Genomic DNA, 144,179 nt, shown 5'->3' on the forward strand with positions numbered 1-144,179 from the left:
ATTTACAAGTGTCCAATAATTTAGTGGTTTTAAATATGAGGAACAAAAAGAAATAAATATTTCTGATACTGAGACTACAATCTTACATTAGGGATAATCTTGCCTTCTCCCAAGCTGAGTGTACTACTTTGCTTTTTAATTTGTTAACATGAAAGTATATAAGAACTGAAAAATCATAGAATAATTAAGGCTGGAAAAGACCCTCAGGATCATCTGGTCCAGTCACCACCCTACTATGAATGTCACCTACTAAACCATGTCCCTAAGCACCAGGTCCAACCTTTCTTTGAACACCCTCAGGGATAGTGATGCTACCACTTCCCTGGGCAACCCATCCCAATGCCTGACTGCTCTTTCTGAGAAGAAATGTCTCCTAATTTCTAACCTGAACCTCCCCTGTTGCATCCTGAGGCCATTCACTCTAGTCCTATCACTAGTTACCTGTGAGAAGAGGCTGACCCCCAGATCCCCACCACTTCCTTTCAGGTAGTTGTAGAGAGTCATAAGGCCTCTCTTGAGCCTCCTCTTCCCCAGACTAAACAACCCCAGTTCCCTCAGTCACTCTTTATAAGACTTGTGTTCCAGACCCTTCACCAGCTTCATAGCCCTTCTCTGGACACACTCCAGGGCCTCGATGTCCTTCTTGTAGTGAGAGGCTCAAAACTGAACACAGTACTCAAGGTGTGGCCTCAGCAGAGCTGAGTACAGGTGAATGATCACCTCCCCAGTCCTCCTGGCTACGTTATTCCTGACACAAGCCAGGATACCTTTGGCCTTCTTGGCCACCTGGGCACACTACCGGATCATGTTCAGGCAAGCATCAATAAGCCACTCTCCCCGAAGCCTGTAGCGCTGCATGGGGTTGCTGTGGCCAAGGTGCAGGACCCCACACTTAGCCATGTTGAACATCAATCCATTGGCCTCTGCTCATCAACCCATTCTGTCCAGGTCCCTCTGCAGGGCCTTCCTGATCTCTGATCTCTGTCTCTCTCTCAGGCTGATCTCTGGCAGATTGACACTTCCCCCCAGCTTGGTGTCATCTGCAAACTTACTGGGGGTGCTCTCAATTCCCTCATCTAAATCATCAAGAAAGATATTAAAGAGGATGGGCCCCAACACTGACCCCTGGGGAACACCACTCATGGCCAGCTTGATTTCACTCCGTTCACCACCACTTGCTGGCCCTGGCCATTAAGCTAGTTTTTAACCCAGCAAAGACTGTACCTGTCTAAGCCATGGGCTGCCAACTTCTCCAGAAGACTATGGGAGACTCTGTCAAAGGCCTTGCTGAAGTCTAGGTAGACTACCTTGACAGGCTTTCCGTCATCCACTAGGGAGGTCACCTGATCATAGAAGGAGATGAGGTTGGTCAGGCAGGACTTACCTTTCATGAATCCATGCTGACTGAGCCTGATTCCCCGGTGGTCCTGCATATGATGAAGGATTGCATTCAAGATGACCTGTTCGATCACCTTTCCTGGCACAGAGGTCAGTCTGACAGTTCCCTGGCTCCTCCTTACAACCCTTCTTTAGATGGGCATCACATTAGCAAGTCTTCAGTCATCTGGAATCTCTTGGGATGGCCAAAACTGCTGATAGATAATGGAAAACAACCCATCAATTAGATCTGCCAACTCCCTCAGCACCCTTGGGTGGATCCCATCTGGCCCCATGGACTTGTGATAGTCCAGGTGGAGCAGCAGGTCTCTAACTGTTTCCACCTGAACTGTTGGGGGTTTCTTCTGTTCCTTGTGCCAGATTTCCAGGTCTGGAGGCTGAGTACCCCGAGGATAAGTGGTCTGGCTAGTAAAGACAGGTGCATTGAAGGCGTTAATAACCTCAACCTTTTCCTTATCCTCTGTAGTCATATCCCCTTCATCCAGAAAAGAATGGAGATTCTCTTTGGGCCTCCTCAGATTCTCTTTGGCCCTCTGCTCTGATTTCTAAACTGCACTTCTCTTCATTATTGCTAAATGAAAACACTGTCTTGGCATCAGCAAATTATTTCAGAAAAAATGATAGCTCTGAGTTTACTCTGAGTCTGATACCTTACACTATTATTTATTTATTTATTTATTTATTTATTTATCTATTTATTTATCTATTTATTTATTTATTGCATCGTGATGACATCTTGCAGCATAAAATATTATCTTGTCATGCATTTCTATCTTAGTTTCTGTGAATAGTGAACACACTAAGGTGACTAATATATAGTTCATTAATGAAATTAACAAGTTTTCTGTTAGGTTGATGACCCTTTCCAAACATCTAACATCTGCAGTTTTTGGGGTAACTACTAACTGATGCTAAACACTGATAATTCCAAACAACTATTACTTGCATTTGGAATGACATTTTTGTCTTTTGCAAGTATACACAGTTTTTTATGGCTTCCATATTTTGCCCACCAAAAGCAGTTTTATATTTTCAAGGAGTTAGCAGAAATTCTGTCACTAGCTTAGTATAAGATGCAGATGCTTTCTGTTCAAAAATGTGTTTACCATCCAGGATGAAAAACATCATCTTGAATGGGGCCCACAAATGCTCTCGTTCTAAACCACAAAGTCTTAAATAGTGCTTCAGATGGTGCATGTATCCTTGTGTTTGTGTGCTGGAATGAATTTCACCAGCATGAATAACAAGGCACAGCATGGTAACACTAACAGCAATAACTGCTGCCTGCGGTACAAATGAGTACATGGAAAAGCCCATGAACAAATTTGATTAACTCTTTCTCTTTTGAGTGCAGTTGTGCTCTAAAAGCTGACTCTTTAAAATATATCAGTTTTGAACTTCTGTCACTAACAACTAGGTGTTCAGTTTATAAGATATGTTTAACTCAAAATAGCTACATCTTCCCTGTGAAACTTGAAAGACACATTGGGTGTTATTATTTTTTTTTTTCTTTCTTTCTTTTTCTTTTCTCTCTCTCTGTCTCTCTCTCTTTTTTTTTTTTTTTTTTTTTTTTTTTTTTTTTTTTTTTCCCAGATCAGGTACTTACTTTGGGCCTAGATAATTCCTGTAACGAAGGACTGAGAGGTGTTCTAATCTTCTCACCTACAGATCTGGTGACTTGAGAAACAACTCCAAGTGTTATTTGAGATGTTCCTTTCACTCCTTGATTTAAAAAAATCCTTTTTTATTTTTCTAACTTTCCAGAAATAATAACTTGCATTAACGCCTAAATCTATATCTGTATACCTGTTAAAGGTTGTTCTTTCCTTCCTTCCTTCCTTCCTTCCTTCCTTCCTTCCTTCCTTCCTTCCTTCCTTCCTTCCTTCCTTCCTTCCTTCCTTCCTTCCTTCCTTCCTTCCTTCCTTCCTTCCTCCCTTCCTTCCCTCCCTCCCTCCCTCCCTCCCTCCCTCCTTCCTTCCTTCCTTCCTTCCTTCCTTCCTTCCTTCCTTCCTTCCTTCCTTCCTTCCTTCCTTCCTTCCTTCCTTCCTTCCTTCCTTCCCTCCCTCCCTCCCTCCCTCCCTCCCTCCCTCCCTCCTTCCTTCCTTCCTTCCTTCCTTCCTTCCTTCCTTCCTTCCTTCCTTCCTTCCTTCCTTCCTTCCTTCCTTCCTTCCTTCCTCCCGTTGTTTCTTCCTTTCTTTCCATGTGAGTAGTTTTTGGTCAATACCTACAAATGATGTAAGTTATGAAAAAAATATGGTGTAAGTTATGAAACAAAATAAAATTCACACACTCCTTTAAATGTACACAAATATTCAGTTAATCTTTTTGCTTGTCTATAGTGTCTATGATCTGAAATAAAGAGTTTTAGGGAATACCACTCTGACCTAAATAACTTTTCTCACCTAAACGACCAAAGTGATTTCCAAATTCAGAATGCAGCTTAGCTGAATTAATAAAGAATTACTCAGAATTTAGAGGATCTGTATGTATACAGCTGAATTCTTAGTGAAGCAAAATTTTCATACACTTCTGTTTCATTTCATATTGAAATAATTATGGAATACTTTATACAAGGAATGTTCCTAAATAAGTTTTTGGTGCTTAATTGCTGCCTAAAATAAAAATATCATTCTAGGGGATACACTCATGTGAGTGAGACACTAAGGATCTATGAATTCTTAGACAATACACTTTAATGATGAAAGATAACAAGGACTACCTAATTTCATTAATTGCTTTATCATAACAAACATTATGACATAAAACATCTGTTTGCCTTATTTTACAAAATAATCACTGTTTATTTATTTGTCAGCTTTATTATTTATGAAATAAATTTATTAATTTATTATCTATTACTAACAAGCTAGAGCAGTGAGAAACTAAAACAAATAATAATGAAAACACCCTCCTTCTAAGTCCTCCCTCCAAGTGGCACAGGAGAATGGTCAATTGGGGTTGCAGTCAGTCTATTAGACTTCGTCTCTGCCACTCCTTCATGGTCACTCTCTGCTATTCCACGTGGGGTCCCTCTCACAGGATGCTGTCCATCTCGAACTGATCCCACAAGGACTTCTCACAGACTGCAGCTCTTCAAGAACTGTTCCAATATGGGTCTGTAGCATGGGGTTCAACTGTCAGGAGCCAACTGCTCCAAAACAGGTCCCCCATGGGCAGCAGCTCCCCTCAGATCACCTGCTTCTTCATGGGCTCCTCTTCATGGGCTGCAGGGGAACTTCTGCTCTGGAGCTTGGAGCACCTCCTTCCCCTCAGAGTCTGCTCCTGCAGAGGATCTTGATAGGCCACAACCTCCTTCAGGTCAGATCCACCTGCTCCACTGTGGTCTCCTCCATGGACTTCAGTATGGAAATCTGCTCCACCGTGGTACCCTACGGGTTTCAGGGGGATAGCCTACCATGGGCCTCTCCACAGGCTGCAGGGGAGCTTCTGCTCTGACACCTGGAGCACCTCCTCCCCCTCCTTCACTGACCTTGGTGTCTGCAGGGCTTTTTCTCACTCCTCACTCTCCTGGTTGCTGGTGTGGAGCAGTTTGTCCCTTTGTTAGATATGCTTTCAGAGAGGTGCAACCAATGTGGCTTATTGGCTTGGCTCTAGGCAGCAGCAGGTCCCTTTTGGAGCTGGCTGAAACTGGCTCTTTTCTAACATGGGACACCTTCTGAAATCTACTCACAAAATCTACCGCTGCAGTCCCCTGCTACCAAAATCTTGCCATGTAAACCCAGTACAAGAATTGACTAAGAAATGGTTGAAAATCAGTATTTTTATATATATTTTTACTATTATTTGCAATATACATTTGATTGCAAAAGACAAATGATGTCTACTAAAAAAAGAAAAAAAAATAAAACACAAGTTCAATCCTTGTCATCTGTGATGACATAATCACTTAATGATCAGATAAATTAAATAATGTAAATGTGTAAATGTGTGTATATCATAGAATCACAGAATGACATGAGTTGGAAGGGACAGGCAAGGATCATCAAGACTGGCTTCACCCAGGATCATCAGAAATCAAACCATATGTTTGAGAATGTTGTCCAAACACTTCTTGAACTTCAGCAGGCTTGCTGCTGCTACCATTTGCCTGTTTCAGTGCTCCTTGAACCCTCTCAGTAAAGAACCTTTTCCTAATATCCAATCTGAACCTCCCCTGATGTAGCTTCATGTCATTCCCTTGGGTTCTATCACTAGTCACTAAAGCACAACCCCTTCCTCATGAGGAAGCTGTAGACCACAATGAGGTTACCCCTCCCCCCCCACTCAGTCTCTTCTAGTGTAAACAAATAAAGTTACCTCAGGCACTCCTCATAGATCTTGTCTTCTACAACTTTCACTGTCTTTGTTTCCCTCCATAGGACACTCTCTATCAGCTTTCTATCCTTACATTGTGGTACTCTAGACTGCAGATAGTACCCAAGGTGAGGCTGTTCCAGTACAGAGGAGAGCAGAACAATCATTTCCCATCAAGGTTAAGAAAATTCTAGCAATGTTGTGCTACAGATGAATATCTCCATGAATCATAAGAATAAAACCAAAACAAGATGTAGTGATTTTTGTTGTGAATTAGCAAGCGTGAAATAATGTAAATTCTTTTTCTTCAATAGGATACAAATTATGTATTTTCACTATGTATTTTGGTTATGATCAGCTTGTGATTTAGATGCTTATTTAATTAAAAAAAAAAACAACACATTTTAATATATTACATATTTTCAATGAAAGTGTGAGAAATTAGCAAAATATTGAGCAACAGAGGATGTAACTTATATTTTGTTATTGTTGTATTACAAAATTTATATGATTCAATTTTGTAATATTAGAATCAAGCTTTTAGAAAATAGAAGAGGAATACAAAGCTGAATTCAAAGAATTCAACAGTCTTGAAGAGGAACTTTTAAAATTTGCTCAGCATAAATGCTTGCACATTCTCATTGTCAAAATAAGCAATGAGCTCATCTATAGCCATACAGAAAAAGTCTTCCTATGTAAGAATTTACACTTTCATAAATATAAGGTATCATGAACTGATGTTTAATTTTATGTGACTTTAAATCATGGTTTTTTTTTTATCTTATTTATTTACTTTTACCTTATTAGCAGTCTTTTACACTGACAATGAGATAATTGCCCCTTGCCAATTACTTACTATTTCAAATATTTTCCTAGAAATCTGGTTTTATTAGGTAAGCTTTAAAAAAAGCAACTCTTTATTTCAACCTTTCAACCTGAAGAAATTAACCATTTCTTCAACATATTCTTGCCATTCTAAAAAAAATCATTCAAGCTATGAAACAAATATGGCAATTATTTATTGAAAAATATAATAATAATAAAAAGCACAAATGAAATTTTACAGCTGATGAGTTTTAGTTCATGCTTCAAGACATCAACAAGTGTTGCTCAAGTCTTGCATATATCATAGATAAGTGCAGATGGTGAGTTCTGTACAGGCAGAATTGACTTTCTTTTTGTACTTTCTATTTCCTTTTTTACAGAAAATAGACTTCCAGGCATGCATCTCAAGGAAGTTAGTATAATTACAAACTCTTATTTATTTGCAGAGTTTTATTATTTCTATTTAACTGAAAATTAATGAAAGTTTGGAGAACATTATTTGAAAGTAGTTACTCCAGATAAACTGTAATTAAATTGGGAAGACTTTTATAATATTAGTTCTGAATCTTTGCATTTCTATTTTTATTGTCAATTTTGCAATTAACATATAAAAACTTTTATGTTCAAAATGCTAACCGTTCAACTAGTATTAATTATCTTGCTAATTGTTTAACACAGAATTATCAATTTCTTTTCACTTAATTTTGTGTTGAAATATTATCAGTTATTCTGTGAAATAAGCCAAATATCAGGTAGGTGGTGATTATTTCATGTAAGAATTTCTAGTTTATTTCTTTTTTTTTTTTCTTTTCCACAAAAAATCAGGATTTTTTCTCTTTTCTGACACAAAAACCTACATAACACATACACACAACATTTGAAAAGCCTTTGAGAACAACAAACATAGATTCATTATAGATTAAGGTAGTGAAAAAACAAGATGAAATACTAGTAATACTTTTTTTGTTCCTTATTGATTCAGTGACAGTTTACAGCACTGAAAAAGAAACAAGCCACTGGTATGTAAGGAATTTGGGATTTGTTTCACATTAGTAGAATAAATTTTGTGAATCCTTAGACCATAGCATGAGCTTTGCATCACCTGAAACTGGTATGGAGTGGCAACTGGGCAACAGCAAAAGACATTGTGTGGTGGCCTGGGTGGCGCCAATGGGGAAGGGAGAATGTGTTGACCAAGGGCAGCACCAGATCAGAGCCTGCCCTGATAACAGAAATCTCCTTGGAAGATAACAGAAGCCATCCTGTCCTGAGAGATAAAAGAAGCCATCCTACCCCTTCAAAAAGAACTACAAATCTGAAGGAACAAAATGTATACATGTTTAGAACTGATTGGACTATAGAATCACAGAATATCCCGAGTTGGATCCATAAGGATCATTGAGTCCAACCCCTGGCTCCACACAGGTCTACCCAAAAATCCAGACCATATGACTGAGATCATAGTCCAAAATCGTCTTAAACTCTGAGAGGCTTGGTGCCCTGACTATGTTCCTGGGGAATCTGTTCCAGTGCACAACCACCCTCGTGGTGAAGAATCTTTTCCTGGTATTCAACCTGAACTTCTCTGTCACAGCTCGATGCCATTCCCTCAGGTCCTATCACTGGTCACTAAAGAGAATAAATAGGTTGACGCCTACCCTCCACTCCCCCTCATGAGGAACTGTAGACCATGATGAGGTCTCCCCTCAGCCTCCTCTTTTCCAGGCTGAACAGACCAAGTGACCTCAGCTACTCCTTGTATGTCTTCACCTCTAGGCCCTTCACCATCTTTGTAGCCCTTCTCTGGACACTCTCTAATAGTTCCACATCCTTTTTGTACTGTAGTGCCCAAAATTGCACACAGTACTCAAGGTGAGGCTGCATCAGTGCAGAATGGAGTAGGACAATCACTTCCCTTGACCAACTAACAATGCCATGCTTGATGCACCTCAGCATACAGGAGGCCCTCAGTGCAGCCAGGGCACACTGCTGGCTCATATTCAGCTTGCTGTCAACCCAAACTCCCAGATTCCTCTCTGCAGGGCTGCTCTCCAGCATTTTGTACACAGTCTGTAAGTATAGGCAGGGTTGCCCCTTCCCAGGTGCAGGACCCAACACTTGCTCTTGTTAAAACTTCATACGGTTAGTGATCGCCCAGCCCTCCAATCTGTCCAGATCTCTCTGCAAGGCCTTTCCACCCTCAACAGAGTCAACAATCAATCCTTCCAGTGTATTATCATCAGCAAATTGACCCAAAACACTTAGTCCTACATCCAAATAGTTTATGAAAACATTGAAAAGAACTGGTCCTAAAATGGAGCCCTAGGGGACCCCACTGGTGACTGTCCATCACCCTGATGTAGCCCTATTTACTGACAAAATGAAGATTATATGGGTATAAGAACCCGGGGAAAGTTTTGAGTGTGGACTCTCCTTGGAGGCACCCAGCTCAAGCTGATACATGGTTACCATTAAATTCTCACTGCTTTAATTAAGATTTGACTCTCTGAGTGAATCTTGGGTACCTGGGGAGACCCATTCCACTAGGGAAAAAAATGGGATCCTCTAAAAGAAGAAAATTAATTTACAGCCAGAATTAGTTCTCTAAATTAGATTAATTAAATTAAATAAAATGTCCCATTTATTCAGAACAAGCTCTATAAAACAGCTACATAGTGAACATTTTTTATGTTCTGTTTTTTTTTCCCTTAATCTTTCTGAGGCATCAATCACTTTACATAACATGAAACTGGATGAAAGAATCTCCTGTTTTGATCTAATATGGCAAAACCATTTGAAAAAATGGGCAATAATAAACAGATGTCATAGATATTTATTAGATAAATGTCCACCATTGTTATTTTTTCCCAGTTTCCTTTCCTTCTAATAAGTAGAATTAATTGACAAAATACTATTTAGTTGCAAATTTTAAATGTGTTTTAGGTTGAAAGAAAATTTCAATCACAGTCTTTAATTTCTGCACATCTGCTTCTCCTTCCAAAGGAGGAATTGAGCTTTTGGTAAATAAAGAAGGATAGTGACTGATATTCCAATATCTGACTGATATTTGTTGCTAATTGCAGAGGTATTTTTATTTATTCTAATGAGAGACTCAGTTCTTGAGTATTCCTCGTTAGGACCAGAATACTGGTTCTAACTGCACATCTCAATATGATTTCCCGAACCAAACAGACCAACAAGCATTATTCAATTAACTCTACTTTGAAATTTGATCCTCTATTGCACTGAGCACCATGGGAAGGTAGAAAAGAACAAAATATGCATTTGACAACAGAGAATATGCTTAAGCAATGGAAGTCACTTAAAATAACCCATTCTTCCATAATTTATACTGTCTGGAGGGGAGTTTTTGCCAGCATCTCTCCCTGTTTGCCAGCATCAGCACTGATACCTATGCAAGGGCTCAAGAAGGAGATTCTCTGTTGTAACATTCAGAGTCCCAGTCCTGTCCCACACATTTGGAGATGACTTCTAATCTACTGAATGGCTCCCTCTTGTATTTTCGCTCACACTGAATATCTGCCAGATTTTGATAAAATGGATTTTATAAACTTCCCACACAGTACAAAAGGAATAAAAGAAAATGCCTCAATAAGAATAAACAAAAGTAAAGTTGATTGTTTGTTTGCCTTCTAGATATAAATTTCCTTTCTGTATCTAAAAAACACAGCAAGGTCCTCCACATTGCTCCTACTCAAATTAAAGGCCAAGAGAAATTGTTTTCTATGTAGCATTCTAGATTTCACTGTATACGAAATCCTTTAGACAACTGAAAATATCCTGCCCAGGGAGCTCTGAAAATAGGTTATCTTACTTTCAATGGCCAAGAAAAAAGGGAATCACTGTTGAAATAGTTTCTTTTATGCATTCTTTTTTTTTTTTTTTTTTTTCTTTTCTTTTCTTTTTCTAAAGATCTAAGATCTCCCATTGGTTGCTCTAAGATAGTTTTTTTGTTGTTGGTTTGTTTTAGAGTGTCTGATTTATCAAGTTAAACAAAAAATATTTTGTGTTTAACCTGCTTCACACATTCTTTGTTGGTTTGCTATTCTATGTTGTCCAGAAAGATCACTAGCAAGATTGTTTATTGCGATTCCTGAATAAAAATGTTGACTTCTATTTTCTACTGAATCCCACTAAAAATGTAACATTTGCTCTTCTTTTGACTTTGCTGTTTACTTTTTGGGTTCTGTTGAGATTTATTCAGCTACTTAAGATATCTTTAATTATTATTTGTTTAATTGTTTCCATGGTGACAATTTTCAATTCACATGCCACGTGGCATAAAGTCAAAGACCATTACAATATCCAGGCAAAGAATCATTATAGAACAGACCTTTACAAAATCCAAGTATGTCACTTTTACTTTATTTCTTCATCTTTATTGATAATTTATAATCCTATTAAAATATGAAAACAAATCTTCTTGGAAAGACCTACTTTATAGAAATTTGTTGGCTAATAATCTAAGAATGTATCTATCTTTTACCAGTCTGTTAATTGAATTGTGCACCAAATTTATTTTTCCTCATAAAATATCAGATAAGGTTACTAAGGTGGTATTCAGACCACATAACGACCTTCTGCAGTGTAACAGTACTTAGTGGAAAAACTTCAGATATAATAATGTGTTAATTGTATTTCAATTTACAGGTCATCTGTATCATCTTGCCTTCTCTGAAAGAAAAAGCTAGGTAAACATATCTGTCAGGGTAAGCCCAAGAAAAAATAAAGTTTCATCAAAATATTAAGAACTAGCATAACAGTTATCTTTTTTTTTTTTTTTTTTTTTTTTTTTTAAAGTACTGACTGAACTCTTGAGCTCTTCCAAAGAATCCAAAGAAGTGATTTTTTAAAGCAGGGACTGAGATTAAAACGAATGGTAAACTATTAAAATTTCCTTCTTTTTTTTTTTAAATCTTTCCCTAAACCATTCCATAGAGGAAAACATAAGCAAAAATACAGTTTAAAAAAAAAAAAAAAAAAGTTCTGCATTTTGGGAAAACAAGAGAAGCTGTTTTAAGTGTGACTTACAGAATTTAAAAATTCTATAAACACTGACATTCAACCTCTAATCAGGCTAATGTCAATAGGACTACATTTTCCCTGCCATCCAATCCATTGAATCATTACCTGGCCCATGGAAACAGCACAGTTTTTTTTTTTTTTGGTAGAATATATTTTAGCGTTCCCCAGTTCTCATCATCCTTGGGTGTAGCCTTCTTTTACTGTGTCGTGGTTTAACCCGGCTGGCAGCTAAACACCACGCAGCCGTTCGCTCACCCTCCCCCCTCCCTCTCTGGGACGGGGGAGAGAAATGGAAAGTGAAGCCCGTGAGTTGAGATAAAGACAGTTTAATAAGACAGGAAAATAATAATAATAATAATAATAATAATAATAATAATAATAATAATAATAATAGTACTACTACTAATAATATGTACAAAGTGATGCACCCCTTATTCCATACCATTTATGTCATGCTCGGGTTACACTCTTTTCCATACATTCTAATTAGTCACCTATAGTAGTCATGGTAGTGATAACATACAGTATTATATAGTAATTAACATGGTACAATTCAGTTCATGGGCTATTCTCACCCAGTATTAAATCTCCTTGAGGTACACACCGGACCTCTCCGTTCTTTTGCATCACCCACCAAGTGTATCCAGGTCCCTGAGCGAAAACAATTCCACGAATAGGTTTGCCTTTTCTTGAGGCAGGAGTAGCCCAGACTGTTTTACCCAGCATATTTTTTACATGCACGACAGGAACTTTATCCCCATCTACAGTACGTAACAGGTTTGATTGGGCAGGTCCAGCTCGGATGGCAGATCCCCTAGTATTGACTAACCAGGTGGCCTTTGCCAAATGCGTATCCCAGTTTTTGAATGTCCCAGTGCCCATTGCTTTCAATGTAGTCTTTAACAGTCCATTGTATCATTCAACTTTCCCGGAGGCTGGTGCATGATAGGGGATGTGATACACCCACTCAATACCATGTTCTTTGGCCCAAGTATCTATAAGGTTGTTTCGGAAATGAGTTCCATTGTCTGACTCTATTCTTTCTGGGGTACCATGTCGCCATAGGACTTGCTTTTCAAGGCCCAGGATAGTGTTCCGGGCGGTGGCATGAGGCACAGGATATGTTTCCAGCCATCCGGTGGTTGCTTCCACCATTGTAAGTACGTGGCGCTTGCCATTGAGAGTTTGAGGGAGTGTGATGTAATCAATCTGCCAGGCCTCTCCATATTTATATTTCAGCCATCGTCCTCCATACCAAAGAGGCTTTGACCGTTTGGCTTGCCTAACTGCAGCACATGTTTCACAGTCATGAATAACCTGTGCTATAGCGTCCATGGTCAGGTCCACCCCTCGATCACGAGCCCATCTGTATGTTGCATCTCTACCTTGATGGCCTGAGGTGTCATGGGCCCATCGGGCTATAAATAATTCACCTTTATGCTGCCAATCCAGGTCCACCTGAGCTACTTCAATCTTAGCAGCCTGATCCACCTGCTGGTTGTTTTGATGTTCTTCAGTAGCCCGATTCTTGGGCACATGAGCATCTATGTGGCGTACTTTCACAGCCAGGTTCTCTACCCGAGCAGCAATATCTTGCCACAATGCAGCAGCCCAGATGGGTTTGCCCCTAAGCTGCAAGTTGTTTTGCTTCCATTGCTGTAACCATCCCCACAGGGCATTTGCTACCATCCATGAATCGGTGTAGAGATAGAGAACTGGCCATTTTTCTCGTTCAGCAATGTCTAAAGCCAGCTGAATGGCCTTCACTTCTGCAAACTGACTCGATTCACCTTCTCCCTCAGCAGCTTCTGCAACTCGTCGTGTAGGACTCCATACAGCAGCCTTCCATCTCCGATGCTTCCCCACAATACGACAGGACCCATCAGTGAACAGGGCATATTTCTTTTCATTTTCTGGTAACTGGTTGTACAGTGGGGCTTCTTCAGCACGACCCACCTCCTCCTCTGATGATATCCCAAAGTATTTACCTTCTGGCCAGTCCATAATCACTTCCAATATTCCTGGGCAACTGGGGTTTCCTATTCGAGCCCGCTGAGTAATCAGTGCAACCCACTTGCTCCATGTAGCATCAGTTGCATGATGCGTAGAAGAGACCCTTCTCTTGAACATCCAGCCTAGTACCGGCAATCGGGGTGCTAGGAGGAGCTGCGCTTCAGTACCGACCACCTCCGAAGCAGATCAAACTCCTTCATATGCTGCCAATATCTCCTTTTCAGTTGGAGTATAGCGGGCCTCAGATCCTCTTTATCCCCGACTCCAAAACGCCAGGGGCCGACCTTGAGTTTCCCCAGGTTCTTTCTGCCAGAGGCTCCAGGTGGGGCCGTTCTCCCCGGCTGCAGTGTAGGGCACATTCTTTACATCTGGTCCTGTTCGAACTGGCCCAAGGGCTACTGCATGGACTATTTCCTGCTTGGTTTGTTCAAAGGCTTGTCGTTGCTCTGGGCCCCATTCAAACTCATTCTTCTTACGGGTTACTTGGTAGAGCGGGTTTACAATCAGACTGTAATTTGGGATGTGCATTCTCCAAAACCCCACAACACCTAGGAAAGTCTGTGTTTCTTTTTTGTTAGTTGGTGGAGACATAGCTGTTATTTTGTTGATCACATCCATTGGGATTTGACGACGTCCATCTTGCCATTTTATTCCTAAAAACTGGATCTCTCGTGCAGGTCCTTTGACTTTATTTTGTTTTATGGCAAAACCAGCTTTCAGAAGGATTTGGACTATTTTCTTCCCTTTCTCGAAAACTTCCTCTGCTGTGTCACCCCACACAATAATGTCATCGATGTACTGAAGGTGTTCAGGAGCTTCCCCCTGCTCCAGCGCAGACTGGATCAGTCCATGGCAAATGTTAGGGCTGTGTTTCCACCCCTGGGGCAGTCGATTCCAAGTATATTGGACTCCCCTCCAAGTGAAAGCAAACTGTGGCCTGCACTCTGCTGCTAGAGGGATGGAGAAAAATGCATTAGCAATATCAGTTGTGGCGTACCACTTGGCTGCCTTTGATTCAAGTTCGTACTGAAGTTCCAGCATGTCCGGCACTGCAGTACTCAGTGGTGGCGTCACTTCATTCAGGCCACGATAGTCCACTGTTAGTCTCCACTCACCATTAGACTTTCGCACTGGCCATATGGGACTACTGAAAGGTGAATGAGTCTTGCTGATCACTCCTTGGCTCTCCAATTGACGAATTAGCTTATGGATGGGAGTCTCGGTTAGTGCGATATTGCCACCGGTGCACAGTTGTGGTAGCGATTGGCACTTGCTGTTCTTCGACCCTCAGCAACCCCACAACAGAGGGGTCCTCTGAGAGACCAGGCAAGGTAGATAATTGTTTAATGCCGTCTGTCTCTAAGGCAGCTATACCAAAAGCCCACCGGAACCCTTTTGGGTCCTTGCAATATCCTCTTCTAAGATAGTCTATGCCAAGGATACATGGAGCATCCGGGCCAGTCACCATACGGTGCTTTTCCCACTCATTCCCAGTCAGACTCACTTCAGCCTCCAATACAGTCAACTGCTGAGATCCCCCTGTCACTCCACAAATATAGATGGGCTCTGGTCCTTTATAGCTTGATGGCATTATAGTGCATTGTGCACCGGTGTCTACTAAAGCCTTATACTTCTGTGTGTCTGATGTGCCAGGCCATCGAATCCACACAGTCCAATAAACTCGATTATCCCTTTCCTCCCCCTGGCTGGAGGCAGGGCCTCCCTAATCCTGGTCAGAATCTTCCTCGTTTCTGTGTTTGAAGGACTGTCTGCTGGAAGTTGGAGCAGCAAACTTTTCAGAGAATCCCTTTCTCCTGATTGTTTTCTTTTGCAACTCATGTACCCGTGCCTCTAGGGTCGCGGTAGATTTTCCATCCCATTTTCTCATGTCCTCTCCATGGTCTCGTAAGTAAAACCACAGGGTGGCACGGGGTGAGTACCCACCATATCGTCTTCCTTCTGTGGATGAACGACTACCCCTGATAGCTGAGACACTGCTCTGTACAGGTACGGAGGAGAATAATCTCTCTTCAAGTTGGTGAACCTTTTCAGAAAGTTTCTCCCAGGTGTTCTCTTTCGGTCGTTGGACACTGGTTGGTTCAGGTGGGGAGGAAGATAGATTCTCTTTAAGTTGGTGGAACTCTTCAGAAAGTTTCTCCACAGCTGAGACACAGGCCTGTAAGGAAGAGGAGAGACTTTATTCGTATTGCCGGAGTTGTTTAGCCACTTCATCCACTGTGGGTTCCTCATCCTCTTTCCAGGCCATTATTGCCAATGAGCTGGCATATGATGATGGTGCACTCCGTACAAACTTCCGCCACATGGGTCGTGTACACCTGACTTCATCTGGATCTTTGGATGTTTGTCTGAGGTCTGGATCCTCATAAATCACTTCCCGTATGGCTAATTCTCTCAGGTACTGGATTCCCTTCTCCATAGTGGTCCACTTGCCTGGTAGACATAAAAGTTCTTCCTTGAAGGGATACCTTTCCCTCACAGCTGAGAGGAGATGCCTCCAGAGGCTGTGAGATTGTGCTCCATCTGCAATTGCTTTGTCAATGCCCGTGTCTCTAGCAAGGGATCCCAGTCGCTTGGCTTCCCTGCCGTCTAATTCCACACAATTGGCTCCAGTGTCCCAGCATCTGAGCAGCCAGGTGACAAGCTGCTCACCTATACAGTGACCAAAATCTTTTCGCACATCTCGTAACTCACGCTCGTTTAGGCTTCGGGTAGTTACTGTTGATTTTTCGGCATCCTCATCTTCCTCCTCCTGAACCCTTGATGGCCCAGCGTCGTCGTCATCTCCGTCGTCTCTATACCTAGATTTGGCAGAAGACTCTCTGCGTTCTAAACGACCTGAATGTCTATACCATTTTTTCACCTTCTCTACAGGGGCAGCTTGCACTGCTACTGCTCGTTTCTCTGACCTTGTTACCGGGTCTGCCACAGAGGTTGGAATACCCTCTGCAGGATCAACTTGCACTGCTACTGCTCATTTCTTTGACCCTGTTACAGGGTCTGCCACAGGGGTTGGAATACTCTCTGCAGGGTCAACTTGCACTGCTACAGCTCGTTTCCCTGACCCTGTTACAGGAGCTGGAGCGGCTGCAGGAACTGGAGCTGGAGCGGCTGCAGGAACCGGAGCTGGAGCGGCTGCAGGAGCTGGGACTGGAGTGGCTGCAGGAGCTGGAGCTGGAGCGGCTGCAGAAGCTGGGACTGGAGCGGCTGCAGGAGCTGGGACTGGAGTGGCTGCAGGAGCTGAGACTGGAGCGGCTACAGGAGCTGAGACTGGAGCGGCTGCAGGAGCTGGGACTGGAGCGGCTTCAGGAACTGGAACTGGAGCAGCTTCAGGAGCTGGAACTGGAGTGGCTGCAGGAGCTGGGATTGGAGCATCTGCAGAAGCTGGGACTGGAGCGGCTGCAGAGTCCACCGTAGGGGTCACAGTGGCCGTTGAATCTGTCACAGGGCTTGGAGTGGCCACAGGGTCTGTCACTAAGTTGATAGCAGTATCCATGGCAGCTCGATAGGCATGAGCCAGGCCCCAGCACGTTACAATGATTTGTGTTACTTTGGAACTTCCAGAATCGTGACACCTTTTTTTCAAGCATTCTGCCAGTTTTTTAGGATTTTGCAGTTGTTCAGGGGTGAATTTCCAAAACACTGGGGGTGCCAACTGCTCTAGATGCCTGCCCATATCCTCCCATACTCCCTGCCACCCACAACTATACTGCCTCCGGGCAGATCTCCGGATGAGCTTCCTAAGTAGTTGTTTAACTTTAAGCAGAATCTGAAGTGCATTCAGGAGGCAGAACAACAAGACTATGCTGGTCTGAATATCCCAAGAATATTCAATATCTTGGAGAGCTATTGTAATAAACTCGGAGGATAAGAGGGTGGTGAAGGAGGAAGGGAGAGTGATCAAGGAGGATACAGGGGTGGTGAAGGAGAAAGGGAGAGTGATCAAGTAAGAAAAATTATCTTCCCCTTTCCCCTCCACAGATTGACTCCCTAATGAAAAAAGGCAACAGATATAATTGCTAATAGTTTCCAAAATACAGTTTCCAAAGTATAGAGTCGAAGATGTTACTGAGTACAAATACCAGGTTAGAGTCATGGCCAGATATTTCATCATCTCATAAGCCACTGATACAACACACAGTACCATAATGGTCTGAAACCAGGGCCCGGAGAGGATAAACAACATGACAGAGAGCACATACGGAAAATAACATGCTATAATACTCAATTTGGAAAACAGGCGCAGCAGAGTTGAGATTAAAGCAATCAGCATTATGACAAGTGACTATTAATACTTATACCAATTTTAGTTTAACACACTCTGGTCAGATCTGCCGTTATCTCAACCTTTCGTGCCCCACGTTGGGCGCCAAAAAAGACTGTCGTGGTTTAACCCGGCTGGCAGCTAAACACCACGCAACCGTTCGCTCACCCTCCCCCCTCCCTTTCTGGGACGGGGGAGAGAAATGGAAAGTGAAGCCCGTGAGTTGAGATAAAGACAGTTTAATAAGACAGGATAATAATAATAATAATAATAATAATAATAATAATAATAATAATAATAATAATAATAATAATAATACAATGATGATAATAGTACTACTACTAATAATATGTACAAACAAGTGATGCACAATGCAATTGCTCACCACCCGCTGACCGATGCCCAGCCTAACCCCGAGCAGTCTGGCCCCCTCCCCCGGCTAGCCACCCCTATATATTTTTTAGCATGACGTCAGATGGTATGGAATACCCCTTTGGCTAGTTTGGGTCACCTGTCCTGGGTCTGTCTCCTCCCAGCTCTTACTGCACCCCCAGCCTGCCTGTTGGCAGGACAGAGCAAAAGGCTGAGGTGTCCTTGGCTTGGTATAAGCACTGCTCTGCAACAATTAAAACATCGGGGTGTTATCAGCACTCTTCTCATCCTAAGCCAAAACACAGCATTCCACCAGCTACCAGGAAGAAAATTAATTCTGTTCTAACTGAAACCAGGACATACTGGAAATGGTTTTTGTTACAAAAGTACTTTCTTTCACCTCAATTTTATCATCTTAATTTGAGAAGAAACATTATTTGTGATATAGTCATTGAATTGTAGTACAGTAATATTAAAAAAAATTATCTTAAAATATTAAATATAGTCATATTTTTTCTGACCCTTGACCAAGAGACTGTTGGGGCATTTCTTTGACAAGCATTATGTATGTCAATGCCTGCATGTCAGAAAAGAACAGAGTCATCTAGATTAGAAGAGACCTCCAAGATCACCTAGTCCAACCTCTGACCTAACACTAACAAGTCCTCCACTAAACCATATTGCTAAGCTCTACATCTAAAGGTCTTTTAAAGACCTCCAGGGATGGTGACTCAACCACTTCCCTGGGCAGCCCATTTCAATGCCTAACAACCCTTTCAGTAAAGAAGTCCTTCCTAATATCCAACCTAAAAAAATCTTGGTGCAACTTCAGCCCACTCCCCCTTGTCCTGTCACCAGGCATGTGGGAGAATAGACCAATCCCCACCTCACTACAGCCTCGTTTAAGGTACATATAGAGAGCAATAAGGTTGCCCCTGAGCCTCCTCTTTTCCAGGCTGAACAACCCCAGCTCCCTCAGCAGCTCCTCATAAGACTTGTTCTCCAGACTCCTCACCAGCTTCGTCTCCCTTCTCTGGACTTGCTCGAGCACCTTGATGTCCTTCTTGTAGCAAGGGGCCCAAAACTGAACACAGTACTCGAGGTGCGGCCTCACCAGAGCCGAGTACAGGGGGACAATCACTTCCCTAGCCCTGCTGTCCACACTGTTTCTTATACAAGCCAGGATGCTGTTGGCCTTCTTGGCCACCTGAGCACACTGCTGGCTCATATTCAGCTGACTATCCACCATCACTCCCAGGTCCTTCTCTTCTAGGCAGCTCTCCAACCACTCATCTCCCAGCCTGTAGCTCTGCTTGGGGTTATTGCATCCCAGGTGCAGGACCCGGCACCTGGCCTTGTTGAACTTCATGCAGTTGACCTCAGCCCATCGGTCCAGCCTATCCAGATCCTCCTGCAGAGCCTTCCTACCCTTGAGCAGATCGACACATGCACCTAACTTGGTGTCATCTGCGAATTTACTGAGGGTGCACTTGATGCCCTCATCCAGATCATAGATAAAGATATCAAAGAGAAACAATGAAGCTTGGTAGTGCTAGTAACTGACCAGCTAAGTAACAGCTCTGCTGGAAATGACCTATTGTCCACCAATAGTCTGCTACTTATCAAGTGAGCTAAACCTGACAGTAGGTTAAACCTGACTCAGCAGTGCATTTTGGCAGCAATGAAAGCTAACAGCTTTCTGCGTTTTACTGACAGAAGTATCTTCCCATAGACCAACAAAAGTGATTGTTACTCTTATTCAACGTTCTTTAGATGACATCTGGAATACCTTGTATTTGCAACCCATTTCTTTCCTACACAAGCACATAATAACATAAAAGCTGAATAAGATTCAAATAGCCTTGTATTAATAAGGCAGCCAGAAATGCAGTCAAGACCTACTGGTCACGGAAAGGTGCTATGGTAAATGAACAAATTCAGCAAACCCTGAAGAACATTCTATTCTGATATTATGATATGTGAGCATGACAGACTGACAGAATGACATGCAAAGTTCTTGGTGTTGTGCCATTGTACCAAGAGGTCACGGACACGGAACACTGTTTGCGTATAAAGACAAGAGAGGGAAGTAATATGAGTGTTTTATGTTTTGGCTGAGTATTTTTTGCATTAGTCAGCACAGGAATAGACTGTGTGGACAGCCTTTGTGTCCAGTTTTATTTCACAGTATGCCTTTTTTCTGCTTCTTCAATAACAAAAATAGTATTTCACAATATAGAAATAGAAAAATTCTAAATAAATATCCTGCAGGCTGTATGAAGTGGCATCAGATGGAGATGATATGGTGTATGAATAACATACAAAGTTGAACAGTTACTTCCAAAATTCTGTGTGACCTAATATAAGGCACTTTTCCTGTTAAAAATACAACTATTTTGTGTTCAATAAGGGTTTTGTTGTTGTTTTTTTCTTTTGCAATTTTCCATAGTTCCCTGTAGCCACAATTATATATTTTCTATAGAAATGGATGAAAAGTCAAAACAAAATGTTTTTTTTTTTTTTTCCCCAATAAAAGTAACTTGCTTTTTCTTTTATGAATAACTTTATTTTTTTTTTTTATTTGTGAAATAAGAATTAATACATTATTTTTATTTCCAGTAATTTTATGTGATGTGTGTGACAATGTTCAATATCACATTAGATCACAAATTATTATTAGCTTAAAGTGTATTAGGGAAATTTGTTGTACATTTGCAACAGGCTCAGATCCTTTTAAAAAAATGTAAAGACAAGTAAAGATAGCAGAAAGATATATCATGTCCAAAAGCATAAACATGTAATTGCTGGAATTACAATGTCACATCTCTGAAAAAAACAACAATAACAACAACAGAAACATATGAGTCCAACTGTTCCATTAATTTTGTACATTTTCTTAGACTGGTGTACTAAATGAAACAGATAAACTGTACAGATGAGTATGAGAGAAAACATTTGTCTATTAATCTTGGAAATAGTAATATGTTGTGACAATAGTAATTTTTTTCAAAATTTGATGAGAGAGAAATACGAGCAATAAGTGGCTTTACACATAAGCATGCATAGCAGATTTTAGCATAACAACTAACATTTGTCAGTGCAAAGTAAACTCTTCAGTAAGTTTTGCTAAAAACAGTACTTGTAGCAATACCCCAAGCAATAAATATTTCTGGGAGGTGGTACAGTACTTACAGTCTTCTAATGTTGCAGTATAAAGTGTACACAAATCCCGATTACTGTGGAAACTGTTTAATCTGTCTCATTATACTGCACACATTGTAGGCTTTCTTTCTCTGCAAGCCTGTGCTTGTGTCAGGACTGTGGAGGCCAGGACTCAAGGGTGCAGGTGTTAGGGCTGGAGAGGCCAGGGAAGATGTAGAGGAGTGGGAGAGAGAGAGGCGGGGGCTGGGAGATCATTCCAGTAAGTGTTACTGCCTGCCTGGGGTTTCCACTGCTGCTGGCCCCTCTTCCCCTCACCCTGCACCAGTTTCTCAGGCCTTAGCAGGTCTCAAGGAGCAGATGAGGAGGAGGCAATGTATGCACCATGAGGTTTTTGCACTATTGTACAATCTCTGTCCAAGTGTAAGAGATGTAAAACAGATTTCCAGTCTGCTCACATGCAGAGGTGGGACATTCAGGAAAGAAAAAATGAAACAAAGCAAACAAACAAACTAGAAAATTTAAGATGCTAGAAAAATACTTGTTTTTAGCTCATATAATTTTTAACCCAGTTGTTTTGCTCTGTTTCTGGGACAATAGTTGTCTTATAAAGTTTGAATTGAGACATTTTGTAAAGTGAAGGTATATTTGAGAGGTAAATTAAAATAGTTTTAGAATTCAGAAGGCAAATGACATCAGGATTCTGATTAAACTCTTCAAGAGAATGAAAAAACAAATTTCCCAATTATTTTCTGAGAGTAGAGAAGTCAGTTTAAATGTAAACATTTAGAAGGAGTTAGTTAAGTCTATTATTAATAGCCAACTTAAAATATTGATGTCAGTTAGGGCGTGGCATGGCAGTTTGTGTGGTAGCTCATGCAGGGAAGGAAATTGACTGGTGGAAATGTACTCTACCATCCCTGAGACAGACTCATGAGCCAGTCACCACACAAGAAATGAAGGTTTGCCTATCCCACCAGGTAGCCACTACACAAAAGACAAAGGTTCCCCCAGGCCACCAGGCAGCAGGAGGGGACCTAGGATAAGAGGGAGAATGGAGGCATGTTTCTGCTCAGGGTGGTAGGTGAGCCCCCTCCCTGCCTACCTCACCTTGCCATCTACCCTTACACACCAGGTATGAGGTGCTAGAACTTGACAGTCAAGCAAACTTGAGGATGAGGTTCAAGGCTATCTAAGAAACCTGAATGTGCACAAGTCCATGTAACCTGATGAGTCGCACTTGTGGGTCCTGAGAGAATTGGCAGCTGAAGTTGCAAAGCTACTGTCCATCATATCTGTGAAGTTGTAGTGGCCTGGTGAAGTTGGCAGTATCTGGAAAAAGGGAAGCATAATCCTCATTTTTAAAGGAAGGCTCAGGGAACTACAGGACAGTCAGTCCCACTTTTGTGCCCGGAAATATCATGGAGCAGATCCTTCTGGAAACTATCCTAAGGCACGTGGAAAAGTGTCTTGGTTTCAGTTAGGATAGAGCTAATTTTCCTCCTAGTATCTGGTATAGTGCTGTATTTTGGATTTAGAATGAGAAAAACATTGATAACACTCTGATGTTTTAATTGTTGCAGATCAGTACTTACACTAATCCAAGGACTTTTCAGCTTCTCACATTGTCCTGTCAGTGAGTAGGCAAGGGGTGCAGCAAGAGCTAGGAGGGGACAGAACCAGGGCAGCTGAACCAAATTGGCCAAAGGGATATTCCATACCATATGGTATGCTGAGCAATTAATGGTGCCTACCATTACCAACTGATGACTGGTCAGGGTGGGGGGGGACCACTCAGGCATAGGCTGGGCATCTGTCTGTGGGTGGTGAACAATTGCACTCTGCATCGCTTGTTTGGTAGACATTTTTATTAGCAGTACTATTATTATTATTATTATTATTATTAGCCTTTCTTTTCTGTCCTAATTAACTGTCTTTATCTCAATCCACAAGCTTTCACCATTTTTTTCTGATTCTCTCCACCATCCCACTGGGCTGGAGGGTGGGGGAAAGAGGGTGAGTTAATGGCTGTGTGGTGCTTAGCTCCAGGACAGGTTAAACCACAACAGTACAACAATTACAACGAGGTAATTGTTGCCAGCCAACATGGTTTTGCTAAGGGAAAATCATGCCTGGCATGTCTGGTGACTCTCTATAAAAGGGTTACAGCATTGGTGGATAAGGGAAGAGCATGTGATGTCATCTACACCATTTTGTGCAAAGCATTTGATACTGTCCCGCACAATAGCTGTGTCTCCAAATTGGAGAGAAGTGGGTTTGGTGGACATATCACTTGATGGTCAAGGAACAGGCTGGATGGCCACATTCAAAGAGTTGTGGTCAATGGCTCGATGTCCAAGTGGAGACCAGTGATGACTAGTGTCTGTATTGGGATTGGTACTATTTATCATTTTTGTTGGTGACATGGACACTGGGATTGAGTGCACTTTTGGCAGGCTTGCTGATGACACTGACCTGTGTGGTGTGGTCAACACACTGAAGGGAAGGGATGTCGTCCAGATGGACCTTGACAGGCTTGAGAGGTGGGGCCATAGGAACAAGAAGATTGAGTGAAATGTCCTGCACCTGGGCTAGGGCAATCCCAAACATGAATATAAACTGGGAGACGATTGGATTCAGAGCAACCTTGTGGAGAAGGGCTTGATTGTACTCATGGATGAAAAGCTTGACATGAGACAGCAACGTGTACTTTCAACCCAGAAAACCAATTGTATCTTGGGTTACATCAAAAGAATTATGACCAGCATGTCGAGGCAGGTGATTCTCCCCCTCTAGTCTGCCTTCTTGAGACCCAACCTGGTTCAGCTCTGGGGTCTCCTATATAAGAAAGACATTGACCTGTTGCAGTGAGGCCAGAGGAAGGCCACAACAATAATTAAAGGGCTGAGGCATGTTCTATGAAGACAGGCTGAGAAAGTTGTAGTTGTTCAGTTTAGTGAAAGAAGGCTCCAGGGAGACCTTATGGCAGCCTTCCAGTACTTAAAGGGGTCTACAGGAAAGATGGGGAGGGACTCTAACAGGGAATGTAGCAGTAGGGCAAGGGGGAATGGTTTTAAACTGAAAAACTAAAACTAAAAGAGGGGAGATTTACATTAGATATAAGAAAGAAATCATTTACTAGGAGGGTGGTGAGGCAATGGAATAGGTTTGTCCTGAGACGTTTTGGATGCCCCATCCCTGGAAATGTTCAAGGCCAAGTTAGGTGGGGCTTTTTTTTACCTGATCTAGTAAAATAATATTAATTAATTTTAGAGGAGCACTGAATATAAAAGAAGACATTAATTGATTAAATTTAATTGAGCAATTTCTGTTTGTATCAGTGTAAACCAAGAGTTGTGAAGTTAGGTTGCAATCATATATCCATGTAAACTTAACTGGCTTTATCTTTCAATAAAACAAAATATATACCTGGACATGAACAGAATAAACCAGCTGTGCACAAGGAGTTTCAATGCAGACTGGTTGAGGCACAGTTATGTATCTGTTAGTTAAATGTTGAATATTCCAAGGTGTTCTGATAAAGGAAAAAATTGATGGTGTTTGAATATTGAGAATTCCAGAAAGTCTTGCCTGTCCTTTCCAAACAGCTATTCTCAGTTGACAAAGAATGAGGACAAAGGGTGGGAATTTACTCATTTTCTCTCTTGCCTTTTCTTTCCTCCATGAAAAGCAAGCTAAAGAGATATTCTTCTTTCAAAAGGTGTTAATTTTATTTCCAGAGCTACAGTGCCAGTGGAAGATACAATTTTTAGAGAATGTTATGACAGTGAATTCTTAGACAATGTAATGTGGGTCTCTGTAATGCTCCAGTCTGTTCAGTACAGACCAAAAGAAGTTGTCACTGAAGTGATGAGTTAAACGGAAGAAAGATTGTAGCATACAGCTTTTATGCAAAGGACAAGAACAGTAGTTTAATGAAAGTTGGCTGGCTTACTCCTCAGCATACTTCAAATCATTTTTGAAAAGATGCCATAAAGCAGAATTTATCTTAGATATTTTTAGAAAAGCATTGAAAAGTCAGTTATTTTATGATTCTGCTAATCCATCTGTTGGCTTTTCACAGCAAAGGAATATTTACATTTTTAATAACATTCTAGAGATCATTAGGCTCTTAGGACATGAGTTAGAATTACAGTAAGATCATATACTAATGTTGCTTTTTTTTGTGCTAAGTACTGCTCAATGATAAATCTTTTTTTTTGTTTGTTTGTTTGTTTAATCTTAAATCTAATGATATACTGTAAATTTAAAGTTTTATAGCAAGTTTTGATATCATATGAGCAATGGATTTGGATTCCATGCAAATATGTCTGACTGAAAAAGAATTAAGTTTGATAAGGCACAAAAGGCTTATTTTGATTTGAAATATGACAATATGACATTCAACAACGTATAGAAAATATATGAGTTATTTTTAGAGAAAAAATAGATGTTTACTAATAAAAAAGAAATTAGACTGCAAGCAGTAGTTTGGGCTTGTGATTAACAAGTCACAGCAGTTGAGGGGTTTTACTGTTCCTTATCAACTTAATGTGTTATGGGACTGTGTTTTATATATATTCTATATAAACTGGGAATAAACAAAGACTGAATTTATTCCAACTGTATTTACTACACTAGGTGTATCATCATCAGAGGATCTCTTCACATGCAACAGCAATTTGGCTCACCATCATAATATTATAGGAATAATATTATAGCGTGCCTCTAAACTGTAGCTTTAGTTAGATGCATGAATTTGAATCTGTCTTCTTGGGCCTAGTGTAGCAATTCCTAGCATGGAATCTAGAATCTGGTACTCTTTGTTCCTGTAGTGTAGCTTTTGTGACAGTAGCACTATGAATCTTTCTGTAACAATAGTGATCTAATATGAAAACACTTGTATCCATGACATAGTGAATTTCCCAAGTATTTAAGGCCTTTGTAAAAGGAAGAAAAAAAAAAAAAAAAAGCTTAAGGGAATCAGGAATCCTCTTTCTCTCATTCCTGTATTCCTCTTAGCTTAGCTCTTGCATGTATGTTGAAAAGGTAAACTAAATTCAGACCTACATTCAAAGATACATTTATATAACAATTTCTAATGCCAGTCCTCTAGTATTCTCTAAGCTTTCTGGTCAGTGAAAGTGAAACTCCCAATGTTTAGAGAGAGCTGAGCTTATTAGCAGAATGACACTTTTCTATCCTGTTACTGCCTCGCACAAAACATGTGGAAACACTTAAGAGTAGCCAGCACTTAATTTTTGAACAAACCTTGTAGATCATTAATAGTGACTTGATCAGGAAATACCATGTATCAGTTGCCAGAATGCTAATAAGGAGCTATGTGAGGGATGATGATGTTTCTCCAGTAGAAGTTGACAAACTTCTGAAACAAAGCTTATTGAAAGTTGGTTGTAATTCTTCAATTACTACTATCCCTGTTACTTTGGGATAACTTCAGGCATACTAAGAAAGAAAAAAAAGGAAAAAAAAAGCTCCTGTGTTGACTTGATTGTCACAGTTTCTGTTTAGTCAGAAGTATTTTCTGCATTCTGAGGGACAGTAACATATGTAAGATTGTGGAAAATGCATAATGGGCTTTATGTCTGCTTCCTGAGTTAGCAGAAAATGAGCTTAAACATGGTAGTCTGTTTTTCTTTCTTAATTGATTGGAGTAAATGCCAAGCTGAGAAGAGTTCTGGACTACATCTGCAGATGGGGAAGTTATGGTAATTAGTTGTCTTGCTGTGCATAAACCTGCTGCTACTGGATTTTTAATTAACCTTTCAGATTTATGCAACCTGTTTTACAAAACCTAAAGTGGAGAAGCAGGTGGACTTTAGGAGTTGTTGGTATCTGTTTGGCTTTTTCCAATTTTTGCAAGTCTCTGATTTACTATTAACTCAAGATAATATCTAAACACTATGTCTCTTCCACAAGAATTAGGTTAATGCAGTTTATCATTTGACTGTGTTTTTCTAGGCAATCTTTTCCAATTACGTTCTAATGCATTGCAGACATTGTAAACTAAGTAATTGGTTTAACTGAGTCCATGGCATATCAGTGGTTGGAAGCTGTTCCCACTTTTAACTTAATTCTTTGTGTTTTAAAAGAAAAAACATGTTAGTAGAATGCATTGTATTTGGTACATAACATTTGCACACTTCAATTATAAACTTTACAGCAAAAATCTTTGCACATTGTTTCATGTTAAAAAGTGTGACTGTGGTTAACAACAACTGGAGCTGCTGGTAAGGCAGTGATAACTTTGTTTCCAAGGCTATATGTTTATTGTATGACATCTTAATTACTGACTTCTGGTCACTGGTCAAAAGCAGATTTTATTTGAAGAGGATCTCTTTATAAAGCAGGAATCCTCAGATTTGTCACTGAATTTCTGAGGTTACACCTTTAAAACAAAACAAAAAATATATTATGGCATATCATGTTTGAGGTAGTGGGAGTGTGAAGTTTCTATGTGATATATAAAATATTAACATTGTTTGCACTGAACATCATGATGGTATTTTTTGACCTAAAAAGGAGCAGGAGTTGCCTTAGGTTGTGGTTTTAATTTGTGGCCCTTCTTCCACAGGAAGAACTGAATATGACAACAGTAACCTTAGCATCAGTAGATTTGATTTTACTACATCAAGGTCCATGGTGACTCTGGAATATTCTTAGGAGTCTGCAGTTTTAAACTATCAGACTATATGATATTTTAAGTTACTTTTCAGGACTATGAACACATGACTGTTGCTTTTTTGGCAATTGAATCTCTGAATCCTTGTGTCTCAGCATTAGTACTCTGTAGTACCAAAATATGTTAACTATGAAAAGAAATCTATGTATCTTCAATTACAATTGATAGGATTTACTTTTGATTGTATAGTAGTTAGACAGTTGTTATCACTGCTGTGTTTCAGCTCCTGGTACTGACTGACTAATTAGAAGAAAAGTAAGAGAGATTTCTGCTTTCTAGGAAGAATGATAATGTTATAGTCCTATTGAACAGAAGAGACCTACTGAGAAACTAAAGGAACCTTGGTGTTCCTATTTTGTATATAATTAAAGAATTTACAAAATATGTCAACAGTTTTGCAAGGCTTACATATGGTCATCAAATCATTTATTCTAATTTTTGTCATTGCTTATCAATTTTTGTCATTTCTGTAGGAGAATGAGGGTACTGAAATCATACATGACTTTTAGAAACATATATTTATTGAATTGCTATGTGTAAGAAACAGTTAAATGGAAGTGTAAACAGAGGAAGTGTAAATTGTTGCCAGGTTTCAGGCAAATCCATTTGTCACTGCGTAGTCAAAAGCCAGAATTAGAAAACAACTAGTTAAGCTAGATTCCTTGGTGGAGTTCAAGAAGTGTTTGGATAATGCTCTCAGACACAAGGTCTAATTTTTTGGGTGGTCCTTTGGGGACTCAGAGTTGGACTTGTGTGTCCTTTCCGACTGGGAATATTCTATGATTCTATAATCATGCTAAGTACTTGGAAAGCTGAAGTCACCTTATATTCACTTATCCTTTTCATGAAGCAGCGGCTTCTCAGTTGTGATATTCAACTTCATCTTAAAGTCAATTTTCTCTGCTATAAAAAAGTGATGATAACACATTCTGTTAAACAAATCTTAGCAGCTGTTACTGAGGAATTGACTAAAGATTTCTCAAATATTTTATGGGGCAGTTAGTTTTACAGTGAACATCTGGGCTAAAGATAGCCCTTAGGTGGGGAAAGCATAATGCTAACATCTAAATAACTACCAGTATGGAAAAGGTCCTCTTGATTTCAGTGTCACTGATGCTTTAATCAAGGTTAAAAATATCTCTAAGGTTTTTGTGTGACCTTGTTTTGTCTGGGATAGTTAGTTTTCTTCATAGTTGCTTGATGTAAATCAGCATTGCAGACGTAAAACAGTTGCTTTAATGGTTTGTTGTACTTTGTTCATTACTTTTTGCCAGGGCTCAAAGAAAATGAAAGTCTTCAAACTTCAAAGTTAAAATTTTTAATATTTCTTTAGATATGACAGCAATAAAAATGTGGCTGTATACAAGTACTTCATGCATTCATAATGCATATAAACATTTGCTTGATCTGCAGTTCTATAGGTGCCTTCAAATTGCTTGCATTGCCACCTAATTTCATTTATCATAAAACTTTTTGATTAAGCCTTTTGGAGTAGCATGCTGTGTCATTCTTCTGTCTTTCACAGTCATAATTTTAAGTAGTACCCTTAGTATAGTAGTACTCTATGGATTGTTCAATTAAATTATAATTTTTAATCTATTATGATGGACATGGTTAATAAATCATGGGATGGGCATAAATAGTGGAATGACAATAGTTCAAACTACCAAATTAAAATCAGAGATAGTTGGGAATTTGTATTTTTATGTATTAATTAATAAGAATTCTGTTATGAATGTTTTCTTTTTATTTTTTCCCAGTGTTTTTATATTGCTTTATTGTGTGTTAATGTCAGTGCAGGTATAACTGGTACAAACAAAACCTGCTGTGAACATATTAATGATTCTAAAGCTCCATGAAAAATCTAGAACGTATACTTTGATAAAGGCCAGGAAGAAAATGCCTTTGATGATTTTAAACAGAAAAACTGTTCTACATTTTACATCACACTATTTGTTAGATCAGTTAATGCAGTTGGATAAAGCACAGATTTTCTGGGCGTAAGTCCTTTTGTAGTATTAAATCAGAAGTAGAAAACTCAATAGTCAGTTAAAGTAGATAATTGTCTGGAAAAAAAAGTATTTGGCGTAAACAAGCTGTGAATTAAAGGAAGAAATCATCAAGTGTACATCTATTAGGGAAAGAGTAGAGAAAAAGTGTGAAGGAGATAGTGTGTTTATAAACTACAGAATATGAAGAAAAAAGGAGGAAAAGGAGATGGTTAGATTTATAAAATAATATTTCTGTTGACTCTGTAGTTATGTTATCGAGGAAAATAAATTTTTTTCTGAACATGGAAACTAAAAGGATAGTACTGTTCTGACTACCAGAATAGGAAATGAATGGTGCTTGCCTTTTTTTTTTTTTTTTTTTCAGAAGAAAATAGAAAGAATTTAGCTTATGACAGAACATTTTCTATGTTTATAAAAATGTTATGATAATCTAGAAAACGTTCATTAACTATACATTTTACTCTTTGGTAATACATTTATTTCAGTCAGTTCTCAAATAAATTGTCATGGAAAATACATAAAAAAATTGTTTTTTAATTTTTTTTAATCATATCCCATTATATTCCTCTGCATTTTCAACTAACTCATATTATATATAAAGAACAGGAAATGTTAAATCACCGGTGGATATTTCTAGTGCAGAGGAAAACAAAGCATACAAGAAATCAGATGAGACAGTCAAGTTCCTGTGAATTAACACTGTGTGCAAATAAGTATGGCAAATACTTCTCTGCAGTCCTAAGTATCACACTATAATTCTGGAAGTAAAAATAATGTTAAAAAGAGATTTATGGTCAAAGGAGTAGGGCTGAGGCTTTGTCTTGGTCAAAGTAGGCTCATTTAGAATTTCTAAAATAGGATTATTAATGCAGTATTGAAATATAAGGGCAGATTCAAATTCCACAGGCATGGATTTAATTCCACAGGCATGGATTTACCATTGTTTCATTTCAAAGGCTTCTGCAACAGTTCAAATAAGCAGAAGAGAGAGACTGATTGCGAAAACTATGTGATGCAGCCCACTTGGCATTATTTTAGTGAGGTTGGATGGAACATCTTTAGTCCTGTGGTAAAAACAGTACAAGATATTTAAGACAAATGCCATGTCATCAGTTAACAAAGATTAAAGAAAATAAAAGATCTTAAACAATGAAAACAATTATGGCTACCTAATATATTCTCCAATAGAAACCATTGGTTTATAATTTTCATGAACTCTAATTACTTGAATTTAAAATTTAATTTCATGTTTATAGAATCAGAAAAGTAATCTACAAGTTGCACTAAATTATCTGGAGTTTCTCTTTCTTACTAAAGAAGCCTTCGGCGTACATTTTACTTTGGCCATAATTAGGGTAATTGCTCACTCTTACAGGTTGTATATGACATCTATATGATTATATTTCCATATATGAATGCAAGCTATGCATTTCTTATAAATGTCCAAGGGGAACCTGGGAATGAAGCCTTCTTGCTCCAACTACAAGAACCATAGCTCACGTAGCTCTTATCCTCCTGGAGGATTTCAACCACCTGGATGTTTGCTGGGAAAGCCACTTGGCAGGCAGTAAGCAATCCAGTAAACTTCCGGAGTGCATGGAGGACAATTTCCTTGTCCAGGTATTAGACAAACCAATCATAGGAAAAGCATTACTGGACCTGATGCTTACCAATGTGGAGAAGCTCTTTAAAGAGGTTAAGATTGGAGGAAGCCTGAGTTGCAGTGATCATGCCCTGGTTGAGTTTGTGATCTCAAGGTATATGGGCCTGGCTAAGAGCAAAGTCAGGACCCTGAACTTCAGAAAAGCTAACTTCCAGCTGTTCAAAGAATTAGTGGACAACATCCTGTTGGACGCAGTCCTTAGGGACAGAGCTTCTTATCAGAGATGGCAACTCTTTTTCCTTAGACAACAATAGAATCAAGCAATAAATGCAATAAATGCAATAGGGAAGGCAGGTAAACCATATGTCTCAACAAAGACCTGCTTGTCAAACTTAGGCAAAAGAAAGAAATGCACAGACAATAGAAACAGGTCCATGTGCCCTGGAAAGAGTACAGAGATGCTGTCCAGAGGTGCATGGATGGGATCTGGAAAGCCAAGGCGCTGACAGAACTAAACTTGGAGAGGGATGTAAAGAATAACTAGAAGGGGTTCTACAGGCACATTGGCCGCAAAAGACTAAGGAGATCAAACCCACTCTCACAAATGGATATGGTAACAACATATGTGGGGAAGGCTGAGATACTTAACAACTTCTTTGCCTCGATTTTCACTGGTGGTCAGGCTTCCTACATCTCTCAAGTCCCCAAACCTCTAGGTAGGGGCTGGGGGATCAAAGTCCAACTCATTGTAAGTGAAGATCAAGTTTGGGACCTCCTGATGCAACTTAACAACTACAAGTCTATGGGGCCTGATAACATCCATCCCAGGCTCCTGAGGGAATTGGCTGATGTAGTTGTCAAGCTATTCTCCATCATATTCAAAAAATCATGGCAGTCAGATGAAGTCCCCAGTGACTGGAAAATGGGAAACATCATTTGTGTTTTTAAAAAGGGTAGAAAGGAAGACCCAGGGAACTACAGACAGGTGAGACTCACCTCTGTGCCTGGCAAGATCATGAAATGGATCCTTCTGGAGGCAATGTTAAAACCCATATAAGACATGGAGGTGGACCGGGACAGTCAGCATGGCTTCACCAGAGGCAAATCGTGCCTGACTAATCTGGTGGCCTTCTATGATGGAGTGACTGCATCAGTTGACAAGGGAAGACTGACCAGTGTCATCTACCTGGATTTCTGTAAGGCTTTTAATAAAGTTCCACATGGCATCTTAATCTCTAAATTGGAAAAATAGGGATTTGAAGGGTAGTCTATCTGGTAGATAAGGAATTGCCACAATGGCCACATCCAGAGAGTAATGGTCAATGGTTCTATGTCCAGGTGGAGGCCAGTGATGAGTGGTGTCCCTTAGGGATCTGTTTTGGGACTGGTGCTTTTCAATATCTGCATCAATGTTGTAGACAATGGGATCCAGTGCATCCTCAGAAAATTTGTAGATGACATCAAGCTGAGTGGTATAGTTCATGTAATAGAAGGAAGGGATGACATTCAAAGGGATTAGAACAGGCTGGAGAAATGGGCCCACATGAACTGCATGAAGTTCAACAAGTCCAAGTGCAAGGTGCTACACCTGGGTTGGGGCAATCTCAGACAGGAGTACAGACTGGGAGAAGAACTCATTGAAAGCAGCCCTGTGTAGCAAGACTTGGGGATTCTGATGGATGAAAGGCTCGACATGAGTTGGCAGTGTGCCCTTGCAGCCCAGAAGGCCAACTGCATCCTGGGCTTCATCAAAAGAGGCATGACCAGCAGGTTGAGGGGGTGATTTTCCCCCTCTGTTCTGCCCTTGTGAGGTTCCATCTGGAGTTCTGCATCCAGGTTAGGGGCCCCCAGCACAGGAAATATAAGGACCTGTTATAGTGAGTCCAGAGGCAGGCCACAACGATGATCAGAAGGTGGGAGCACCTCTCCTACAGGGCTGGGGATGTTCAGCCTGAAAAAGAGAAGGCTCTGGGGAGTCCACACTTCAGCATTTCAATACTTAAAGGAGTCTTATAAAAAGGATGGAGAGGGACTCTTGGGCAGATAACAATAGGACGAGGAGGAATGGTCTTCACAGAATCACAGAATTTCTAGGTTGGAAGAGACCCCACGATCATCGAGTCCAACCTCTGACCTAACACTAACAGTCCCCACTAGACCATATCCCTAAGCTCTACATCTAAATGTCTTTTAAAGACTTCCAGGGATGGTGACTCCACCACTTGTCTTAAACTAAAAGAGGATAGATTTAGATTAGACATTAGGAATAAATTATTCACTGTAATGGTAGTGAGACACTAGAACAAGTTGCCCAGAGATGTGGATGCCTCATCTCTGAAGGTGTTCAAGGACATGTTGGATGGGGTCTTGGCTACCTATGGCAGGAGGGCTGGAACTAGATGATCTTTAAGGTCCCTTCCAACCCAAGCCATTCTATGATTCCATGATAAATGTGCTTTAGAAAAGTTGTTATTCTTGCCTTGCAATACTTGAATTTATAATGAAGATATTAATGTATTCATAGTATATTTGTTAATATCCCTTTCTAATGTATTACATAAAAATATAAAAATATTTTTATGGTGTGACTTTTTATCATCCCTTCAGTTACTGGACTGTGAGGAAATCAGCTGTGATTCTGTAAGGCATACATGGTAATTTTTAATAAACTCTGAATTTAACAGAACTTCATACAACAGTTGCAGCTTAATACTACTACTGTATGCAACGGTATAAAACTTAGTGAAGTAAATACATCTATGATTTATCAAAATGTAGCTGTTAGACAACTGTGAAACCACAAGTAATGAATAAGTCACCTAATGATGATTAAGGAAAACAAATAGATGCAGGAAGGGGGAAAATGGATTTTTTTATGTATGGAAAACTGTTGAAAGGATAGAAAATGAAAGACAGGGTTTAATGGTCACATTTCAGGGTGGAGAAGAATCAGTGGTGTTTTTTCCAGGGTGCTATGCTATTCTGTTCAACATTTTCATCAGTTGGTTGTAGAAGGGAGTGCAGAGTGAAATCTCTGAGCTGCAGGGGAAGCTAAGGTATTTCACACTGATGGTGAGGAATGCTGGAAGAAAATTATGAAATGAATGAACAGGTAGAAATGTGGCAGTTGAACTTCAGTTTAGATATTTGTAGGAAGGTGCATGTTGGGGAAAATAATTTAAGTATGATTGCCCTATGCTGAATTTGGAAATAACAGTTACAAACCAGGAATGAAAGCCTGAAACAATCAGTTCCAGTTCTTTGAAATCTGTGCAACATGTAGTGTTAGCCAGAAAGGCCAATAAAATATTCAGTATCCTGAAATACTATTGGATGTCATCCTACAAAGTATGAAAGAGAAACCATAATTTTTAGCCTGTTTAAAACCTTAATGTACTTTTTTTTTTTTTTTGGTACTGTTTGCAGTTCTCATTTTCAGAACAGTAGTCAAAGAAAGTACAGAACAAGGCAAGGGAATGAGAGGATACTAAAAAGAGTGGGATTCTTTAGTGTGACTAAAAGTCCAGGGGGAGGGAGGAAAAGTTTTGTGAGCATGTGCCTGAGATGTAGAAAATCATAAAGCAGTGAATGAAGTGAATGCAAAACTGTTGTTAACCAAATTCCACAAAATTAGGAAAAAAAGGACATAGGTAGGTCAGATAGTATCATTATGTTCATGAAGTGATTTAGATGCACTGGTCCATAATCACATACCACAGTGAAGTATGAGTGAGTGACCAATGTTGGGGTCCAGGCTTAAATTTTCTCTAAATAACATCTGATATTTCTGTCAAAGACAGAATAGTGGGATGAAGAGACTGTATATTCTGTCTTGAAAATGATTCTTTAACAGACATTATTTAGCCTGTGAGGCAGCTGGTCTTGCCAATTCTAGATGTCTGATGTCTGATGACTATCAGTTTAACAAAAGAACAAATGGTACTAGGAAAAATGCTGTGTATTTTCTATGGCAATCTTTCTGTTGGCATCCCCTGCATGCTAGTGTTTCCTGGATCAAATGAAATGAAACTAACTTCCAATGCTTTTTTCATAGGTAGGCAGAAAGGTCATATTTATTATGTGATACTAAAATCGAGAATAAATATCATAATCACTAATTATTAGCTCAGAGTTTCCAAAAGGAAAAGATTATGTGTTGAATGAGGTGTGAATGTACTGCTAGCTGTGGTAGTTGTAGACATTAGACATCAGTATTTCTGTAGTTCTTCCAGATGTCATGCTAATAAAGGTGGTAAGTGAATAAATACCTTAATAATTCTAAGACTGTAAGAGAGAATTTTGATGGTAAGATATTTTCCTTTTGTAATTCTAGCAGCAACAGAACAAGTACATACCTCTATAAACAATCAGTCTACCTGTGGTGCTGATAAAATGGCAAATGGTAAAAGAGAAAAGGTTGTCATTAGTGCCGTCTAGACTGAACTTGTTCTGATGCTAGTTCCAGGATCTGTCATAGTTCAGAACACTATAGATAACCAATTAAAGAGTGATATTTCCCAGAAGACAATCAATTCAGCCAAAAGTATTAGGTCAAAGGACTTATTCTTGAAATGTTATCCTTACATGCAGGTAAACTGACAGAAACAGAATGACTTTCAAATGACTTCTAGCCTGCATTTGGAAAGAAACAGTTCTCTGGAGCTGACCAATGGCACTATGGGACATCTGCTTGAAGGTCACAAACACAATTTATATGATTTACTTGGCACAAGAAAGTGTATAATATATATATGAATGGTTCAACATCAAAATATAAAATCTTGACTCTACAAAGCTGCACTGTTATCCTGGGCTTCAGGTAACAACAAACTTGTGTAACTCTTTCTTTTGGGGAAAGGAAACATTAATTAACATAGTAGATTACTTCTCCAGAATTGTCCCTACTTCAACCAGCCTCATTAATGCATGTTTATCTAGAAAATGTATATTTGCAGGACAGGAATTTCTTTAAACCATTTCATCATATAATGACATAGTATCAGAATATAAGATTATCAGAGTATAAAATTAACCTTAGAATCATAGAGTGGTTTGGATTGGAAGGGACCTTAAAGATCATTTAATTCCAGAGACACCTTCCACTAGACCAGGTTGCTCAAAGCCCCACCCAACCTGGACTTAAACACTTCTAGGGATGAGGCAGCCACAACTTCTTGGGGAAAACCTGTTCCAGTGCCTCACCACCCTCCTAGAAAAGAATTTATTCCTAATGTCTAATCTAAATGTCACCTTTTTTGGATTAAAACCATTGTCCCTTGCCCTACTGCTATACTCCCTGATAAAGAATCCCTCCACGGATTTCCTATAGCCTTCCTTCAAGGGAAGGCTGCTATAAGCTCTCCCTCTAAGCCTTCTCTACATTCACTGGTATCGTAGGTGTTTTGGCTGGGTATATGAAATTAGCAAATTCAGAGCCAAATTTCATACTTGTATTGCATACTGCAGTTTACGTTCATATTTTGCATTTTATATTTGTATTTGCATTTATCTGACATTTTAAAAGGGTTGTTGTTGTTGTTATTATTATTATTATTATTATTATATTTCCAGGGAATGGAAAGTTTTCTTTAATGCTATGAGGACAACACAAAATCATTCACCTCAAATACGAATGCATCTACTGCTTTAATGGAAGAACATAAAGGTGAAGTCCTATAAAACCAATATGCTTGTCTTCTCAGGGAACATTGTGTCAAGTTTTGAACACGAAAATAAGGGAACAGGACTGCCATTTATGTTAATGTACTTGTTTTTTTTTTGTTTGTTTGTTTGTTTTTTGTTTTTTTTTCTCCCTTTATTTCTCTCTCCCTCTGTTCCTTTTTTCAATTTCTATTTACACAGTGCTTACACTATTTAATAAGTGTAACAACTCAAAATAACAAAGACAGACCTCCTCTAATGTTTGTTTTCCCCTTAAAAAAATGAAGGAAAATTAGAGAAAAATTTCTATACAAACTAACTTCTCCCATTTGTTTAAGTATAATAGTCAGATATCTCATTCTTAAATCTGAAACAAAATTGTGCCTAGGATACTAATGATATAGCTATATAACCCATGTTTCCTAGGCATCTTGTACTTGCTCAAAAGCAATCGGCTATCATCAATATATTCTAAATAGCTGCAGTGACTTCAGGATTTATTTGCATTTGTACTCGTATTTTTTTTTCCAAGAAAATTAATATTTCTTTTATTCCATGTCCAGCACAGCTGGGTCTCCAGTCTTATGTTGGATACAGGGTAGAACATTCTTGTGTATCAGTAAATCTTCCTTATAAGAGTGCAATACAATTAAGGCAATATTTTGGTATTATGCTAGGAAGAAATACCAACCTGAGAATTCGTTTTCTGCCTCCTATTCTCTTCTTTCTTACCCCAATTAACAATCCTATTAATTTCTAATATTGTCCAAACTAGAGATGAATAGTTTGTTATACTAATATTTTATACCAGATTAAGTAACAGAAAAACATCAGCCTTAAATTAATACAATTCCATTGAAGGGTGAGAATGCTTTTTATACGATTTGAACATTATATACTTTTCAATCAAAGCCATATTAGCATTAGGAGAATCCTTTCCAATGTTGCCATTATATTTATTATCCACGTTCCATTACTTTTAGGTTTTAAATTCTGGAAAGAATATACAATCTGTTAAAGAAATAGTTTTGTGTTTATCCTATGAAACACTTCCAGAAGAGGTTTCCCAGTTCCAACAGAACTTCTAACGCACAGAACTGATCCCACCCTCCATCATACTTCTCTGGCTGATCTCAGTTCACATCTGTGGAATTCTTATGTGCTCCATTGAGCTGTTTCCTCAGACTAATAGTTTCAGAGTGTTATTAGGCATTCCAATAATCCAGTTAGATTAATTTTTGATCTCAACTTTTTTTTTTTTTTTTTTTTTTTGAGAAAGCCAAAAGCCTAGTATAAATATCGATGCCTAGTATAAACGTCTACTATAAATGTTGATGTGTCTAATATAAATGTTAAGTCAAGGATAATGTTGATAAATATAAATGTAACATTATATATTTATAGTATAAATATAGCGTCTAGTATAAATATTGATAAATAGCATTTTGTATGTCTGTTCTATGGTATCTATTCTCTGCAAATGCACACAAAGAATGCAAACGTGTTTGCATCAGAAGTTTCATGCTAATGCAATCTGATGTTACACGTGTTGGTCTGAGTTTCTGGCTGAAGATTTGTCCTGGTTTCAGTTAGGACAGAGTTAATTTTCTTCCTAGTAGCTGGTAGAATACTCTGTTTTGGCTTAGGATGAGAAGAGTGCTGATAACACACTGATGTTTTAATTGTTGCAGAGCAGTGCTTACACCAAGCCAAGGATGTTTCAACTTCTCACTCTGTCCTGTCAACAGGCAGGCTGGGGGTGCAGCAAGAGCTGGGAGGGGGCAGACCCAGAACAGCTGACCCAAACTAGCCAAAGGGGTATTCCATACCATCAGACTTCATATAGGGCTGGCTAGCTGGGAGGAGGGGGTTGGACTGCTCGGGGTTAGGCTGGGCATTGGTCAGTGGGTGGTGAGCAATTGTATTGTGCATCATGTCTTTTATACACATTATTAGTAGTAGTACTATTATCATCATTATTGTTATTATTGTTATTATTCTTGTCCTGTCTTAATAAACTGTCTTTATCTCAACTCACAGGCTTCACTTTCCTATTTCTCTCCCCCATCCCAGAAAGAGAGGGGGAAGAGTGAGCGAACGGCTGTGTGGTGTTTAGCTGCCGACTGGATTAAACCAAAACAAAATTGAACACATCTGAAAATATTAACATATTAAAAGGCAGATTAAAGAAAAAATTAGAGACTATGTTAATAGTAAAGAAATCATGATATGATAATTATAAATACAAAGAATGTTTTCCTAAAGTGGAAGCCTAGATAACTGCTTCAATACCTTGAGATCCTTAGAAATCAAGCTTCATCATGTGAACAAACACAAGTAAAACTTTCCATCCTAATCTGACTAAAATATTTTTATCTGAATCAACTCTAGATTAGGATCTCCTTTATTTCCTTTCTCTTCCTACAAGTCTGAAAAACATTAATACAGTCCAGATCACTTGCTGATAAGGTAATTCTTTGTGAATTATTAGATTAGTTTGCTTTTCTCATTTGTACAGGTGAAAACTAGTACTAAGAGCAGAAAGTCCAATGTTCCTCCTGTTATCTCGGGTCAGACTGTTTCCTACCATCTGTTTCAAACACTTATAAAGTATTTTCTGATCTCAGAATATGTATCCACATATGAAAATGGAAGCAGAACTTGATGAAGGTTTGATGTAGTTTTATTTATTTATTTATTATTGTTTTGTTTGTTTGTTTCTTTGTTATAAATCTATGAGGATTTTTGTCTCCTGGAAGGATAATATTGAGTATATTAAATAAAGCAAGATGTTAAAGTAAAGCAACAGTTAAAAATCATGGCATTTTTGTCAGGCTTTTACACCGTCTTAAATACAATCTTGTCTTTTTTAATAGGAGACATCAATGTATCTTTTTTTAGAGAATCCAGTATTACTTTTTCCCTAGATCTACAAAAGCTTTATATTTTATAATTTTGGCCAAAAACCAACAATAAAATGTTGTTCTTGTGATTTTTACAGCCTGGTTAGAAACAGGAATTACCAAGAATCTAACGCAGAAGGCTTCCTCATCTTCTATCCTAATACTGCAAAGCTAAAAATTTTAATTAAGTCCAGTAAACATAACAAATTCTTTGTGCTAAGCTCATGCAAATCTCTTCTATCTGGAGAGTCAGAAAGGAGTTTCCATGTTTGTTTCATTTGTATGTTAAAAAAAAAAAAAAAAAAGCGCTATGAATTTGAATTAAAAAAAGTTTTAACTTTGAATTAATTTACGAATTTGGCACAAAGTTCCTTTGCCAGTCCCTTAAAGGTCCCTTATATATATAAAGTCCCTTATATATACTGTGTGTGGCTTCTTGTGAACTATAAAAATAAACTTATTTTAAAAAGTTGTCTGTCAAAAGAGAGAAAATAAATAACACACATCTGCATATTTTAAAGTGTATTAACTTAGCTTTTGCAATTGCAAGGTTCAGTTTATTTCACATAAACATATACGTATGGATGGAAAGCTGCCAGGCGGAGAAGGACCTGGGAGTATTGGTGAATAGTCGGCTGAATATGAGCCAGCAGTGTGCTCAGGTGGCCAAGAAGGCCAACGGCATCCTGGCTTGCATAAGAAGCAGTGTGGCCAGCAGGTCTAGGGAAGTGATTGTCCTCCTGTACTCAGCTCTGGTGAAGCTGCATCTCAAGTACTGTGTTCAGTTTTGGGCCCCTCGCTACAAGAAGGACATTGAGTTGCTCGAGCGAGTCCAGAGAAAGGCAACGAAGCTGGTGAGGGGCCTGGAGAACAAGTCTTACGAGCAGTGGCTGAGGGAGCTGGGTTTGTTCAGCCTGGAGGAAAGGAGGCTCAGGGGCAACCTTATCGCTTTTTATAAGTACATTAAAGGAGGCTGTAGTGAGGTGGGGGTTGGTCTATTCTCCCACGTGCCTGGTGACAGGACGAGGGGGAATGGGTTAAAGTTGTGACAGGGTTTTTTTTTACGTTGGATATTAGGAAGAACTTCTTTTCTGAGAGGGTTGTGAGGCATTGGAATGGGCTACCCAGGGAAGTGGTGGAGTGACCATCCCTGGAGGTCTTTAAAAGATGATTAGATGTTGAAATTAACAATATGGTTTAATGGAGGACTTGTTAGTGTTAGGTCAGAGGTTGTACTCAATGATCTTGAGGTCTCTTCCAACCTAGACAATTTTGTGATTCTGTGATATTAGAGGCAAGTAGCAGTGTCTATGGGTTTTTCTTAGCATGACCAGTAGATTAGGATTTATTTATTTATTTATTTATTTATTTATTTTGGCAGGGAAAAAACAAACAAAGAAAACCAACTGATCTAAGAAACAGACTTATGGAGTGTACAGTTTATTTTAATAATTGGTATTTAGGAAATGAGATAAGAGAATCCATTCTGAGCAAGGGACAGAGAATGTGTGGACAGAGGGAAAAAGACAAAAAGGAGAGCAGTGGGAACGCCATAAGGAATTATTAGAGGATAGATAAAGAGGTGCTCTTGTACCTGATGGTTAGGTGATACACATTTGTGTAAGAGAATAAGGAAAAGATCCAAGAAAGTGATAATATTACTGGAAATTGTAATATTCCTTATAAACAGTAAGGCAATAAAGAACTGAGTCACACTAGTTAGGTTATTAGAGCAAAGTCAGTGAAAGAAACGGAGGTCATTTGGTTACGGAAGCCAGCACAAGAGACAAAATGGAGATGTTATATAATGGGGGATTAGACAGTAAGCTGAAAGTAGATGAAAATAACTGGGAGGCAGAAGTAGAGCATTACTGAACATAGAGAAAGGAAGCGAAGAAATAGTAGGAAGGCAAATAAGATTTAAAAATCATGGCATTTCTGTCAAGCTTTTAGTTTTGAAACAGTAGTTTTGAATGCAATCTTGTTTTACTTAATAGGAAATATACCCTTCCTGCATAAAATTGAACTGTGTAGATAGAACTTCTGGAAATTCATATAAAAATCTGCTTTGGTTTACCTATGCTGAAATTGCAATACTAGTAGTCTCTTACCTTCTTAGTCTGCCTAACCATATTTCTAAGAGCTTTGAGCCAATTCAGCCCACCAAAAATAATTTTAGGTTAAGGAAAAAAAAAAACAAAACATCTGGTTTGTGTTAAGATTTGAATATTAATGTTTAATTGAAAACAGAAAATGTGCCAACCTATTTCAATTGCTACAAATAATTTTTCTAAGTGCTGAATTCATCTTATTGCAGCTCATTGCTTGCTGACAGCAAGAAAAAAGTTTAACATTACTGAATGTAAAAGTGTTAAGAGGGTCCTGCATGTTAACTCATTTGGAAGAACCTGCACATTAATTCACTTGGAAGAACCTCTAGTACCATAACCTACAGAAAGTCCCTCCTTGAATGTACCTAGACATTAACCAGTTAGTGTACATAACAGTGTGACTGACTATTTAACTGTGGAAGAAATTGATGAGTGAGGGTTACCTAGTCACCAGTACTTTTAGGGGCAAAGAACTTTTCATAGAATCATTAAGGTTGGAAAAGACCTCCAAGATCACCTGGTCAAACCATCACCATGCTACCAGTGTCACCCACTAAACCAGGTCCCTAAGCAACATGTCCAACCTTTCCTTAAACAACCCCAGAGATGGTGACTTCACTACCTCCTTGGGAAACCCGTTCCATTGCCTGACTACTCTTTCTGAGTAGAAATGTCTCCCAATTTCCACCCTAAACCTCCCCTGCTGCAATTTGAGGCCATTCCCTCTAGTCCTATCACCAGTTATCAGCAAGAAGAGGCCTACTTTCAGGTAGTTGTAGAGAGCCATGAGGTCTCCCCTGAGCCTCCTCTTCTCCAGACCAAACAACCCCAGTTCCCTCAGCTGCTCCTCACAGAACTTGTGATCCAGGCCCTTCACCAGCTTTGTAGCCCTTCTCTGGATGTGCTCCAGGGCCTCAATGTCCTTCTTGTAGTGAGGGGCCCAAAACTGAACACAGTACTCAAGGTGCGGCCTCACCAGAGCAGAATACAAAGGGATGATCACCCACCTGGTCTTGCTGGCTACACTATTCCTGATACAAGCCAGGATGCTGTTGGCCTTTTTGGCTACCTGGGCACACTGCCGGCTCATGTTCAGGTGAGCATCAGTCAACATCCCCAAATCCTTTTCTTCTACACAGCTTTTGAGACACTCTTCCTGTAGCTTTGCATGGGGTTGTTGTGGCCAAAGTGCAGGACCCAGAACTTAGCCATGTTGAACCTCATCCTGTTGGCCTCTGCCCATTGACCCATCCTGTCCAGGTCCCTCTACAGGGTCTTCCGACTCTCCAGCAGATCAACACTTTCCCCCAACCTGGTGTCATCTGCGGACTTACAGAGGGTGCACTCAATTCCCTCATCCAAATCACAACTAAAGATATGAAAGAGGATGGGCCCCAACACTGACCCCTGGGGAACACCACTCGTGAACAGTCACCAGCTGGATTTCACTCCATTCGCTACTACCCTCTGGGCCTGGCTGTCCAGCCAGTTTTTAACCCAGCAAACAGTATACCTGTCTAAGGCATGGGCTGCCAGTTTCTCCTGGAGAATACTATGGGCGACCGTGTCAAAGGCCTTGCTGAAATCTAAGTAGACTACATCAACAGCCTTTCCGTCATCCATCAGGCAGGTTACCTGGTCATAGGTTGGTCAGGCAGGACCTGCCTTTCATGAACCCATCCTGACTGGGCCTGATCACCTGTTTGTCCCTCATGTGATGCATGATTGCATTCAAGATGACCTGTTCCATCACCTTTCTTGGCACCCCAGTCAGGCTGAGAGGCTTATAGTTCCCCGTGTCCTCCTTACCACCCTTCTTATACATGGGCATCACATTAGAAAGTCTCCAATTACTACCAAGACTTCTGATAGGTGATGGAAAGTGGCCCAGCAATCACATCTGTCAATTTCCTCAGCACCCTTGGGTGGATCCCATCTGGCCCAATGGACTTGTGACAGTCTAGGTGGAGCAGCATGTCTAATTGTTTCCACCTGAACTGTGGGGGGTTTCTTCTGCCCCTTGTCCCAGACTTTCAGGTGGGGAGGCTGATTACCCTGAGGATAAGTGGTCTGGCTAGTAAAGACAGATACAAAGAAGGCATTAAGAACCTCAGCCTTTTCCTTATTCTCAGTAGTCATGTTCCCCCTCTGCATCCAGTAAAGGATGAAGATTCTCCTTAGACCTCTTGCAATTAATATATTTATAAAAACATTTTGGTTATCCTTAACCATAGCGGACAGGTTGAGCTTATACTGGGCCTTAGCCTTCCTGATCTTTTTTCTGTATATGCTGGCAGCTTCCTTGTACTCTCCACAAATTGCCTGTCCTTTCTTCCCCCGGACATAAAGTCTCTTTTCCCCTGGACACTTAGCAAAAGCTCCCTGTTCAGCCACGTTGGTCTTATTCTCTGCCAGCTCATCTTATGGCACATGGGGACAGCCTGTTCCTGTGCTTTTAAGACTTCCTTCTTGAGGAGTGTCCAGCCTTCCTGGACCCCTCTGCCCTCCAGGACTGGCTCCCAGGGGACCCTCCCTACCAGTGTCCTGAAGTGTTCCATCCAGAAGTCTAAGGTTGCAGTTTTACTGATGGCCCTCCTGACTTCACCCAGGATAGAAAACTCTACCATTTCCTGGTTTCTCTGCCCAAGACAACTTACCACCACATCTCCCACCAGTCCTTTCGTGATCTTGAGAGAAGCAGAAATTTTAATGGCCCTTGGGGGGTTTGGACTTCTTTAAAGTACCAGAAAGTGGTGTAGAAAATGCAGAAGGCATATGAGTCACAACTTAAAGGAAAAATGAGTTCCTGTAGGAAAGATCTACTAAGCTACTTTATATTGAGGTACTATGTTAATAAATAATGCTTATAAAAGCTGCAGGTTTCAGCTAGAAAGATTTACTCAGAGGTTATTGGAAGTGTTAGATTTGAGAAAATGAAGTAGTTACATAGCTCTTTTAGACCATTTAGAAATATTTGATTTAGGTTGTTTTGGAACTGACTTAGAGAAATGCACAGAAAGTTAACTATTATATAACCATGGTTTTAGATACTGTTCTTAAATAATGAATATAGGCACCACTTTTAAATTGATGGCCTTATGCATGTAATATAGAAGGTTTTTTTGTTTGTTTGTTTGTTTGTTGTAATCCACTCATAAAAGGGATTCCTGCCTTAGTAGAGATAAATAAACATTTATTTGTATACTAAAACTGTCTAACTCAAATTCATCACTATCTGTCTTGAGATTTTTATTGGCTTTCATTACGGTCTTGTGTCAGTACACAGATGTAGCATTCTTATTTCTGTGTGTTTGGTATTATTGAGAATAGTAGTTTTTTTGTTGTTATTGTTTTTTGTTGTTGTTGTTGTTTTTTCTTTCCAATCAGATAAGATCAAAGCAAACAGCTGCAAAATTACAGGCTTGATAATAGCCTAAATGACTAGTCAAAGGACTAGAAAGAGGCAGATTTGCTCTTCTCAATGCGAATTAAAGCCTGTCAGCTACTGAGCAAAGAACCTAAGCAGGGTTCCTTAACCTTCAAACTGTGCAGCTATTCTAACTCACAAGAGCCCTGCTTTTTTTTTTGTCTTTTTTTTTTTTTTTTCTGAATGTTGTAGCTCAATCTTTAAGCATTTCTCAGCATTTCTGATCAGTCCTTGTAGAATACTTAAGTTAAGATAGGATACTAATCAAGACTGAGCTAAGAACTAATGCTGGAAACCCCACTTATGCTAATTACCTGAACTTTAAACTGAGTTAAAGACACATCCAATATGTTCATGCACACATTTAAGGAGTATTAGTAATAAAAAACCTACATGCCATTATAGTGCCTGTGGCTTTGTATTATTTACAATAAATAAATCATAGAATCATATAATATCCTGAGTTGGAAGGGACCCATAAGGATCATCAAGTCCACCTCCTGGCACTGCACAGGTCTACCCAAAAGTTTAGACCATGTGACTAAGTGCACAGTCCAATCACTTTTTAAATTCAGACAGGCTTGGTGAAATGACTACGTCCCTGGGGAGCCTGTTCCAGTGTGCAATCATCCTCTTGGTGAAGAACCTCTTCCTGATGTCCAGTCTAAACTTCCTCTGCCTCAGCTTAACACCATTCCCATGGGTCCTATCACTGGTGTTTACAGAGAATAGGTCACCTGCCTCTCCACTCCCCCTCGTGAGGAAGTTGTAAACTGCAATGAGGCAATAAATAAATAAATAAATATTTCCTTTAAAGAAAATGAAATCAAGAAAAATCCTTTTTTACAATTAGTAAATCTATCCCAAAACAAATTGTGCAAAACAATAAAAATAAAACTAGTGGGGGGAATGGCTGGGGGGTCTGGCTGTGACTTGGGATCAGGCTGGACATCAGTCAATATGTGCTGAAAATTTGCTAAGTACATCACTTGCTTTGTATACTCCCTTATCATAATTCTTTTCATTATTTTCCCTTCCTTTATTGCTTTATTATGCTGTCTTTATTTTTTTCCGTTTTCCAGTTCTCTCTCCCATCCATTTATCTCTACTGACAGGGACTGAGTGAATGGCTGTCTGGTGCTTAGTTGCCTGATGGGTTAAACGACGAAAAAGAAATATCTTTTATTACAATTAACAAAAGTATCCCAAAATAAATTGTACAAAAGTAAGTGAAAAGAGAGTGCAGAAGCAGGTCAAGTGCTTAAAAAATAATTTTAGAGTAGACATAAATGAATCAAGAGAAAAAGAAAAAAATATTAATTCTATGAATTCAAATTACAGTATGCATCAAGACAAAAGGCAAGTGGCTTTTATTGATCAAGTTTCTGCAGGTGCTTGATTTTTGTGTGAGAGAAAATGAAAAAACCCTCAGTACAATTTTTAAGATAAATGTTATTACTACTCTTTGGAAACTATTTACAAAGTAGGAATTACTAGGTTTATTCTTACAATCTCGAAAATCTCATCAGTAAAAATGTTGGTTTTAGACATTATTTTTAAAAGGAAAACTATTGCAAACCACCCATGCTATTATTTGGGCTCATCGGGCTCCCTTCACAAAAGGTTTTCATCTGATTTTGGTACATTTTTCTCCATGAGTTTCTATTTGTTTTTCTGTTTCTAGAAAATCATCAAAAAAGTGATGAAAAATGTAACATGAAAAATACTTGACATTTATAAACATTTTGTTAATTCATGAACATAATGGCAAAAATTGAAAGGAGTTTTGAATCTTTAATATGGAAATATGTTAGTTATAGTAAATAACATTACTTAGTATTTGTTTCCTGATGAAGCAGATGAGGTTGTCATAGCTGGGCAAAAAGCTCAAAGAAGTCTCTAGGGTACAAAATTCTTGGAATGCATAGTAGTAGGACTAAGATTAAATGAGTAATGATAAGATTAAATGAACAATGAGTGACTTTATGTGTGTTAGCCTAAGGCAAGACTCTTTGAGAAATGAAAATTCCATAAGACTTAACTACGTCTCAGTTTAAATTTTCTCATCTTATTTACAGTATTTCATATCAGTAATTCCAAACTTCTTTTTAAATATTTTGGATTTCTTTGGTAGATTGTTCAGATTTTGAGGCAGGGCTTTGACCTATTTTATTTTATTTTATTTTATTTTATTTTATTTTATTTTATTTTATTTTATTTTATTTTATTATTTTATTTTATTTTATTTTATTTTATTTTATTTTATTTTAATTTCCTCATTCTAACTATAGCAAGCAAAAACTTTTTCCTTTTATGAAAGCTGTTGTAATCACAGGATTTCATGCGACCAGCAGAAAGAGCATTAGTGTCATGAATTTTAGGGATCAAATGGTTCTCTTAAGCATCATGTCCATTTTCCTGCTCTGCAACGTCATGTGACTTTGTCTTTTTATGATCTTCCTTACAAATAAAGAAAACAAACAAACAAACAAACAAACAACCTCAGAAAAAGGATAGAACAAGCTTAATTCACTTTTACTCTTTCATTCTTCTGGTACTGAACATTTGTTCTGTACTTTAAATTCTGGACTGTAAATGATTTTTACAGTCATATAAAACATGCGTTACTGTCATGTAAATAGTGCTAAAGCTTCCACAACCTTCAAGGTGAGCCAAACAAACTTTCCAGCTCAGACTACAGATGATATTTGCCTAGTTATCTCTTTATTGATACTTTAATAAGACAGGAGATCATTATTATAATTATAGCTGAGAAAAAATATAAACATGAGAAAGTATTTATTACATTTTGGGTTTTATCTTTTGCAGACACTGTACTGATAGAATACAAATGTCACTTGCAAGACATTGAAAGCAATGTCTTTGCTTTGTAACCTTGCAGAGATACTTAAAGAGGAGCTGGTTGCAAAAATGTGTAGTGACAAGTCTCAATAATTTTAAAATATTACTGTAGATTTGTTGTTGTTATCAGACAGTATGTAAAAGGATATAACATTTAAGAGATTAAAAGAAACATTTTTCCTTAAATTGGCTGATATCTTTGCTACTGAATTAGCTGCAAGGAAAACAAAATTCAATGTTGTAAGTATTTAAGATGGCAAAACTACCAAAATGCTTAAAATGGTAGCTGTTAATAAGGATATCTGCTTACAATCTCGAAACAAAGACATGACCTCTGTGAACTTTGGAATTTTCCTTTCCTCCTATTCCTACCACTTCCACAGATCACAGCTGTTGAACTAAAATGTCTTTTTTTTTTTTTTTTTTTTTTTTTAACTTCTAGTGAGGCCATCTGGTTCAAGAGAGTTCTTTAGGGAACATGTGATAGAGTAGGAGTCTAGATAGAGACAGCATTAATTTTTAGTGTTTTGTTGTTTTTGCTGTTTTTCATCAGAGAGCAGTTTAGTCATCTCTAAATGATACAAAAATTACCTATTATTTTCTTAGCTTCAAAGCAATTGTTGTTAATGTGCCTATAAACACAAACACAAAAAGTCAATGCATTAGCTATGGCATTATCCTTTCACCCTGTTGCATATTCTGTTAAGTGACTTGGCAAAAATGACAGAAATATTTTGAGATTGGCTTCTGTTCCCTTTTTATGCACAGGTGAGAGAAGTTAAGCACATTAGTTCAGAGATCTTTTCTTGAATAATTTCTGGAGTTGCACAAAGGGTTGCTTTTGGTTTGATATATATGAATAAAAAAGAAAAAAATCATATATTTTTTTTTTTAGATCAAGTTCTTTCTATTGAAACTATTATATGTTCCACACATTCACACATGCATGTCTTTTTGCTTTGTCTTTGGTTAAGTATAAGAAAAATAATAACAATTCTGGGGTCAAAAAAATGGCTTCAGCATATATTTTAATGCTTTACAAAGAAAAGACATGGGCACCAAGGACTAAATAAATTGCCTGCACTTTTACCATTGTAAAATAGACATCTGAAAAGCATCGGACTTTCCTTTTTCTAGAAACCACATGCAAATGAAGCTGGAGAACATCCAAAAACAGATGACTATCTTCCTGACAAGAGAAAATGAGACAAAAGCAAGTTGAATCAAAACAAAATGTTTCTTGGATTGCCTGAGAATCACTTCATCTTTTATTTCTTTGTCATCATGTTGTTTTTTGCCAAGCTCAAGGCAATGCTCTTGTTTTAGCTACCAAGTTCATTAGTTGGATAAACATTTACTTTGTTGATACCATGTAGACTGATTGAAGACTTTCATCTCACTGTTTGACATAGTTTGTTTCACAGTACAAATGGATGTATGCATGTGTTTCATCATTTCTATAAATATGTACATATTTTCTGCTTTTTATTCAGTGCATCCAATTCAGTGCTTGGATCTTTAATGATCAAAAAGGCCAGTGAAGATATGTCTCTTCAATTTCTAGTACAAAACTGGAATAGTATTTGCAATTCCATCCTGAATACCAAACTGAAAATTTGCAGTGGTAGAAAACATGAAAAGGGTGGTTGAATTATTGAAAATTTTCACTAAGATTTTTTCACAAGAGATTTTTTGTTCTTACTATTTTTTCATATTCATGACAACACTTTCACATAGCTTTATGAATATGTTAGATTCTCAGACAAACTTCCGTTCCTTTGTAATCCTAAACTTGTACTTCTTTAAAATATTTGATGTATTTACATTTTTAAGCACCAAAAAAGTTAATGAAAGCAAATGTTACAGGCACATGTGATTCTATTTTGGAGAATAAAATAGAAAAGAAAATGAACCAGTGTCAGAATCATGACAATTAGAATGCCAGTTTCTCAAGCTACAAGGCTGTAGGCATGTTAAAAATAGTGAGGAAAGACTAAATGAAAAGAGATGAAGGCAAATAAGCTCCAGACTTTTCAGAGAAAGTTTTAGAACAAGGAAGTCGAAGACTGGAACCTTGTTCAGTTTTAACACTAATATGTTTTCCTGTGAAACACATATCAGCTTCTACATTCAGATAGGTGTAGCACTCTTATGCAAAGACAGGTTTTTCTATAGGAACACGACAGTTTGTCCATTTTTACAGATTTTTTTTTTTTAACAATTCATATAAAACTGAATTGTAAATGAACATAGTTTATCCTCACAAACAATATGAAAATAAAGAGTATAGGTACACAATTCATGCCAGAGTATATCAGAGTGTAATAATTTTAAGTGACATGCTGATGGCTGAGCCAGGGGTGACAACACTGGCTTTAAAAAGCCCACCAAGTTCATCATTGCCGCCATTTTAACAAGGACCTCATGCGAATTGGCAGCAGCGAGGGCTCCTGGCAGGGAGACGATGGAGCCAACCCCTAAAATTCCCCCCAATAAAGCGGCACAGAGCCGTTTGGTCAGAACCGCAGCACCAGCCCCCTCGCCCCCTCGCAGGCAGGAGCTGTGCTTGTACCACCGCGGGCACTGAAGTACTGAGGGCGGAGCAAGGGGTGACAGCAGCCAGCCCCATTGTGGTATAAAAGCAGTCCCCAGGGAGTGCCACGACCCAGGAGTGCTGCCAACAGGACGCCTAGACAGGACAGACTTTGGCAGTTAGCTCAGACAGTTCAGGTGGGGCAGGGAGGATCCCCTCCTTTTCCCACCTCTCTTCCTCTTCCTCTCCTCTCCTCTCCTCTCCTCTGGGAACTCTACCTTTTAATCACAGTGGCAGTAACCCAAACTGAGGGGATGTGGCCTCTCTGGCCTCACATGGGCACCCAGGTGGATCCCCTGAGGGGTGAGGTGGCAGTCCAGAATAGAGACTGTGGAGAGCTTAAGAATCTCAGGCCCCCTGGTTCCCGAGGGAAGAGAGGGCTGTCGTGGGGGCAGGTGTGTCCTGCTCAAGGAACTGATTGAAGAAATGGCCAGGCTGCAGTGAGAAATTGGCAGCCTGAGGGGCTCCTGGGAGTCTCTGAGGGAGGTGGATAGGAAGTGTCAACGTGCCCCTACTGAGGCCCAGCAGCCCCCTCCTAAGTCCCTGCAAGGGGTAGTAGCCAATCCAGCTGCTCACCTGCAGTACAGAGGGCTTGACCGTCCACAGGAGGAAAGGGGCTGGACCTTCGTCTCAGCTCAAAGCAGGAGGCATCTTCCTCAAACACTGACGGTGCCACTAATCCCCATGGTGTCCCTGGGTAATAGATTCAAGGTTCTCGGGCAGGAAAAGGAGAAGGATGACAGTCTGGACATTGGTTGGAACCTGGGCCCCAAGAAGCATGTCAAGGATGAGGGAAGTAACAAGCACAAGGAGTGGGGCTGGATGGGGCACTGCATCAAAACCAGTGCCACAAAAAAAAAGGCAGAGAGTCTTAGTGACTGGGGACTCCTTGATGGGGGGCACTGAAGATCCCATTTTCTGCCCAGATAACCTCTCCAGAGAGGTGTGTTGTCTTCCTGGAGCATGTGTCAGAGACCTTAGGAAGGCTCTGCTACAACTCACTAAATCAGAGGACTACTATCCTCTTGTTGTCATTCAGGCTGGGTCCTGGGAATCATAGAATCATATAATATCCTGAGTTGGAAGGGACCCATAAGGATCATCAAGTCCACCTCCTGGCACTGCACAGGTCTATCCAAAAGTTTAGACCATGTGACTAAGTGCACAGTCCAATCACTTTTTAAATTCAGACAGGCTTGGTGAAATGACTACGTCCCTGGGGAGCCTGTTCCAGTGTGCGACCACCCTCTCGGTGAAGAACCTTTTCCTCATGTCCAGCCTAAACTTCCCCTGCCTCAGCTTAACACCGTTCTTTAACACTGTGGGTCCTGTCACTGGTGTTTACAGAGAATAGGTCCTGCCTTTCCACTCCCCCTCACAAGGAAGTCTGCGATGAGGTCCCCCCTCAGCCTCCTCTTCTCCAGGTTGAACAGGCCCAGTGCCCTCAGCCACTCCTCATACGTCTTCCCCTCTAGGCCCTTCACCATCTTCGTTGCCCTCCTCTGTATGCTCTCCAACAGTTTAATGTCTTTCTTGTACTGTGGTGCCCAGAACTGCACACAGTACTTGAGGTGAGGCCAGACCAGCGCAGAATAGAGAGGGACAATCACCTCCCTCAGCCAACTAGCGATGCTGTGCTTGATGCATCCCAGGATACGGTTGGCCTTCCTGGCTGCCAGGGCACACTCCTTGCTCATATTCAACTTGATGTAAACCACAACCCCCAGATTCCTCTCTGCGGGGCTGCTCTCCAGTTTCTCATCACCCAGTCTGTTACGTATAGCCAGAGTTACCCCGTCCCAGGTGCAGGACCTGGCATCTACCTTTGCTAAACTTCATGTGGTTGGTGATTGCTCAGCCCTCCAATCTGTCCAGATCTCTCTGAAAGGCCTTTCCACCCTCAACAGAGTCCACAACTCCTCCAAGTTTGGTGTTGTCGGCAAATTTGCTCAAAACACCTTCTAGTCCTACATCCAAATCATTTATAAAGACATTGAAGAGGACTGGCCCTACCACTAGTGACCATCTGCCAGCCTGATGTGGCCCCATTAACCACAACCCTTTGAACCCTGCCCGTCAGCCAATTGCTCACCCATTGTATGATGTTTTTCTTAAGTTGTATGCTGGAAATTGTGTCCAGTAGGATCCTATGGGAAACTGTGTCAAAAGCCTTGCTGAAGTCCAAAAAGATCACATCAGCTGGTTTCCCTTGGTCAGCTAGATGGGTGATCTTGTCATAAAGGAAATCAGATTTGTTAGGCAGGATCTACCCCTCATGAACCCATGTTGGCTGGGACCACTGACTGCATTGTCCCCCAGGTGCACCTCAATAACTTTAATAATCATCTTCTCCATAATTTTACCAGGCACTGATGTGAGACTGACAGGCCTGTAATTTCTAGGGTCTTCTTTCTTACCCTTCTTGAAAACTGGGACAACATTTGCCAGGTTCCAGTCTACTGGGACCTCTCCAGATTCCCAAGATCATTGAAAAATGGTTGAGAGTGTTCCTGCGATTATATCAGCCAGCTCTTCAAGCACCCTGTGACGGATCCCATTCAGACCCATGGACTTGTATGGATCCAGGTGGAACAGCAAATCCCACACATGTTCAGGCTCAGTTGGAAGTTTGTCATTCCCACTGTCATGGTCCTCCCACTCAGGGCAACCAGGGTCCCAAAGTCCATCATCAGCATTGAAGACAGAGGTGAAGAAGGCATTAAATGTCTCTGCTTTGCCTATGTCATTGTCTGTGAGGAGACCTTCCCCGTCAATTATTGGACCTATGTTTTCTTCGGTTCTCCTTATTCTGTTAACATATCTAAAAAAAACTTTTTTATTGTCTCTCACAGACATGGCCAGCTTCAACTCTAGTTGGGCTTTGGCCCCACGAATTTTCTCCCTACAAACATGAACAGCATCCCTGTATGCCTTCCTCATTGCCTGACCCTCCTTCCAGCAGCCGTACACTTTCTTTTTCCATCTAAGCTCAAGTAGAAGATCCCTGGTCAGCCAGGCCGGCCTTCTGCCCCACCTGCCTGCCTTCTGATAGTTTGGAATTGCCTGATCTTGTGCTTTTAGGAGGCAGAGCTTAAAGATTGACCAGCACTGATGGACATCAATGTCTTCAAAAGCAGCTTCCCAGGGTACCTTGATGACTAGTTCCCTGAGCAGCCTGAAGTCTGCTTTCCCCATATCCAGGGCTGAAGTTTTGGTGGCACTTTTCCTTCTGTCACCATAAATTCTAAACTCAACCACTTCATGGTCACCATGACTGAGACGGCTGCCAATTGCTGCATTGCCACAAGACCCTCTCTGTTTTCCAGCAACAGATCTAGGAGGGCACCTTTCCTGGTTGGCTCCCTTAGCACCTGCACCGAGAAGTTATCATCTAGGTGCTTTATGAACCTCCTGGACTTGCTCATGTCAGCCGTGTGGTGATCCCAGTTGACATCTGGCAAGTTAAAATCTCCTATAAGGACAAGGGGAATTGACCTCAAGGCATCTATTAGTTCTGCAAAGAATAATTCATCGGTGTTGTCGTCCTGGCTGGGTGGTCTGTAATAGATTCCCACAATGACATCCCCTTTATTTGTTCATCCCTTAATCCTTAACCAGAGGCTCTCAACTTTGCCATCCCCAACTTGAAATTCCATGCAGTCCAGCCCATGCTTCACATACATTGCCACCCCGCCACCTTGTCTACCCTGCTTGTCCCTCCTGAAGAGCCTGTAATCATCTATTGCAGCACACCAGCCACAGGACTCATCCCACCAGGTTTCACTTATGCCGATGATGTCATAACTGTGGGACTGGGCCAAGACTTCTAGCTCGTCCATTTTATTCCTCATACTGTGTGCATTTGTATAGAAGTACTCCAAATGTGCTTCCATACACACAGCACCTTGTGGAGCTGACTGAAGGACCTCACTGGCACACAGTCCCTCTAATTCTAGTGCACCATCCCTTAGCTCATCACCAGCGTGCCTGGTTTTATCCCCTTCCCCCTTCAACTCTAGTTTAAAGCCCTATCTAGCTATCTATCATCCCTGGGAAGCTGCAACAAGAAAAATGAGTAATATTAAAAAGGAGTTTGCATTCCTGAGAAGGATGTTGAAGGGATTGGGGGTGCAGGTAGTATTCTCATCTGTCCTCCTGAAAGAAGGAGGAGAACGGGATAGGTAAATGACTGGCTGAGGGGATGGTGTCTGGACCAAGGCTTTGGGTTTTATGATCTTGGCCAGCCCTTTGAGAAGCCAGGTATGTGGGCTGCTGATGGACTCCGGCTCAGCAAATGGGGCACAAGAGTATTGGGGAGCAAGCTCTCTGGACTTATTACCAGGGCTTTAAACTAAATTCGACCGGGGAAGGGAGGGGAGTTAGAAGTGACAGAGAAGGGCTGGGGGATGTTGTTGCTGTTGAAGATAGTAGGGAAAAACTTTTGAGTTGTCCCATAGGATCATCCGAGAGCTCCTCGGAGAAGGTTATATCCCCAATACCCCATCCAGAATCTTCTTGCATCCCTCTAGGGGAAACTGTGCCTGCTACTTCCCTAAAATGCCTGTATACCAATGCGCAAAGCATGGGAAATAAACAGGATGAGCTCAAGATCTGTATATGGTCGTGGGGCCACAATCTCATTGTGATCACAGAGATGTGGTGGGACACCTCACATGACTGGAATGCTGTCATGGAGGGCCATGTCTTCCTTAGGAATGACAGACTGGGGAAGCAAGGGGGAGGAGTTGCCCTTTATGTGAGGGAGCAATTACAGTGTACCCAGCTCCACCTGGGGGAGGGTGAAGAATGAGTGGAGAGTTTGTGGGTGAGAATTAAGGGGCAGGATGGTATGGGTGACACTGTTGTGGGGGTGTACTAGAGGTAACCAGATCGGGAGGAGGAGGTCGACAAGGCCTTCTACAAGCAGTTGGAAGTAGTCTCATGATCCTGGGCACTGGTTCTCATGGGGGACTTCAATTACCCAGACATCTGTTGGGAAAGCAACTCAGCCAGGCATGTACAGTCCAAATGGTTCCTTCAATGCATTGAAGATAATTTAAGATAATTTTCTGAGGCAGGTGGAGCAGGAGGAGCTGACAAGGTGGAGGGTGTTTCTGAACCTTGTTCTTACCAAGAGGGATGGGTTTGTTAGGGCTGTGAAGGTTGAGGGCAGCTTGGGATGCAGCGACCATGAGATGGTGGAGTTTAAGATGGAACTTGGTGGAAGAAGTAAGGCAAAAAGTAGGATTGCTACCCTGGATTTTTGGAGAGCTAACTTCGACCTCTTCTGGGACCTACCTGGGGGCATCTTATGGGCTAGATTGCTAGCAGGCAAGGGTGCTTGTGAGAGCTGGGCAACATTTAAACAGCACTTCTTCCAAGCTCAGGATTGGTGAATCCCTAAGAGTAGGATGTTGGAGAAGGGGGGTGGGAGACTTGTGTGGATGAGCAAGGAGCTCATCAACAAGATCAAAAAGAAGAAGATCTATGAGATGTCGAAAAAGGGCCTGTCCTCTTGGGAGGAATATAGGTGTTGTCAGGGCCTGCAGGGATGCAACAAGGAAGGCTAAAGCCCACCTGGAGGTGAACCTTGCAAAAGAGATAGTAAGGATAATAAGAAGTTCTCTTTTTCTTGTTGTTGTTGTTTGTTTGTTTTAAGTATGTGAAAAGTAAAAGAAAGACTAGAGATAATGTGTGTCCCCTGCTGAACAAGGGGGATGTTCTGGTAATGGGGGACACTGAGAAGGAGGAGATACTAAATGCCTTCTTTGCTTCAAAGACGCCCCTCTGGGACTCCTGGACCCTGGAGTGAGGAGAAAGAGTCTGGGAGATTGACATCTCCCCCCTGCTTGATGAAGCAGTGGCTTGGGAGCGCCTGAGTGGGATCAACACACACAAATTCATGGGTCCCGATGGGATGCATCCACATGTGCTGAGGGAGTTAGTGGAGGTGATCACTGAACCACTCTCTATTATCTTTGAAAGGTCCTGGAGAACAGGAAAGGTGCCTGAAGACTGGAGGATAGCCAATGTCATTCTGGTCTTTAAGAAGGGCAAGAAGGAGGATCTGGGAAACTACAGGCCAGTCAGTCTCACCTCTGTCCCTGGAAAGATGTTGGAACAGCTTGTTCTGGATGCCGTTTCCAAGCAATTGGAAGAGAACAACCACAGTACAGGCTGGGGGATGACCTGCTGGAGGGGAGCTCTGTGGAGAAGGACCTGGGGGTCCTGGTGGACGACAGGTTGACCATGAGCCAGAAGTGTGCCCTGGTGGCCAAGAGGACCAATGGGATCCTGGCATGCATTAAAAGGAGTGTGGCCAGCAGGTCAAGGGTGTTGATCCTCCCCATCTACTCTGCCCTGGTCAGGCCTCACTTGGAGTACTGTGTACAGTTCTGGGCTCCCCAGTACAAAAAAGATAGAGATCTTCTGGAAAAAGTCCAGTGGAGAGCCACAAAGATGATACTGGGCCTGGAGTATCTTCCCTATGAGGAAAGACTGAAAGACCTGGGTCTGTTCAGCCTTGAGAAAATAAGACTGAGTGGGGATCTTATTAATGTTTGCAAGTATCTTAAGTGTCGGAGACAGTGGGATTTGGCCAACCTCTTTTCAGTGGTTTGTGGGGATAGGACAAGGGGCTATGGTCAAAAAATGGAGCACAGGAAGTTCCTCACCAACATGTGAAAGAAGTTCTGCACAGTGAGGGTGATAGAGCACTGGAACAGGCTGCCAAGGGAGGTTGTTGAGTCTCCTTTTCTGGAGATATTCAAGGCCTGTCTGGACGCCTACCTGGGCAACCTTCTCTAGGGAACATGCTTTGGCAGGGGGTTTGGACCCAATGATCTCCTGAGGTCCCTTCCAACCCCTACAATTCTGTGATTATGTCTGTGATTCTTTAGATTAAAATTGGTCCCTTCCAACACTGTCCATTCTATGTTTCTATGATTCAAAATCAGTGCAAGAAATGTCTCCTAATTTCCACCCTAAACCTCCCCTGCTGCAACTTGAGGCCATTCCCTCTAGTCCTATCACCAGTTATCAGCAAGAAGAGGCCTACTTTCAGGTAGTTGTAGAGAGCCATGAGGTCTCCCCTGAGCCTCCTCTTCTCCAGACCAAACAACCCCAGTTCCCTCAGCTGCTCCTCACAGAACTTGTGATCCAGGCCCTTCACCAGCTTTGTAGCCCTTCTCTGGATGTGCTCCAGGGCCTCAATGTCCTTCTTGTAGTGAGGGGCCCAAAACTGAACACAGTACTCAAGGTGCGGCCTCACCAGAGCAGAATACAAAGGGATGATCACCCACCTGGTCTTGCTGGCTACACTATTCCTGATACAAGCCAGGATGCTGTTGGCCTTTTTGGCTACCTGAGCACACTGCCGGCTCATGTTCAGGTGAGCATCAGTCAACATCCCCAAATCCTTTTCTTCTACACAGCTTTTGAGACACTCTTCCTGTAGCTTTGCATGGGGTTGTTGTGGCCAAAGTGCAGGACCCAGAACTTAGCCATGTTGAACCTCATCCTGTTGGCCTCTGTCCATCAACCCATGCTGTCATGTGTGATAGGTGTGCCAGTGTTAAGTATCTGGTTACATTACTTTAAGCTAAATCAAAACTTAAGAAAACAAGCTTCACTGAGAATAAACAACTATTGCTTTTCCAGGATCTTGTGAAATATTTCACCCTGCAGTATACAATCCAAGGTAGCTCGCCTTGCCTTAAAATATTCAGAAGACAAAATACAGAGCAGGCCAATTACTGGGGAAAAAAATAAATAGTTAAATAGTGTATATACTGAACAAGAGAATATATAGTTCCTAAGGTAATAAGAAGAGAACAGTCAAAAGACATAGATGTACTCTGAGACCCTTACCTTTTTCTATATCCTCATATACAGAATTAAGAGGATTTTTTCAGTATAATATTATTCTGCCAATTAGCACTCATACTTCAGGTTTTCCTTACTAATAATGAAAACAAAGAATCAAATACACAGTCCTTATTCTGCTGATGCATAGAATGGAAAACAAATGTTGGAACTGGAAAGAATCCAGAATTAAAGAAGAACTGGACATTTCATTAATTTGAATAAATATCTGAAACAAGATTTTCAGTCTTTCTAATCATGTAAAAAACCAGAGGTCTCAAATTAGCAAATCCATATTTAAGTTTATTGATAACTCAGTTTCTGCCATTGAATTAATTTTTTGAATTTAAGTATTTCTGCCTATGCCAGCAAACGATGTTAAACAGAGGAGGTTGTTCATAGTAAGAGGCAGTATTCTTAGTAAACTGGACAATGAATAGCACTTATGAATATGTGTCACAGGAAATATGTGCAAAATCAAGCTGAGATTACTATTTTTAATAATTAAACTCTGAGAAAAAAAAAAAAAGTGTTTAAAAGAGGTCTAAAACCCTAACATTATTAAAAAATAATTATATTTATTTATTTATTTTTGTTCATGTTTCTTGTCCTTAGCAACGAGAGTCCTTAAATTTTTCTGTATTTTCTGTTTTGGTGGTAGCTGCTTCTATGTTTGAGAGACTCAGAGGCAACTAAAAATATCTTGAAAAATCTAATTAAGCACTTTTCATAGAACTCATGTTTACATTGAACTTTAGGTTATGCAAGTATTAATTTTCATTTTTATGGTGATATTCTCATGTTGGATGTAACTGCTGCAAAGAATATATAAACAGAACCTTACCAATTGTTTTGGTAGCAAACTAGTGAATCCTCACCAAGACCAAACACTGTATTTCCTCCAACTGAAAAACCTGTCTGTGACAGAAATAATTGTGCAGTTCCAGGTTATGACAGTGGTTATATATTTGTGAGGAGTATAATGAATGCTCAAAAACATATTCAGAGGTAAAGCACAATTAATGAGAAATAGACTGATTATGAAGACACTTTGCCAGATAATGTCAAAATAGAACTATTAGTCATTACCAGGAATATTGGCAAATCTTTCAAATTTACACATAAAAATTATTTCAGATCTTATCATCTCTTGAGAAAGTTTGAAAAAGTTATCCTGGCTGAAAAAAAAGTGTTTTGTGAGAAAATGAGAAAAATACCTGAGCATCTGAAGCAATACAAAAGCTGAAAGTACATAATATTTTCTCCAGACAAGGAGGCAAATCTTTCCTACTGTATTTTTCATTTTACTTTAGGTGTCATTTACTGGACTGTGTGCGTAAGATCCAATAATTCTCAGTGAATGCTTACCTGGATGGGTAAAACAGCTGAGATTTGAACCAAACTCTTGTACTGGAGTAGAAGGCTGAACAGTAGGCAGAAAGATAATCTGTAGCCTTCAGAAAACTAGGACAAATCCAAGTAAGCCTATATTTGGTTGTTACTTTTCACTAATGATATTGTTCCAGAGGAGGATTTTCTCCTGTCTTTTTAAAGATTTTGGATGAGATTCTCACTGGAATAAGGAATTATTTTGTATCCAGGAACCTGTTTCCTGAACCTTTCAAACCAGGCCAAAAAGCTACCCAAATGTGTCATCTTCTGTAACTGAAACATGTCTGTGACCTCAACTGGGAGTGTTACACACTGAAAACAGAATATTGCTATGACAAATCATAACTAGCACCCCAGTGTTTTGACTCTTCATGCAAAACAGCTGGGAGGTCTTGATATTTTCAAGTTTGTGGTCTTTGGTAAAAAAATATATTTGAATTGAAATTGTATTCCAGTTGTTTAGGAAGCTAGATTTTGATCAACTGGAAAACAAAGTCTGTGACTGAAAATCAGTGGTCCTTTTTGATATGTCACAATGCATGTTTGCATGATGTTAGACTGAGAGAATTTTTACACATGAATTCTTATTTACACAGTCAAAAATGTTACAACAGTTCTTAAGACTAACTAACTAATAATAATATACCAAACTAACTAACTAACTAAAAAACTAACTAACTAAATAATAATAAACCTTGAGAATTCACATTTGAGACCTTAGAACTTATCAAGGTTTTGCAGTCTGTCAGGACGGTCAAACATGTCTTTTTATTCCTTGTCCTTGAAAAACACTCTTACAACCCTTAATGGTCTTCTATGCAATTACCAGCCTTCCAAGAATTTGCATTGTTTATCTATATAGGAATATTTTGGTGTCAAGCTGTAATTGTTGACGGTTGTTCAGTGAATTCAGGCACAATAAATCCTATAAGAAAGGTTAATCAAACAGAAGATAACATTGTATTTTGTTCTACAAAGCACTCAGAAAATCAGATTAGGAAGATTTTGGAATAACCCTAAGAAATGTTTTCTCTAGAGGATTTTCAGGAGGAAAAACAAAAACAACAGCAACAACAAACCAAACTTTGATATTGTACTTAATTGCCAGTGCAGGTTGTATTGAATAATATGGCAGAACTGAAACTTCCATATATGAATTACTTTGCAACTATTATAGATACATGCTATTTTCTTGCATAGCAAATGAGATAGTTTACTACTAAAAAAGGAAAATGAGTTTTGTATTTCCTATATATAAGCAAAGTGCTTAGCTGTCTGCCAAGTTAAACCACAACATAATTGGAGTTCAAGAATTATCCCAGCAACATATTTATATATGGAAGACAGTAAATATAGTAGTCCTTTCTGATAATGTTAGATTTTAAAATACTTTACATAAAAAAGTTATCATTTCTGCTTTACAGTTAGAAAACCTAAGGAGGAAATGTAGCTTGCCTGTGGTATTTATTCCAGTTTATTCCAGGAAAAAAAAAAAAAAGAAAAAAAAAAAAAAAAAAGAAAAAGGCCATGAGCTACCTATAAGTATTTTTTATATAAATAAAAGCATAGATATGCTAGGAAACGTAATACCAATAAACACATATTATATATACACAGACAAGTAGAGAGACTGAGAGTATGTATGTGTGTTTATTTGTGACAGCTGAGATTTGCAGAAGTGTTTGGTAATTTAAGACATCTCATTTTAGTATGTCTTAATAGGGCAATGTAAACAAACAGAGTAAAGCATCACTTGCGTACTTTTAGAAGTCGCATTCCATCTTTTTTTTTACAAGCCCACTTTAAGTATTTAAAGGATGCTATGAGGTCTCCCTGTAGCTTTCTCTTCTTCAGGGTGAACATTCCCAGCCCTCTCAAACTTTCTTCACATGAGAGGTGCTCTAGCCCTCTGATCATCTTTGTGGCCCTCCTCTGGACTTGCATCCTTCTTGTGCTGGGGGGCCCACATATGGATACATTACTCCAAGTGGGGCCTCACAAGGGCAGAGCAGAGGGGGACAATCACCTCCCTCGATCTACTGATCACTCCTCTGTTAATGCAGCCCATCATGCAGTTCACCTTTTGGGCTTTAAGTGCACACTGCTAGCTCACGGTGAACTGTTCGTCCACCAGAACCCCCAAGGCCTTCTCTGCAGAACTGCTCTCAATGTCTTCCTCACCCAGTCTGTACTCATGTCTGGGATTGTCCTGACCCAGGTGCACCACCATGCACTTTGAATCATAGAATCACAGAATTATAGAATCATTAAGGTTGGAATCATCTGGTCCAACCAACCCTATACCACCAATATCACCCACTAAACAATGTCCCTAACCACCATGTCCAACCTTTCCTTAAACAACCCCAGGGATGGTGACACCACCACCTCCCTGGGCAACCTGTTCCAATGCCTGAAAACTCCTTCTGAGAAGAAATGTCTCCCCATTTCCAACCTGAACCTCCTCTGGCTTAAGGTTATATAATAACTTGAGGTTATTCCCTCTAGTTTTATCACTAGTTATCTTCCAGAAGAGGCCAACCCTCAGCTTCTCATGCCTTCTTTTCAGGTAGCTGTAGAGAGCAATAAGGTCTCCCTTGAGCCTCCTCTTCTCCAGACTCAACAACCCCAGTTCGCTCAGCCACTCCTCATAAGACTTGTGTTCCAGGCCCTTCACCAGCTTTGTTAGATTTAGATACATTAAATCTCATTAGATTCACATGGACCCACTTGTCCAGGTCCCTTTGGATTGCATCCCTTCATTCTGTTGTATCGACTGCACTACTCAGCTTAGTGTCATCTGCAAACTTGCTCCAGGTGCACTTGATCCCACTGTCTATGTAATTGATAAAGATATTACACAGTACTGGTCCCAAGACTGACCCCTGAGGGACATGACTCATCACATCATGTAGAGCCATTGACTACCACTCTCTGTGTGTGGCCTCCAATCAATTCCTTATCTTCTGAATGGTCCACCCTTCAAATCCATATCTCACCAATTTGGAGATCAGAATGTTATGTGGGACCATGTCAAATGCCTTGCAGCATTGTGTTCGCCCAAGGACCAGGGTATACCTGGTGGGTCATGCAAAAGAATGGGGATATCAAGTGTGTGCCTCAAGGAGATTTGACATTGAGAGAAAACTAATCTATAATCTAAGTTATATGTTGTAGAAAGATGCTGTAGGATCAACGACAGGTCAACTTTGCAAGGAGCTGGGCAGTGCAACAAGGACTTGAGCTAAGCTGGTGCTGGTGTCCAGACATCCAACTCCGCCTGCCTTGAGTGGCCACTTTGGCAGATGAAGACCTAATCATCAACAGTTCTTATGAACATTTTCCAAGAAAGACCTATGGAATGAAAAGATACACCTGCCTATTAATCCTGTCCTGTTAAATCCTTGTCCTGTTAAAGGACAAGGGATAATGATGAGAATGCTTGTATGCTAAAGTATGGGGATCTGAGTGTGACACAAATGTTATGGAATAAGGGGTGGAGGTTGTACTGGGTCTGGCTGGAATGTTAACTTTCCCGGCAGCAGCCCATACAGTGCCGTACTCTGTACTTGTAGCTGGAACAGCAGTGTTATCACACCAGTGTTGTGTCTACTGCTGAGCAGCAGTGGCACAGCATTGGGCCTTTCTCTAAGCCTCCTAGAGGTGGGCAAAAAAGTGAGGAGAGAAACATCACTAGGGCAGCTGACCTAAACCAATCAAAGGGATATTCCATACCATGTGGTGTCACACTCAGCAATAAAAGGTGGAAACAGGAAGAAGAGGGGAGGGGTGGGCTCTCGTTGAGAAGATGTCGGTCCTCCTCTCGAACACCGGCTGCGTGCGTTGAGGCCTTGCTTCAAGGACGTGGTCAATCATCGCTCATTTGTGGGAAGTAGAGAGTAATTTCTTTCCTCTGCACTTCCATATAGCTTTCATTTATTTTGTTTGTTTGATTTCCTCCCTTTTTTCCCCTTTCCCTTTTATCTCCCCTTAGTTAAATTGTTTAGTTCATGGTAGTCTTTATTTAATTATTATAATTATTTCCCTTTAATTAAATTATCCTTATCTCAACCCGTGAGTTGTTCTTTGCTTTACTTCTCCCCCTCCTCATCTAAAGGAGGGGGAGTGAGAGAGCAGTTGTGGGGTTTAGCTGCCCAGCACGGTAAAACCACCACACCTTCAAATCCATATCTCACCAATTTGGAGATCAGAATGTTATGTGGGACCATGTCAAATGCCTTGCAGATGCCATCAGTCAGTCTTTCCTTGTCAACTGATGCAGTCATACTGCAGTCACATCATAAGCAGGCTTTCATCTCCCCAAATGTAAGCAGAACTTTTTAGAGTGGATAGCAGTAACTTCCTTATGCCTAATGCATCATAGTAGTGTCATTCTTTCCTTGTCTCCCTGTCTATTTTTTGAGCTTCTAAACTAAGGAAGTTTCTTTAACATCTCTTCTTCTTCTTTGTACTTTCATTATGCTGGCAGTTTTGGTGGAATACAGGAGCTAGGAACTGTAACTACCACACATGACAACCCCTACTTACAAGAACTTTTGTACATTGAGTGGAAAAACTGGATGAAATAATCATTTGTTATTTAACATTTCTGTATGTACTTCAATGTTTACACACCAGTATACCTTTCAAATTCAATAATATGAGCAAAAAATATGTTCCTTGTCCCCTACGGAAAGTTATTTCTTATTCAATTCTTATATGAGAATATTTATATTCTTTCCTTATGCTTTACCTGGATTGAAAGCTCACCTTGTGTGCCTCAGAAAGATCTTTAGAAACGAGTTAATCAAAGAAAGAATAAATATGCTGACTCATCTGTGTTAATCCTGGATCAAGGTGTGTACTGAACTGTCTCAACTAGTTGAAAATGTTCTAACGTGGTCTAGGAATGCCTGAACTCACAGCCCTGGCAGGCATGAACTGACAAGTGCTCTGGAATCTCACCCATAGTATTGTGATTCATCAGACTTGATGAATATATTCTCTTGTCAGTGGCATATTTTCCTTCTCCTTCATGGCACCTTTAATGTATGAATTATGAGAGTCTTCCAAAAATAACTAGGGTAGGTGGCATGCTTTTCATATTACATGACTGCCCAAGTGATCCAAGCAGGGCAATGAGGGAAAATGACTTTTTATTTGTTTGCTTGCTTGCCTGATGAGGCATTTTAGTTTCTGTAACAAAAATTCTCCCTTCTGTTCTCACTTCACTACATATATACAAGCATGTGTAAAATTACAGTTTGATGAAGAGGTTGCTTACAGAGCAACTTTCACTTTAAAAATCACTTTTCCTCTCTGAAATTCTCTTTCTGTTATTGAAATAAATAAAACTCTTCACCCTTATCACTTAGCTTTTTTTGAATATATTTGACAGTTGTGTATGCTCTTTCACCTGTGACAGTCAGATTTCCATTTTTTCAATGTAATTTCTTCTTTTGTCTCAGACGATAATAAGAAAATTTAATACTAGAAATATGCCAAGAATAAGCAGAAGTATGCATAGTATCTGTCATTGCATTTCTGGTAAAACAACCTCCTCACAAATATTGAAAAATATTTTTTTCTCATAATTTTATTTATATTGATTTAACATGTTTTTAATCTCTCCTCAGAGTATTTCTACAATACCAATATTCGTTTCTCTAAGGTCATCATCTTCTCTTTGCCTTCTGTAGACTGGAAGAGCAAATATAATGAAGCAGTTGAAGCCACATCAGTTTAAATTATTAGTCTGACTGTTTCATTCTAGAGGAAAAGTAAATGAGTCAGTGCAGTCCTTACTCAGATTTGAACCTATTCTGTTGTAGGTTATGTTTGTTAGTAGGAGCAGTTGCAATAGCACTTTTATATGACATTGATTTTGTCATGGTTTATTAAAGAATGTGCTGTATTTAAACTGTGGAGGTGGTCAATAATGTGCATCCAAAAAGCTCAATATTTCTTAGAACAGAAAAAGTCTAATTTTAGTTTGTAAGACTGTGGACTCTGTTTCTTTAGATATAAAGAAAGAATCATATAAACACAGAGCTGACATGCAATCAGTGGTCCATACAACATATTGTCACAAGACTACCACCAACTGATCTGTGGTTCTACACAAACAAGCATCCACAATGATATTATTGAACGTTTCATGGAAACCTCCGTGAAACGAATGCATAGGTTAAAACAACAAGTCTGTGGTACAAATTAGAAGGGACATAATGATTAGAAAGTTTTAAGGGAAAGAGGCTTAAGCAAAGAAGGAATTCAAGCAACAGTTTCTCATCAGTTTCTGGGATATTCTTTTTCTTTCCTCGAAAATTCTGTCAAAGCTTTATTTACAAGTGTGGTGGACTGGTCTTGGACAGCTACAGATGGCCACCCAGCTGCTCTCTCACTCCTCTTCCTCAGCTGGACAAGGGGAGAAAATAAGATGAAAAAGCTCATGGGTCAATATAAAGACAGGGAGATCAATTACCAGTTACTATCATGGGCAAAGCAGACTCAACTTGGAGAAAATTATTTTAATGTATTGCCAATTAAAATAGACTTGGATGGTGAGGAACAAAGACAAAAATTAAAACATCCTCCTCCCTTTTTCCCAGGCTCAACTTCACTCCTTCATTCCTGAGTTCTATACTGCCCCCTCTACATCTTCCCAAGTAGCACAAGTGGATGGGGAATGTGGTTAGTCCATAACAGTTCCTCTCTGTCACTCATTCCTCCTCACAGTTCTCCCCTGCTCTACAGTGCTCTACAGGCTCACCACAGGCTACAGTCCTTCAGGAAATATTCACTGTGGGGTCCTCTTCATTCAGCAGTGAAATACCGGCTCCACCATGGGCTTAATGGGCTACAGGGAAATCTTTGCCCAGGCACCAGGAGCACCTCCTACTCCTCCTTCTTCTCTCATCTTGGAGCTCACAGAGCTGTTTCTCACATTTGTCCTCAGTCCTCACTGCTCTGTATCATTTTTCACTTTCTTAAATGCCTTTTCCTAGACTTGCCACACCTATGGCTGAATGGACTGTCATGGTCACAGACACAAGCTATGAGGATTACTCTAAGCAAAGATCACAACTGTGGGGTTTTCAGGTTTCAGTAATACACAAAGACACAGAAGCCTGGTTTCCATTGATTGATGGACCATTTCCATCTCTGTCTGAGCTTATCAAAGATGCCTTGGGCTCCTGTCTTTGTCAGTAAGTTTACTGGGTGGTCTTTATGGCTGCTCACATAATGGGCTCAGCCGTGCCCTGCACACTGTATACTGAATTTCCATTTCTTACGTTTCCATGTTTTATGCAGAAGAATTCCACAGAACCACAGCTTTGAACTGTGGATTGATTTTACTCAAAACCATGTACACAGGAGCTATAGTTATATCCTGGTGGCAGAATTTAGAAATGCTTATCTGTTTCTGTGTGTTTTGTGCAGGTAGAGTGCTTAATTGGGTGTCTACCTTACAAAATTGCCAGTTTTATAAAGATATTCCTTTTTCCACTGTGTTCAGTTAGATGCATGGTATATGTCACTTTTTAAAATGACTAGATAAATTATAAGTATAAATGAAATTCACAGCTGCTTATTTAAGCTTATAATTTTTTAATGTGAATACTGAATAATTACATCACGTCAGTGCTCATTTTTCATAACACTATGTTACCTCCTGTAGGGAAAAAAAAAAAAAATCAGTTTTGATATAATTCTATATTGCAACATTTAAGATATGCTGAAAAAATGTGTTATGCAAAAGAAATCTACAAAGCTCTAGACAAAAGTTTGCTAATATTTATATACTTTAACAAAGATGGACATGGATTTAATTCTACTAAATGGCAGTTCTTAGAAAAACTAGTTTTCTCATCTCAAACTTTACAATTGGGAGTACCTTCTATAGTAGAGTTAGGCAAAGATTCAGGAGCAATACTTCTGCCTAGAACTCTATCCATAACTATAGATACAGACCTTCATCGTTTCTCTCTGTAGTGAACAGATACACTGTCTTTGTAGAACTACTGCAATGCATGTGTAAAACAGATGTCTAAATGTTATAAATTGCAAAGTAAAGCAAATAAGAGTATTTCAGTGCACCATTATAAATCAAAAATCAAATCTGGCAGGAAAGAAAAAAACTGTAATAAAGTATCTTCCAATGTAGGCTGTTTTTTTTTTTTCTTATAAGAATCTCATTTCTTATAAGAATATGTACAGTGTCATATTGGCTTACCAGGAAATTTTGATGACATCAGCTAAACTACAAAATTGGTCACATTTTTGAAACTGGCTGTGATTAAACTGAAATCAGAGTGCTGTACACTACAAGGCAACCAAAAGTTGGTGCCATATAAGAACAATTTTTAGAAGTGAGAGTGCACATAAGATCTCTATTCATTTTGAGAAGATTAAGGATATTTTTGTGCTTAAGTATAGTTATGGATTTTTCTCTGTGCTTTGAATTAATTAATCAATTTATTCATTTTGACCTTTTACTAATTCCGCTGTATACCTGTATCCATGAGATAGAATAGTTCTTGTAAAACTAATTCCAGTCTGGAAAATTAAGGTGCTAGCTACTGCTTGTAGGATAACACTGTAGATAGTTTAAACCACAAGAATTGTGATCAAAGGTGTGGTGCAAAGGAGGTTAAGGTAATGTGGATGAAAGGTTTGGGAGGAGAACAACTGCCAGAACTTAAAACAGCTGTTATACAACAAAGATCCATTGCAGTCTGCATATATTAAAGGCATGGCCACAATGCAATGAAAATAATCCTGTAACTTAACCTGTAGTTAATCCATGTAACCCATTTGCATTCACCATCTACACATATACTAGCAGACTACATATGTATGGACTGTTTTTTGACGTTGAAGCTCATGCCCATATTACAAGAATTCTTAGTTTCAAAAACTGGCTGGTGACACGTAAACTATCCACTGGGAAAACTTCCTATCTTCCAGATGATGACTGATTTATTTGGGAGAATGCTAGTTGGCACAGAATCATACAAGAGATTGTTCTAATAAAAAGTATAAACAAGAAGACAGTAATCCATAATTAGCAGCCTGTGCGAATGATATCACTTGTAGAGATTTAGTAAGTTTAAATGATGTTTGAATTAGGACACTTTAGACACTTAATGGAATAAGAAGCATATACTTTGCATTAAATGAAGCCAAGGGCCTCTGTAAGGGACTAAGTTCCTATATACTACTTTTAAGTATAATTCCTCACCTGCTCACCTCAGCTGCAATTTAACAGTGGCATTGCCTAGCTTGTAACTAGACGAGTCATCTAAATACCCCAGTTCCAGCTCTGAGTAAAATTGTTCAGTGATGGTACCAAATTGCACCACATAGAAATGCAGCAAAATTCTCATTTTTACATCCTGGTACCTGTGCTTACCAGAACTTTGGACCTTGAGACTCCCAAGGAAATGCCCTAAATGTTAGGTCATGCATTCATTTTAATTCCCTTTTTGGATCAATGTAATACTTTTATACAAAATTAAATCACTTAAATTAAATTAAATTATAATCGCTTCAGTAACAAAATAGATTATAAAATCACTGTTGCTATCCCATTTATGTGACCAAAAAAGATTTGAGAAGACACATATACTATCTGCACACATTTTATTAGCCTTGGGGACATGGATTTTTTATTTTTTTGTTGATAGAATCATAGAGTATCTGAGTTGGAAGGGACCCACAAGGATTGTTGAGTCCAACTCCTGGGTCCTCAAAGGACCACCCAAAAATTGAAAAATAAAAAATCGATCATGTGTCTGAGAGCGTTGTCTAAATGCTTCTCAAATTCTTGAATTCTTGAATTCTGTCAGTCTCGGTGCCAAGACCACTTCCCTGGGGTGCTTGTGCCAGTGCTTGACCACCCAATCAGTGAAGAACCTTTTCCTGATATCCATACTGAACTGCCCCTGTCTCAGCTTCAAGATGTTTCTGCAGGTCCTATCACTGGTCACTACACTTTCTTCTCCATTCCCCATCTTGAGGAAGTTGTAGACTACGATGAAGTCTACTCTCACTCTTCTCTTCTCTATGCTAAACAAAACTTCAGCTTTTTTCAACAAGACTTCAGCTGCTCCTCATATACATCTTCCACTCTAGACCCTTCTCCATCTTTGTTGCCCTCCTTTGAACACTCTCTAACAGTTTTGTTTCTTTCTTGTACTGTGATGCCCCAAACTTCACACAGTACTTGAGGTGAGGCCACACCAGCACACAGTAGAGCAGGACAATCACTTCTCTTGACTGGATAGAAATGCCATGCTTGATGTACCCCAGAATACAGTTGGCTCTCCTGGCCTCCAAGGCACACTGCTTGCTCATTTTCAGCTTGCTGTTGATCAGAACCCCCAGATCCCTTTCTGTGGGGCTGCTCTCCAGCATCTCATCCCCCAGTCTGTACATGTAACCAGGGTTGCTCCTTCCCTGGTGCAGAATCTTACACTTGCTCTTGTTAAACTTCATATTGTTGGTGATTGCCCAGCTCTCTAATTATTCCAGAATTAAAATTGCATGACAGCATCTTTATTAATTCAGTGGCATCTAGCTCAAAATACATGTATTTTGTTAGTTTTGCAATAGCATGAAACTTGGTTTTAGTAGAAAGTTTTAGACTCAGAAATGTTTATTCATGGATCAAAATGTGTATTTAACTGATTATATCTTTACTTTACCTGGGCTATGATAATTACCTTTTCCACCTCTGCCTACTGTAGTATAACATTTAATTATCACTTTTCAAAGACTACAACAGATACTCTTTTTGTCTTGTCTGTATGCGGTTTGGTGGCTCTAGAGGTCACTGAAAGTCAGTAAAAGTTTTTCTCAGACACCACCTGATATATTGAATGGTAAATCCATACAGGGATGAATAATTCACAAATGGTTTCTCAATGTTTTCAAAGCTTCTTTCATAAACTGGGTACCACTGAGTATAGAAAATTCTTCTGTTTTCTCCTAAGGATTATAAAGTAGCTTGTTCTTTCTGCCACCCCAGATACTGTCTTATAGATGAGTACCTGTGGATTAGCCTCCATCTCTGATACTCTCTGATCTTAATCTCTGTTACAATTCTAGAGTGTGGATAAATGGTAGCTGATATTAAATTGTTGTAAAACAAGACATGCCCATCCTGATTTCTAAACATCTTCATAATTAATCTCAAGAAGTAACTAGTAAAAGCAATGGTAAAAGCAATACTAGCAAAAGTTTGTGGGGTTTGTTTGTTTGTTTGTTCTCTCTCTCTCGCTCTCTCTCTTTTTATTTTTTTTTTCCCCTATGTTTTTAATCATTTTAAGTCTGATCAGACATCCCTGGTTGACCAATCTGTCATGTCATGTTGTCATGTAACATAATATCAATCTAACTGCACTGATGTGTCTTCACCATGTAAGTGCTGGGACACTGCAGAAATGTAATAAAATAAAAACATAAAACAAAAGCAATTCATCATAACGTTTCAAAATTAATATTATGCCTTCATGTCAGGAAGAGACATGAAGAGACATTTAGTTGCTAAAAGAAATATTTGTAAAAGAAGTAACTGAGAAACACCTAGCATCTAAGCAAAAATATTAAGGCATTTCTAAAGAAAGAACAGGAATGTTTTGTTCATTTGTATGCCCTGTTTCTTGTCTCAGTAAAATGAACTGTTGCCATTATGTGCTTTACCAGTAACTCTTGTTATGATTTATGCCACAAAGCATGGTTAGTATGATTTTCATCATGGACAGACTGCTATTTAAAAACACTCTGTTTCCCTTGGCTTAGATTAATATCACAGTGTGTAGATGCTTCCAATAGCTTTAAATAGACTCATTTATATACTGGAAACAGATTAGCCTAGGTGTGCTGTGTTTGTTAATGGCTTTCAGTTAAGAAACCAGGTGACACAGTACAACATCAAACTAAGTCATCTAAGCTGCTTTCTTAAATTGACTCACATAGCATTGTACTTACAACACAGTTCTCTCTAGCTGTATCTCCTGGTTGTTGCTTGGAAAGCTACTGTTACTAAATTTTTGTTTAATCTAGCTTCATTAGTGTGAACTCAAATTGCTCATTCTTTTTCCTTTTATTTTTAATTCTCTCATTTTCTAATTTACTCTTCATACCTTTAAGCATTATCTACATATAGTAATAAAATAATATAAGAAATATTCAGCTTATATTTTATTAGGAGTTGGCCTAGTGTTGACCTGTGGACCAGATTTTGTGTACTGGTTTCAGTACTGTGGTTACAGTTGTCCTTGACTGTAATGTGATCTGTGACTCACAGCACTGAAAGTGTTGGCTTATGATAGTTAATCCTGATCTGATTGTAAGAGTGTGCAGTCACTGAGCCAGGTTTTGGCAGGGAGTAGCTGTTATTTTTGCATATAAAGCTTGTGCCCTGAGGCTTCTAGAAGATTTTTGTGCTTTCTTTTGTGAGATACTGTGAAGTTGTGTACTTTGTCACAGATGCTTATTTTAAATAAAACAAGCTAATGAGATTGTTTTAATGCAATTTCAATCCTTATGCAATTTTTCCAGTTGGTCTTTTACTATCATTTTATGAGTTTGTTCTGAAAACATGGACATTTACTTTAATATTTTTTGATATCTAACATTACATAATATACCCTATTTAAATGTTGACATATCATAATTTGGAATATATATTTAGTTGACTTTAGGACTGATGGGAAAATTTCAGATGGTTTTCTGTTAAGAAAATGTGTATTCTCTATCCCAAAGTGTCTTACTTTAAGGTATCTTTCAGGAATTGTCTGCCTGTCTGCACCTTCTGCCTTAGGTCTTTTGCTAGGACTGTTTGGTCAATTCCACCATGGATAGATAATTATGGAACTGTGTCTGCCCCATGTCCTTTTGTGCACAAAAAGAGAGAAGCAACCCACAATGGGTCATCTAGAGCTGGACCCCATCCCTCTCATCCTTCCTCTCATTCTCTCTCTTCCTTTCCACTCTTCTTTCCCTTCTCCTACTTTCTCTCCTGTATTGGCCTCCACTTTCCCCTCACCTCTTTTCCCTCATGTACTCCCTACTCCCATCACTTTCTTACCTTCTCCTCTTCCTTTCCTCCTCTCCCATGTTACTTGCACCTCCCTCTCTTTTCTTCCCCCCACCTTGGCTCAAACAAATTTAGATGAATCTCTTAGAAAGACAGTAAGACAGTTAGGTTTAAAACATCCAAACTCAAGTGAGATACATCTCATCAAATTGTAAGGGGAAAGAGAAGCAGATACATAGTGCAAACAACGATCCTTTACACAAGTTTTGAAAGCTTATACTATCTTCAAACCAGCTCCAGCTTGGTCCCAGGGCCTGGACATCCCTTAGTAGCTGCAGCACATTTGTAGTCTCTTGGATTTTCCCTGCTGGTTTAGATTCATCCAAAGAAATTCAGTTTGTTTATTGTGAGACTGTTCCATAATGGAAACAAAGTGCAATTAGAAGGGACATAGCTTCAGAAAAGCACTCCTCATCCAAACTAAAACATTAGTGTGGGAACATGTTTGGAAGTGCAGCAAGATAAATTCAGAGAATCTGACTTCAGTAGCTCATAAAAAATTTCAGTGAGCCGTATGTGCTTACAGAATGTAGCAATTTTCAGTTCAGTGTTTTTGCAGAAGATAAGAAACTATATGAAGAAGTAAGCTCTTTATCAGGTAGTGCATAATTTAAGATTTTGGTTTCAGCAAAGCAGTTCCACTCCATTTAAAGCTGACAAGAGTTGAAACAGGGTCTGACAGATTAATGCCCTAGTTCTGCAACAGCATACTTAATGGTATTTGAAGCCTCTGTAAAGTGCAATACTGGGGTCTTCTGTGGGGAGACATTACATGATATTGCTTATAATTTAGAGATTTCTTTCTTTTCAATAAGAACAAAAGTACAGGTGACTAAAGTAGCACCTTGAATGTAAATAGTATTTGCTGTAAGAAGAGAAATGGAAAAGTTACCAAGAAAAATGATTCATCTAGTAATGATTCGTAATACAATCTACCCCTACGGATTATGGATGCAAATATGTTGAAATAAGTTTTAAAAAGAAGAAAAGGATTGCTTAGTCGTGCAAGTCACAACATGAAACATTGCAAGTATTGTGGTTAAAGCAGTTCATGATTTGATCCCTCTTCTCTTTGAGGCATGAGCTTGCTTCATCATTGTTAAATGCATGCTAAAATGGGAAATCCAATGCTGGTGACAATTTAGCATACAGTTAATTAGTCATAAAAGCTCTGATGCAGATGAAATATGTCTGCCTACAAGTTAAGACTTATCAAGCTCTTCATATTTTGATTTTCCTAATGAAAGTCATGCAGGGATTTGATCATTTCTATACATAAGTGTAGCTTAGGTTGGAAGAAACTGCTGGAGGACACATAGTCCAATCTTCTGCTCAAAGCACATCTTATGTAAAGCTGTATCATCTTGCTCAGGACCTTGTCTGGCTGAATTTTGAAAACTTGGAAGGATGATCATTCCACAACATCTCTGGGCAACTTTTCTAGTACTTAATCACTGCCACAATGAAATTTTTTTCTTCATATTATATCAGAATTTCACATTGCAACTTATATACAGTACCTTTGTTCCTTTTTCTGAGTACCTCTGAGTAGAGTCTGGATGTCTTTTTCATATCTGCTTAGGTAACTGAAAACAGCAATTAGATACCTTTTTTGCTGCCTTAAAAACGAGCAAATCCAGTTCTCTTGGTCTGTTCTTATATGTCATGTTCAACAAATCCTGACAATTGTGTTGAACTTGCTCCAGTTTTTCAGGGTTTATATGGTGTTTTAGGGCCCCAGACTGGACAATGAATTGCAGTTGAGTCTTGGTTCTGAACAGAGGAGAATAATTAACTCCCTTCACGTGATGGCGACACCATTCTTGATGTGCATACTTAGCCTTCATTAATACACTGACATATTGCTTATTTATGTTAAAGTTGCTGTCCACCAGGACACCTGAAGCTTTTTCTGTAAAGTTCTTTTCTAGTAAGTCTATCCTCCACTGATGTTTTTGCATGGGGCATTCCTGTTGTAGGCTCGAGTCTTTGTATATGGCTTTGTTGCACTTCATAAATTTCCTGTTGTCTCAGTACTAAAAGCCAGTCCCCTGGATGGCAGCCTTGCTCTCCAGAATATTTAGCATCTCTTCAAATTTGGTATTTTCCAGGTTGTTCATGACAACTGTAAACATTATCAGCCCAAATATCAACCCCAGAGGAATGTCACTGGTGATAGGTGCCGGTTCCACTTTGAACACTTACTGATACTTTTTCAGACAAACAACCTAGTCATTTTTTCCACCTTACAGTCTACCAGCTTCATTTGTATCTCAGTTTGGCCAGAAGATTACTTGTAGGATGGTTGTATTAAAATCTGAGTCTGAGTCCCCAGTAAATGACATTTTCTGCTCTCTCCTCATCCATTGACCCAGTCATTTCATTACAGAAAGTAATTGGCTTTAATAGGAGCAATTTGTCCTTGGCAAATCCATACTTTTTCTTTTTTTCTTTTTTCTTTTTTTTCTCCTCCTCTATTTATTTACTTACTGCCTGTGAATTCATAAGAACTTACATGGCTGATGTGAGACTTGCTAATTCAAATGCTTTGCAAGCAGGATATCAGAGCAGATCATCATAACTCTGCCTTTTCTTGGTCTTAAACTCCACCAGTCTGGGAGACATTTAGGGGAGATGCGCTTACTGATTTCAGTAAGTTTTAAATTAAGTCTACTGTGCAGGTGCTCTTGAATGCTCTTTAGAAGATGTAGTAGTTAGTATTTATGTGAAAAATACAACTCCTGGAGAGAACCTCTGTTCATCAACACCACCATTTTTAATGAGTCTCTTTTTACTGTTTTCAGCACCATAAATAATGTCAAATAAAATAAAATAAAATAAAATAAAATAATAAAATATAAAATAAAATAAAGAAAGGCACCTTTCTGCAAGATAACTGATTGAAGACTGATCAAATAATGGCTGGAGCAGAAGTAAAAATGGTTGACCTTATCTCTTGGTCTCCCCGAAAGAAACTTCTCTGAAATCTGAATTCAGTTAAACTTATACTAATATATTTTTTTTGAAATGTGAAAACTTTAGCTAACAAAGTTGCACATATCTTTCAGACTTTGCTTTTCTGATGGAAAAACAAAGTGAAATTTGGTGAAATTAAGTGAATTTGTTTTGCAATTTCCCTCCTTTTGTACAATAGTTTGCAAAACTGCATGAAATGGATAACAATAATAACAATAACAACAACAACAACAACAATAATAATAATGAATATAGGTATTCTGCAGAAAGTATTATCACTTTAAGCTAAATATTTTGGCTAAAAACCAAAATATTTTGTTTCAGAACCATGATATTGTGCTTGGTAGAACTTATGCAACAAGTTCTCCCGTAAAGCTTAGTTCTATGGTGATACTGCATTTTCTGTACAGTGTCACAGTCCGATAGTGCCTTGGTGTATTACACACAAGAATTGATGGCCTTGTCTCTGTATCATATTAGAAATGCAGTCAGAAAACAAACAAACAAACAAACAAACTTTAATATGAAAAAATCACAGATGATATGTGAAACAAAATATTAGTTAAATATACAAAGCATGTATCTCTGCCCTTCCAAGGGCAGAGATAAAGATGTCATATAGTAGTTACTGCATCAGGGATGGAATTAAGCAATAAAAGGGAAACAGGCCAAGATTCTGTGGATAAGGAAACGCCCACTCTTCCTCCAATTTTTAAGTTCCTTCATGAAGAAATATTCAATATGTAACTGTTACCATCTCATCATTTACAGTTCTATATTTCTTCAATACCTGGTGAAATACATGTCCCTAAATATTTCACTTATTTAAAAATATTATTTAGTAGTGCTAGCAGTTTTGCTCAGAACTCCACAGAACAGACGTATCTATGCTTAAAAACCTCAACAGCTGAGTGATATGCATGTACCTTTGGGGGACAAAAGCATGAATTATATAAACAAGTTTAAAAAGTTTCTTCTTAGAAGTACAAATTCATGTTAGACATCAGCATTTCAAATTTAATAGTCCTTTGTAACTTAGGATTCCCTTTTTCAGAAGTGATCACAATACTTAAATATACCATTTTCAGAAGATACAACAATACCAATATATGAAATACCGAGATGGTCAAGGCACTGAAGTGTATCTCCTGTGAGGAGAGACTGAAAGAGCTGTGACTGTTCATCTTGGAGAAGAGGAGGGGTAGAGGAGATCTTATCAATGTGTATAAATACCTGAAGGTAGGGTACAAAGAAGACAGAGACAAGTTGTTTTCGGTGGTACCCAGTGACAAGACAAGAGGCAACAAGCACAAAATGGAACACAAGAGGTTCCATTTAAATATCGGGAAGCACTTCTTTACTGTAAGGATGACAGAGCACAGAATAGTTTACTCAGAGAGATAGAAAAGTGTCTCTCAGAAGCCATCTGGACATGGTTCTGGGTATTCTTTCCTGAGCAGAAGGGTAGGAACAGATGACCTCCATAGGTCCTTTCCAAGCTTAACCATTCTGTGATAACGTGATTCTGTAAAAGTCTCTTTGAATGATGAGATTTGGATTTTTGCAGATGAAATCTTCAAACATACTTTACACTTAAAATGTCCAAACATGTGGTAACTGCTTTCTGAAATATTAAACTACCTTTGCTGGAAAGTGAGAATCTCTTTTCACCGCTTTTTTACTCCAGAATGGAAAGGGCAAAAAATCTTTTAGAAAATCCTATAAATAAATAAATCTCAAAGATTTGTGGGTCTGGAAAGATGTTCCTAGATCTCCTACTGACATCCATGACTTCACTGACTTGCTGCCTAGAGTTGATATGTGCATACTCTGGCAATCAATTTTAAAATCTTTTTCTAGTAGTAGTTCTTTAGTGGAAATTTTGTCAAAAGGATCCTCTTGTTATAATTAAAAGATTTATGAGTTAAGACTGTACTGGGAAAGTCATTTGAAATACTTGGTGTTAAACTTGGTTGATATTGAAGTGGTGGATGGAAAGGATTAAAGAATGAATTCTAGTTTGTGTGTTTATCTGAGAAATATTATATCATTTCAGATCAAGTTTAAAAGATAAAAATAGGGCTATGGTCACATGAAGCGTCATAAAAGCAAACCCCAAATTAGTCCAGATGGAAAAAAGTGAATTTTACTCCAGGATTAAGTATATCCTGGGCTGTTCATGAAAAGCCATCTTCTATAATAATGTGTTTTCCACTTATTCAAGCCTCAAAACCATAATTTCTCAGATTTCTAGTTTTCTACTCTGTCTTTCCTTCCTCATGTTTGACTCTGCAGAATGTGAGTGGACCACTGTGAATAGTCACACCAATTCAAAACAATTAATGGAGAAAGAAAAAAATATGCTATAGCCATATAAATTGTCCTGGTTTTGGATATCTATTTTAGCTGTTATGTTAAATATTTAACTGAGCAATTGCTGAAAAAGCCCACAAAAAATGTATTTGCTGAATATTTTGTTGATCAGAAACAAAATTTTGATTTTTTATGTGCTTTATTAGCTGGTTCATTTTCCAACACAAAATTATTGTGATTTTTATATACATATATATATATATCAAGATAGAGGTTTCAGCTACTGTATTTAAAATAGAGATATGTTTAAAGATTATTTAGGTCTTCTCCATTGCAGTTGGAAAGGAAAATATGTTAATATTTTAACACTGATTTTTAAATGAAAAGTTTGCAGTTAACACCTCCAAATTATGTATATTTAGTCAGTGTGGGAGTCAGATCCCTAGCTGATGTAAATTAGCATTGAATTGAATGAAATACTACATATTTACACCATCTGAGAATAGTTTTTTCTATTTTCTGTACACTTCAGATAATTCATAAGTAAGCAAAATAAGCCATTCAATTTACAGAATGCAGTCTCCATATTATATTCACCATGAAGTCCTCTGTCCATACTGTCCATACTGTCCATACTGCCTTCATTGTTTTAAATATGTTTAATTGTCATTACTTTTTTACTTTTAAAACCTACATAACTCTACTAAAAACAAAACAAAAGAAATAAAGATTTATTTTTTTTTAGGTTTTAAGAAGGTTTTAAGATAATACTTCCCCAAATGCAGCTAATTGTGTCAACAGAACTGCTGAATAGATTTTATCATCTCTTTGTTTTGTACTAAGAGATATATATATTTATATGGAAACAGAAATTGTATTGACAGTACCTTGCTTTTCTAATTAAAAAATATTTTATGTGAATTACATAATTTATTTTTGAATTCTTATTCAAGGTATACAAATGTATATTTTAGGTTTTTCTTTTCTGTTCTTTTTGAAAAAAATCATCTTGGAGCTCTGCCTATTTTTCCCTTATGAAATCTGCATACACATATAAAACGAAAGTGATTTGTACTGAGAAATAATTTCATTTTGCTACCCATTGTGTACCTAATTTTAATCAAGCTTAAGTTGCACTTTATAAGATTACTGTAAGTATCTTTCAGTCTATTTGTGAGTGAAACTGTTTGACATTCTCTCCAATATTGTGGAAAAAAAAAAAAAAAGAAGAAGCAGAATTTAGGTGAATTTAAATCTGACTTCTGACCAGCACTGCAAGTACAGGTTCTGAAAAACAGAAGGAAATAAGAGGTAGCAGTTATACTAAATTGTCTAAGTGTCTCTGGTTAAAAAGGAAAATAGTTGGTACTGGTTTTTACAAAATTTGAAATATTTAACGTGGAGGGTTATTTACCATTTATAAGACAAACCACCCACAGCATATTAGAGGTGATTGTAGAATTACCTGTAATTCTACAGGTAATACCTAAAGCATTGTAGAATCTGTTGAAGCATAATTGTATTTATAATCTTACTTTTTACGTAGGGTTATTAAGAAGCCAACTTGAAAATCATTTAACTAAGCATCTCTAATGCTTTACATTTTGTTTCAGACTAGTTTGTGGCTTGTAGACTGTATCCATTGTGCTGATAGATAGCAAGTTGATGAGAGTTTAAATTTTGAGATTAATATTGTTATATACATCTGTAACTACTCTATAGTATTTGACTGTATTGGCTATGATGCTATTAAGATTTCAAAGAAAAGCTAAAGACAATTTTTACAAAAAATAAAATCTCTTTTGAAGCTACATGAAGAATAAATAGATATTTTTAAGAATTTACCCTCAAGCTATGTTTATACTTTTTGTATCAATGGAGTTATCAGAACAAATATACTTATTTCAGAAATATCCTAAAGGCCTCAGAATGTAGTATGTTCTCTTTGAAATATGTATCTAAATGACAGACATATCCAACTGCCACTATAGCATGCACAGAAAGTTATAGAAACGTAGAATAAGATGTGTCTTATTTCAAATAACAGGAGACGCAGTCCAAAATTTTCACCGAAATTAAACAAAATTTATTTCTGAGAGACAAAAACTTTTATATATATATTTTTTTTCCAATAACATTGAATATTGTTGACATATGGGTCTAGTAGGGAGAATGTATCACAAAAGCCAAAATATATGTTTTATTTGTCGTTCATCTGAGAGTTTATTTTTATATCACTTTATTCTAGATTTTGTAGAAATTGTGCTGGGACAGATTCTGATTCCTAAACTGAACTACTACTATAATCTACCTGAAGTATGTCTACCACAAATTTTGGAGGAGTAAATAAATAAATAAATACATAAAGATAGTTGCTTTTAAAACTCCTGCGAGGTGAGTTCATTTAAGCATGTATATTATTTTAATAAATATTCTTTTTTAATGGTATTCATATTATTTCTGTAACATTCAGTGTGGTTGTGTTATTATGTTATTTGTATTTTGGATTACTTTTTTTTGTTGTTTTCTTTATTTAATGTGGTTCATGAAAGGATTTTTCAGATTTTACTGTGTTTATATATATATAAACATATATATATATATGTTTTTTATATATATATATATATTTATGTGTGTATGTGTATATATATATATATATATATATATATATACACCCGTAGACCATCAATGAAGTAGGAAACTATTAATGTAAGAATGTTGAAAATGCATTTTAAACTGAAAAAAATTTTTTTTGGTGTATCTCTTCTAGGATTCTTTTCGGATTCTCCTATGATCTTCATCTGTAACATATACAATTTCACATCATGATTTGCAGAATTTATATTGTGAACAGTTTACTATGTCATTTCAAAAGAAGAAAACTGTCTGGTTTAATTTAATTTGTCACCATGATTCAGGATGAAACAAGGGTCTGTGAATATTTCCACTTTGGATATCTAACTTCAGCTTTATTATATGATGAATTGTTTAGAACAAGGTAATTGACCTTCTGTTGTGGAAATTCCCCTTGTAAATATTCCAAAATGTTAAGACAGTGCAAGTCACTAATCATATTTAAAAACCTGATTGAAATAATTGGTGTGATGATACAGTGTTTGTTTGTTTGTTTTTGCCATTAAATAATAATAATAATAATAATAATAATAATAATAAAGAATAGAAAGAAGAAAAAAGAATAAACTAGAAAAAAACAAATGTAAACAAGTACACAATTAGTAAGAGAAAATTAAATCTATAATATCTCAACTGCATAAAATAAAGATAATAGAGAGAGAGATAAACAGATAGAGTTCAGATATCCCACTAACCTTGGCCCAAACACACAGTTGAACACAGGAAATTATCAAAACAAGGTCCAGAGAGAGGAGTTTTTGTGTTAATCAGAAGAAAGGAAAGATAATGCTAAAAGTCTCATGAAGAATTTCTGATGGACCTTTTGGAAGAGGTAAGAAAGGATGACATCTGCAGTAGTAGTGATAGCAAGTAGTGAGGATGTCAAGGTCACACAGCATAAACAACACGTTGATGCTTGCAGGTAACCTGGAGATTAATATAAGCAAACATGATATTCCTTCATTACAAGCTCTGGGTCTCATCCTCAAGAGTTATTATTAATTTATATTATATGAGTGTATGATACCCAATGTTATGAAATATTCTCTTTGTGAGGATAAGAAAAGTTACAGACATTACAGTATTTGGACCTGTACAATAACTTAAGACAAAATGAAGTTTAAATGTCTAAAAGTTAGGTTTTCAGTTCCATGTGTTTTTTCAAACATGTATACTGTAGTGCAAGTAAATGACTGCCAGGTGTACAGGTAGATGTAAGCAAGTCTAGAACTAGCTAGTTGAACTGAATGTATAATATGACACAGCCTTTTCTTCCTGCTTCCTATGAGCAGAATTTTGATGCTTGAATTGGTGTCAGTGCTGTTGCAGATTTACTGGTATTGTCCAGCCTAGCTATTGGAAGGTTTGCCCTAGTGAATCTGTCCAATCTGAATTGTACTTCTGGGTTATAGCAAAAGATGACAAATTCAGTTATAAACTGGACCATGACTCACTGCTATTTGCACACACTTAGCAAAATGGCAGGTATTTTGCCTTTCCAGAAGTAACAAGAAAGAGTCATCCTGCTAGGTCTTTAATGTGCCAGATTGCTTTGGTGTTTGTTGTTTTGTTCAGAAGAGCAGAGGAAAGAACAATTAAGCTCAAATTGATTTTTTTTTCTTATATCCAACTGTGAAATACTGTATAAATATTGTTTAATTAATAGTAAGAGACTTGTAATTCCACCATTCCTTTTTTTCATTTGCATATGCTTTAAGTTTTCATTTACTCTTCTACTGGTTCAGAATTATGGCAGAGGAAATAGAATGCAAACACATTCAAGAAATCATACTGGATTCTAAATGACTTTGCAGATTGACTATGCATGATTATTTTTCCTTTTAAACCCAAAAGGCCTGAATAAGATCTTTAGAACTAACTTGAGGTTCTCCTGTTTGAAAATGTCAGACATAGCTTCTAAAGAGCCCATGTGTTTTCTTGCTTCTGCTATTAAAGAATATATACTCCAGAGTAGCTGGTGGTATGTAACAGTTGTGGAACTGACTGCCTGCCAGTATGGTATGCAGTCCAGAGCTTTACAAGTAGTCTCAATAGCTATTGTTACACTACTGCTGAGCAATCTCTTCAAATAAGCTTCATTAAACTGTAATTCTGATAATCATCTTGGATTCCTTCTCAGTTTTATATCTGAAGTGGGGGCTTAGGGAATTTTACTGGAATTATTTACATTTGTTTTGCTTTGCTGTTAAAGTGTCATATACTCTAAAGCAATAATTTTCGGAGAGGCTGGCCTAAAATAACAAGAAAGCATAAGTTGTTTAATTATCTGTCTAAACATGAACTCAGTAAATGAACAGTCATTAGATTGTGTGATTTACTGAAAGCAACCATCCAGTCTCTGGCAAATTAACTATCCTAAGTGCTTCTTCTGTTTGCAGATACTATGACAGAGGAAGAACAAGGAAACCTCACCCCTTCATTCAGTGACTTGGTGTGCTGTTTATCACTTAATGCACCAAAGAACTAAGCTAATGACCATCATTATGCTTATGCTTCATTATACCTTCATATCTTATGTTAAACCCTCTTAACACCAAGAAAAGCAGCGCTTTATTCCAAACAGAATTGTGTCTGGATTTTGATTTTAAAATTCTATAGAAAGGAAGGCCAGGAGGAAGTTGATGTTAAGATTAGAAATACTTTATACAGAACTGTATGAAATATTACTATTTCAAATAGCTTCATTTTTTATTTTTATCTTTTTATATTTAAAATTTAATCCGGCTTTTGTTTGTGCAGACCCATACTGGCCATTAATGCAAGATACTAAATAACTTGAACATGCTGGTTTACAATGCACATGCTCAAGGGAATATGACTGCTTTCAATGTGTGAAGCTGGTGTCCATGAACATATTTGCATTTGGGTGGTAGAGATATAAAGAGTTTAGGTTAGTGGTCCTTTAACTGAACCACTTTGGCACTGAGAGAGACCAATGTGGCAGAAACAGATATTTTTGCAGTTTATTTCCCTTCTGGTGATTAGGACGTATCAGAACACAACGTCCTTTCCACATTTTCCAGGGACAGTGCCACAATATAAACCTATCATCTATATCAGCAACAGGCTTCCTTCAATTTAAAAAAATAATATATAAATATAAATATAAATATAAATATAAATATAAATATAAATATAAATATAAATATAAAATATATATAAATAAATAGAACAAGCTAATAGAAGCCACACTGGATTGTATTTAAAAATATTTTTTCTATTCTGTGGATGCTGCTGAAGTGATAGAGTCCTTTTTGATACTAAAAATTTTAAAAGGTAGGAAATAATAAAAATATATGCTGGGTACTACTGGAATAGAAGTATACAAGCATTACTTATAATTAATAATTAATAATTAATAATTAATAATTAATAATTAATAATTAATAATTAATAATTAATAATTAATAATTAATAATTAATAATTAATAATAAGAGCATTTTGAAATGTTGTTGTGGGAGATACTAGTTACTCCTGTCCTTGGTTCCTTTGTTGTCCTCGAGGTGGATACTCAGGAGTAGATTATTCAGGAGTAGATTAGTACCCTTATCGTAATCTCTTTACTGTTTTGAAACACTGAGATGGTGAAAAATTATTCTACAAATCTTTGTGTAGGGCATATAATAGATCCTGAGCATATTGGCCAAGTGACAACTCAAGGTACCTGAACCTCTAGCCATAGCTGTGTTGAACTGGAGAAGTCAAACCAAATTAAATTGTTCTATAGGTTTGAATTGGTTTATACATTAAAAATTATAACATTGATTAAAAAAAAAAATCAGAAATGAAAGAAAAATTACCACCACTCATGAAAATGTAGACTAGATTCATGTGAGTCCTAGACTAAGGCACTTTGTGCCTTAGGGTAGGGTAATATTGTTAAACATATATGTAGCTGTCCTGGTTTTAATTAATTTAATTAATTCTGTTCTAACTGAAACCAGGACAGTAGCTATCAATCTAAACTTCACAAAAGTATGGCTAATTGTTCCTGATAACAAAATGAAATTGTCTTACCCTTTCATAAGTAGACTGATATTATTGTTTTGTACTGTGGTTTGTGTTTTATCCTTCTTAACTGTAATTTTCTTTGTGAACACTGTATGAAGCCCTGATGCTTCTACAGAGTAGAAAAAAGAGAACTCAATGAGCTGTGCTGGGCTGTGTATCTAAATCCTGACCAAGTAGTGTATCCAAGCCAAACCAAGTAGGGGGGATTTTTTTGGTCTCTTCTTTGGTTCCAAAAGTGAATCCCTGTAAGCAGAGAGTGTTCCAATTCAGTGTAACTGAATAGCTAAATAACGTTAAAAAAGTCCTATGCTCCCTTTCTTTATCACATTATATTTTAAAATGTATTCCTTTGCCTTTTTTTTTTTTGCTTGTCTCTTTAAAAACTTTTAAAAATATAGTATAAATATCTTTCATAATCTTGCCTCCAAATGATGTTTACATTTCCATTCTGAAAAAGCATCTGTGTGGTTTACTGACCATTGTGTCTGTAAAGCCCGTCTGATTCCAGTGGCTGGAAAAAAAAAAAAGAAAAAAAAAGAGAATTTGAATGTTCTTTTCTCCTGTTTTCTCCTCTTCTACTGCATTCCAGCATGAGTAAGATCAAAGCGAAAAAAATAAAAGAACAGATGGACAGTAATGGGGAGCCAGATACAGAACCTACACTGTAGTCCCACAGATTGTGAGGTAAAAGAATCACAGTGATGGGAAAGTTGGAAATGAATGTAGGTTGTTTATTCATGAATAAAGCTTTACCACCTATATTGTGTGACACACTAAGGAGCTCTAATACAATAAAGGTGTTTTGTTACCCTCTTCTGTTTGGGGAAAATCACAGCCTGCAAAGAAGGTCTTCCCATTAACAGAACTTGCATATGCTTGGTTGCACACGTTATATAGAACACCAACAATTAGATACCAAGTAATTTAAATTTGCTTCTTGTCTGCAGTTTATGACTAAGTAACATATAGAAGTTTAACTTCCATACAGTTGATTGGAACTGACTCTAAATATTTAAATTCTGTAGATCCATGATGAAATTTAATAAACTCCTTGTCTATTCTAAAGCTATGATACAGAGCAGAAGAACAGCACTAAAATGGTAAAAAAGTTGCCTCAAAAATCTTTGAGCTCCAAGAGCTCAAGGTTGCTTCTCTGCAGCATGTGAAAAGTATCCTTATTTTGGAGCATTGACAGGAGAGAAATACACAAAAATGACTGAGTCTATCTAGGAGGGAGTATTTCTATGTCTCTATGTCCACAGCATACAGAACTGGAAGGCCTCTATAAGGTCTCCCCAGAACCTTCTCATCTCCAGGCTGAACATCCCCAACTTCATCACCCTCTCTTCAAAGGAGAGGTGTTCCAGTCCTCTGATCAACCTTGTGGCCCTTCTCTGGACCTTCTCGAATAAATCCATGTTTTTCTTATGCTGGGACCCCCAGAGCTGGACAAACTACTTCATGTGGGGTCTCATGGAAGTGGAGTAGAGTGGAAGAATCATTGCCTTCAGCCTGCTAGCTACAATTCCTCTAGTGTACCCTAGGACATGGTTAGCTTTCTTGGCTGCAAGCACACACTGCTGATTCATGTTGAGCTTTTCATCCACCAGTACCCCCAAGTCCTTCTCCATAAGGCTGCTCTCTACTCACTCATCACCCAGCCTGTTTGGGATTGCCCCTACCAAGGTGTACTACCTAGCGCTTGGCCTTGTTGAACTGCATGAGTTTGCATGGGCTCACTTCTTGTGCCTGTCAAGGTCCCATGGGAAGGCATCCCTTCCCTACAGCATGTTGACTGCAATGCTCAGCTTGATATCATCCATTTTTGCTGACAGTGCACTCAGTCCAACTGTCCATGTTGCAAAGATGTTAAATAGTGCTAATCTCAGCACAGACCCCTGAGGGACAGGTCACTGGTTTCCACCTGGACATTGAGCTATTCACTCTCTGAGTACAACCACTCAGCCTTATACACTGAGTGTTCCATCCATGAAATAAATGTTTCTCCAATTTGGAAACAAGGATGTCCCCTGGAGGTCAGTACTGGGTCCAATGTTTTTCAATGACCTGGATGATGGAACAGGGTGTACCCTCAGCAAGTTTGCTGATGACACAAAGCTCAGAGGAGTGGGTGATACCCCAGAGGGCTGTGATGCCATTCAGAGGGACCTTGACAGGCTGGAGGATTGGTCAGAAAGGAACCTCATAAAATTCAACAAGGAAAAGTGCAGGGTCCTGAACCTAGGAAGGAATAACCCCAAGCACCAGTAGAGGCTGGGGTGTGACTTGCTTTAGATCAGCTTTGCAGAATAAAACCTGGGAGTCCTGGTGAACAGCAGCCTGACCATGAGTCAGCAATATGCCCTTGTGACAAAGAAGGCCAACAGTATCCTGGGCTGCGTTTGGAAGAGTGTTGACAGTAAGTCAAGGGAGGTGATCCTCCTCCTCAGACCTAGTGAGGCCACACTTGGGGTCTTATGTCCAGTTCTGGGCTCCACACTACAAGAGGGACATAAAACTAATGGAGAAGATTCAGAGGAGGGCTACAAAGATGATTAGAGGACCGGAGCATCTGTCATATGAGGACAGGCTGAAAGAACTGGGCCTGTTTAGCTTAGAAAAGAGAAGACCAAGGGAAGACCTTATAAAGGTGTAAAAATATGTGAGGGGAGGTTGTCGAGAGGATGGAGACAGTCTTTTCTGTTGTGCCCAGTGACAGTACGATAGGCAACAGGCGCAAACTGAAGCACGGGAGGTTCTGGCTGAATATGAGAGGGCATTTCTTTGTCACCCATCACCAACAACCTCTTTGTTTTCCATGTGCATAGAGGGATCTGCCCCACAGTCTTAAAAGGCAAAAAATTGAGACTGACTGGCCTGTAGTTCCCTGTGTCTTCCTTCCCTTTTTAAAAATTGGGTGTATGTTTCACCTTTTCCAGTCAGTAGGAACATTACCAGACTGCCATGACTTCTCAGATACAATGTATAGTGGCTTAGCAACTTCATCAGCAAATACCCTAATGACTCCTGGATGCATCTCATTAGGTCCCATGGACTTGTGCATATTCAGCACTTAGCTGGTCTCACACCTAATCTTCTCCAGCAGTGGGCAGTACTCCATTCTCCCAATCCCTGTTTTTGGATTCTGTGGCATGGGTGGTGAAGTTCCAGTATAGCTGAGTCAGGTCAACAATACAGTCATTGAGTACTTCATAGTATGTCCAAACAGAGTATAAGAAGAATCAGAGAATTCATAATAATGGCTAAAGGACCAAAGAGGACCCTTTCCTTTTTACAGAAATAGTCTTGAACATATCAGCTCTCCCAGGAACTATCAAGTCAAATTTAAGATTCCAGCACTTCAAAATAAATAAATTAATAAATAAAATATAATAAATAAATAAATAAAATCTAAGTTCTAAAAAATGTTCTAAATGTTCTAAAAATCCATATGAAAATGAAACTGTTGAAAGATATGGTAAACAATTTATACTTCTACTGCACTGATAAAACTCATCAGTGAAGTTAGAAAGGCAGAAATTGAGGATCAACATGTGCTTCTTCAGGATTAAGAATTGTCATATATAAGCATGTTCCAAAATGACTGTATGTGTCTTTGGGCTTCTACAACTGAAATAACAATGTGCATATATATAATCTGGTTCAGTGACAGTAAACACACTGATAATTCATTTCTTGTTTTTCCTTCTCCTTAGTTCATTTAGCCAATGGAAGATAAAATCTTTTGTATTTACACTGAGAAATTCAGTGTACATTTGTATCTCTGTCTTCTTGCCCCCAGAATACCTCATTCCATTCAGTGAGAACAATAGTTGAAAGAAAAAGCAGAAGAATCATATAGGACCAACTTTTTACTCTTTATCAAACTACTTACTCTCTAACTGGTTTCCTGTCCCACTGCCCTGATACTGGTGCCAGTCACTATAATCACTGAGATCACAGTTTAATTCTTATCATTGCATTGTTCATGAATCTCAACAATTCATTCAGACCAGGGGTTCTGCAAAATGCTTATCTAATAGACATCTTTTCTACTCGGATTTGATGGACCACTACTAGTAAAATTAGCCACAAGGTGACAGTGTTGTTCCACTCCAATAGAAAACTGGACATTTTATTAGGCAGAAACAGAACAAAAGCTTTTAGAGGAGGAATTTTAACAAAATTAAAATTTTAGAAATCCACTTTTTCTGTGTATGATTTTTTTCAGATTTTTTTTTTTTTTTTTTTTCTTTTCATAATCCCATCTTGAGACTCAGGTAATCTCTTGGAGCAAAACTTATATATCAGTTTTAAAACTGTATTACATCATTTTAATCCCTCAAAGCAAGCTGGCAACAACTTTCATCTCAGAAGGAATTTCTCTTAGTGACTTGTTTTTCAGTTTCCTATTAGACACGATCTTTTTTGTCTGATAAGTGTTTTCTAGTGACATGCAATTTTAGATATGAATGTTTGCTTGTTAAAGAATTTCCTTTTTCTTTTTTTTTTTTTTTTAATTGGGGGGTGGGAGGAAGTGCTAACTAATATAAAAAGATCTGTGCCATTAACTCAAGCAAAGCAATATAATCAATTCAGTAAACAAAATAATAATAGTAAAAGAAAGAACATATAATGTACAAATTACAGCATCTCTGTACATATAGTTTTGTCTGTCAGATTCTGTAACAAATCATAGTATGTAAAATAATTGCTGATCTCATTAAGCAGCCGGATTGGCAGTAAACTTTTTTTTTTTTCCTTTGGAATCATTAAACTTGTGATAATTTCTGATTTTACAATTAACATATTTATGTGTAATACACACTTCTAAAACTGGTATTAATTTTCATAGTTCCAGTGCATTTGTAAATATATATATATCTTGTACGTACTTCATGGTGGTGACTGTTCTGTAATGGGTTCTTTTTTGAGCTTCAGAGTACGTCTGCATTCAGAGAATGAACACTCTCTAATGGTTTTATGTCTTTCTTATATTGTAGTGCCTCAAACATCACACAGTAATTGAGGTGAGGCCACACCAGCACGGAGTTGGACAATCACTGCCCTTGATCAGCTAGCAATGCAGTTCTTGATGTACCCCAGGATACAGTTGGCCCTCCTGACCTCTAAGGCACACTGCTTGCTCATTTTCAGCTTGCTGTTAATCAGAACCCCCAGATCCCTTTCTGTGGGGCTGCTCTCCAGCATCTCATCCCCCAGTCTGTACATGTAACCAGGGTTGCTTCTTCCCTGGTGCAGAATCTGACACTTGCTCTTGTTAAACTTCATATCACTGGTATTGCCAGCTCTCTAATTTGTCTAGATCTCTCTGCAAGGCCTCACCATCTTTGACGGAGCCAACAGCTCCACCCAATCTGATATCATCTGTGAACTTGCACAAAAAACATTCACATAGCTGCTTGTTTAAGAGGTACTGTCCATCCATGTACCCTGAATGAGTCAAGGGCCCTTAATGGCAATTGTGTATGGTAATACATGTAAGGATTATATATTCTTGCATATACAAAACTCATGGTAAATTACACTACGTGAACAGCTACCTTTTCCCTTGGAAATCACTATATTAACCTAGTTGAAAAGTTCAACCTGAAGCAGGGAGATTTCATCCTAAGTGATCTTGGCATAGTTATTTATAAGTAAACAAACAAACAAATTAAAAACACCCCACACTTCTTCCTGATGAAAATTTTGTCTAAATTATAATAATAAATACAGTAAATTATAAATATACTGTACCTAACTACCTAGAAATACTAGGTTTTAGAATCATAGAATCACAGAATAGAATCATGTAATATCACAAGTTGGAAAGGACCCACAAAGATAACTGAGTCCCACTGATGGGTACACACAGTACTACCTAAAAATTAAATCATATGTCTGAGTGTTGTCCAAATTCTTATTGAACTCCAGCAGTTTTGGTGTGCCTTGACCACTACCCTGGGGAGCCAATTCCAACGTGCAACCACAGTTTCAGTGAAGAACCTCCTTCTAATATCAAATCTGAACTTGATATGGTTGGTTCTTTTGGCTGCCAAGGGACAATGTTAGCTAGTGTTCAAGTTGCCATTAAATAGAACCCCCAGATCCCTTTCTGCAGTACAGCTCTCCAGCTTCTCATCTCCCATCCTGATTATGAATCCAGGATTGCCCTATCCCGAGTGCAGAATTGGGCAGTTGCTGTTGTTAAATTTCATGCAATTCATGATTGCCCAGCCCTGTAATTTATCAAATTCTCTCCTCAAGGACTCTCTACCAACAAGGAAGTCCTCATATATTATCATCTGTGAAATTACTTAGTATACACTTGAGTCCTGCATCAAGATCCTTTATTAAAACATTAAAGAGAACTGGCCCTAAAATGGAACCCTACAGAACCCCACTGTTGACTGGCTGCCAGCCTGATGTAAACCCATTTACTATAACCCTCAAAGGGTTATAGTTCTGTATAGGAGAACCACATGGGCCAACCACATCCTGGGGTGCATTAAGAAACAACTGTAAACCCATAATATTGTCTAGTTGTATGCTGGATAGCTTATACAGAAAGACACTCTGAGAAACAGTGTTGAAAGTATTTCAGGTTGGGAGATGAGTGGTTGGAAAGCTGCCTGGCAGAGAAGGACCAGGGAGTATTGGTGGATAGTCGGCTGAATATGAGCCAGCGGTGTGCTCAGGTGGCCAAGAAGGCCAACGGCATCCTCACAGAATCACAGAATTTCTAGGTTGGAAGAGACCTTAAGATCATCAAGTCCAACCTCTAACCTAACGCTAGCAGTCCCCACTAAACCATATCACTAAGCTCTACATCTAAACATCTTTTGAAGACTTCCAGGGATGGTCACTCCACCACTTCTCTGGGCAGCCTGTTCCAATGCCTCACAACCCTCTCAGTAAAGAAGTTCTTCCTAACATCTTACCTAAAACTCCCCTGGTGCAACTTAAGCCCATTCCCCCTCATCCTGTCACCAGGCATGTGGGAGAACAGACCAACCCCCACCTCGCTACAGCCTCCCTTGAGGTACCTATAGAGAGCGATAAGGTCGCCCCTGAGCCTCCTCTTCTCCAGGCTGAACAAGCCCAGCTCCCTCAGCCACTCCTCGTAGGACTTGTTCTCCAGACCCCTCACCAGCTTCGTCGCCCTTCTCTGCACCCGCTCAAGCACCTTGATGTCCTTCTTGTAGCGAGGGGCCCAAAACTGAACACAGTACTCGAGGTGCGGCCTCACCAGAGCCGAGTACAGGGGGACGATCACCTCCCTAGCCCTGCTGGTCACACTGTTTCTGATACAAGCCAGGATGCCGTTGACCTTCTTGGCCACCTGAGCACACTGCTGGCTCATATTCAACCAACTATCCACCATCACTCCCAGGTCCTTCTCTTCTAGGCAGCTCTCCAACCACTCATCTCCCAGCCTGTAGCTCTGCTTGGGGTTATTGCACCCCAGGTGCAGGACCCGGCACTTGGCCTTGTTGAACTTCATACAGTTGGCCTCAGCCCATCGGTGCAGCCTATGCAGATCCTCCTGCAGAGCTTTCCTACCCTCAAGCAGATCGACACACGCACCTAACTTGGTGTCATCTGCAAACTTACTGAGGGTGCAACCGATGCCCTCGTGCAGATCATCAATGAAGATATTAAAGAGGACCGGCCCCAGCACCGAGCCCTGGGGGATGCCACTAGTGACTGGCCTCCAACTGGACTTGGATCCATTCACCACGACTCTTTGGGCCCGGCTATCCAGCCAGTTTCTAACCCAACGAAGCGTGCGCCAGTCCAAACCAAGAGCAGCCAGTTTCTTGAGGAGAATGCTGTGGGAGACGGTGTCAAAAGCCTTGCTGAAATCAAGGTAGACCACATCCACAGCCTTTCCCTCGTCCACCCAGTGCGTCACTTTGTCATAGAAGGAGATCAGGTTCATCAAGCAGGATCTGCCTTTCATAAACCCATGCTGACTGGGCCTGATCGCCTGCTTGCCCTGCATAAGAAGCAGTGTGGCCTGCAGGGCTAGAGAAGTGATTGTCCCCCTGTACTCAGCTCTGGTGAGGCCGCACCTCAAGTACTGTGTTCAATTTTGGACCCCTCACTACAAGAAGGACATGGAGGTGCTCGAGAAAGTCCAGAGAAGGGCAACGAAGCTGGTGAGGGGTCTGGAGAACAAGTCTTACGAGGAGGGTCTGAGGGAGTTGGGCTTATTCAGCCTGGAGAAGAGGAGGCTCAGGGGCGACCTTATCGCTCTTTATAAGCACATTAAAGGATGCTGTAGCGAGGTGGGGATTGGTATGTTCTCCCATGTGCCTGGTGACAGCATGAGAGGGAATGGGCTTAAGTTGCACTAGGGGAGTTTTAGGTAAGATGTTAGGAAGAACTTCTTTACTGAGAGGATTGTTAGGCATTGGAACAGGCTGCCCAGAGAAGTGGTGGAGTGACCATCCCTGGAAGTCTTTAAAAGATGTTTAGACGTAGAGCTTAGTGATATGGTTTAGTGGAGGACTTGTTAGTATTAGGTCAGAGGTTGGACTTGATGATCTTAAGGTCTCTTCCAACCTAGAAATTCTGTGATTCTGTGAAAGCTTCGCTGATATCCAAAAAGATTTCTTATTGCAGTATTAATCTGAAGAATAAAAAACAAACAAACAAACAAACAAACAAACAAAAAAACCAACAACAAAAAAGAGAAATAAAGAATTTCATTATTAAATGTGAACATTTTATTTTCTGTTTTGTGTTGTTTGTGTTATTAACTGATTTTGACAAAATTGTTTTATATAATAGAATTCTCAAGTTTCTCATAGAAGAAAAAAGGAAAATACTGTGGAATTAATCCTACTTTGCAGGAGTCCCTTGTTCAAGTCAGCTACAGATTTTTCTTATTATTTTGATGAATGCTTAATGCATTTGCATATTATGCCTTGCATATATTGTTTTGGTAATGAGGAATTATCAAGTTGCTGTATCATTGTGGGGGGAGGTTTGTCTGATTATTTGCCAAGTTCTAGCAAATTGCTGTATGCAGCCAGACACAGTTACATCATTTAACTTACACTGTATTCAATGCAATCATATATTGTAGAATAAATAGTAAGGGTTAGCCTTAAGTATATGCCATCAGAGGAAAACTTTAATTAGGAAAGATTGAGGCTGACTGGTAATTATAGAGGTAACAATTCACGCCTCCATAGTTAAAAGGTTGAGTCACTGTTTCCAATATACACCATTATTTTCTGGGGTTTATACTCAGCCATTCAGAAATGTATGCAGTCAAATCCTAAAGACTTTTTTTTTTTTTTTTTTTTTTTTTGATAGGCTGTAGATAAATTTCAGTTCACAAAAAAACATACATTAAAAACATACATTCAACAAACAATACTTTAATTTTTCAGAAACTGTAAAGGTTCATTAACCGATTTATGTGAAATATTTGAGCTTAAATGAAAAAAACAGTTCCATGAGAAAAACTGTACAAAGATAATAAAGTATTCAAAATAAATCTGTTCTAGTAATGTCTTATATCGTGAGTTATCTCAATTAGTTCCAGCTCACCTGACTGTGTTGTATTACCTTGGTGTACAAATTTTATTCTGTTAATTTCTACTCTTAACTAGATTACAGTAATTAATATGCTATGGGTGATATAGTTTGAAAGTGAGTTTCTAAAACCGAGGAAAGTTTCAGGATGAAGCAGCTGTCTTGATCTTATCTAAAGTATTCCATGTTACAGTTGCCTCCATGAAATACATCTTTATTTATGTATGTCTTTATTTATGTATGCACTAATTTAAAGCAGTGATAAGGAAGGCTGGAGTATTTGAAATCTTACCCAGGCTCAAAAAATGATCTCAAAATTGTTATTTGCTTGATTTGCGTGCATATTATACTCTCTAGAATATTACATAAAACTTAAATATGAAAAGAATTACCAAAGTTGTCTATTATTCACTATTCTATGGTACTTTTTGTGTGTGTGTGTTGATCAGATTTTCAAACTTCTCGAAACTGTTGTAGGCACTTTATGAAACAGAGGGAAATATATTACCTATACCTCAAAGAACTTGTCTTCTAATTTTAGATATGACACAATGAAGGAAGCTAATAAACTATACAGAAATGATGAAGGTGAAGAGAACAAGGCTTGCAGCAATATGTTCGGGTGATGATTTGGGTTTGGCATTTAGAGACACAATGACTCAGTGTTAAATTGGTGGGGTGTTAATTGTTGAGTCATCTTGCATACTAGTTTAAGAAGGGAGTGCTAGGAGGTATTTAAATGATAAAAAGGAGAGATTTTGCAAGCCATAAGTCAGCTGATAGACAGGGAGTGCCAATAGAGACACAGAGAGTCTGTGGGAGAAATGGAACATTAAAACGCTGGCATAACTGTCAGAATGAATGACTGACAAGACAATGAAATAGATATATATGTGCATTTATCATTCAGGACTCAAACTTGTAAAATGCAGAACATTCTCAGTCAACCTACCAGAGCAATTAAGCATGTACTTTAATATTAAGCATGTGATAGGTGCTATTAAAGTCAATTCCTCATATGATTATTATTAACCACACTTAAGTGATTTGCCATGTCATACCAGAATGCTCAGGATTAAACCCTAAACATGCAAAATATCTGTTCTAAAAAACAAACAAACAAACAAACAAACAAATAATTTATTTTTTTTTTAAATGACATTATTTTTTCCCTTTCAGATGCTTCAGATTTCTATATGTTCAGAAGTGGGCATTCCAGATAGCTGATAATAAGCTAAAAAGTTTTCTACACAGGAGTTCTGAAAAACTACTGTCTGGGCATTCTAAATGGCAAGGTAAACATAGGCTAAATATCTTTATCATATACGGAGCATTTATCCTATGTGTTTTCATTTTATTTTAGCAAGCATTAGCTGCTGGGCTTTCCTGTAACTTCTAAGTATATTATAGAGGATTCACTTACTCTGGTAGTGCCTCTTCTCTCTTATTTTTTGACATTTACCATTTTTCATAATTTTTACACTACTGTAATTTTGCTCTTATTTATAAAAATACATAAGAAATTTGTGAAGTTTATCCAGTATGGTGTTAGGTCTTTGCATATACAGTGTGTTCTTTATATCCTTGAACTGCTCTCCCTTCTACATTAGAAATGGTCATTAGAATTAGAACACTGTTTTTACATTGTCTGCTCTTCTCCTTTTCCCATTTCTTGATTTTGGCAATTTCAAGTCACTTTCAAGATACATGGATATTCTGTGTCAGATGTAACATCCAATTGAGAATGCCACAAACATTCACTTATTGCCTGGTGTGGAAAATATTCCCTTAGTAAAGCGTTCAGAAATTTTGCAAAGGGTGTGGAAAAGATGTTGATTTCCAAAGCCTGTCTGGAGCAGTATGGGATGACTCAGATTGTACCTGTTAGGAGTGTGCACTCCAGAACAGTAACCTCACCACCCTTGAAGGAAAGGTGCAGCCTGTTCCTCTTTTAGGCTGTGGCACCTGCACAGTGGAACAAGCATTGAGGATATGGGGCAACACTCACCTCACCCACTGTAAAGTCCTGCAGAAAGACAGTGGAGTGTCTTTGATCCCTAAAGGGATCCCCAAAAGAAGCAAAGACCTTTTCTATATATGGTCATATCAATATAATTAAGTGTCTGTGTGTCTGTGTGTGTCTAAATCCATCAATAAGAGCAGTGCAGTGTTCTAGTAGGTCATCTTCCTTAATAACAGGCAGAGGTACAGGTAGCAGATTTATGGCTGTATTGAGTAACATACTAGAAAGTGGTGAATCTGCTTACCAGCTAAAAATAGGAGTCTAAACATCTAAAAGGCATCTGTAAATGAGACAATTACAGATGTAGAATTATCCTCTATCTCCCATTTAATGTTATGCCACACAGCTCTCTGTGCGATTGGAAAAATCTCTCTCAATACTATCTGAAATATCAGAGCCTACTTAAAAGACCATTAAAAGGGAATTCTTGTATTGTTATATTGCTATAACATATAATCTTAGAAGGGCCAATCACCTTAACAAAGTAGAGTAGAATATACTAAGAAAACAAATCCATACTGCTACATTGACTGCTTCAATCTAATAAGCACAAGGGAAGAATGAATATATAGTAGAAATGTCAGGAGTAATTTGTGGACTCCAATCAGCTAAAAATGTGAAAGTGATTCAGATGTCTTGGAGATGTATAAAAGAGTTTCACCATCTTTTTCACATAATGGCATTGGAAGAACCAACAGTAACAAAAAATGAAAAAAATGAAATGCTTTGAAAAAAAATGAAATGCTGAAAAAAATGAAATACAGTGAATGGACAGTTATGTGAGGGATATTATTATTTATGTATATATATATATTTACAATATGAAACCCAAAAGTCATCCAAAAATCTCTCATGAAAGTCAAGTCTTAACTTGATCTGAATTACTCTATGGCATCTGCCAGCTCCATTGCCTGAGAAGGCCTATGCTGTCACATCAGGAAAATTACAACACAAAAGTTTGTCAGGTTTTGTTCCATAACTCATGGCTGGGGTTTCAGATAACTGGAAGGTGGAGACTTTACAAGACTGTTTCACCAACTCAGAATGTATCGATATTTTCAGACTGATAGGTCAATACAGAAGCCTGTTAGTAATTAGTTTTATAGGTGTAAGAAAAGGATAAAGAAGAATATCGAAGTACATCTGAACCTCATATAAATATTTGATTGATGTCTTTCTGTTAAAGTAAAAATTGAAGTAAGAAATTCATAGGAGCAGTGAAGAACTTATTTATGGCTCCTGAGTATGTAAACATAGTTTGCTTAGATGTTTTTGAAGACTGATTTTGCTAGTGTTTTTATAAACAAAACTTTAATGTATTGGCTAATCATGGTGGTGATAGACCTTGATAAATCATCACAGAGAAATCAGAAAAGCTACCTGAACTATGTTCTTCTCAATGAACTTTCAGAACAGTTCTGCTTCACTGATGACTCTTCCCATTTCTGTGTGGGTGCATCCTTTTTATTTGTACATTAACCAGAAGTTTAAAAATAGTTATGTCACGATTCTAATTTATTGTAAGGCCACTTTAAACTACTGTGCCAGTGTAAAATGTCCTTAAATTATGTATAAATTGTAATTAAGTTCACAGCATGGTTTCTTCATACTGGCATAGCATTTAAAGTAGTGTTGGTATTTGCAAGAGGGTGGTCTGTTGCTCATAGAGGAGAGTACTGTATGTGAATAAATATGATTTGATGGGACCAAAACTTGTATACTGCATTCTTTTATCTTTGTTTCTGTGTGTTGAAGGTCACAATTTTCTTCTTGTTCAATATTTTTCATTTATTTACTTACTGGGAATTCAGTATTGGCACTTTGGGCTGGGCAATTAGGAGCTGAGGATTATATGGGAGAGGTTTAGAATCTCAGGCTGGTTAGAATCGAACAGCTCAAAACTGATCTCCTCTGGGTGAAGAGCTGCTTCCTGCTGGCAAAAGCCAGAGGCTTGTTTCCCTTTACCAGTGTAAACAGGCCATGGGCACTTAAGGGTGAGGACATAAGTCAGTACTTTTAGGATCAGAATTTGCTATCTTGATGCTTATTGAAATTAGCTACTTCCTGGGGAGCAAGGTTTCAGTATGTGTAGTGATTGCTCCAGAATAATAATGCTTTCATAATGAGTATACCCTTTTTCTTTCTTTCTTCCCACCCCCAGCTTTTATTGCTGAACATGACATCATGTGTTATGGAATATGCCTTTGGTCATTTTAGGTCAGCTGTCCTCGCTGTGTCTTGTCCCCACTTCTTGCCTACCTTCAGCCTTCTGGCCTTTAGTGAGTTGGAGAGGGACTTGATGCTGTACAAGCACTTCTCGGCAATAGCAAAAACATTGGTGCATTATCAACCATTCTAACTCCAACTGCAAGGAACAGCAATATATAGACTGATTTGGGGAAAGTAACTCCATCCCAGCCAGAACCAGTAGATACATTTTATACCCAGTGCAGCTGGAAGATGTGGAAGAGCACTTCCAGTTTCTCATCTGGGTAAGAAAGGAGTGATTTGGTACCAGTGACCTAATCCAACCATTGTTGGAACATCATCTAGACTTCCCTGCTTCTCTTCTTTCCCCATTCTGTTTTATACCAATATTCTTTTGTATATGAACTGCAATCTCCAATCTCTACAGACATCATTGTTGTTTGTAAAGAATTTTCTTGCATAATCCAAAATGTAGGGAGGTCTGTTGTATACATGAAGGAATAGTAGTATTTAGTGTACATAGGAAAATAAGAAGCTCCACAAGTACAATCTGTCTTCACATTGACATAGACTTTACTACAACAAACAAACAAACAAACAACAACAACAACAAAATAGTTGTAACTAACTACAGTTTTATTACAACAATACAATAACAATGAACTATACCGGCCAAATCTAGTGGCCAGTATAGATCACAGACACTTAGTATCATGAAGTGCAAGTCAAGAAGACATGTAAATGCTTGTTTCACTGCTGTGATACAGAGCAGAAGGCAGACTTCAAAGACAACATCCACAATGTTGAAATTGGTTCCCTGCTGATTTTCCTAAAAGCCATTCTTCCAGAAATGGAACAAAAAATGTTTAACAAAGAACACACAGCAGGAACTGGCAGTTCCGAGTTACAAGCAAATAAAACTTGTAAGAGTTTGTGGGTAACAGTACCCATAACTCCTAGACATGGTCAATAACCTCTTTACCTTTAAAAATCTACATTGCTGTAGAAAACATTTTGGTTCCTGCTGTTGAAGAAAAGCTGGCTACTTTCCTTACTTGTCAAATGATGTCATGTGGAGCCAGAGAGGGAGAATACTTCATGAACTCAACACACGAAAAAATAATAATAATTGAACATAAACATTTGATTGCCTACATGAACTGATTTAGAGGATAGAAAACATCTTATTTTTATCCCTGTACTAATTTACTCTCTGTATCATGGTCAGGTTTCATTGTCTTTCAGACTTACAGAACAGGTCATTTGTTTAAAAGAATTTGCTATATTACTGCTTCCATTTGGATATCTAATTATATGGATGAATTTTCATGGCTCTCAGTTATGCAAGAATCCACAGCAGCTCACTTTATTTGCAATATGAGCTACAGGGTACTGAACCATCTAAGGATTTGTGTTCCTAACATTTATGTTCCTAACAGAGATTTGGACTTGTGAAAATCTGTTTGTAGAATATTTTCTTTCTAATTCTGTCCTCATCACAGGAAAGCAATAAATCTTTCTGAAAGTTTGTCAGATTTCATTTTCCAGTGGCAACCTGTGTAATGCAAAGCTAAATCACTTAAATCTTCTGAGAAAGATTTCCAAATATTAAATGGAATTAGGTGCTTAACTCTTACTGAGCTGGGAAGAAATCATAACAACAAAGATATGAAACTTGTCTAATTATTTCAGATTGCATTGAGATCTTTGGATGAAAGATACTGTAGCATATTTGTTAACAAATTGACTTCTTTCTCTTGTCCATGAGAAATCATTAGGTTTTATTTCTTGTTTACATAATTTGGGTAAATGCAATTAATATGCTGACAATATTTAGCATGTTGAAACTTGCTCCCTGTGAAAGAGATTTTTGTTAGGGACTAAGTAATGACACTTCCTGTATCCTGTTTATTGTCTATTTTGCTTAATTAGATTAAGGATTGTATGTAATGCAATGTTTTGATCCACAATCCCATATCTATTCAAGAATATACTGTAGTTTAAAAGATTTTTTGATACCTTCACAGGAAGTTTCTGCACACAACTGTAAAGGTACTGTACCTGTAGACTCAAATATAGGTAAAACTCATATACACAGGGATTTTGAAAACACTTTCCTTAGCTTTGCCAATATGCACTTGGAAGAGCTGAGGTGCCTTGCCATGACCTTAATTTACATTTTGAATGTATAATGAAACCTGAGGCACTGGAAGTTTAGAGTGGTTTGGGGGATTTCACTGCCCTTACATATCAGTCTGTCACAACGACAGTACTAACAAAAAAAATGCTTTAGTGATTCATAGTTTCTCCTTTACACCCATGCTTGCGTCATGTACCGTGTTACATATTTCCTTTCTTTTCAAGCACATATCTGGGGACTGGTTTATTTTTTGACTGAGAAGTGAAGCTGTTCCCAATGCATTCCTAAGGAAACATCCTGTACAGGAAGAGAGATTTGTTTTATTTTACATAGAGCTGACAATATACTCTAAAGTGCATGGTGTCCTTAGCTTTTCTTGTTCCCTTCCCTTCCCTTCCCTTCCCTTCCCTTCCCTTCCCTTCCCTTCCCTTCCCTTCCCTTCCCTTCCCTTCCCTTCCCTTCCCTTCCCTTCCCTTCCCTTCCCTTCCCTTCCCTTCCCTTCCCTTCCCTTCCCTTCCCTTCCCTTCCCTTCCCTTCCCTTCCCTTCTTCCATCTGTTCAATCTTGTACACTTCCTTGAAGCAGCTTTTCTGTCTTCAATATGTGTCTACTGGGAACTGGACTGGAAACCACAGCAAAATAAATTCACACAAGGCAATCAGCTACTAAACACTAGAGCTGGATTTGGACTACTTATCTGAAGAAGTGTTCTTTCTTTTGTAACCAGTGTATCTATTTCTGAGTTTTCTTTTAGATAGGGCATTATTTCAATTTAATTGAAACTGCTGAAATAGAAAATAGGTAAGATACTTGCTAAACTACATTTATTAGAAAACAGAAGAAAAGGAGATTATACATTTATTATGTATATATTTATTTATTTCCAGATAATCATTCCATATAATACATATGTTTCCTTTGTGTTATTACAGAAGTCAGTCTAGAAAAGAGGTAGACCACATCTATTGTGTCTGCATGCAAACTTTGAGGAAAATTCTAGACACAACATTTATTCAGAAACCCAAACAGAAATCCTTGGTTAGATTAATTGGCATATGTTCCAGCAAACTTTATTTCAGCACTTCCCAGCCTCTTGTATTGATTATAAATGGGACTAGAGTCTTCAATCTATTTTCAGACTTTAAACTATTTCATCACTATGTATTTAAGGCATATATTTTATTGCTGGTGCAAAAGTTATTAACTAGAATATCCAGTGTCTTTTGATCCATTCTTATTGGCTTCATGAAGGAAAATCAACCTTCATTCTAGCATGATTTTACCATAAATTGTCATAGATAGTAGAGTTTCCAGTATATTAATTCCTCAGGGAAACAATTAACAGGAGTAAATTAGATCTATAGTGTCTTTCTGTGGTTGATTTCAGTTAACTGAGACAGTGTCTCATTTCAGAAAGGACAAGAGTGTGATAATTACTTTTCTTTGTCTGGCATAAAGAAATTAAATAAATGAGAGAAACGGTGTGTTGTAACTGGTTACAAATCTCTTGAGCTAAACACTCCCTGCAAAGTAGGTATAGAATTTAAAGTCAGAATAAAAACTGAAGAGTTTGCTGGAACTTGACAGGTATATGCTCTGGGTGGCTTTTTTTTTATTGCCTGAGCTCAGTTGAGTTATCATAACACAACTGAAAAGCTCCATTAATATACAGGCCAAAACATGTGTGGCTATGTTAACTGGCTTTGCCAAAGTTTGAATATTCCCTGTAGGCTATACACACCCTGTTAGCAAAACTTCAATTGTCATCTGCACCTTCATTGTGGTTTTTAATAGTCAGCCAACAAGAATGACCTGAAGAATTTTGGAGGAAAAAAACATAAGCTGTTTGTCTGTGAAGCAAAGCTAAATAATTCATGTGTATCCCCTCCCTAAAGAAGAATTCCAAGAGTCGCAGACTCTAGAAGTTCCAGTGCATTTCATTTTGTTTCATCCCATGATATGGAGGGCTGCAGAGAATAGTGCCATGATGTGTTGTCTGCACCTTAATGCTCAAGTGATGTGTGAAGAAGAACATGGGAATTTGAAAATGGGAGCAAACAAATATAGTGGCTTATTTGTTATGTAGTTTCAGCCATTTCCAGTTGTGAGAGAGGATCATAGCCACAGATACTGTTTGTACATGCAGGCCTGGATATCATCCTTTTGAGAGGGAAAGTATTCATTTTCAAATTTCCCCTGACAGTATCTCATGTGCTCAGAGCCAGTAAGAAAGGCAAAAGAAAAGCTTTGCACTAAGTACATACTGTTCATAACTGCTCCAAATGTGATTTATCATAGCTACATGCATTTAAATATACTGTTATTCAAATTAATGGAGTTTCCACTTCAATGTTTAGCAGCCAATTGCAAGATAGGATTTTAATGAAAATTGAGGAGCAATCCAAATAATATTTGCTCTGTGTCAGACCTTTTCTCCAAATGTGAATCAAATATATTTGAAAGGCTTTAAAACTGTTTAAATGTCAGGTGCATCTCTGAGTTTTATGGTCAGTTTCATTCAGCCAGAAATATGAAAAGGAGTGCTTTCTAATGCTTCAGGACATATGCTAATTCCCATTGTTCATTTACAGCTTGTGGCTGGGAATAAGGGCCTTCAAGGAAAACTCAGAATATCCTAAAATGTTTTTCTCTGCTCTTGAGATATTTTTGGCCTGATAGGAAGTAAAAATAATTTAATCCCAATCTCTATCTCTCATGTGACTCTGTACCTCCTTGAGTCCTATAAATTGGCTTGATTCCAATTCATTTGTATAAGAGCTAAGTGGATAAATCCCATGACTTATTTTCAAAATATCAAAGAATGAACTCATTCTGTTCAGATAAACATCCAAGCTGTTTATCTGAATCCAACTAAACACTGTTGGATTTAACCTTCTAATGTTGTGAATTTCAGCCATGTAATATCACAAGAAGTTTCTTCCTCTCTTTTTATTTTTTTGTTTGTTTGTTGTTTTTTTTTTTAAGTCCTTGTTTACTTGGAGAAAGAAAAGGAATAAAATAAAATAAAATAAAATAAAATAAAATAAAATAAAATAAAATAAAATAAAATAAAATAAAATAAAATAAAATAAAATAAAATAAAATAAATAAAAAACTGCACCATGCAGCACACTCTCCACCTCAACCCAAGCATTGCTCGCCCCCGCAAGAATACTGCCTCAGTGCACACTGGTGGGATACAGGACCATGGCTTGGCATCACTACCTTAGAGACTGGGATCTGTGGTAATATGGTGAGCATACAGGATATTGTTAGGTCTCTGTCAGTCCTATGATGGTGAACTGAAAGTAAACAGCCAAAGCTACTACTGCCTCATCATGCTGCTGGACATTGCTATTCCAGAACAAAATATGTCTGATCCAGTCACGAATTATAGTGCACTAGGATGAAAAGCACAGCAGTTGATCGACAAAAGGATCAGATATCTGTGCCTCAGGGGCAGCCATCTCTTTCAAAAGTGCATAGAGAGTGGATTGAAGACATTAGAGTTTCAAACTTCCTTTTTTATCTGCATGCCAATTTCCTTAAAATATTATAGGAAATATTTAATTCAGTGCAGGAAGATAAAAGCAAACAGAAAAATTTTGAAGTCATGACCAATAAGACATTGACAATTGGCTGGTAAAATAGTGTGTGAATATATTACTCATTGCACTTTTGACCTTTTTGTCATAGTACAAGCAAGAAAGATATCTTGGCATAGTTGGGATTCTCCAACATCACATGCATTCATAAGATCTTTCCTGAATACAAACTACAAATCACTGCAGTTTCCAGTAAAATACTTATCTTTGATAATTGTAGTTTATTTTTCTTTACCGATGTTAGTCTAGGATGAGGCAATACAAAACTCTAATCATTACTGATATATATGTTTTAAATCTTTCCTATGAAAGAGATACAAGAAGGACGTTGTCAAGTTAGTGGATATAAAAAGCAAGCAGTCGTCTCAGTTTATGACATTTTGCTGTGCTAAGTATTCTTCAGTTTCTTGATAGAGGATAAAACACAAACCCTCAAAATGAATCCATTGCAGGAAACTTACCACTGAAAGAATATTACCAGAATTAATAAAATATTTATTCACAAAACATAAAAACTCATTCACAAGTGAATCACATTGAAGGTTTTTGACTATACCTAGGCCTTAGTATTTAAACTATGAGGACTGGAATAATATGTATTTTGGTCATAAAGCAGAATGGTGTTATCATTGTTTCTGAGCTTTTGCACTAAATTTTGCTGTATTTTACAGCTTTAAGTTAATGACCTTTTCTTGAAACTGTGAATACCCTGCCTGTCAAAGAGGAAAAGATTTCTGATGGTTTCTGATTCCCTAGATTGAAGGATCACTCCCTGTCATTCCAGAAATATAAATGGATTCTGCCTTTCTGTAGCGTGATGATGTTAGGGTACACTGTATACTGGTGTCTGCTAGAGCCTTACGTTCCTGTAGGTCTGATGTGCCAGGCCACAAAATCCACACAGTCCAGTAACTTGATTGTCCCGTTCCTCTGCCTGGCCAGAGGCAGGACCCCTCTAGTCATACATGTATGCCTGACCTTCTAGGTTCAAGGCACTTTTGCCATCCCACATTCTCATGTCCTCCCTGTGGTCAGGGCAGATAAAACCACAGGCTGCCACACAGTGTATGCCCGCAGTTCCATTTCCCTTGAACAGAAAAGCACTGAGTTATATTAGCTGAGCACTGGTCTGTGTGGGAGAGGGGGAAAACATATACATTTCAAACCTCTGAGTCTATTGTGACAGTTTCTCCACAGCCAGGACACAGGCCCATAGGAAGAAAGAAAGATTCTTTTTGTATTTCTGGAGCTGATTGGCTAATCCATCCACCATTGGTACCTCTGTGCCTGTACAGTTCATTATTGTCAGGGTGCTGGCATACAACAAAGGTATGCTCCATACAAACTTCCACCGTATGAACCATGTGCAATATACTTCATCTGGATCTTTGAATACTTGGTCATTTTCTGTGTCACCTCCAGCACAGCTGATTCCCTCAAGTACTGGAGACCTTTCCTATGGTGGTCCACTTGCCTGATTGGCGGATAATATCACAGAAGGAATACCTTTCCTTCATGCCTGCCAGGAGTTGCCTGCAGAGGCTGAGGACTTGTGTCCCTTTCCCAATCGTTTTGTCCATGACCCTTTACCAAGAGAGGGATCCCAGCAATTTAGCTCCCTTGCCCTCTAATTCATGACTCTTGTCCCCAGTTATCCCAGCATTAGAAAAGCCAGGTTAGAATGTCCTCATCTGGTTCTAGGCTGAAAACTTTTCATGTATCTCGTAGCTCACTCAGGGATACGGATTAGGTGTCTTTGGAATCACCTGATATTCTGTCTCTTCTTGTGACTACTCTGCTGCAGAGCAGTCTGCCTCTTCTGATTATTCCTCCTGCTCTCTCTTAGGAGAAGCATCTTCTTCCCTTAATAAAAACCTGACTTCCAGTTCCCCTGTTTCTTCTTGACTATAGGAGCAACTGATAAAGCTGAGAGTTGGCACTCTGGCTTAGGTGTCTGTTTTCAGATCCAGAGACCTTCTTTTCTACTTGAGGGTTCTGAACAGTGTTGACTAAGGTTTGCTAGATGTAGGCCAGGCCCCAGGACATTGCAGTGATTTGTGTCTCTTTTGAATGGACAAAGTGATGACATACTTCAAATATTTTATCAGTTCTTCCAGATTCTGCACTTGTTCAAAGGTTCTGTTCAAAAGCACTGGAGGTGCCCATTGTTTTAGTTGCCTGCTAATACCCTCCCATACATATTTGTACTCATAACCACCCTGCTTTGGAGCAGATTCCTGAGTAGTATTCTTAAATAGTTGTTTAACCTTAGGAAAAGGTGAAAACATATACTGGAGACATGGTAATAGGGTTATGTTGGTTGCTTAAGGATGTCCAAAAACTCAAAAGCTATTGTAACTAGCACACAGGAAAAGAAGGGGAAGGTAGCATTCCTTATTTCCCTCACTAACTGGTTTTCAGAAGAGAAAAAGGAGAAAGTAGTTCGAAGTTCATTTAGTCTAACTGCCTAATGGCTTCAGGGCTAAGAAAAAGTTAAAACATACATAAGACAGGTGTGGGGCAGCAAACAGCTTTCTAGGAAGCCTATTTCAGAGTTTAACCACCCTCACAGTAAATATATTCTTAGTACACTTTTAATCCATTTGGTATGAAGTATAAATGAAGGAGGAAAAAAAAAAAAAAAGCTTTCATCAAATAACAACCACCAAATTAACAAGAAAGGAATAAAGAAATCAAACCAGCTGATCAAGTTTTAAAATGATGCAAATGTCTTCATCACATGGTCTGTTTAAGTCTTCAAAACAAACAAATGTGAACAAATGCATTTTCTATATTTAATACTTGATATTGAGTTTTTTACTTCCAAGCCTAACCAGACAGCTTACTTCATTTTGATCTTCCATTTTGCCATATTTCCACAACTTGTGTAGCTGCTCCTTTTCAAAGAGCTAGAAATAGTTTAAAACTTTCCAGAATGGTGGTTTTCCTACTAAAAATGCCCCACAGGTATTTAAGAAATGTAAATTGAACATCCTAACACAATTTTATTGTAGATTTCAAGGGGCTTTAATTTCAACAAATTAAGCTAAACATTGTCACATACTCAGTAAATTGTCATAGCTTTTGTTCTATCATATTTTCATTGGATGTTAATGATTTTTTCTTCAATGAGAAAGAAACAACCAAACGTAGTTCAGAAGCAAAGCAAAAGTTACTCAATATGTTTTATATATATATATATATTATTTTTTTTTAATTTCTATTTTTTTTTTAATCCAGTTTTATGTTCCTATAGAGTCCTTTACTCATCCTGAAAATGAATTTCTGGTTGAAAGTTGGTTGAGATGAAAATCAACATGCAAGTACTATACTTTCCTTGTACTTAAGATTCATTTTTGATTATACAATGATATGAAACATTAGGCTTTTAAGGGACTGACTCCTTTGCAATATTAATAATTTTACTGCTCACTTTATACTGTTATAAAAAATATCATTCTGAAAAGAACAAGCTCTTCAAAGTGAAAACCTCAAAGTTCCATTCCAAACATACCAAATGGTGTTTTATCAAAATTTTCTCAAAATAAATAATTTTGTTTAAAAAAGAGCTAGATTCAACTTAAGGAAAATGCTTTGTCTACTTTTTAAATTAAAAGTATTTAAGGAAATTGGCAAATATTTAGCTAACATAGAACTGGTCAAAAGCAGTTCATATTTTCACAGTTTTCTTTGGAAAATGTTCTAGCAAAAAATATCAATCTTCTATTGTTATATATTTTAAAAGAAATCTGGGGGATTAAACCCACTGTTGTTAAATCACTTGTTCAAATATCAGTCACAATAATTTTCTAAACAGTGTCACTGATGTTACTATTTTGGTATGAAAACCTCCCTTTGTGTTTCTAGCTCTATTATTTACACTGAAAAAACAAACAATCAAACGAAAAACAAACAAACAAACAAACAAAAAGACAAAAAAAAAAAACACCTAGAATAGCAGCTCATATTTAACTAAGATATTTGAATTATCAGTTCCACTAGCTGCTTGTGAGTACACCAAAAACTTTTCTTATGCTCTCTCATATTCACTTTTACCATACACTGCAGTTTACCTACATTAATTCTATTAAATTTATTAAACTCATAAATATCTTTAAACCAATGCTTACAGTCTAGCAGTGTCTTTATATTCTCACCAGATACTTTTTCTTTAAGTCTTCATTTGTGATTTGTGTAAACTGAAAGAGCAGGGAAAGTACATAATATATAATCTGATTACATCTGAATACATAATAAATAATCTGATTTTAGACATTGGTTAACCCAAGAGGATTTCAAATGCTATGAATTTTGTCTTGGACTTAAGTCATTGATTTATGTTCTAGGATCTCCTCAGCTATGGAAGTCCACAATTGCCACAAGAAAAGATTCACATGTTTATTTATTTATTTTTAAATAATACACGTATTCCTATAAGTATTTGATTAAAAATAATTGAACATTTTTTTGTTTTGTTTTGTTTTGAGTTTTGTAACTGGTATCCAAAACAGCATGTTTCAACATGGATAATACTGTGCTTAGAAGATCTGTAATGAACAACTCAAAAGTCCAGCAGCTTCCTGAGTCACAATGGAGTAAAAGCTGAGTAAGACTTTGAAGGTTCCTTGGTTCCTTTTGGAACTTTTTATTTTTTTTTTTTTATTTTTTTCATAGAGCTATTTATAATGCTAGAATGAAACTGGGTGAGTCAGAATGTATTAAGTTTCACCACCTGGAAAAAAAGAAATAATGATTAGTAAAAGACATGCATGACTCATGATTATGATTATTTCAGTAAGATTCCATGTCCACAAAATCTTTGTGTCTGAAGGAGTAATTTTAAATGAAGCCAATTTAAATAATGAGAATGGGTTTATGAGTAAAATAATGGTTTCTTGCTATATTTTTTTAGGTTCTCACAAGTACATATCCACATAATTCCACCTTAAAATATTTATTTTAATATTCTGTTCTATATCAAACAAAAAGTCTAAATATGGATAACATAGCATACAATTTATCCCAGCATTTATCCCATCTAGGATTATCAGTCCAGTTCCTCAAAACCGCAGACGTGAGCCTGTTCCAAAATAGCGTGAAATCACCCTGAAAAGACTGCAACTAGGAGTAAGTGCATCTGTAGGGGAGACCTACAGCAATATTTAATGAACTTCAGAAAGTTCAGGTAAGATTGAGATTTTAACTAATGCAAGCAACCTGAAGAACTGAATTAGACTGATGTTGATTTGTTTCTACTAGTTTCTGCTTGTGCATGAAACTAGAATATATGAAGTCATTTATTCTTTTAAGTACTAACCACAGATAATGAAAGCACCAGTTTTGGTCAAATGAAAAGTGTATTTCAGGCCTGAGGGAAAATAATAATAATAAAAAAGGTATAGGTGTGAATTTTTATTTATTTTTATTATCATTATTAATTGCTACTTTCTTAATATGTAATGGAAAAATAAAACTCTTTTAAGCCAAAAGTGATTTTGATTCAAAAAATAAGAATATTTTGCTTAAAATTCAAAGCAAACTTTCGCACCTTTATTGGAAACAGGATCTTTATTTTTCTACCAATAAAAACAATTTAAAATTCACTTGAAGAAATGAACGATAGTGAGGACCCATAGAATGGGTCTAATATGCTAATCAGTTTAATTTGATTAATGCAAAAAAAAAAAAAGTAATCAGATAACTTTATTTTCTGTTAGTCATTTACTAGCAGAAAACAAAAAATAAATTTAATCTAATCTAATTTAATCTAATTGTCATCTTCAATAAAATGGTGAGTTTGTAGTTAGAGGAAAAATGGGATATACTCCGTATCTTCTCTTTAGTAAGATTTTTTTTTGGCTTTTTTTAAAGCTATTTTGTTATAAGAAAACTATTTCATCATCTAGATGAAATTCCTGTATGATGCAGATACAAAGATTACTGTTAAACAATTATGTGAGGAGTAATTAGCAGTACTTTACTGTCCACTGGGTTCTGTTCTGTGTACACACTCTCCAACAGTTAATATCAGTGTATCAGTACACTGGACTAGAAAGTAGGTTTAGTGAGCTTGCATCTGACATGTCTTTGTAGGAGGAACTGCAAAGATGGTCAATGACAACAAAAACTTAAAGCTGAACATGAGCAGACTGGAGGAACTGAGAAAATAGAAGGCAATTCAATGGGGAAAATTGCAGTACTGGCAGGTGAACTCTGTTAGATATCAAAGTCTGATTTTTTCAGCAGAATTACTCAAAAATTACACTTAAAGGAGAGAAATTAGGTAAGTGCTAAAAGAAAAGCAAACAAACAAAAAAAAACAAATAAACAAACGAAAAACAGAAAAGCTGAAGTATGACCTGCAAGGAAACATTGAATAATAATAATAATTAAAACAAAACAAAACAAAAAAAAACCACTAAAAGACTATGTTGCAAAAAAAATTAAAAGATGCAGATTAGCTATTAGAATGGATATTTTAACATCATAGTCACAGTTTGTAAGGATGAAGTACAGAAATTACCTGAAATGTCTGTGGCACCTCCATCATAGAAGATGTTTAAAAATAGGCTAAACAAAGTTCTGTCAAGGATAATATGCATACGGGTGATCTATCTCTTGACAAGGAAGTGACTGTATTTCCTCTTAAGGTCCTGTACAGTCCTAATAATTTGTACTTTGTTCAGTTTGCAGAATGCTCTTATTTCACTCCACATTTTTCTCAAAAACTTCTTGTTATCTGCAATTTCACCCAGCTCTAGTTCTAAAGATTGCTCTCAGTGAATCTATCTAATCCACAATACAATGGCTATCAAGTTCTCCTGATCCATAAAAACTCAGAGAAGCAAATTCTTGTTGTTAATGTAGTGCCATCTTTCTGATGCACAAACTGGGGTATTTATGACAGGACAAGAAAGATCTTTCTTGTGAGCAGATACCTGGGGGACAGCTCTTCTGAGATATGCTTTTCACAGCTGAAGGAGGCATTAACAGGCCATGATGTGACTTAAATTAAAATATCTTAATCCTTCTGGATACAAAAATGCCATGAGGGACTGTTACTGCATTCAGAAATGATGCAAAAGTGTTCTTCAATCCGTATGAATCAGTATGTCTTTTTTTTTTTTTTTCTTTTCTTTTTTTTTTTTCCCCACAGTCAACATGACACAACAGGAATATTAAAGAACGGTATCATGTATCAGCTATTTAATTCAGTGTTTGCTGTTTCAGTTGTTGTAATATAGTACTTCATTAGTGAACTACCTAGAAGAACCATATTGCTCTGGTCTTAGTAGGCAATCAACAGCAACTTGCTTGATATAGACATGCTGGATGGCAGATGGCCTAGGAACAAACTTTCAGCTTGGCACAAGGAGAAAAGTAGACAATTCATTTCTGTATTGTCCAGACTTTGTTTTCAGCATTGCAAATTGCCATCATGTTTCCTGCTAAGAGTTGTTGTAAGGTTACATTGCAAAGTAATTTTATGTACTCTTTTGTCTTAATAAACTGTTTATATTCTGTATTTCAGTTTTGTTAGAACCACAATGAAGAAGAATCCTATTTTCACTGACCATAATACTGATTATAAACTGTCCCTCATTCTGTTTCTATGTAACTCTTGTTTATGTGTTTTGCTATTATGTATATTTGTACCAATATTATAGAAATATAATTAACCTTACATTCCTCCCAATATTATAGAAATATAATTAACCTTACATTCCTCCCAACTATCCTACGTGGTGGCCTAGTTTTGTGCATAGTTTAAATACCAGTTTTTCAAAACACAGTCTTTACAGAACTACATATTTAAATCCCTTAAGCTCTAGCTCAGTCTTTAACTTTCAAATGAAACTTTTAAAGCTAAGGATGAGAAAAGCCTCCCATAGATTTTTGCAAAATTAAGGTCTTTGTAGTCTGATTTATAAGTATAAATACTTCTGTTTCTGTTCAATATGAGGTGAGTACTGAAAGTAAATGAAAAGGAAAACGAACAAACTAAGACTAATTTCATAAAACTACTTCTAAAATTATGCCTTCAATCAATGATAGCTGAATATAGGCACTAGGACCTAGTTTATGGACTTTCACATGCAAAACTGAGTATGCTAAGTGTTTGTTGAGTTAGCAACGTCATTAAAGCCATCTCTTGGCTTTTCCAGTGGAGATGGTGAATTAAATTACAAAATGAGTAACTGATATATTTCCCAGTTAGTGTTCAAATGTGGATATTTTTTGCAAGTTACTTTTGATATTCATTGTTCATAAGCATTTGGATGGCCCACATTATACATGAAGCATCTGCAAATCATGAAAAATTACTAAATATTTGGGATGAACAATCTCTGTCGTTGACATGAAGGGTTCCAGCTTGCTTCTTCTGGGGTCTAAGCTGATTTTTGGTCTACCCAGATCTTGTCTCCTTACTCAAGGAAATTCCATGTGTCAGCAGAAATTTTGATTTCTGGGTGCAACTGGACTTGGCTTATTGAAATTAAATAATTGTATTTTTTTGTTGTTTTGCTAAGGCTAGACAAATGCCCTTGCTCATGATTATTTATATAGTGTATGGTCTCATCAACTTCATAGGGTTCATTTATTGAGTTGAATTTTTTGTTTGCAGTGTGCGTGAATAACCAGATGTAGTCCTAATGTAGTAGGCAACTGCTTTGCAATGTAATCAGATCTTCTGTTATATTTTAATTAAAAGCAGATATAAATTGAAAGCAAAATTAAGTTGTTCTGAAGGGTAAACTAAATGTGTCACTATATCATATTTCTTCAAATGTGTTTCTATATAACATCTTTGTCTTGTTGGGTAGTTGCTAATTTATCAGCATGGTTAATCCAACTACTTTCTCTAACTACAGTCAACAAGGATCAGTGGTGGAGAGAGCTTCAGCACATTTGAAAACCAACCATTAGGAGTTCGCATTAACATTGACAGCAAGGAGTTGTATAGATAACAAAGGGTAGGATGAAAACTAATACTACAGCTGCTACAGGACATGTAGGAGAAAGGGTCAGCACCACAAAATGCTGATAAAATCACATAAAACCATGCTTTTATTGAGAGCCCGTAGGTATTATGCTCTGTGGGATTTATTCTTAAGAGCTGATTTGACAAGAGAGATTATTTCTATAGTATTATTCACATGGTCTACACACTTTCATCTTCCAGTGTAGAAACAGGCTAATTTATTAATCTTGTAGAGACCTGTTGAAAGCTATCTGGATTTCGTTGAGTGCTGAATCAGTGTCTCAGCATAACAGAAATTTTGGCTACTAAGCAACATTTACCCATACTCCCCATATCTCCTGTAACAGATAAATATTTTTAGACACACCTAACAACTATTTTTTGACTGTGCTGCAAATCAAATATTACTGTTTGACTTACGATTTTTTTCTTCAAACCAGAGATCACTCTATTTATAAATCTACTGGTACTTCACACAAAAGTTCACTGTTAGTAGTATGATAAATCAATATATTGATTTCAAATGCATATTCAGAGCATTTTAAGCATTGGTTCTTTTTATACTTAAACTGAAAATTTTGCAAAGCTTTCCACTAATAGCATTTCAATTATTAATTTCAATTATTAATTGAAATGCCATACAGGAAACTTGGTAAGGAGATATCTAAAGAGTCTTCGGAAGATTAAGTCATGTAAAATTTCATGTGTTCCCTCCCCCCCCCCCGCCTCCAGAACTATTAGCTGTGATTCTTATTGTGTTTGCAACGTGACTTATCCTAAAAAACATTGCCAAGGCTTTGCCAGCTTACAGGAGATGATAATCCATTCATTATGTTCTGGATGTTTAAAATCATTCTGAGAGCTAAATTTGAAGCATTTTTGGAGGAGTTTTAATTTTTTTCAGAAGGTGATCTCAGTGCCCCACCTTCACACTTTCAAGCTTCCAGAAGCTTTTGATTAGAAGCTCTTGCTTCTGCAAGAAGCAGCTACTTCAAAGTAGTTAATCAAAAGGCAAGAATCACCCATTATTCTCCGTTTTTTGTTGTTGTTGTTGTTTGTTTGTTTGTTTGTTTATTTGTTTGTTTGTTTTTCAAGGAGCCAGGAATAATACACTTTTTCTTTGAGGTTATGGATAAAAAGTTGTATTTAAAATCAAACTTGCAATTTGACTGATGCTAAAGCCACAAAAATGTATAAATTCTTTGGGCAGGAAGGAAAGGGACTAAGGGATTATGCAGGGGACTGAGTCTGTAACAATTTAATACTTTCTATACTCATCGTGTGGATTTACAATGGTCATTTATAAATTAGGTCGGTATTTTTGAAGGTGAATGTGCTCGTATGTGTGTGCTTTCAAGCAGAAGAAAACCAAAGAGTAATATTTACTTAATATTTAGAAAATTAGTAAGAATAATTCCTCAAATTATGCTTTTTATAAATATATATATATATTCAGAAGGTTAGAAATAGTTTTAATTTACTACAGTGCATTTATTTCCTTGACAAATTAAAAAAAAAATGTCCCCCACAAACCAATAAGTAACATTATACATTGATCTAACTGGATTTGGATCATTGGACCTAGAGTTCTAGAAAAAATGAACTTCAGTAGACAGATCTTTTAAGAGATTGTTAAGGTGACTGTGTAGTGGGCAAGGAAAAAAAAACAACAACAACAACAACAAATAGTAATAATAATAATAATAATAATAATATATAATGTGGTATAAATCTGATATTATTGATTTTTTTTTTTTTTTTTTCCTGCTTTCTTCACCTTTGGAATAATGGGAACCACCTACATATTTGCTTTCTTATTTAAAATTATTTTATGTAGGGAATACCCAAAAACACAAAGGAATTCACTCAGTGAAATGTGCATATTTGTACAGATTATGCATATAAATTTGAAAAAAAAAAAAAAAGTGATGGGAAGACTGCTGACTCCTCATTACTTGATATTACATTAAATCAAAAGATTAAATCTTCTCTCCATACATGACTTCAGGCTATTGCATCTGTGAGTTAACAGACTTTGAGTGTTGAAAGCTTGACAAATCTATCATAGCCATAAACTTAACTCCACCCAGAAATGGATTAAGCCAGGGAATTGAGACTAGCTAGTGTTATGGACAATCTCATTTAGACACGAAAAGTCTAAGACAGGGCTTTCCTGTCAGTTTCTATTCTGAACCTATTTTAAATCTATGTTATCTAGATTCAAGTAGGATTTCTGCTTTGCTATTTGCTGTTCATTAGGGCTGCATAAAGCTTGACAGTGATACAGCTTCAGGAATTGTGGGACCTATACTTACCATGTTTTCTATTCACATCTTCTTTCAATGCATGTTTTTTGCCTTAAGCTAATGTTGTTTGATTTTCAATTTTGGGAAAGGGACAGAAGATTAAAATGCAAGAAACATAAATTATTCATGTTTCCCCAACAGTCAGCAACCTTAACTGGCTGCATAATACTATGAATGCAGATTAGAAATCATTTAGGACTGATATAAACTTTATTAAATTAAGAAATTATTTTCCAAGGGATTGTTTTTCTTCAGATGTCATCCAAGAATTATTCCTCAGTCTAAATGTAATTTTAAAATTTCTGGAATGAAAACTTGATCACAGGAAAATCAGTGAGAACTTGATTTTCTTAATTTCAATAGCCAAGAAAAGCTTTCCTACAATCCTGATATAGGCCTGAATAATGTGTATTAGGGTCACTTGATATAATAGAAATTATATAAACAGCACTTTAGTGGAAGGAACTACATCAGAGTCATGTAATCACAGTTTCTTCCCTCTAATTTCCTTAATCAGCTTTTGGAGGGACATGGCTGACTGTGCTATGCAAGTACAATCTGTTACATTGCTGACTGGTGTTCTGCATTGGTGGTCTGCAACTAGTTCCAGAGCTGTGACAAAGGAAAAAAGTGTTGCTTGTTGAGTTATGCATGTAACATGGTTCAATGTTTTGTTTGCATGTGTGAAAGGCTGAAACTACCAAATCATGCAATGTTGCATGATGTACCTAGTCATACTCATTAGGCTGCACATAGTTCAAGAAAGGTGTAGCAACTTATCATTTTGCTAAAAATAAATTATTAAAGTTGGATTTTTATTTTTCCTAATTCTCACTGGTGAATGTCTTCCACAAACTCCTTTTGCATTAAAAAAAAAAAAAAAGGGAGTTCTTCGATATATCATGCTTGGATATATGATGTCCATTTAGTTACAAAGTCTCTAGTAATTACATACAAGTTCACTGTTCCAACTTTTATTGCTGAAAATTATGACAGAAGCAGTAAGAAAAAAAAAAAAAAAAGGATAAAAGAAAAGAGAGAGATTTCAGGAGGACTTATGCAAAAGAAAAGCACAGTATTTGAAGGCTCTTGAATAAATGACATTTTCCTTACTTGTGTTTTTTCTGCACTGCTTTCTATATTGTGCCTTCAGTAAACTTACAGATCCAGAAAGATAAATCTCATGTTATGATCAATTATGAATATACAGATATATATGTATAGATCAGAATGAAAAATCCTTTGGAAGGCAATGTATGGTGATGAAAGCAAATTTTGTGATGTAATGAATCGAACAGTTGTATAGTCACTTCTGGTAAAATATTCCAGTTTGAAGCATTCAACTGACATCCACTTTCCTTGACCTAGAAAAATAGAGTTAAGACTCTGATGAATAGTAGTAACAACAAAACAACTTTCCATGCTTTATCCCAGTTCAGTCAAGCTTTTTATTGTATGATTGACTATTCTGTAATCACAGAATCACAGAATCATGGAATTATTCAGGTTGGAAGAGACCTCCAAGATCATTTAGTCCAACCTCTGACCTACTACTAACAAGTCCTCCACTAAACCATATCACTAAGCTCTACATCTAAACATTTTTTAAAGACCTCCATGGATGGTGACTGAACCACTTCCCTGAGCAGCCCATTCCAATGCCTAACAACCCTTTCAGTAATTAAGTTCTTCCTAATATCCAACCTAAACCTCCCCTGGCACAACTTTAGCCCATTCCCCCTCATCCTGTCACCAGGCACATGGGAGAACAGAGCAACCCCCACCTTGCTACAGCCTCCTTTAAGGTACCTGCAGAGAGCAATAAGGTCACCCCTGAGCCTTCTCTTCTCCAGGCTGAACAATCCCAACTCCCTCAGCTGCTCTTTGTAAAACTTGTTCTCCAGACCCCTCACCAGCTTTGTTGCCCTTCTCTGGACTCGCTCGAGCACCTCGACACACGGTTGGAGAACTTATTTTACATGGAAAATGTCTTTATGTCTTTTAGCTCTCTCTCTCTCTCTCTTTTTTTTTTTTTTTTTTTTTTTTTTTTTTTTTAAATACGTGTCAGAAAGTCTGACCTCTCTCCAAACTGATTTGACCCTAGAAGCCTGAACACAACACTCTCCATTACTTGCATAAAGTACAGCCTTCATTAACCAGGAAAGGTAGACTGGATCCCTCTAGGAAAAAGTAAAGGCTGGTGCTGGTCAGAAAATCCTTCCCTGGGTAAGGAAGTAAGTAAAAATATTCTCTTGGGAGAGCTGTCTTGGCAAATGCCTTCCTTGAGCTGATATTCAAAACATAACAGAAAGGTTGTATTCATATCTATCACAAATGTCTGCAATAACTTCAGGAAAGGACTGGCATTTGGACAACATTGAAAAAAAAAAAAGAAAAAAGAAAAAAAAAAGACTTTGAATTCAAATAATGCTTACTTTACCCTTCTGTCAAGATGGAGCGTATTCTTCAGTGATGTGTGTCATGACGATCATCATCAGTTTAACTTGTCCACACAGCTTGTGGCCTGTTGCTGGTTGCATATTGACACAGGCAAGGACATATCACACTTAACACAGATCTGAAAATTGAACTTATTTCAGAGCTGTGTCCCTGCAAAGAACTGCAAGTGATGCAATATGCCTCCTACCAGTAAGGATTGTGGTGGTTAGTAATGTAATGGTATGTGGAAGAGAATCTGCTTCATTAAGGTTATCCGGTCAATGACCTTTCAATGCGGGGGGGTTAATAAGTAAAAAGGGGAGTGTTAAATAAGAATGCACAGAGAGACAACTCTGACACAGAGGAGACAATGGAGACAATACTAAAGACCAGAAGTCTCCACTCACTAACAGGTGGACCATTAAGATGCTCAACCTGCAGCTTTAGAGAGGACCACCTACACTTTTAACTGATAAAAAGGGAAAAAAGAAGGACATAAGGATATGAGACCTTAGATGGGGAATCTGTGGGACTACGTAAAACTTATGAAGCAGAAGAGGTTCAAGAGGAAACAAAGGGTGCAATAAGGTAACACTATTTCACTGTGAAGATGGCCAAACACTGGCACAGGTTACCTGGAGAGATTGTGGTGTCTCCCTCTTTGAAAACACTCAAAAGTCATCTGAAAATGGTCCTGGGCAAGTGTCTCTAGGTGGCTTTGCTTGAGCATGGGTGTTGGACTGGCTGACCTTCATAGGTCCCTTCCAACCTCAACCTTTCTGTGACTCTATGTGATTCTGTATAAAATGGGCTTCTTGCATGTAAAAAGTAGACAGTCACTGCATCTAATATGACCAAGTTCTGGATTTGATCACTGTGGTCTGTCCTATCTTACAATTGTCCTTGTGGACAATTGTCCTGTGTATAAACTTTTCGCCCTTAGTTCCAGATACTGAGCAGACAGGTGTGAGTGGACTTGATATCACGTACTGGAATCAGACCAGGAATGTGGACACCTTTGGGGTGTGGTGTCAGCTACAGGAGGGAGTGCAGGTGTCTCAGTGCCAGCTACTGGAGCAGGTGGAGTACTCATCTCCTTCTGCTGGAACAGGTAAAACTGTTACTGTGGGAACTGGGGTGAGTGAGACAAGTGAGAGACTCAGCAAAAGTGGCTGATGCAGGACCATGGGTCACACTCCATTGTCTTGGTGGGCAGCAAGTATCTGTCTTTGCCAAACCAGGTGTACATGGGGTATGCTCATGTATTTGTCAGCAAACTTCAAGCTAAGACAGGAAGTGAGTATGAGGCTCTGGGTCTGGACAGATTTATAGGGGGTGGAGGGAATATGCTGGTGTCTGGGGTGACCAGTGAATGTGAGGTTTAAGTGGCATGAGTATGTGAAGGCCATATTTTTGCTGCAAGCATTGAGCTGGATCAACCAGTGAGCAGGAGACCCATGGGGAGGATAAGAGGCTCCAAGTTCAGGGTAGGCATACTGGATGAACAGAGCAGCCATTCTGATACTCTGGTGATCTGCAAATGTGGATGTGCTTGTGAATCTAGAGAGTGTGTACGTGTGCCTGCACTAGTGACCTACTGTCTTTACCAGCTGAAGAGGGGGAAGGGGACTTTGCTGTCTGTAGTTATGTTTTTGTATAAGCCCTATATGTAGGTTCTGTTGAAGGCACCCCGCATCTTGGGCAGTCCGTGTGACTTGCTGTGTCAGTGTACTGTGCATGTCCATGTCTCTGGAATACATTTGACCTCGCAAGATGGAAAGCAACAGTCATATCCATCAGCTTGGGGCAGAGAGCACTGTATCTCCATGCTGGGCTCCAGAGGCTGGACAAGAGATATGTACAGACTCCCCAGATGCTGGGGACAGGAGGCACTAAACATGTAATGGTCCCTTAACATGTAATAGTCTTAATATGCACAGGTGCACAGGATCCATTGATATGCATATTTGCAAAATCTTCAAGTGCAAAGAGCTGCAGATCTATGCACAGTATTTGGCAGTCACTGACTAGGTGGTAAGTGATGGTCTTCTGGGTAGGTAAATTCATCTAATGGTCAGCACGTCTACTTATGCAGGAAATCACATTTCTGAATTTTGGCAGTTGTTCCCCCCCCTTTTTATTATGGAAAGTATTCTGCTTAAGAATTATCAAAATAATGATAACACATAACTTAAGCAACTTAAAATGATACAAAGGAGATGAAGGAGATGATAAAACACAACTAAGATTGTAAAGATTAAATAAGGTCAGATCAGTCTATAAATTTTTTTTTTTTTTTTTTTTTTTTTTTTAAATTAACTGTCTTTGTAAGTGAAAATATATATAGATGTGGCATACTGCAACTTTATTAAGACATTGAGCTTTTACTCGCTCTCTCTAGTACATCAGGACTGCCCAAAACAGGGACAAAGACAACATTTCTCCTGCCCAGCAGTGGCTAAGGGATAGCATATGCCATGGGATCTCAACAGCTGTCGAAACACAGGTGTCCAATTTAGTAAATTAGTAATAGGGACATATAATGAGCTAATCTTGAAGCCCAGATTTCTTGAAGCCCAGATTACTTGTCCATAAGTATGTGTAAAGCAGTCATCTGCATCTGGGACACATGTGCTGCCCAGTGACAGTACATATTTCTTTGATGAAATTTTTGATGACAGCCAGCAGCTATGCAGAAGATACCTACCGTATTGATAAGGATAGTGATCTAGGTGTTGTAGTAGGGATCTGGAAGGCAGAAAATAATACAGGGTAGGGAAGTATGAGAACATGAGAGAGGATGGAAAGGCATGATGGTGTGTAGAGAAAGCAATGCTAGGTGGCTAACTGCAGTATCAAGTTGCAGTATCAAGTTCAGTACTGAAAACTAGATTTTCAACTACCTACTCACTCATTATGTTTGTAATCTATATTCTATAGATTCTAGTATAATCTATGTGTAATTTCTAAAAGAGTAGTTGTCAGTGCTTTTTAATCATTTGGAGAAGTCATTTTAATGGGCAAGATTCTCTCTAGAACCTAACTAAGCTCAATATTTTTGTTAAAAGCTTGAATGGTGGACTAAAGGCTGTATTTCAGAATATTTTGATATTGTTACACCAGGATAGATTCCAAGGCATGGCAGATATGAAATGCATTGCTAACTAGTAGAAAATGTGTTTGAAATTAGATAAATAAAATAAACCTTTTAATAAAATAAACCTTTGAAAATAATATATATTACTAGGAGAATTCAAACACACAAAGACATGAGGAAAGAGTAGCTAGGCAGAAGGCTGTGCTTACCTTGTTAATTACAAGTTAACAACATGAGAACACAGATAGACTTGACTGACTTGTAAGACAAGGCAGTCTGGACCCTTGTCTCTGCTCAGAGAAGAAGGAAGAGTTTACCTCTTACCCCTGCAGTGCCCCTGCGCAACAGGTATGTAAGCACTATAAGCCAAGAGTAGGTTCAAGACCACCTGATGAAAGTGAACAAGTACAAGTCTATGGGACCTGATGATATGCATCCCAGGGTCCTTGGGAAGCTGGCTGCTGGAGTTGCCAAGACACTCCCCATCATATTTGAAAAGTCCTGGCAGTCAGGTGAAGTCCCTGTGACTGGAAAAAGGGAAATATAACTGCCATTTTAAAAAGGGGTTGAAAGGAAGACCCAGGGAACGACAGACTGGTAAGCCTCTGTGTTCAGTAAGATCATGGAACAGATCCTCCAGCAAATAGTGTTAAGTCACATGCAAGACAAGGAGGTGATCTGAGACAGCTCACATGGCTTCATCAATGACAAATCATGCCTGACCAATCTGTTGTCCTTCTATGATAGAGTGACTGCATCAGTTAACAGGGGAAGACCAACCAATGTCATCTACCTGGAATTTTATAAGTCATTTGACCCTGTCCCACATGACATCCTGATCTCCAGGTTGGAGAGATACAGATTTGAAGGGTGGATCATTGAGTGGATAAGAAATTGGCTGCACCCAGAGAGGGGTGGTCAATGGCTCTATGTCAAGATGGAGGCCGGTGATGAGTGGTGTACCTCAGGGTGTCTATTTGGGGACTGGCTCTATTTAATAATTCTATCAATGACATAAACAGAGGGGTTGAGTGTACCCTCAGCAAGTTTGCAGACAACACCAAGCTGAGTGGTACAGTAGATAAAAAAAGAAGGAAGGGGTACCTATATATATATATATATATTTATAAGCAAAGTCTGTGCAGAAGGATAGAGATAGAGAAGTTCCCATCAATACATCAATGAGCAATGTTTAGCCACATCCCAGGAAGCAGGACCTCAATACATGTAGTGGTTGTTTGGAGGATGGATGTTTTCATAATGAGAGCTCCCCCTCTCCTTCCTCTTTCCCACCTTTTATTGCTGAGTGTGACATCATATGGTATGGAATATCCCTTTAGTGGTTTAGGTGAGCTGCCCTAGTGATGTCTCCTCTACACCTCTTGCCCACCCACTGCCTGCTGGCTCTTGTTGTGGGGTAGGAAAATTGGAGGGAGTCTTGATGCGGTGTCAGTATTGTTCAGCAATAGACAAAACACTTGTGTGATACCAATGTTCTAGCTACAAGTGCAGAACACAGCACTGTATGGGCTGCTGCAGGGAAAGTTAACTACATCCTAGCCAGACACAGCACAGAAATGGAAGAAAATAGTCCAAATACTATTATTGGACTATAGTCCAAAAGCTGGTTTTGCCATAAAGCAAAATAAGGCCAAAGGACTTGCACAGAAGATCCAGTTTTTAGGAATACAATGCCAAGATGGATGTTGTCAGATCCCAATGGATGTCATCAACAAAGTAACAGTTACGTCTCCACCTACTAGCAAAAAAAGAAACACATGCTTTGTTAGGTGTTGTGGATTTCTGGAGAAAGAACATTCCAAATCAGTCTGCTTGTGGGCGCACTCTAGTAAGCAACCCAGAAGAAGAATGATTTCAAATGGGGACCTGAACAATGACAAGCCTTTGAACAAATTAAACAGGAGATAATTAATACAGTAGCCCATGAGCCAGTTCAAACAGGACAAGATATAAAACATGCACTACACTGCAGCTGGGGTGTATGACCCTACCTGGAGCCTCTGGCAGAAAGAACCAGGGGAGACTGGAGGTTGACCCCAAGGGTTTTGGAGTCTGAGATACAGATGATCCAAGGCCTGCTAGTCTCCAACAACAACAGAAAAAGAGATACTGGAAATGTATAAAGGGGTTCAATCTTCTTTGGAAGTAGTTGGTACTGAAGTAGTTTGGAAGTAGTTGGTACTGAAGCACAGCTCCTCTTGGCAACCTGACTGCTGATGCTGGGCAGGATATTGAAAGGAAGAGTCCATCCCTGCTACGCATCATGCAACTGATGCTACATGGAGTAAGTGTGTTGCACTGATTACACAGCAGGCTTGAGTAGGAAACCTCAGATGCCCAGGAATCTTGGAAAAAATCATCGACTGTTAAAGACTACACTGGAGGCAATGTGTACCTCGGGGGGATTTAATGTTGGGTGAGAATAGCTCATGATTTGAATTGTATGATGTTAACTGATATTGTATGTCATTGTCCTGGTTTCAGTTAGAACAGAATTAATTTTCTTCCTAGTAGCTAGTGGAATGCTGTGTTTTGGCTTAGGATGAGAAGAGTGCTGATAACACCCCGATGTTTTAATTGTTGCAGAGCAGTGCTTATACCAAGCCAAGGACATCTCAGCCTTTTGCTCTGTCCTGCCAACGGGCAGGCTGGGGGTGCTGTAAGAGCTGGGAGGAGACAGACCCAGGACAGGTGACCCAAACTAGCCAAAGGGGTATTCCATACCATCTGACGTCATGCTAAACAATATATAGGGGTGGCTAGCCAGGGGGAGGGGGCCAGACTGCTCGGGGTTAGGCTGGGCATCGGTCAGCGGGTGGTGAGCAATTGCATTGTGCATCACTTGTTTGTACATATTTTTATTACTTTCCTATTATCACCATTGTATTATTATTATTATTATTGTTATTATTATTTTTGTTATTATTTTCCTGTCTTATTAAACTGTCTTTATCTCAACTCACGGGCTTCACTTTCCATTTCTCTCCCCCGTCCCAGAAAGGGAGGGGGGAGGGTGAGCGAATGGCTGTGTGGTGTTTAGCTGCTGGCCGGGTTAAACCACGACAATCATCAATACTGCGGTTGCTGTATTTCATATTAATGGTATTACAGTAAGAGTCACCAATACAATGACAAATGATTTTTGATAGAACTGGACCAGCAGAGGGATGATGGAATCAGAATTGGCTTCAGCATGCAACAATCCAACACCACACACCATCTCTTCTGCCCTAAAAGACTGTTATGACAGATGGAGCCCAAAGTCAAATAATAAACCAACTCAATGCACAATTTAGAACGATGGTCCATAAACTAAGAAAATTATATCTGTATGTGTATATATATATATATATGGACAGGAAAAGTGGTTATTGATTGGAATGTATTGGAAAATAAGGGACCTGAGTTTGACACAGATCATATGGAAATGACACAGATTGTATGGAATAAGGGATGGATAGTGTTCTGGTTTCAGCTGGGACAGAGTTAATTTTCCTTCTAGTTGCTGATATGGTACTGTATTTTGTATTTAGGATGAGAATAATGCTGATAACACCAATGTTTTAGTTGCTGAGAAGTGTTTACACTAAGTCAAGGACTTTTCAGATTCTCATGCTGCCCTACCAGTAAGGAGGCTGGGGTTGCAAAGAAGCTGGGAGGGGACAGAATGAGGACAGCTGACATCAGAACAGCACTGGCAGTCAGGGTGCTGAGAGGAGCTTTGCATGTGCTTTAACATAGTTTGCAGGAGCATTTGTTCCATGTTCTTACTGGGCAGAGGTAAGGCTCACTGGCCTAGATTTCCCCCAGTCCTCCTTTTGACCCCTCTTAAAAATGGCAGATGTTTCCCTTTTTCCAGTCACAGAGGCTTTGCCTGACTGCCATGACTTTTCAAATATGATGGAGAGTGTCTTAGCAACGACATCAGCTAGTTCCCTCAGGACCCTGTAGACTTGTACCTATTCAGTTTCATCAGGTGGTCTCTGTAAGCCTATTCTTTGCTTACGGTGGGAGGGACTTTGTTTCCCCAGCCCTCATCTACAGGTTCATGGATTTGAGAGGCAAAGGAAACCTGACTGGCAGTCAAGACTGAGGCAAAGAACTTGTTTTGCTTTCTTCATGTGTGTTGTTACCTTCTCTTTTACCAGAGGGGGTACACTTTCATTCATTTTCTTTTCTGGCTAATGTACCTATAGAACCCCTTCTTGTTATTCTTTGCATCCCTTGCCAAGTTCCACCTGTGCCTTGGCATTTTGATCCCATCCTTATCCACCCAGATGGCACCCCTGTACACAGGCCACATGTCCCTGCTTCCACTGCCTGTGTATTTCCTTCTTACACATCAGCTTGACCAGCAGATCCTTGATCAGATTGGTTTCCTGCCTTCCCTGCTTGATTTCTTACTCGCTCTTCTTCTCAGAAGCAAAGCCATATTCGTTGTCTGTTGCCTAACTGTAGGCTATTAAGTTCCTTCCTCCTCTTTGTGATTCCTACTTACATGAAATACAATCCCAACCTTATGGAAGGCACTAGAAAAAGTGAAAGAGAGGGAAAGAAAGAGACATGACTTGGGAGAAGAAAAGGAATGTTCTTTGTGGTGTATTTTGGGAAAGGAGTCCGAGAAGAAAAAATAAAAACAATCATAAAAAAAAAAAAAAGAAAGAAAACAAACAACAACAAAAAGAAAACCAGGCAGCCTGCTTTTCTTGCTTTGTTCTGATTACTTCCACTCATCAGTAAAATAAAGTCACTATACAAAAAATTCCAGGAAAGTGACTTCAAGGAAAAAAACAATTTGTTGGCAACTTCTATATATAGATGTTTTTATTTCTTTCAGCTTTTCTGCTTGTGGTCAGTGCTTCTCTGCCATCAAAAAGGTTTATAAGCCCCATGTAGCCTGCTTTAAGTATATTAAAATGAATATTTTAAGGCAGATTGTTTAAGGACTTAACTGTGTTTAAAGTTTGCCTACAGTTTAGTTGGCATCAGTGTAGATAATTTCCCTCTAAACCATGCTTAACATACAGACTCATGACAGAAGGCAATTGTTAACAGCAGCTTGATACAGTGCTGCTTGCCAGCACAATGTCTGTAGGATCTGAGGATTGTGACTGCTGTGCACTGAAGCAAACAGCTGCTTGTTGAAGATGTTAATGACCTCAGCTGTCTGGCCCTACTGCCAAATTCTGCTGCAGTCATTGCAGAGCAGGCAGCAGCTGATGTACACTTCCCCCTCACTCTTCCCCAGGTCAGACACTACTCTTTAGCACACAATTTCCCTGGCAGTTTGTGTGAGTTCAGTAGAATATGAAAGGGTGCAGCTCATGTGTGTTGAAGATTCTCCTCTTTTGCTCTTTCACCTTGGATGTGACCTACAGCAGAGGTTCAGACAGGAAGCCTGGGGAAACAGAACTTTAAAACTCTTCCATCAGAGTACACCCCATCTCTCAGACCTTTAGACCCAATCAGTTATGAACTTAGAGAAAAAAGGCAACCATTTGTTAGCCTTGTATATTTTGTTTGTTTATATTTTTTTTATATATATTTTTTGTTTAAACCAAAATAGGACTGCTAATTTAAAAATGCTAACTAAATGGAGGTATGTGTATATAAATCTAAAATCTTACATTCTATAAGTTACTCTTTTATGTTGCTGGTTTTTGTTTGTTTTAAATAAACATAGTTAATATGAAACTTTAAATTAATTAACTTATAATAGGGCTGAAGTTTATTATAATGCATTTAATAACTTTAAATAATAATAATAAAAATCAATAGAATTCATTACTATTTTTTAAAAGAAAAAATAATTACTGAATTGGAAATCACAAACACAATGTCCTATAGTCTGAGAATTTTACAATGCTCATGGACAGCTCATTCAGTTCCAATGATCAGTTAGTTCAAAAATGAGAAACTTACTACAGGCTAAAAAAATAGAACATCTAGTTTTCCCCATTCAGTCTTTGAAAAACAGTTAGGTTTTCAGTCAGGCTGAGATCCACTACATCAAAAATAATGACAAATGTGATGCCCAGAATCCTATAGGTAGAGTTGTCCTGTGTAATATATTGTCTTAATTGCAAACTGTGTTTTCATTAAAGTGTTTAATGTGACCAGCATATTTGGTATAATTTTGGTTCAATATATGTATTCTAAAATGCTGTTCCAGATTCTAGGCAAAAGCCTACACTAATTTTAATGATACTTTTTACTAATACATCCTGGCACATTTATATAAAAATATTTATCTAATAAATAGGATATATCACTTAGTGATAACTTTCAAAAATTTAGTATGAGTAAATACATGCTTGCATTAATCTATTTATCCTTAAATGTATATAAAATTAATTATTCTCACTATTAAAATAAAATATCAAATAATCTATGAGATTATATTTAAATCAAATGTCTTCTTCATAGTTATCAAATTAATGGTAAGGAGAAAAATAATTAAAAATATACCAATAGAAAGCAGTAAAGTAAAGTAGTGTACTTAAAGACTTTTTGGAGTTACACAAAAGGCTTGAGGAGAAAATTATGACTGTGCTATCTGAAAGTTGGTGATTTTTCATGTTGGATTTGGTACTGGGATGTTGGATAATGGTACTGAGCTTGAAGATATTACTCCCATTCTTACTGAAGAAATAATACTAGTCCTGATTTTCATCTGAGTTGGACTACATTACCACTCTAGTTCCACAAAATTTCAGATTTACTTCTGGAATTTACAGGTATAAGTAAAGCTTTTTTGTTGTTGCTTGTGTTGTATGTCCAAACATACAACATCTTAATTTACCTTGCCATAAATTAAGCTGTTCTATCTTTGCTTATACACCAGCTATAATACACATTATGTATATGTATATGTATATGTATATGTATATGTATATGTATATGTATATGTAATCTCTCTCTAAAAGAGATTATTGCTCTCATCTTTGAAGCAGCATATTAGTACTTTCTCTATCACTTTCCATTTCCTTAGATTAACAAGCCACAATGTTTTACATCTTTTCTTGCTTTACTCTTTTAATTTGTATATAACTATATATATACAATTACACTTGATAATTTTCTTGTTATGTAGAGCAGATCTCATTATTTACAAACACTGATACAAACAACTCTTGTGGAATAGAACAGCGTTAAGAAAACTATGTAAGTGAGACACAAAGATTTGTATAGAACTCCATCATACATTTTGATAAGGAATACAAATGAAAATAAATAAACAGAGCTCCACAACTTTAAGAAATAGAAGCTGTTAAATTTAATTAAGTTAGTGATATGGGTTACCTATTCCTGGAGCACTTCCTGGCTAGTGATATTTTCCCAGTAGTTGAAGGTATTTTATCAGTTATTGGGGAAGACCTGTCAGTTTGATTTGATTGCAATGAAAAAATCATTTAGATCTTCTTTGCCTTTGTTTCAGCAACTTTCAAAAACTTCTTAAAGTATGTTCTCTCTTCTCCTTTCCTTTATGTAAATTCTAGGATAGTCATTTTCAGTCCTTTCTCCTCCTCTCCAGCATTGGAATTAAACAGAAGAAAACCACACTCATCTCATCCTTTCCCAAGATGAAGAGAAAAGAGGGAAAAACTACTACAGCTCCTATAGGAGTAGAAGTGATTATTTATGTCTGAAACTGAAGCAGAGACCAGAAGTTTATGTGATTGTGAAGTTACACTCAGATGAGCAGTGGGTTGATTTGAGAGAGAAAATAAGTTCCCAAACTTAGGATTCAACAGCCAGAATGGCTAGGTACACACAACCTTTCAGTTAAGAAGATTATTGAACTTCAGGAGCTTCAGAAAGGTATTTTTAACCCTTTAAGAATTCTACTAATTTCAGTGCAGACTTGTAATATGAAGGTCAATAAAAATTACCTCACCATTTCTAGTTTATTTTTGTGGATTACTTGGAATTTGGGAATAATACTTGTGAGCTTCTCTACATAAATATTAATTTCAGGGAAAGTGGTTGAATTTGAAAAACTGTGATATGATTATTTTTTCATATTTTAACTTTTTTTTGTGTGTGTTTGTTTTGGCGAGTCTTATAAGGATTTCCAGATTTCTTTTCTCTCTTAATCTATGTATATGAAAAGTAACATCACTGCAATGTGAACACTGACATGAAACACTTCAAATATTGTATGGTTTCAATTTAACAATCAAATAAATATACAAAATAGGTAAATTTCCTAAATTTTTATTAAGCTTTTGTTTGTTTGTTTGTTTTAATTCCAAACAAAATGCTTTATATGTTGCAGATATTAATCATCGTGTATCATGGTTTGGTCAAGAGAATATGTTAAGTAAGAGGTTTCAATTAAAAATATTTTGAACTTACCTAGTCTTGTATTTGTCTGACATTAGTCATCTCTAGAAAACTTACATTCAAACTGCTCTAGTCAATGGAAACTTGTAAGGTACTTGTTTAGTACCTTACTTTTAATCATTAACTAAGGATTATGTGACAGTAACTTAAGAGACAATTGTACTTCTACTGCTTGTCTATTATATTGGCATTTTCTACAAAGTAGGATTTCCATTTAAAATTACAATTAATTATGTAACTATTGATTATTAAGAACCCATTGGCTTAGTGAGTAGTACCATAATACATGTATATTTTTAATTTTGCTGAAATGATTTGTATGTGAAACAAATACATAAACGATTAGTAAAGGCACCACACATGTAGAATATTTCAAATACCTTACAGAAAAGTAATACAGAATCAAAGTTTGTTGTGCAATTATTTCTCCCATTAGTTACCATTATTCACTGGGATAATTCCACTCTTTTCTAGATAAATTGATATGTTAATTACTGGCCAAGAAACTGAGTAAAATCAAAGGTTTATGTAAAAATCACAGGAACTGCAAAATGAGGTAATAAATGCAAACTGTCATGAAGTGAGGAGGGATCACTCAATGGCAGACTTCCAGGTACAAAAAGGAAGCGAACTATAAATTTTAGTAAAAAAGTCTCTTGATCAATCCTTGTTCAATTCAAAGTCAATCTGACATTTTTCTCCCTTTCAAAATAGGATATTAAAACACTTGAAATCTTACCCTCTGGTCTCTCAGATATTTCTGTTCTTCTTCCCTTGCTATATCTTAAAACCAAGGTGAATAGTCAGTGAGTAAAAGTGGACAGTGCATTTTTATAATATTGAACCCATGCTCTGCAATTATTCTATCAATTATTCTATAGAGATGGTTGCTACTTTTTCCTAAGGACTTGTTACTTCAAAATACTGTGCAAATATGTGAAATTCTCTGTTCTTAAAAGCCTCCAGATATACCTGCTAGTAGTTTGTGAAAATTCATTTCTAAATTAGGTTTATCCCCCACTCTCTGAGTCATCTGAATATGACCACTAGAGAAGTACCTCTGTGGCCTAAATGGGAATGATCTCTTAAAACAAAGATTAAAATGTTTTGTCTTCATCAAAACATTTTAGTCTCAGAACTGTTGTTTTGCATCTCATGCAAAAAGCCCAGCTAGATTGCATACAGACAGATTAAAAAGGGAGTGATGTCAGACAGCTAAAACCTCCTACTGTTTGGAAATTATTACAGACCTATCCATGGGCCTTTCAGTTCACTGAAAGTCCTGGGCCAACCCACTACTCCCGGAGGAATAGCTGTACTGGTGTTTCTTACAGAAACATCCTTTCAGTTAGGGTAAAAGTAGGTTTTCCCTTCATGGGAACAAGTAACAGGCCTCAGCTAAGGTTCTGGGGAGAGTTGAGGTCACCTTTATGGAGCCTGAGCATGTCTATTCTGCTGTCATTTGTTTTCAGTAACCTAAGTGCAATGGGATTTTATTTGAGGTCTAGAATATTCTAGAGCTGCCTCTCCTAAAGAATACTCACAGCTACTCTTGAGTATTCAGGGTCTTCAAAGAATCTTCTGATTTTATTCACCCAGCTGCTCCGTTCAGACTTAGGACATACTTTCTAGCTGTAGATTTAATGTTGTGGTACGATTCCTGAAACTTTCTGAACATTCTTCAAAAAGAATATATGATGATTATGATTAATTTTTATTTTTTTCCAAGAATTTTACTCAGGGAAATTGGTTCTGATTAATGATGGGATAGTAACTTTTGTATTAAAGCCTGGTTTGTTACCCTGCTATAGGGTAATTGCAGCAGATGAAGGAAACATGTTTACTGAGCATGAGTTAATGGAAATTGCAATGATGTTTTTGAGAGAAAAACATCTCTTTTCAGAGAAAAAAAAATAAAAAGACAATCACAAAGGCTCACAAGACCAAATTATTCAGACTGAAAACACAAACCACATTTATAAGGTAATGCAGAAAAGTCTAAGGTAGAACACAAAGTAGCAAGAAGAGAGGAAAAAGTTTCAGAGAATCAGTAACTGCTAGTTTTGAAAGAAGTGAAATAAGGTATATGTCTGGAAGTTGAGCTTCAGTTTGAAGTCTCTGATGCCTAAGATTTAAGTTTTGAGCTCATGTGTGTTGCTGTTCCCTCAGGATGGGAACTGGGAGAGTCACACATGTTTACGCAGAAACCTGTTTCCACATAATCTCAAGGAACATGGTATCCTGGAGATTTCCGTATCCTCAGTTAAGTCTGTCTGATTTTGGTCTAGCTCTTCAACATATTAAGAAGAGCCTGAATTTCATACAGAAGAGCAAATTGATCACATAAACTACACTTCAATAAACCAGGCTAAAAATAAGTGAGAAAGCTTTAAAAGCTTAATTGTGAGTTAATCATATTACACCTTGTAGATAGGTCTGAAAAGCCAGTGACAGAAGATAGAAAAAGGAAAAGTTCTATGTGAAACCAAAACTTCTTTTAAGCTGTAAAATAAATTGGGGTGTCGTGGTTTAACCCGACCGGCAGCTAAACACCACGCAGCCGTTCGCTCACCCTCCCCCCTCCCTCTCTGGGACGGGGGAGAGAAATGGAAAGTGAAGCCCGTGAGTTGAGATAAAGACAGTTTAATAAGACAGGAAAAAAAAAAAAAAATAATAATAATAATAATAACAATAATAATAATGATGATACAATGGTGATAATACGAAAGTAATAATAGTATGTACAAACAAGTGATGCACAATGCTATTGCTCACCACCCGCTGACCGATGCCCAGCCTAACCCCGAGCAGTCCGGCGCCCTCCCCCCGGCTAGCCACCCCTATATATTGTTTAGCATGACGTCAGATGGTAAGGAATACCCCTTTGGCTAGTTTGGGTCACCTGTCCTGGGTCTGTCCCCTCCCAGCTCTTACTGCACCCCCCAGCCTGCCCGTTGGCAGGACAGAGCAAAGGCTGAGATGTCCTTGGCTTAGTATAAGCACTGCTCTGCAACAATTAAAGCATCGGGGTGTTATCAGCACTCTTCTCATTCTAAGCCAAAACACAGCATTCCACCAGCTACTAGGAAGAAAATTAATTCTGTGCTAACTGAAACCAGGACATCTATCCACCCCTTATTCCATACCATTTATGTCATGCTCAGGTTACACTCTTTTCCATACATTCTAATTAGTCACCTATAGTAATCATGGTAGTGATAACATACAGTATAATATGCTATTTAACATGGTGCAATTCAGTTCATGGGCTATTCTCACCCAGTATTAAATCTCCTTGAGGTACACACCGGACCTCTCCGTTCTTTTGCATCACCCACCAAGTATATCCAGGTCCCTGAGCGAAAACAATTCCACGAATAGGTTTGCCTTTTCCTGAGGCAGGAGTAGCCCAGACTGTTTTACCCAGCATATTTTTTACATGCACTACAGGAACTTTATCCCCATCTACAGTACGTAACAGGTTTGATTGGGCAGGTCCAGCTCGATTGGTAGATCCCCTAGTATTGACTAACCAGGTGGCCTTTGCCAAATGCGTATCCCAGTTTTTGAACGTCCCAGCGCCCATTGCTTTCAAGGTAGTCTTTAACAGGCCATTGTATCGTTCAACTTTCCCGGAGGCTGGTGCATGATAGGGGATGTGATACACCCATTCAATACCATGTTCTTTGGCCCAAGTGTCTATAAGGTTGTTTCGGAAGTGAGTCCCATTGTCTGATTCTATTCTTTCTGGGGTGCCATGTCGCCATAGGACTTGCTTTTCAAGGCCCAGGATGGTGTTCCGGGCGGTAGCATGAGGCACAGGATATGTTTCCAGCCATCCGGTGGTTGCTTCCACCATTGTAAGTACGTGGCGCTTGCCATTGCGAGTTTGAGGGAGTGTGATGTAATCAATCTGCCAGGCCTCTCCATATTTATATTTCAGCCATCGTCCTCCATACCAAAGAGGCTTTGACCGTTTGGCTTGCTTGATTGCAGCACATGTTTCACAGTCATGAATAACCTGTGCTATAGCGTCCATGGTCAAGTCCACCCCTCGATCACGAGCCCATCTGTATGTTGCATCTCTACCTTGATGGCCTGAGGTGTCATGGGCCCATCGGGCTATAAATAATTCACCTTTATGCTGCCAATCCAGGTCCACCTGAGCTACTTCAATCTTAGCAGCCTGATTCACCTGCTGGTTGTTTTGATGTTCTTCAGTAGCCCGATTCTTGGGCACATGAGCATCTACGTGGCGTACTTTCACAGCCAGGTTCTCTACCCGAGCAGCAATATCTTGCCACAATGCAGCAGCCCAGATAGGTTTGCCCCTATGCTGCCAGTTGTTTTGCTTCCATTGCTGTAACCATCCCCACAGGGCATTTGCTACCATCCATGAATCAGTGTAGAGATAGAGAACTGGCCATTTTTCTCGTTCAGCAATGTCTAAAGCCAGCTGAATGGCTTTCACTTCTGCAAACTGACTCGATTCACCTTCTCCCTCAGCAGCTTCTGCAACTCGTCGCGTAGGACTCCATACAGCAGCCTTCCATCTCCGATGCTTCCCCACAATACGACAGGACCCATCAGTGAACAGGGCATATTTCTTTTCATTCTCTGGCAACTGGTTGTACAGTGGGGCTTCTTCAGCACGACCCACCTCCTCCTCTGATGATATCCCAAAGTATTTGCCTTCTGGCCAGTCCATGATTACTTCCAATATTCCTGGGCGACTGGGGTTTCCTATTCGAGCCCGCTGAGTAATCAGTGCAACCCACTTGCTCCATGTAGCATCAGTTGCATGATGCGTAGAGGGGACCCTTCCCTTGAACATCCAGCCTAGTACCGGTAATCGGGGTGCTAGGAGGAGCTGCGCTTCAGTACCGACCACCTCCGAAGCAGATCGAACTCCTTCATATGCTGCCAATATCTCCTTTTCAGTTGGAGTATAACGGGCCTCAGATCCTCTGTATCCCCGACTCCAAAACCCCAGAGGCCGACCTCGAGTTTCCCCAGGTTCTTTCTGCCAGAGGCTCCAGGTGGGGCCGTTCTCCCCGGCTGCAGTGTAGAGCACATTCTTTACATCTGGTCCTGTTCGAACTGGCCCAAGGGCTACTGCATGGACTATTTCCTGCTTGATTTGTTCAAAGGCTTGTCGTTGTTCAGGGCCCCATTCAAACTCATTCTTCTTACGAGTTACTTGGTAGAGTGGGTTTACAATCAGACTGTAATTTGGGATGTGCATTCTCCAAAACCCCACAACACCTAGGAAAGTCTGTGTTTCTTTTTTGTTAGTTGGTGGAGACATAGCTGTTATTTTGTTGATCACATCCATTGGGATTTGACGACGTCCATCTTGCCATTTTATTCCTAAAAACTGGATCTCCCGTGCAGGTCCTTTGACTTTATTTTGTTTTATGGCAAAACCGGCTTTCAGAAGGATTTGGACTATTTTCTTCCCTTTCTCGAAAACTTCCTCTGCTGTGTCACCCCACACAATAATGTCATCGATGTACTGCAGGTGTTCAGGAGCTTCCCCCTGCTCTAGTGCAGACTGGATCAGCCCATGGCAAATGGTAGGGCTGTGTTTCCACCCCTGGGGCAGCCTATTCCAAGTATATTGGACTCCCCTCCAAGTGAAGGCAAATTGTGGCCTGCACTCTGCTGCTAAAGGGATGGAGAAAAATGCATTAGCGATATCAATTGTGGCGTACCACTTGGCTGCCTTCGATTCAAGTTCATACTGAAGTTCCAGCATGTCCGGCACTGCAGCACTCAGTGGTGGCGTGACTTCGTTCAGGCCGCGATAGTCCACTGTTAGTCTCCACTCGCCATTAGACTTTCGCACTGGCCATATGGGACTATTGAAAGGTGAATGAGTCTTGCTGATCACTCCTTGGCTCTCCAATTGACGAATTAGCTTATGGATGGGAATCAGGGAGTCTCGGTTGGTGCGATATTGCCGCCGGTGCACAGTTGTGGTAGCAATTGGCACTTGCTGTTCTTCGACCCTCAGCAACCCCACAACAGAGGGGTCCTCTGAGAGACCAGGCAAGGTAGATAATTGTTTAATGCCCTCTGTCTCTAAGGCAGCAATACCAAAAGCCCACCGGAACCCTTTTGGGTCCTTGCAGTATCCTCTTCTAAGATAGTCTATGCCAAGGATACATGGAGCATCCGGACCAGTCACAATGCGGTGCTTTTCCCACTCATTCCCAGTCAGACTCACTTCAGCCTCCAATACAGTCAACTGCTGAGATCCCCCTGTCACTCCACAAATATAGATGGGCTCTGGTCCTTTATAGCTCGATGGCATTATAGTACATTGTGCACCGGTGTCTACTAAAGCCTTATACTTCTGTGCGCGTGATGTGCCAGGCCATCGAATCCACACAGTCCAATAAACTCGATTGTCCCTTTCCTCCCCCTGGCTGGAGGCAGGGCCCCCCTAATCCTGGTCAGAATCTTCCTCGTTTCTGTGTTTGAAGGACTGTCTGCTGGAAGTTGGAGCAGCAAACTTTTCGGAGAATCCCTTTTTCCTGATTGTTTTCTTTTGCAACTCACGTACCCGTGCCTCTAGGGTCGCGGTAGATTTTCCATCCCACTTTCTCATGTCCTCTCCATGGTCTCGTAAGTAAAACCACAGGGTGGCACGGGGTGAGTACCCACCATATCGTCTTCCTTGTGTGGGTGAACGCCTACCCCTGACAGCTGAGACACTGCTTTGTACAGGTGCGAAGGAGAATAATCTCTCTTCAAGTTGGTGAACCTTTTCAGAAAGTTTCTCCCAAGTGTTCTCCTTTGGTCGGTGGGCACTGGTTGGTTCAGGTGGGGAGGACAATAGATTCTCTTCAAGTTGGTGAACCTTTTCAGAAAGTTTCTCCACAGCTGAGACGCAGGCCTGTAAGGAAGAGGAGAGACTTTCTTCGTACTGCCGGAGTTGTTTAGCCGCTTCACCCACTGTGGGTTCCTCATCCTCTTTCCAGGCCATTATTGCCAATGAGCTGGCATATGATGATGGTGCACTCCGTACAAACTTCCGCCACATGGGTCGTGTACACTTGACTTCATCTGGATCTGTGGATGTTTGTTTGAGGTCTGGATCCTCATAAATCACTTCCCGTACGGCTAATTCCCTCAGGTACTGGATTCCCTTCTCCATAGTGGTCCACTTGCCTGGTAGACATAAAATATCTTCCTTGAAGGGATACCTTTCCCTCACAGCTGAGAGGAGACGCCTCCAGAGGCTGGTGGGTCGTGCTCCATCTGCAATTGCTTTGTCAATGCCGGCGTCTCGAGCAAGGGATCCCAGCCGCTTGGCTTCCCTGCCGTCTAATTCCACACAATTGGCTCCAGAGTCCCAGCACCGGAGCAGCCAGGTGACAAGCTGCTCACCTATACAGCGACCAAAATCTTTTCGCACATCTCGTAGCTCGCGCTCGTTTAGGCTTCGGGTAGTTACTGTTGCTCTTTCGGCATCCTCATCTTCCTCCTCCTGAATCCTTGACGGCCCAGCGTCGTCATCATCTTCGTCATCTCTATACTTAGTTTTGGCAGAAGCCTTACCTGGATTGGCAGAAGACTCTCTGCGTTCTAAACGACTTGAATTTCTATACCATATTTTCACCTTCTCTACAGGGGCAGCTTGCACTGCTACTGCTTGTTTCTCTGACTTTGTTACAGGGTCTGCCACAGGGGTTGGAATGCCCTCTGCAGGGTCAACTTGCACTGCTACAGCTCGTTTCTCTGACACGGCCACAGGAGCTGGAGCGGCTACAGGAGCTGGAGCAGTTGCAGGAACCGGAGCTGTAGCGGCTACAGGAGCTGGAGCTGGAGCTGGAGCAGTTGCAGGAGCTGGGACTGGAGCAGCAGTAGGAGCTGGAGCTGGAGCGGCTTCAGGAGCTGGAGCTGGAGCGGCTTCAGGAGCTGGGACTGGAGTAGCGGCCGGAGCTGGAACTGGAGCGACTGCAGGAACTGGGACTGGAGCAGCTGCAGGAGCTGGAGCTGGAGCGGCTTCAGGAGCTGGAGCTGGAGCAGCTTCAGGAGCTGGGACTGGAGCAGTTGCAGGAACTGGGACTGGAGTAGCGGCCGGAGCTGGAACTGGAGCGACTGCAGGAACTGGGACTGGAGCAGCTGCAGGAGCTGGGACTGGAGCGGCTGCAGGAGCTGGGACTGGAGCGGCTGCAGGAGCTGGGACTGGAGCGGCTGCAGGAGCTGGGACTGGAGCGGCTGCAGAATCCACCGTAGGGGTCACAGTGGCCGTTGGATCTGTCACAGGGTTTGGAGTGGCCGCAGGGTCTGTCACTAAGTTGACAGCAGTATCAATGGCAGCTCGATAGGCATGAGCCAGGCCCCAGCACGTTACAATGATTTGTGTTACTTTGGAACTGCCAGAATCATTACACCTTTTTTTCAAGCATTCTGCCAGTTTTTGAGGATTTTGCAGTTGTTCAGGGGTGAATTTCCAACACACTGGGGGTGCCAACTGCTCTAGATGCCTGCCCATATCCACCCATACTCCCTGCCACCCACAACTATACTGCCTCCGGGCAGATCTCCGGATGAGCTTCATAAGTAGTTGTTTAACTTTAAGCAGAATCTGAAGTGCATTCATGAGGCAGAACAACAAGACTATGGTATTCTGAGTATTCCAGAAATATTCAATATCTTGGAGAGCTATTGTGACAAGCTCAGGGGATAAGAGGGTGGTGAAGGAGGAAGGCAGAGTGACCCAGGAGGATACAGGGGTGGTGAAGGAGAAAGGGAGAGTAAGCAAGTAAGGAAAAATATCCTCCCCTTTCCCCTCCACAGATTGACTCTCTAATGGAGAAAAACAATAGGTATAATTGCTAATAGTTCCCAAGATGCTGTTTCCAAAGTACAGAGTCCACGATGTTACTGAGTATAAATACCAAGTTAGAGTCATGACCAGATATCTTATCGTCTCATAAGCCATTGCTATAACACTTAGTACCATAATGGTCTGAAACCAGGGCCCGGAGAGGAGAAACAACACTACAGAGAGCAAATACGGAAAATAATGTACTATAATACTCAATTTGGAAAACAGGCGCAGCAGAGTTGTGATTAAAGCAATCAGCATCATGACAAGTGACTATTAAGCAGGTCTAATCCTTACACCAATTTTAGTTTAACACACTCTGATCAGATCTGCCGTTATCTCAACCTTTCGGGCCCCACGTTGGGCGCCAAAAAGACTGTCGTGGTTTAACCCGACCGGCAGCTAAACACCACGCAGCCGTTCGCTCACCCTCCCCCCTCCCTCTCTGGGACGGGGGAGAGAAATGGAAAGTGAAGCCCGTGAGTTGAGATAAAGACAGTTTAATAAGACAGGAAAAAAAAAAAAAAAATAATAATAATAACAATAATAATAATGATGATACAATGGTGATAATACGAAAGTAATAATAGTATGTACAAACAAGTGATGCACAATGCTATTGCTCACCACCCGCTGACCGATGCCCAGCCTAACCCCGAGCAGTCCGGCGCCCTCCCCCCGGCTAGCCACCCCTATATATTGTTTAGCATGACGTCAGATGGTATGGAATACCCCTTTGGCTAGTTTGGGTCACCTGTCCTGGGTCTGTCCCCTCCCAGCTCTTACTGCACCCCCCAGCCTGCCCGTTGGCAGGACAGAGCAAAGGCTGAGATGTCCTTGGCTTAGTATAAGCACTGCTCTGCAACAATTAAAGCATCGGGGTGTTATCAGCACTCTTCTCATTCTAAGCCAAAACACAGCATTCCACCAGCTACTAGGAAGAAAATTAATTCTGTGCTAACTGAAACCAGGACATGGGGAAAAAGAAAAAAAAAAAAAAGTCAGCTCTTAGAAATATTAATTTGAATATTGCCCTGGTATAATGAAATTTCTTAAGATTTGCTGTATCTATTATCCTCAGTTTGACAAGAATATTGCATCACTTCACCATTAGATTGTGATCTATCTAGTCATTACTCTGACTAGTCATTACTGTGAGAACCAGGCACATACTTTGTAATTGAAGGAATTATTAGAGAAAACAGCATGGAGGGAGAAAGAGAAAAATAGCTTATGTATGCTGAAATGAAGTTCTCAGTAAAACTGTTTGACAAAATCAGGACAGTGAAACTGACGTGATAAATTCAGGTTTTACTTCATGCATAAGGGAATGATATAAATGCATATAAAGACACAAATTAATAAAGATGGCTTCACTAACAATTGCAATCCTGAATGTGTTAAATACCAAGGAAATAACCTTCTATCACCATTTTTCTTCAAATTCTTCATATATCTATTAAAAAAAAAAAAATAGTCAAGCCCAAGACAATCAATATGAAACTTCTACTTATGCAGACAGTAAAATAAGTAACCATATTTCCAAAACTGCCAAGTAACTTAACAAGTCCCCATGAAATGAAGAACTAAGGTAAGCATTCAGTGCTTTAGAAGCTGTTTAACATAACATGTAAATATGTAATCTGATTATGGTAGTATAATTTATGGATGACCTCGTATTCTGAAGACACTTTTCTAAGGACAGGTAAACTAACATTACCTAAGGATAATGCTGGTTTGGAGCAACAAAAGAATATATAAGAATTTGATCTGACTTTACAAAGTTAAAAGAAGAAAAGATCCACTCTTTCAAAATAACTTCTAAAAGATTTGTAACCTGTAAAACAGGTTGGTAAAAAACCTTTTCCTAAGTCCAAGATGATTTGCAGAGCATTGGTGTGCAGAGAAAGAGTCATAAAAATATGAATTAATCTAGAAATTAAATTAGAATGTGATAAGTCATGTTGTCACATCTAGATCTATCACAGAACGACAGACAAAAAAAGAATTTGAAAGAATAATAATAATAATAATAATAAAAAGACAAAGTCAGTTGGAGTCAGATTCTTGTTTCTAATGTTAAGAACTATTTTTTCCATATCATGTCCTTAAATCTCTAAATTTTTTATAGGCATATATGAGTGGAGATGAGAGTAGAGTAGAGACAAGGACATAAGTACAAATAAGCAGACTAAAAAAATGAATTTCTATTAGCCAAGGTAAGGTACTATGAAGTCTATTTAAATATACATTTAAAAACATGTTGATATGGTACTTTTATGGACATATGTTGATTTGGACAGGAAAGAAGGTGAAATACAAGGCATTTTCTTTTCACACAGAAAGTTAGCTTGACCAAATAATTACTTTTAACAAATATATGTGAGTAGAGGTCAGTGCATGTTGAAGAATATTTAACCAAAATAAATGTTCTAGTTAGCAAACCCTGATATAATTTATTCTGGAGTACTTAAAGAAGTAAATAAATTAATCCTTTAAGCTCTTAGTGTTTGTGCATTAGAACTTGTAAAAGATGAAGGAAGGAGATGATAAGAGAAGGATTTTTTTGTTTTTTAATAAGAAAAATTAAGAACATTAGGGATTTTATTTCAGAGATGTTTTTACATTCTCTTGGGGAAAATAAGTATATACCATAAAATTATAAATACCAGGTAGGAGTAGGTTTAAAGTTACTTTCACAAAACAGGCTGAAAGGACATCTAAGTTACATTTGTTCAAATGCTTTCTCTGTTGAACTTGAAATGGGGAACAATTGGGTAGGAAGCTAAATAGGATATATTTTTTATCCAACGGGTCATAAATTAAATATAGAACAACTGTGATGATGCTGGAAAAAATGCTAGTTCTATTCTGGGCTTCATTAACAGAAGTTTTTCTGTAAAACAATGAAATAAGTTAAAAGACTTGGATTTGTTTAATCTGGAAAAGAGAGGCTGGAGGGAAGTCATGATGACTGTTTTTCCAGTATGTTCTCCATCACCACTGGAGGACAGAGGAGAAAGGACTGGCTCAGTTTGCAGAAAAGTAGATTTTGGCTTGGTGTTAGGAAAAACTCTCTAACTACATAAGGATAGAGAAAATGTGGAGCAGGGTACATATAGAACTAGTAGAATCTCCTGGTGGATATTTTTAACAGTAGGTTGTGCATATGTTGGGAATATACCGTTAAACTCTGATGTGTTATAGTTATCTATTTAATTATTTCTAAATCTGCATTCCTGTGATTGTGTAATTCAGAATTGTCATTTTCAAGACAATGACTAAGAACCTGCAGAGGACTAGCATTTCCAAGTGAAGTCATTAGGATACTGACATTAAGACCATCTTATGAACATTACTATTCAGGTCTTTAGCAGACAACTGTTAACTGTTGCTGAACTCTATCACTATGCCAGAAAAAAAATATATCAAACTAAACCAAAACAAAACAGAAAAGTCAGAATAATGCAGTAAATAATTCCATGTCTCTTAAGTAAGATGTAAACCATATTTTTTTTCTTTATGTGAGGGGAGGGAAGGGGAAGGAAGGGAAAAAGGGAAATTAAAACTGCCTTTATTTGCTACCAATACAAACAAACAAACAAAACCACAAAACCACAACCAACCAACCAGAAAAAAAAAAAAAAAAAAAAAGGTTAAAATAAAGTTGTGAGATAATTTGAGGACAGAAAAATTTTCTTGCTGCATGAAGCTGCAAATGTAGACCCTAGCTGAAAAAAATTAAAGAAATGGAAGCACCTAGGTAAGAATTTATTATCACTGATGGTCTAACCAAGTCTTGCTAGCTCTAAAACCACTTTGCACAGTATTGGGAAGTGCTGATGTCTTCCAATTCTTGCTCTTATGTGGTTATGTTGCGAGATCTGAAGAAGAATGACTAGGATTGGATATGGGCCTGTTGTGTAGAAGATTACTAGTAGAACATCATTGCAGAAAATACTTCAAATGACTGTGGTTATCATGCCTCCCTCTATGTCAGTGTTGAATCTATGCTTAGCATTCCATGTCATCTTTAAGCTGCAAAGCACAATTAACTTGTAACAGTGTGTAGCTATGAACAGGTTTCCTGCCAGGACAAAGCATTAATCCTGGTGTTCTGGAAAATCCTAAGGATTTGTGATGTGATCTCTAATCACTTAAATCAGAATTTTGGTTAGGATTTTCACAACAGGCTTTCATTTTTTTCACTTACAAACTTTGGAGGAGAAATTCTTCTGAAAGCAGTGCCCTTCTGTTTATGGTTACATGCTCATGTAACAATCCTTGCCTCTGGAATAGGCAACTAAAATCTCAGAATGTCTTGGCGAAAGAAGGTTTGGGGGGTGGGGAGTGGAGGAAGGAGCAGAGTGGCTGCTGTTTGTGCTGGGTGAGCCAAAGCATTTCTGGACTGAGCATGGTGGCTGCTATTAACATGATCTGCCCTACTCAGGGTGCTGGCACTCCATTACCTCCTTACAGACATACAACAGTTGTTCACTCTGTATAATGATTTTAGCTTTCTTACATTGTCAAGCAAAAGGCAGTAGGCTGGGTGTGCAAATAATCTACTACTTAAAGCATTCTGCTGTTTTGTTCAAAAGTGTATTTTCCTGTTTATCTAATATTTTATTAAGGACTTAATTTCATATCAACTATTTCATTGTAAAGGTGTTACTTATCCTTCCATTTTTTCTTGTTTGTGGTCTCTTAACATTCATTCTTAGAAACAAAGACCAAAATACTCTTTCTTCCCTATTCTTCCATCTACATTCTTCACTTCCTATCTGGGATTATTGGCCAAGTTCTGTACAAAACTTTAATTCACAGTCTGCCTGATCTGAACCTTACAAAAACTATAGGATATATCGGTCTAAGAGAAGTCTAAAAAACAGGCTTGTTTTCCAGTTTATTTAGCAGATAAGTGCCATAACAGTACCAAGTGCCATAAGTTTTAATTCAAATAACAGAAAAATGGTTCATGTCATGATTTCCACATATGCTGAAACTACCATTGCATT

The sequence above is a fragment of the Aythya fuligula genome, chromosome 2 (genome assembly GCF_009819795.1).
Source record: "Aythya fuligula isolate bAytFul2 chromosome 2, bAytFul2.pri, whole genome shotgun sequence".
Taxonomy (NCBI): domain Eukaryota; kingdom Metazoa; phylum Chordata; class Aves; order Anseriformes; family Anatidae; genus Aythya; species Aythya fuligula.